At 39.7% G+C, this 102624-nt stretch overlaps 1 protein-coding gene across 1 annotated transcript; it reads right to left on the minus strand.

Moving 5' to 3' along the window:
* Nucleotides 1–20802: 20802 nt before the first annotated feature.
* DPY19L3 (dpy-19 like C-mannosyltransferase 3) lies at nt 20803–95389 on the minus strand. Its single transcript, XM_070388015.1, has 19 exons — nt 95253–95389; nt 93329–93470; nt 89793–89926; nt 71377–71467; nt 63835–63956; nt 63116–63261; nt 61051–61174; nt 60378–60512; nt 49265–49396; nt 47816–47917; nt 45623–45696; nt 45300–45458; nt 41794–41916; nt 41299–41410; nt 40452–40508; nt 36226–36308; nt 29269–29401; nt 26652–26810; nt 20803–24947 (listed from the first exon to the last, which is right to left on the minus strand). Exons 2-19 carry the CDS (start codon nt 93429–93431, stop codon nt 24786–24788), a joined length of 2151 nt encoding a protein of 716 aa, XP_070244116.1. The 5' UTR covers nt 93432–93470; nt 95253–95389; the 3' UTR covers nt 20803–24785.
* Nucleotides 95390–102624: the final 7235 nt, after the last annotated feature.

Consider the following 102624-nt stretch of genomic DNA (forward strand, 5'->3'; position numbering starts at 1 on the left):
ATAAAATGACTTCTGGATGCGTCTGATACTGGAGACAAGGGAAAAGATAGTATGAGGATAGTCAGGTTTCTTAAACGTTAGGCTTGAACACCAGGATGGATGAAGGTACCATTCAATGAAGTAGATGCAGTGGGTTGACTGGTGCTCTCCCCAGATGTCTACATGTTAGAACCTGTGGTTATGACCTTATTTGGATAAAGGGTCCTTGCAGAGGTATTTATGAGTTAGGATCTTGAGATGAAATCATCTTGGATTTTTCCAGATCTTCTAAGAGAAAGGCAGAGGGAGATTTGAGACATAAAAGGAGAAGAAGTGAAGATCATGTGAAGATGGAGGAAGAGACTAAAATGATGCAGCCACAAGCCAAGAACACTGGGAGCCACCAGAAGCTGGAAGAGCCAAGGGAGGACTGCCCCCTAGATCTCACCTTTTGAGAGAGGCTTGATTTCAGACTTCTGGTCTCCAGAACTGTGAGGGCATAACTTTGTTGTCTGAAGTCACCAAGGTTGTGGTAGTTTGTTATAACAGCTCCAGAAATGAATGCACTAGTGAACACTGGAAAAGGAACAGGCTTGGAAGAAGAAACTATGAATTTGTTTGGACATGTTGAACTTGAACTGCCTTTGAGACAGCAAGGAAGAGAAGTTGAATGGGCCCATATGTACTTGTCTAGGCCAGAAAAATCAGTTTGTGGGTCATGTACATTTAGGTGGTCTTGGAAGACAGGACACAGTAAGATCAGAGGAGAGAAAATACAAGGAAGAGGTATTTACAAGAAGACTAAGTCCTGAAGTACCTCAACCTCTAAAGAGATAAGTAGTAGAAGATACACCTGTAGAAGAGCTAGGGAACGGGAGGGCAGGGAAATAGAATGAATCAGGAGAGCACTGTCTTAGAAAATAAGGGAAGAGGGTCATTTTGGAAAGGATGGAGTGGTATATTTTTATTTTTTATTAAAATATACTTGATGTACAATACTGTGTTAGTTTCAGGTGTATAGAGAAGTGATTCAATTTTATATATATATTCACACATATGTGTATATATCAATTTGGATAAGTATGAAAATATATATATTCTTTTTTCAGATTTTTCCCTGATAGATTATTACCAGATATTGAATACAGTGCCCTGTGAATTGAATACAGTCCCCTGTGTATACAGTAAATCCTTACTGGTTATCTATACAGAGCAGTGTATATATGTTAATCCCGAACTCCTGATTTGTCCTTCCCCCACCACCTTTCCCTTTTGGTAACTATAGGTTTATTTCCTATGTCTGTGAGTCTATTTCTGTTTGTATATAAATTCATTTGCATATTTTTTTTTTAATTCTACATATAACTGATACTATATGATCTCTGTATTTATCTGACTTACTTAGTATGATAATCTCTAGGTCATCCATGTTGCTGAAAATGGCATTATTTCATTAATCTCTATGGCTGAGGACTATACCACATCTTTATCTAGTCATCTGTCAAAGGACATTTAGGTTGCTTCCATGTCTTGGCTATTATAAACCACCAATGTTTAACATTAAGACAGCACAAGGACTAAAAACTGTCTCCAAATCTCATGAAGTCATTGGTAACAAGAGCTTTGCTAGTCAAGTAGTCCTGCTAAAGCCACACTGGGGCGGGTTGAAAGTGACTACAGGCAGCTTTTTTGGGGAGAGGACAAGGGCGTTAGGCCTGTTCAACAAAGGAGAGAAATTTACGCGTTGGAACGAGAGGATGTGAGGGTTCAGTTGTTTTGGTTTGTGCTTCTGTTGGTCCGTTTCTGTGAGAAGAGTCACGAGTACACTGAAAAGCTGATGAGAAAGACCCAGCTGAATTCAGAGGTTGGCTGTGTAACAAAGGAGGGATTATACTTTCTGAAAGCATCCCAAGAAGAAGGGTCAAGAAGGGAACCAAACCACAGGTGAGAGGGCGCTTCTCTGCTGTGACAGGTGGTCAGGGTAATAAGATGATGCAGATGAATGAACAGATGAGAAAGCTCTCATGCCATGGCTTCTGTTTTCTGTGGAAAATTGGAAGTGGGGTGTGGGTGGTAGCCTTGAAGACGGCCCCCAGTGATGCCTCCTGGCGCTCATGCCCTTGTGTGACCCCTCCCTAGAGTGTGGGCTGGACCCAGTGACTTGCTGCCACCAGACCCAACATGGCACAGTCACGGGAAGCTGCTTCAGTTATGAGATACCCTGAAAGGCAGTGGCTTCTGTCTTGAACCTCTTGCCTGCAAGTGCACTTAAGGAAAGCAAGCTGAGCTGCCCTATGGAAAGTCTCAGAAGGTGAGGAACTGGGGAGGGGGGCTTCTAACCGATAGCCTGCAAGGAGCTGACCACCACCAACAAGCATGGGAGTGATCTTAGAAGAGGATCCTGCCCCACTTGGGTCTTCAGGGGAGGCACAGACCTTACCGACAACTTGGCTGAAACCAAATGAGACCTGGAGTCAGAGGCATCCAGCTGATCCACACCTGAATTCCTGAACAACAGAAATGATGGACAGCAAATGCTTTTCATGTTGTAAGCCATTAAGTTTTTTGAGTTAATTTATTACACAGCAATAGATCGCTAATACTTGGTTTTATCTACTGAGAATGAAGAATGGTCTCTCTGTGACATCTTCAGGGACATAGACTCATTCAGCACATTTGCTGAGGGTTTATTATGTGCCAAACACTCTTTATGCATTAACAAATATTTACTGGGTGTCTAATTGGGCTTCCCTGACAGCTCAGACAGTAAAGAATCTGCCTGCGATGCAGGAGACCTCGGTTTGATCCCTGGGTCAGGAAGATCCCCTGAAAAAGGGAATGGCAACCCATTCCAGTATTCTTGCCTAGAGAATTCCATGGACAGAGGAGCCTGGTGGGCTATAGTCCATGGGGTTGCAAAGAGTCGGACACAACTGAGTCAGTAGCACTTTCACTTTCAAATTGGTGCCAGGGCTTCCCTGGTGGCTCAGACAGTAAAGAATCTGCCTGCAATGCGGGAGACCTGGATTCGATCCCTGGGTTGGGAAGATCCCCTGGAGAAGAGAAAGGCTACCCACTCCAGTAGTCTGGCTTGGAGAATTCCATGGACTATATGGGGTCGCAGAGTCGGACACAACTGAGCAACTTTCACTTCAATGGGTGTCCGCTGTTCTAGACACTGTTCTTGTGGGTGATGTGGAAAATTAATAAGTAAACAAAAAGGGGGTGCAAACTCGAAAGGAAAGGAAAGAGGAAGGGATGGGATGAACAGGGCTCTTTTATGTAGGGGGCCAGGGCAGCTTAGTTGCAGGGGCTTCTGGAAATAGAGGATAGTGCAGTGAACAAGATAAAGTCTTTGCCTTCTTGAAAGTTACATTCCTGTGGAGGAAATAGAAAATAGAACAAGCACAATTGTGGGACTTCCCTGGGGGCGTCCAGTGGTTAAGGATCCACCTGCCGATGCAGGGGACACAGATTCAATCCCTGGTTCAAAAGGATACCGTATGCTTGGGGCAACTAAACCCGTGTGCAGCCACAACTGAACCGGTGCTCTGGAGCTCCACAACAAGAAGCCCAGGCACAACTTAGAGTAGCCCACGCTCACCCCGCTGGAGAAAGCCTATGCACAGCCGTGAAGACGCAACACAGCTACAAATAATAAATAATTTTTTAAAAAGTATAGCTGTAGGCACTGATAGATGGTAGGAAGCAGAATTAGAGTGAGCAGGGCATGCTTCTCATAAAGGGTAATATCTGAACAGAGTTGAATGGAGGGAGGGAGTCCTGTGGAAACAGAATCCCAAGCCAAGGGGATGATACCTAGAAAAGCTCTCGGATGGGGCCGTGGTTGAAATGTTCCAGCCTTGGCCAGTGCTCTGGGAAGTGAGAATTGCTTTTTGCTGATGGCACAGAGCATTTCAAAATTTTCATGGAGTTAAAAAAAAAAAAGAGCAGAAAGTGTCTATTAACAGATGATCTCGTCACACCAGGGGTAAACATTTTATTCCATGGGGTTAAGAAGAAGAATTACACAAGTCAAACTCCCCTTTAAGAAGTGTCAAAATTGTGTTAATAACAGCAGTAAATATTTATTAGGTGCTTATGCCATGCCTGACACTGCCGGAGAGCTTTAAATTATTAACTAATTTAATCCTTTCAAACCTTATGGGATGAGACTATTGATTTAATCTATTTACAGTTCAGGAAACTGAGACACAGTTTCCTGTGTTTATGTGTTTCTTGTCCAAGGTCACGCTGCTGTCAAGCGACGATGCTCTGGCAGAACCCTTCGCCCTTGTGCTGCCTTCATCCAAATCTCTTGGAAGGGTATTAGAAAATATTAGCAAATAATATGCATTATGATTTAAGTTTAATGGAGTGGATTATATATGTGAAGGGGAAATTAATTTCAAATATCTTAATGTAACATTAGATTACAGGAGTTGGATAGAAAGCAGCTTAGATTTTACAGATGGCTTACTAGTTGTTTGGGTTAGAATTCTTAAAATGTCACTCACTGAGTTTGTATCTTATCATAAAATATTAATGGGCTAAGGATGGCCAGGGAGGCCTGGCGTGCTGCGATTCATGGGGTCACAAAGAGTCGGACACGACTGAGCGACTGAACTGAACTGAACTGAATGATTTATGTTGAACTCCCAGCTGCTGATATGCCGAATCTTTTCAAATATTGTCCATCTGGAAAAACCCTAACTGATCATGGGGTAGTAGTCACTCTTTTGTGTTTTATAGTCTTCCCATTTACACAGCAGGCTCAAATACTCTGCATTTGGTTTTCCTTTGATAGTTTTGAGCTCAGTCTGTTAATGACTGATTTTCATATAATTAACTTAAAGACAGACTTTATTTTTTAGAGCAGTTTTAGGTTCATAGAGAAATTGAGCAGAAAGTATAGCGGTTTCCTATATACTCACGGCTCCCCGCTGACTCCTAGACAGCTTCCCCCACCATCATCTTCCACAAGAGGAGGCATTTGTTACAATTGAACCTACATCAGCACATCCTAGTCAGGGTTCACCCTTGGTGGTGTACATTCTATGGATTTTGGCAAAGGTATAATGACAAACATCCAACATATATTTAGGGAAGATGCATGTCCCTAAAAATCCTCTATGGTCTGCCTATTCAACATTTCCTCCCACCAGCCCCTGGAAACCACTGATGTTTTATGGTCTCCCTAGTTTTGACAGTTCCAGAATGCCATATAGTTGGGATCGTACAGCATGTAACCTCTTCACACTGGCTTCTTTCGCTTAGTAGTACGCCGACTCCTCTATGCTGCAGGCTTCTCATGACTTGATAGCTCATTTCTTTTTGTGCTGAATCATATTCCATTGTCTGGATGTACTACAGTTTATCCATTCACCAACCAAAGGACATCTTGTTAGTCGTTCTTCGGTCACCCAGTCGTGTCCAAATCTGACCGCATGGACTGCAGCACTTGAGGAACAGGGAGGCCTGGTGCGAAGGACATCTTGGTTGTTCCCAAGTACTGGCAGTTATGAATAAACTTGCTATAAAAGTAGATATACATTTTCAACACATTTGGGTAGTGTGATTTCTGTCTGGGTCATGTGGACTTGGTGGCAGAGGGACCCCTTCTGAGTGACACCCTTGCTTTCAGAGGAGGACGCTGGCTGAGGACAGCAGCTTTCCAGCTTCCCAAACTGCCCTTCCTGGCACTGCCCCTCAGCCCTATGAGTAGGGCCTGGTGCATGCAGTGTGCCATCCTTGAGGAGAGCCCCCGTCTGCGGGGCCTGGATGGAAGAATGGAGCCCCATACCCTTGGCCACAACGGCCTGGAATCTAGTCTCTGCAACACGTAGCTGGAGGTGAAGGGTAAGAAATGCTGTGCCTCCTGGAAAGACACTGCAGCCATCAGTTGGGAGGTTGGGGGAGGGAGCCGTGTCCTCATCTACAATGGCCTGGACCGGAGTTTCTGTCACGCTGAATGGGGAGAGGGGGAGGGAGAGGGGGGAGAGGGGCTGGCTGTGGTTCAGATACCACAGACTTGCACTGTGTTTATTTTTAATAGATTTTCTTGAATAAATGTTTTTTTATAAGATAATTTCCAGAGACTTTAAATGGTTGGGTTTAAAAAATTATTTTCCCAATTTATACTCATCAGTGAAATAAGTATAAATTTGGAAAATAATTTTTTCTGATGAGCAGAAAATAATTCACTAATAATTCACTAATAATTTCACTGATGAGCAGGTCCATAGAATTCCTCATGCTACCTGTGTGGAAGTGACACTCTTTGGAAAGGCTTTTGCTAAATTCAATTTTATTAAGACATTAATTCCTAAAGTATTATCTAAATAGCTACAAATACAGTGTGGTAAAGAGAGAGGGTGAGGGAGATTGCTTTAAGGTTTACAATAGGTAAATACAACAGATAAATACAATAGGTATTCTTCATTATAGAATACCTTCAAATAATACTGTATCACTTCAGGTAAAATATATGAATCTTATAACAGGTGGAGACAAGGGTGAGAAATAACAGTAAACAGAATATAGCCTGACAAAGTGTAAGTTATGACTAAAATTTGGAGAAGGGAGAAAAGCCAAGGTAGATGTGATAATTGATTGTTGCACAGATAACAGGTGAGACACCAGAGAGTAAAAGCTAAATGAGTTTTTCTCACTTATTCCTAATGAAGAACATAAAAAGTACAAATATAAAAGTAACCAGTGAAACAAGATACAAGCTTTCCTAAATATAAACAATAATTTTAGAAAGAAGTTGATATATCACATAAAGAAACATGGCAAATATAACAGGCACAATAATTAAAACAATATGAAGGCATTAAGACCATACATATCAATCATATCAATAAATGTTAATGGGCTTAACAGCTATTAAAAATGAGTAAAATTTCTATGCAAATATGTGAGATGATTTCAAGGATATAGCATTAAGAAAAAATAGCAAAGTGCAAAAGAATATATTCATTTTGTGTAAGGAAAAATGAAAGATAAGAAAACATACACACACCTGCTTAGTTTCACAAAAAGATACAAAGAAAAAATAAACACCAGAAACTAGTAAAATGGATTGTGCACAAGAATGAAGTCAGGTGGGAAGGATAATGGAGAAAATGACACCTCTTTTTTATTTTTTTGACTTCTGTAATCATATTAATGTTCTAAATACTAACAAACAAAAAACAGAACAGCATGGATGGGGAGAGAGGAAAACTAAAACTAAACACAAACATAAACCGGTGAATCCAACTGTGTTTCATAAGAATAACAACCACAATTAAAGGGGGACGGGATTAATTTGAGCAATATTTGAACACAATACTTTGACTATATACCCACCCTCAGTCTAAAAAATAATAAATAAATACTGAACACTTTCAAGTAGGTTTTATTTTCATAGTGACTTATAGGCACAGCAGTTCTGAAACTATTTTACGTGATTTGGGATTGCTAACATTTGAAACCAGGGTTCTCACTGCAAAAGGAAGACATAAATATTAATTTTTTCTTTAAATATAGGGAAAGCAAGGAAGAACATTGTGGGGTAGTATTGGAATTGGCTGTATCAGCACAAAGTCACGTGTGTGTTTATACATACATGCATGTATATATTTATGCATACACATATGTATATAAATTTTCTCGTGCTTGAATATATGTGCATGCATATGTGTGTATGTGTTTCTGTGTATTTCATCTCACAGTCCACTGGAGAAGCCTAGAAGCCACAATGGTCAATAGCAATGAGTACATCTAGCATTCAGAGTTTGGTTTCTAAATACCATTTCCTATTAAAAGGACCAGAGCGCCTTAGAGAAATGCTTGGGTAGAGGGCTCAGGAAGGAATCACACAAAGTAAGTATGGAATGTCTTATTGTACCAAAAAGAGAGGAGCGGTTAAGATAAGTAACAGGGCGTGTGAAAAGGCGCAAGAGTCAGCCTGAAGGACTTCCACTGTTCAAAGCTATTAGAACGCGAACACTGAAGAAATAAGATCAGGCATGGTTTGTACATCTAGTGGAGGAGCCGAAATTGATGAAAAACAGTGTCTTTGTTCTCAAAATATCTTCCCACACATCACTTACCATTTATCTTTTCATAATTATTAATAATAACTATACAGTGGGTTGGAGAAGCTAATGGCAACCCACTCCATAATTTTTGCCTGAAAAATCCCATGGGCGGAGGAGCCTGGTGGGCTGCAGTCCATGGGGTCGCTAAGAGTCGGACACGACTGAGCGACTTCACTTTCACTTTTCACTTTCATGCATTGGAGAAGGAACACTCCAGTGTTCTTGCCTGGAGAATCCCAGGGACGGGGGAGCCTGGTGAGCTGCCGTCTATGGGGTTGCACAGAGTCGGACACGACTGAAGTGACTTAGCAGCAGCAGCATACAGTGGGTAATTGGACAACACCGTAAGTAAGTGACCAAAATTAGTATCATTGAGAAAAGAAAAATGGTATCATGTGTCTTCAGGTGTGGTGCCCTGAGAAGGACACAACATCCCTGGTTTAATATCACTGTATCTACATAATGTATTTATCCACGATTACCCTAAAATCTAAACAAACTTAACATTTCTTTTGAAAGGACAACATTTTCAGAAGGGAGGAAAAAACCCTACTGTATGTTTATAAGAGACATCATAAATGTAGGAATACAGAAAGTTTCCAAGAAGAAGGGTGGAAACATATATATATACCATGCAAAGAGAAATGGGGTAACTCTACTAACATCAGACAAAGTAAGCTAAGCCAATAAGCACCATTTAGAAATTAAGTGGGGGAATCTCATAATATTGAAGGGATTCATCTACCAGGAAGGCACAGCAATTCTTAATCTTTTAAAATTAATTTGTTTTGGGTTGTGCTGGCTCTTTGTTGCTGTGTGTGTGCTTTCTCTCGTGGTGAGCAGGGGCGACTCTGGTTGTGGTGTTCCGGCTTCTCGCTACAGCGGCCTCTCTTGTTGGGGAGCACAGGTTCTAGGTGCACGGGCTTCAGCAGTTGCTGCACGTGGACTCAGCAGTTGTGGCCCGTGGGCTTAGCTCCCCCCATAGCATGTAGAATCTTCCCAGGCCAGGGATCGAACCCATGTTTCCTGAATTGACAGGTGGATTCTTAACCACTGGACCACCAGGGGAGTCTGCAATTCTAAATCTTAATGCATCTAGTAGCATAGCTGTAAGACATGTAAACCGAATTAACAGGAGGAAACTGAGGAACAGGCGAGCCCGTAACCACAGTGGGTTATGGGTTCTACCACCTTTCTCAACAACTGACAAGAAGAAACAAAGAAATAAGCAATTCTATATATTGAATATCTAAATAACAAAATTAAATTTGGCCTAACAATAAATAGTAGAGCACTGTATTCAATCAATAATGACATAATAGATACCCTTTTAAAGTGTATATATATATGTGTGTGTGTGTGTGTGTGTATATTCACCATTTTTTTTTTTTTTTTACTGCTTAATGCTTGGATATTTTTGTGTGGAATTCTCATATTCATACACTCTTTTTGGAATGTAGGATAAGTTTCTTCAATAGGTAGTAGGAAGGGAAGGTTAGCTTGCCAGGAGCCATGCTCTCGTTCCCTTTCTCTCCCTAAGAGGAACTGACTGACTATAGCTCAGTGAGTATTTGGCCACTTTGATCTTAATTGCAGAATCCAATGCAATAAACCCCTACAACACACTCATTCTCGGTGTCCATTCAGAGTTTGAAGACGAAAAATAAATAGTCCCTCTCAGGAAGTTCGCAGCACAGTCAGAAGGGTAGAAACTTACATAACTAACCAGTCCCTGGTGCTGGGAAAGACTGAGGGCAGGAGGAGAACTTAGTGACTCAACACCAATAGGATGACAAGTACCATGTTAACTGTGTAGAAATGTCTTATGAAATTAAGAACATCAAGAAGAGATGTCTTAAGAAAGCCAGACTCCTGAGAGTTCTTTGCCTGTACTATCATTTCATCAGGGATCAGTTGGTTATAAGAAACAGACACAGTAGCTCAAGTCAAAGAAGTAATTTACTGGAAAGTGAGTTAACAGGTACTTCCTGGAACCCAAGAACAATGCATGAGGCCAGCCTCAGGGGGACTATGATTAGGCACTGATCAGCCACAACCTGCTATTTCTCCCCCTGTCTCACCAGGCAGCCACATGGCTTCCTAGGCCCGCTTTTTCTGTCTGCTTCACTCTTTCTTTGCAGGATGGCTTTGTCTAGTTTGGTGTGCACATAGCTGCTCCAGTCTTGTGGTTTTACAACTCAAAATGCCAGTGAAGACTGACTGGGGTCCTGAGGTCATAGTTCCAATTACACTTATGGTAAGATAACCCATTTAGTAAGTCAGCTGTGGGGAGGATTCAGGAATGTGCTCTTTTTTGTGTTAAACAGAGGCGGAGAGGGCAATGGCAACCCACTCCAGTACTCTTGCCTGGGAAATCCCATGGACGGAGGAGCTTGGTAGGTTACAGTCCATGAGGTCGAGAAGAGTCGGACACGACTGAGCAACTTCGCTTTTCACTTTCATGTACTGGAGAAGGAACTGGCAACCCGCTCCATATTCTTGCCTGGAGAATCCCAGGAATGGGAGCCTGGTGGGCTGCCATCTATGGGGTCACACAGAGTTGGACATGGCTGACGTGACTTAGCAGCAGTAGCAGCAGCAGAGGAGGGCAAACTCTCTGGGAAGCACATGTGGGCAGTGCGGGTAACACTCGCTATAGATGGGCAGACCCATCAGTTTCTCAGACTTCTCTCTACATGGTTAATTATCACAGTTGTGGCACTGGAAACAAATGTTAATTATTGTTTTCATAGTATCTATGGGGGAAATGTCAAGTTGAATCTGTGGGTAGATAAAAGTTACATACATGATATCTGCAACAATTTTAGAGGAGATTAATAGTGCTCATAATGGGTTCCATGAAGGATGGGATTACTGATAAAATGGTACATGCTGGGAATTCCCTGGTGCTCCAGTGGTTAGGACTTTGCGCTCTCACTGCTGAGGGCCTGGGTTCAGTCTCTGGTCACGGAACTAAAATCCCACAAGCCACATTCAGTGCAACCACAAAACACCAAAAAAATGATACAAGCAAAGTATCGAGCATTGTGCCAGACCTACAACAGGAACTTGAAAATGTGTTTTCCTCTTGTATTGAACATGCATTCCCAGCAGCTTCCCTCTCAAGAATGCTCTGGTTTTCCTAGTCATGTGAATTACATGTGATTGGTTTCACATTGAACTCCAGAGGGAGACACTGATTGGCCTAAGTTGTCAATATAACCCATTCCCATGGTCTCAGCAGCTGGTTCTAAGACAGACACATGAACAAGATCAGGTCATAAAAACTCCATTCTTGGACCTCTGAGCTTATCTGAATCTGGATTATGCCAGCATATAGATCTTGAGAGCAGCTGACAGCAAGTCTAGAAACAGGAAGAGTTCTCTGAGAATGCAGGTAATACATTAGCACTAAATTGCACTCATTTCACATGCTGGTAAGGTTATGCTCAAAATCCTTCAAGCTAGACTTCAGCAGTATGTGAGCTGAGCAATTCTAGATATACAAGTTGGGTTTAGAAAAGGCAGACGAACCAGAGATCAAATTGCCAACATTCATTGGATCATAGAGAAAGCAAGGGAATTCCAGAAAAACATCTGCTTTATTGACTACATGAAAGCCTTTGACTGTGTGAGTCACAACAAACTGTGAAACATTCTTAAAGAGGTGTGAATACCAGACCACCTTACCTGTCTCCTGAGAAACCTGTATACAGGTCAAGAAGCAACAGTTAGAATCTTACCTGGAACAATGGATTGGTTCCAGATTGAGAAAGGAGTATGACAAGGCTCAATACTGTCACTCTGTTTATTTAACTTCTATGCAGAGTATATCATGCAAAAGCCAGGCTAGATGAATCACAAGCTGAGATCAAGATTGCAAGAGAACTATCAACAACCTCAGATATGCAGATGACACGACTGAAAAGCAGAAAGTGAAGAGGAACTGAAGAACCTCTTGATGAAGGTCAAAGAAGAGACTGAAAAAGCTGGCTTAAAACTTAACATTGAAAAAACTAAGATCATGGCATCCAGTCCCATCACTTCACGCCAAATAGAAGAGGAAAAGTGGAAGCAGTGACAGATTTTATTTTCTTGGGTTTCAAAATCACTATGGACACATGACTGCAGCCATGAAATTAAAAGACACTGGCTCCTTGGAAGGAAAGCTATGTCAAACCTAGGCAGCGTATTAAAAACCAGAGACATCACTTTACCAACAAAGGGCCATGTGGTCAAAGCTACAGTTTTTGCAGCAGTCATATACAGATGTGAGAGTTGCACCATAAAGAAGACTAAGTGCCAAAGAATTGATGCTTTCAAACTGTGGTGCTGGAGAAGATTCTTGAGAGCCCTTTGAATAGCAAGAAGATCAAACCAGTCAGTCCTAAATCGGCCCTAAATATTCATTGGAAGGACTAATGCTGAAGCTGAAGCTCTAATCCTTTGGTCACCTGATGCAAAAAGCCAACTCATTGGAAAAGACCATGATACTGAAAAAGATTGAAGGTAAAAGGGGAACAGGGCAGCAGAGGATGAGATGGTTAGATAGTATCACCGACTCAATGAACATGAATTTGAGCAAACTGTGGGAGATAGTGAAGGACAGGGAAGCCTGGCATGCTGCAGTCCATGGGGTCACAAAGAGTCAGATACAACTTAGCAACTGAAAACAAAACTGAAGCAGAGCAGTAAAGTAGACAAGAGAGGCATGTTTTCTGACACACCATTGACTAAGCATCATGAACTTAACTGGTCAATTCATAACTCTTTATTCCTGCTTCTGCAAAAAGGCTATTGCTTCCCCACTATGTCAGGTCAGGATAGGTGAGATTGAGGTGCAGTAACAAACAACCCTAAATCAAGGTGACTTAAAACAATCAAGGTTTATTTCTTACCTTACATGTCGAATGTAACTTGGCAGGAAGGTCTGTTCCACACCATCCTTTTTCAGGACCTAGGCTGACGGAGCAGCGGCCACTGCCTGGGAGAGAGCTCCTGAGAATTTTGCGCTGGAGAGTAAATGCTCTGACCCAGCAGTGACACATCTCATTGGCCAGAATTGGTCACAAGGCTGCATCCAACCAAAAGGTGGGTAGGGAGAGGGGAGAACCAGATTACTGAACACCAATAAGGACTACAATGCCAGTCTTCTCCATTTCAAAAGCTACTACCATCATATACCCAGTTTTCCAAGTAAAAAAAAAAAAATTAGGTGTTTCCTTTGACTTTACCCTTATTCTCAGTGTATAATTCACCAGCAGCTCCTATTTAACCCTACTTCTCTTCCTTCTCCATCACTACCATTCTGTTCCCCAAGCCACACACTTTTACTTGGGAGTACTGAAATACCCCTCTAATCTTACCCTCTGCCCACTCAAGTCTGATTTCCACACAGCATCTGTGGTAAGCTGAGTAATGCCCTCCTCCCCCAATTTATACTTCCTAACCTCCAGAATCTGTGAATATGTCCTGTTACTTGGCAAAATGGTCCTTGCAGGCCATAAACCTTGAAGGTTATAAACCCTGAGATGGGGAGATTATCCTATAACTTCTGGTGGGTCCAATCTAAGGCCACAAGCCCTTAAAAGAACACTTGGACTTTCCTGGTGGTCCAGGGGTTAACAATTCGCTTGCCAATGCAAGGGACGAGGGTCCAGGAAGATTCCATGCGCTGTGGGGCAACTAAGCCCAAGCGCCACAACTACTGAGCCCATGCTCTAGAGCCTGTGCTCTGCAACAAGAGAAGCCACCTCAAGAATAAGCCTGTGCACCCCAATTAGAGAGCAGTCCCTTTTCGCCACAACTAGAGAAAGCCCATGTGCAGCAATGAAGACCCAGCGCATACTCAAACAGAAATACAATTGTAAAAAGTGGAAAACTTGTCCCAGCTGAAATCAGAAAGATGCAGTAGACAGAAGGTAGAAGTGACAAGTGATGCAGCAGAGAGGGGCTCCTACACCTTGTTGCTGGTCCTGAGATGTAGGGGACTTGAGAAAGGATCACAGAGAGATAGATCACCAGGAGCTAAGGGTGCTCCCCAGCTGAGAGCCAGCAGAGAAATGAGCACCTTAGTTCCACGTGTGCTTGGAACTGAATTCTGCCAACAACCAGAATGAGGCTGGAAATGGACTCATCCCCAGAACCCTCAGAATGGAGCCTCAATTTCTTGGGAGAGTTTGAGCGGGACAAACAGCTGAGCTATGCAGACTTCCAACTACAAAACTGAGGTAATGTTTTAAGCATAGAAGTTCTTGGTAATTTGATACAGCAGCAACAGAAAGTGAATACAGCATCCACGGATACCTTTCTTGAAACAGAAATTAATGTCACTACTCTGCTCAAAATCCTCCATTATTTTCCTATCATATTGGAGTAAAATTCATCCTCTTTCCTGTGGCATCCATGGTCTGATGGCTGCAAGCTTCCACCATCCACTTCCTTCCCTATGCTCTCATTTCTGACCCTTAGTGAACCCAGACTCCTCCCACCTACTTGCCTCCTTCCTGTGGGTCAAATCCTAGCCTACGTGCCATCTCCTCCGACAAGTCTTTCTGAGCACTTAATACCAAGTAACCCCCTAATTGGGCTTCTTAGGTGGCACAGTGGTAAAGTATCTGCCTGCCAGTGCAGGAGACGAGGGTTCGACCCCTGGGTCTGGAAGATCCCCTGGACAAGGAAAATGGCAACCCACTCCAGTATTTTTGCCTGAAAAATCCCATGGACCGAGGAGCCTGGTGGGCTACAGTCCATGGGGTCACAAAGAGTTGGACACGACTGAGCAACTGAGCACTGTAACCCCCTAATTACACTGTCACAACACCTTATTTTCTCTCTAAACATTTAGCATTTTCTTATTTTTTTTCTTATCATGTGTATCCTCCACTAAAATATAAGTTCAGTGAAACCATGGACCTTGTCTGTCTTGTACACTAATGTGTTCCGAGTGCCTACGGGTCTCAATAAATATTGAGTCCATTTAGTCACTGGGACATTGCTAATGCTAAGTCACTTCAGTCGTGTTCGACTCTGTGCGACACCATAGACGGCAGCCCACCAGGCTCCGCCGTCCCTGGGATTCTCCAGGCAAGAATACTGGAGTGGGTTGCCATTTCCTTCTCCAATGCATGAAAGAGAAAAGTGAAAGTGAAGTCGCTCAGACGTGTCCGACTCTTAGCAACCCCATGGACTGCAGCCTACCAGGCTCCTCTGTCCATGGATTTTCCAGGCAAGAGTACTGGAGTGGGGTGCCATTGTCTTCTCTGCACTGGGACATTAGACTAAGTCTTATCTAAAGGCCTAATGTGCTAATAAATTCCTTTTATGGTTTGAGCCCGTTTGAGTTAGGTTTTCTGTAACTCTCAACATGAAACTTCCTAACTGGCACATCCTTTGTTTTCCCTTAGAGGAGTTTTGTTTTTTTTTTTGATTAGAGGTTAATTGCTTTAAAATGTTGTGTTGGTTTCTGCTGTACGTGAATCAGCCAAAAGTATACATATGTCCCTTCCCTACTGAGCCTCCCTCCCCCTCACCTGTCTCACTCCTCTAGGTCATTACAGAGCACAGACTGAGTTCCCTGTGTTATACAGCAACTGCTTACTAGCTATCTATTTTACACATGGTATATATATATATATTTCAATATTTACTTTCTCAATTCGTCCCACCCTCTCCTTCTCCCACCATGTCCGCGAGTCCATTCTCTACATCTGTGTCTCTCTTCCTGCCCTACAAATAGGTTCATCAGTATCATTTTTCTAGATTCCATACATATGTGTTAATATATGATATGTTTTTCTCTTTCTGACTTACTTCACTATGTACAACATGCTCTAGGTTCATCCACCTCAGTTCAACTGACTCAAATTTGTTCCTTTTCATGGCTGAGTAATATTCCTTTGTATATACGTACAACTTCAGCTCTGTCTAAAGCATATCCTTATAACCATTTCACTCAGTATAACAGGGTATTTCTATTCATGTTCATATTATAGGACCTTCCCTATCCTTAGGCTTCACCTTGTCAGAGAGTAGGTCCTCAGTGAGTTCTCAGGAAGGAATCACTGAGCTGAATGATGGTACAGGGAAGGTTGTGTTCATAATGTTTATAACCCAACAGGCTCTTACAGACAATCAGATTTCCTATTAAACAAGCAAAAAATACCACCCAAAAAGCCAGAGCAAAATAGCTGTACAGCAGGCCCTCAAGTAATGGTTTTGTCAGTTTCTGTCATACTATTAATTATCAATAATCCCCACATACTTTGCTGGCCAGACAGAGAATCAAGCATGAGATCAGGCATTGCTTAAAAAAAAAAAAGCATTAAGAGTGAATTCTGAATGAGCACAAGTTATGTAAATAATCTTAATAGCAATGATAAAAAGATAATTGTTCACAGGTGTCATTTCCTGGGGGAGGGAGAAATCCACCATTTCTTGCAAGAGAAAATGCTAATAGTTACATTAAATTTATGAGCTTTAATTATCACTCTGCTGTTCTAATTACTATGGTAATTCCTGAAGTCATGTTCTTTTACTCTTTTCCCTCTCTTAGGTAGATTCAGACACAATCAAACACTTTTACTTTCTTTATGAATATGTGCATTTTGGCAGGGCTTTGACGTTTATCTTCAATAATGATGATGCTGCTTCCAAAAACATGCAAATAATTAGCTTCTCAATCTTTGTCTATGGCTCCTTTTCCTCTCATATATATATATATACTCAGCTAGCCACAGACACAAAAATACCTCTCTTTGTGATGTAAACACGTAACTCAGAAAATACTGAGAAGTTAGTTTCCCTACAAGCTGTATGTCCATAAAGGTTTTTGTTTTGTTTTTTAAAGATTTTTTTTTTAACAGCAATATAGCAAGAGTAGTTCACAAAATTATCAAGGGTTCTTCTGTCTGAGTCACATAACTTTGTTCTTCATACTCTTCTTGAATTCTAATTTTGATGACAATGACGATGGTGATAATATCCTGTAGCTTCCACCTGCTGTACTCACCTTGTACAAAGTATTAGACCTATTGCTTTAAATGTTATCATCTCATTTAATCCATCCAGTGACCCTATAGGTAGATTATTAAACCTCTATATACAAAAAAGGAAGCTGAAGCTAAGAGTATATGTAGCTTGTGCAAAGTCATATAGCCCCATTCTCTTCCTTCTCTCTGTGGGGCTTTAGTTATAGGAAAAGTAAAATGTTTTAGCATATACATCTCATGCTCTTTCCTTTTTCACTTTTTTTCTCCTTTATGTTTTAGTCTGAATATTTTCTTCTAACCTATCATCTAGTTGATTAAGTCTCTCTTTAGCTGTATCTAATTTTTTATTTAACCCTTCACTGAAGACTTATTATTTTTCAATTCTAGTATTTCCATTTTGTTCTTTTTTTTAGTTTTCACTTCACCTAAATTTTCCATCTTGTCATTTACTTTCTTGAATATAATAAGCAGTTATTTTTGAAAGTTTAAATGGGTTTCCCAGGTGGTGCTAATGGTAAAGAATCCACTTGCCAATGCAGGAGACATAATGAGCCGTGGGTTCAACCCCTGAACCCACTCTAGTATTCTTGCCTGGAGAATCCCATGGACAGAGGAGCATGGTGCGTTACAGTCCATGGGGCTGCAGAGTCAGACACGACTGACGCGACGTAGCATAGCATATGGTTTAGACGCTAACGTTGGGCTTTTGTGGTGGCTCAGTGGTTAGGAATTCACCTGCCAATGCAGGGGACAGGGGTTTGGTCTCAGGTCTGGGAAAATCCTACATGCCCCAGGACAACTAAGCCTGTGTGAGACAACTACTGAAGCCCCAGCACCTAGTACCTGTGCACAGCAACAAGAGAAGCCACCGCAATGAGAAGCCCACGCATTGCAATGACCATCCACTGCAACTAGAGAGAAAAGCCTGTGCACAGCAACGAAGGCCCAGTGCAGCCAAAATAAATGAATAAATGAATAAAAATACAAAGATGGTACTCTGGTCAGTTGCTGCCAGATACTCAGTATTGGCCAGACTCTAGTTTTCTTTTTAACTTGTAATTCTGCCTGTAGTAGGCAGAATTCTAAGATTGCCCCTAAGATTCCTACCCCATGGTGATCATGCTCTCTATAATCCCTCTCCCAAGTACCGGAGGGCCCTGTAATGATGATGATCTGATTACATCACAGTCTATGGTAGTGGTGAAGGAAATCTGTTGATGTAATTCAGGCCCCAAGTCAGTTGATTTTGAGTTAATAAAAAAATGGAGATTATTCCAAGGGGGTGGGAGTGGGAGTGGGTGGGTGATGGAGTCTCACTTACTCAAGTAAAAGGCCTTAAAAGAATCTTTCCTGAAGAGAGATGCATTCCTGCTGGTCTTGAAGAGGCAAAAAGCCATGTTATAAAATGCTTATGGAGAGGCATGGGCTCCAGGAGCTAATGGGCTCAGTCCTACAATCACAAGTAACTGAATTCTGCCACCACTTCTATGAGCTTTGAAGAGGATCCTGAACTCCAGATGAGCAAGCCACCTGGCTGACATCTTGACTGAAGTCTTGTGAGACCCAGCTAAGCTGTGCTTGGACTCCTGCCCCATGGAAACGTTGAGATAACAAATGTATGTTGTTTTAAGCTGCAAAGTTTGTGGTCACTTGTTATGTAGCATTAGAAAACAAATATACTATCTGTGTTGAATTCTAGTGAACTATTTGAACAAGTTTCCTAGAAGAAATGTGGGAGATTTCCTTATTTTTCTATGGCCCAAATTAAATTTGGAGTCATCCTTTCTTTAAAAGTTGGAATTTGGCTGTGTATCCTTCTTGCCCAGGTGTCCTTTACAACCTTTGGGCCTCTTTCCAGATTCTTCTATGGTTCTTGTCTATTCAAGTTTTCATCTTCTTCTTTGGGTTCATTTTGACAATTTCTGTTTTGTTAGGAAATCACCCAATTCTGGTAGGGTTTCCCAATTTATTTTTTGCTACAAAGTTGTATACATTATTTCATATATATTTTTGGTCACTTCTGATTCTGTGATTGTCTTCTTTTGCTCTTTTTCTTAATCAGGTTTACCAGGTGTTGTTTTCATTGGTCTTTTAAAAAAATATCCAGCATTTTGGGGGTGGGCAATTTGTTTATGCTATTGTTTTCCTATATAATTGGTTTCAGTTCTTACCTTTTTATCTTCCTAGCTTCCTGGTTAAATTTGTTAGTTTTTTAATAATATTACTTGGGTAAGTTAATGTTTTTTTAATTTAATTTTTATTTTTGGCTGCGCTGGGTCTTTGTTGCTTTCTCTAACTGTGGCAAGTGGGGGCTACTCTTCACTGCGGTGCTCAGGGTTCTCCTTGCGGTGCTGTCTCTTGTTGGGTAGCAATTTGGATATAAACCCTGTATATATAATCTCTCCTGTAAATATTTCAGTATATATTCTAGAAGATAAGGATCTAACAAAATAACAATGTCCATATCATACCTAAAATGTATAATTCTTTAATATCATCATCATTGTTCAAAAGGGTCTACTCTAGTAGAGTTGGGGGGACAAGCACAGAGCCAAGTTCAAGCTGCCATCTTCCCAGAGTCCTTCCTGCTGTAAGGGCATGGCTTTCAAATTGACTATGAATTCACAGAAACACGTTTGACATCGCATTCCAATGCACAGATATTGACATGTATAACTGCAACAAACATTTCACAAAACAATACTTATAGTTACCATATTGGCTGTCTGCTCTCTCCCTTCCCTTTTCCTCTCTCTCCTCGTCCTTCCTCCTTCCTCTCTCTCTTTCTCAACTACTAAATGTTGGCTGCAACCTACTAAGCTGATTTCACATTACACTATAGCTCTGTTATCTGCACTTCAAAGAACAATCCTATAAAGCAAATATCTAAGTATTAACTGAAAAGGGGTACCTCCTTGGCAGCCCAGTGGTTAAAACTCTGTGATTCTATGGCAGGTGGCATGGGATTGATCCCTGATCAGGGAACTAACATCCCACATGCTTCTTGGTATGGCCAAATACAAATAATGAAATAGTTTAAAGATTAACTGAAAAGGTTTGAGATGAGTTTCAGATACCTCTTCTGAAAGGAGGGGCAGAGAACTAGCATTTTATCTGCTCTGTGCCTGGTGTCACTCGTCAGACCGCTACATGTTCATTCACATCCTGAATCTCTCGCTTATCTGTACTGTTCGCAATTCTTAATTTGCTAGACGGTTCTAGCAACATGGACTTAATTGTAAGTATACTGAAACTGTCTATGTATAGAGTCAGTATGAAACATCTGAGATCCCACCGCCATTTTCCTCTGTTAGGAAGTATACCTGTCTCCCTGACCATTTTTGCTTGGAATTTCAATATCTGCTTTGAACGATAGTCAGGCACATTTCTTATCTATACACTTAGCAAAAATGTGAACCACTGGCATTTTCCTGAGGTACTAAAGACTGAGAATTTGATCAAGAAGTAGAAACAATTCCAAAGGTCAAAACAATAGCATTTATCTCTCTGAAGATAAATTCTGCTGATAGCAGCCTTCTCTTTAGAAACCTTAACTATAACCTTGAGGTTCAAGTGAAGCAAATAAGCAGCTAGCAAACCAAATTTTGTGAAAAAATGAACCCCTTCAACATTAGCAAGCACAATTAAGACCTTGCCACATCCATCTTATGTGATGATACTCTATTTAGCACATATTTAATACACTTCAGTAAGCCAGTTCCTTGTTTTTTGACCTTCAAAGAACTGAGAGACACTCATTTTGTGTAACTTAAAAGAGCTTTATTCAGTACATAATCTTCATACAGTTCAACAAATTATAAAAGCTCTTTGTAAGATTTTACCCATAGGATATTAAGTACAGAAAATGAATTGCCACAAGAAAGTAAGCCTCTCTCTCATTTTCAAAGCTTTTTCCCATGAACAAACAAGCACTCTCTTTTATGCCAAAAGGTTGTTGTATATAACGCACTTAGGAGCATACTGGCCAAGTTATATAATCTGAGAACATTTTGTCTTCCTATTAATTCCAAGGTTTAAACGAAAATTTAAAAATGGAATATTTCTGTGTTACTTTAGGTTAAGTTTTGGCCAAAGATGAGCTAAAATTGTTACAAGGTTCATGTGGAATAAGAATAAACATTTTTAGTTAGTTTTAAAGATGCAGGCCAGATGAAACATTGGTCTGCAGTATCTACATATGCCCTTGAAATCACCAGCCTCAACCAAACACATACAAAGACATGCACACTCACATAAACACATTTGTCTAGTTGATCTCGGTGAGGTCAAGAAAATCACCTTTAAGTGGACAACAAATGACGCAGATAACACCTAACTGTGGTCCTGGCTAATATATCTGAAATGAATTCCTACTTTTAAGTCTATAATAAAGTGACCGGAACCTTTCAACTGTAGTAGATCAGTCACTGTGATCAGCATCAGCAGCTAGTCATTTAATGAAGGTAAGTAGGTCAAAGCAGGGAATCGTAACTTCACATGTATAATTTGTATATTCATTTGCTCATCTTTTGATGTAAAGCTGAGACGTTTCCTTTGCATAAGGGCCCAATGACTGTGAGAATCCCAGGGACGGGGGAGCCTGGTGGGCGGATGTCTATGGGGTCACACAGAGTTGGACACGACTGAAGTGACTTAGCAGTAGCAGCCAATGACTGTGGTTTTATTCTTGAATAAATCATACCAATAACATGCTTTGGGTACATTTTAATATCTTCTGATCAGTCTAGATTTTTTTAAAGGTGAAATGAGGACTAAAATAAATAAATCTGTGAAGCAATCTAAGCTCATAAATTTTCTTGAATTTTAAGTACTCCCAATATTTTATAATTTTCCCAAACACAATTAATTTAAAAGCAGTTTTTACTAGTGGTAACGTTTATCAAATATGATCAAAGCATTCTAGCTAACTTTCACAGAAATAATCCTTTTGTTTTAGATCGAAATGTCCTGGATTTATGTTCAATCGTGTATTTACAACAGGAAGTAGAGCATGCACAGACAAGCAGAGAACTCCAAGGAGGGAGCTGAGGCCTGTGAGAACACAGCAGCGGGGAGCAGCCCCCCGTGGCGCTGGGTGGCAGTCAGCTTACATGACGATGGAAACCATGAAGGGATCTGGTGAGTTGTGTACGTAAAGGATAATAAGAGCACTTACTATACTTAGAGTTTCTTTTGAATGCTAACTCTGAAGCAAAATCAAGTGGTTATTTCTATGCATAAAATACAGCCGTAATTTGAGGTCATTATCAAATATTAGCACAGCCACGGAGATCCGTGTGGAAGGGACCCTGGGCTACAGGTCACTTGCTCTGGCTCGGCAGAGAGCCAGGAGTCTGCCGCATTCCTCTCTTTCCTCCTGTGTACTCCAAGGAGAGGGTCATAAAAGAGAAAACTGAGGAGCACTAAAATATTTAACATGATTCACTGAGAGATTTGGTCATCAGGAAATAAAAACGTCTACTATACATGGTCACAGTGTTTTGGAAAGAGTGTATGTATGGATTCTGTCTTGCAAGATTTCTTGGCACTTTATATTTTTCACTAAAGACTGAACACTAAGTGTTTTGGCAACAGATGGCACCTAAACCATGAAAAAAAGATTACTGTGTGCCATCAACGCAGTGATGATAAGCATAAAAATTTAAGTACACGTGTCTAGTATACTGAAACTCCAAATACCCAAATGTGTAGATTATAATAATACATATAGAAATATTTAAAATAAATCAAAATATTTCTGAGAAGGTAATAGGGGGTTTTAAAAACGTAACTAGATAGTCTAACATACTGTACCTTACATGTGCTTGGTTTCAACTAGAGTAAGGCACTCACTGAAGAACGGACTGACCCATGCTGTCAGCTACAATAGGCATGCATCATTACAGAATCAAAGTTTTAGTACTGATTAAAATGTTTCATTATTGTATTATCCTAAACTGCCGTGGTCTCCAACCCTATTAAGGGATATAAGACATAATTCAGGAGTTTCAGTTGCATAATTTAATAACCCAGCTACTGGCAATTTTTTATTTAAATAAGTTGTGATAAAAGCCAAGTGTCCTTGAGTCCAACATGACAGTGTAAAATTTCTTTCTGAATATTGCTTAATAAGTAGTAGGTGAATAAAAAATCATTTGGACATATGATCCATCCATCTTCATGCCTACAGCGATTTACTTTAATACGATTGTGAGGAGAAACATTTAAATCATTTCCAACTGGCATGAGAGATGAAAGTTAATCTCATTAGCCATCTTGATTTAGTTGAAAACACAATATGCTTTTATCAGCAACTTCTTTACATGTCCCTATCATTAGAAATTAATTATAAAAGCAATTATCAAAAACTTTGAGCAGGTACAAGGTACACATGATCCTCTTCATTGTTGTTTACAAGTAAGCATGACTTAGAGGCACTTGGTTACCTTTGAGTAAGAAAAAGAACAACCTATCAAGGGCTCTTGCAGTAAGATTGGAGACCACAAATCAAACCTAGTATGAAAATGCTTTCTGCCAAAAATATCAGAGTTGTAAGTTAGTTAAGATACAACATTTAAAAAATAGTAAGACTTTGCAAGGTTCTAGGCTGTAAAAAATACAAAGGCTAAAAACAAAGAGTTTACAAAATCTTGCAAACCCAGTAAATTTGAATGAGTAAGAAATAAAGAAAAATTTTCTTACTTACAGGATAGGTTAAATAGTATCAACAGGTTTTAAAATAATAACACTAAACAGTGACAAATTCGACTCAGCTACGTAACATTGCTGCTGCTTTAAGGACTTACAGTATGGAATTTGTAACCCTTTTCTGTGTCCAGCATTAAAAGACGCATGCACGTGCTCATGTACACACATGCACACAGACACACACTGCTGAAGTGCTACCCATTACATTGCAGACACAGCACAACGAAAATTTAGATATATACGAAGGCCTAACATGATCTTTCTTTAAATAGTAAAAGCATGACAAATGGAAAACATTATAAAATTTTTAGGTGAAACAGGACAATAAAGAGCTTTTTAAAAAGTCACCAGTTGGTCTTCACTGGTGAAATAATATTAAATAACTTAATTATGCATTTCCTCAATTCAATTCAACTATAGCTGTTTTAAGTCAATTAAAAATTAGAAGTATTTCAAATCCTGAACAGGCTTTGGATTTACAACAGGATATGCAACTGTTTCGGGCTCCCTAGGTGGCGCTAGTGGTAAAGAACCCACCTGCCAATGCAGGAGACATAAGAGATGCAGGTTTAATCACTGGGTCGGTAAGATCCCCTGGAGGAAGGCATGGCAACCCACTTCAGTATTCTTGCCTGGAGAATCCCATGGACAGAAGAGCCTGGTGGGCTACAGTCCATATGGTTGCAAAGAGTCAGACACAACTGAAGTGACTCAGCATGCACACACGCATGCAACTGTTCAGGCTTCCTATAGAACACTTAATTGTTCTACCCAACAACAAACTTCTAGATCACTTTTAGAAAGTGGAAACATTTAGGCTAAAGAACATTCATGAAACAGGACAAAGACTGAAGCTTGTATAAGATACTTTCAAAGATGGTAATGCTTGTGTAAACATTTGTAGACTTAATCATATCACAGCTTTAAGGTTCGGGCTACCTAATTACATATGAAACATCATCTGAGTTTCATTATGATGGAGTTTCACGTATCAAAAATAGAGATTGAATAGAAAGCTCTGTTACTTGTTTCTGGATAGCTTGTAAACGTGGAATGTTTTGTTCTGGAACACTCTAGTGAAGTATGCTGTGTAGCTGGGCAGGTTTTTTTTAATCTCTTCACAGAAGCGAGGGTGGCCTGCAAGTTTCAAATCAGGATCGTTCTCTCCTGGGCCGTCCATCATCTAAAGCCAAAACAAAACCAAATACAATTTGGAAAAAAAAATCGTATTTACAAGCCAAACATAAGTAGGAATAGGGACTGAGTTTCTTTAAGAATGATATGCTAGTGAACTTAAATTGAATGATGTCAATGTCACCTGCTGCTTGGAGATCATCCGGTTCATCCTTTTTCCCTTTGGAAGTGTGACCCGGGGCTGAAGAGGAGAGTTCTGTGTCCAACAGTGCTTGCCTTTAATGGTAAAGCTAGAACTAGAACTTGGATCTCCTTGTCCTGAGGAACACACTACACTGTTCCTCTCACAAAAATCAAATACAAGAGAAGAATTTCTATGACCAGAGAAAGCTTTTCAACTCATTAGATGGCCTTGTTAGAAAAAGTTACCCACGAAGCAAAATTTAAATGCAGGTGTTTGGTCTGTACCTTCTCGGAATTCAAGATAGTTACGGACAGTTATTTTCCTTGGGCAAAAATCAAATATTCCTTTTTCTTCCCTCGGCTTTATTGAAGCATAACTGACAAATTATATATATTTAAGGCATATAATTGATGCTTTGTTACACATAAACATGGGGAAATCAGGACCACAATCAGTGGGTCAGGACATCTGTGTTGGTCAGCCTTTATAAGATAAGTAAGTTCTGGTGACCTGAATGCACAGCATGGCGACGAGTGTTAATCCTGTGCTCTACACTTGAAATCTGCTAAAAGTAGATCGTTAAGTGTTCAGAATCTCAAATTCTGTAGTGAAGTTTTTTAAGAGTTAGACTAGATTTATCACCCCCCCCCATTCTAGAAATATCTATCAGCTTTTATTTTTTTTTATTTTTTATTTTTTTGGTGTCAGCAATCCAATTTATTGATTATGTCCTCAGTGAGGTGGAGGGAGGAAGGGCCACGTCCTCCTACTGCAGACCTTTGATCATCTTGACGGCTTCTGCTCTCTCCTGTCCCTTCAGCCCTGCCTTGGTTTCCCCACTGAGAAGGGAGGGGCTTCTGCTGTCCTATGTGCCTCTATCAGCTTTTAATACAGCCCCAATAATTACAGCAAATACCACTTCTAAAGGGTGAAAATCTTCTGTTTGCTCTATCTGGCACAGCTCCAAAAATATTTTCCCTCAGAAGGGAGAAAAGAGAAGTAGCTTGTTTTCCTGCTCTGGAGCGTAAGCTTGGCCGTAGAAAGCCATCTCTGTGGAAGTGTGTTAGAGGATGGAAAGGGACACCCAACGGGAGAGCAGGGAAGGAAATGAGATTCTGTCGTGGGTGGGGGCGGGGTGGGGGGAGGGCACAGGGGTGGCAGCGATGTGGGCATGGGGCACTGCAGTCATTTTGAACGAGCCAAAATGATGGTTTGGAGAAGCGGTTTTAAAAGGCTGAGGTTTCTTTTTTCACTTTTGAAGCAAGATCGTAAAAAAAAAAAAAAAAAAATTCTACGCAGAGCATGACACAAACCAGGTGAAGACAAAGTTGCTTTATTTGGTGTGAAGCTGGGGACTAGAGCCCCACTCCTATCTCTCCTGCTGTCCAGCTCCCGTGGCAAGTATCTAACATGCCAAGGTAGGAATTCTGCAGAACACAGCAGATGAATGCTTCATCTATCGTGCAATTCTGCAGACACTCAGTCTAAAGGCTGTTACGTTCCTCAGGACTCACCCTGGACCCTCTCCTCCCCGGGAGATGCCCTGTGTGTGCTGGCTGGCATGCTTACGTGTCCATTGGCGACGTCCAGCAGGTCCCGCAGCCGGCAGCCCCTGCGGTGCCTGCGCTCGTAGCAGATGCTGTCTTCCAGGATCACGTAGTCAGTGCCAAACGACCTCAGCAGGGCATGCACTTCCTCTGGGGCCCTCTTTGCATATATCTGATAAACCTTCAAAAGGAGATAAAAAGTGGAATAGGGCAAAATACCAGTTAACCGCTGGGGAAGCTAGTCAAGGACTATCTACGGATGTAACTTCCCCCAGGGGCGAGTCTAATTGCAGCCACCTAGCTCCCTCACCTCTTCCCATGCAGGTCATCTCATTCACCTACAGTCCTGGGGTGTGTGGAACATTTCAAAACAAGAAAATTGTTGGCAAGGGGGAGACTGAGTCATGCTGAATATATTTGGATTTATACACCAAAGAGATCTGGATTGAGAATGTATTACCTTGAGTTATGAATATATTCATTAGCAGATCTTGATTCTAAGACTGCTTCACCAAGGTAAAGAATGAGGCGAAGTGAAAGTCGCTCAGTCCTGTCTGACTCTTTGCGACCCCGTGGACTGCAGCCCGCCAGGCTCCTCTGTCCATGGAATTCTCCAGGCAAGGATACTGGAGTGGGTTGCCATTCCCTTCTCCAAGGTAAATAATGTGATTTAGTAAATAAGGCACGACCTCTCCCTTTGAAAAGGGACCTTCAGACTAAGGAGTGGAGGAGACTTTGGAGCTGCAGATGCGTGTAAGGAGACCCAGCCTCTGATGATGGCAGTTGGGGAACAGGACCCTCACAGGGTCCCTGGACCCGGGCAGGGGAGCACCCATCCTCTACTGCTGCTCTGCTGCACTCGGCTTGACCGGCAGACCCTCCACTTTCTCTCTCGTCTTTCCTGGAGGGAGAGCAACGTGCAGTGCTCAGGGGCACCAGTAGAAGGTGTCTTCCCAGCCACCGCCAGCTTCACTGAAGTCCTGTCTCCTAGGACTTGGCGGGGTGGGGGCGGGGGGAGGTGGATGGGGTGTGCATGGGGAGGGCGTGGTAATGAAGAGAGCTGCTGCTTCCTGTGCCGCCCACTGATTTCTCATATGTCTCTGACTTAGGAGACTGGGTTCTGACAACCTCGGTCAGCGTGTCTGGACGGACGCTGAAATGGTACAGGGTATCTGTACTGCTAACACTGTTAGGTTAATCCTACCTACAGTCCAGCACCAGCCTCAGAGTAAGGCATTTCAGGAATTTGAAGGTCATGACTGAGGAGGGCACTGGGACCTTCAGGACATCAATTTTTAGGGCATAAAACAGCACTGAGGTAGAGACTGGATCTTGGAGAGGATGAAACACAGCACTCCCATCTCTCGAGTCAAAGCGGTGGCCACCTCCTGGCTGAACTCTGCATTTTGGTGAGCCAGGCACCTTCCCCTCTTCCTCGAGCTAACCTGGGGCTATCTGGAACATTTGGGCCAGTGGGAAAATTCCCATTTTAGCTGAAATCAGACTGTTCTCTTTAAAATGGAGGAGTTAGTAAAAATCATTTGCTTTTAGGCTAGTTATTAATAAACCTCATCCCCCCCCAAAAGACTTTTCAACAGACCTTCAGCCACCACCAAGATTATGAAGTGACTGACAAGAAACACTGAAAAGTCTGGAACCCCTGTTGGTAAGGACTAAGATAGGCAGCCTTCTGTAGCACTGACCGGAATGTAAAGTTGGTGTAATTCATACAGACTTAGTAATTCTATCTCAATAAAAATGCCCATACCCTGTGACCCAGCAACTTCACTTCCAAGAATCTGATGCACACTTGTACCTGTGCAGAGTGAGTTCTATACAAGTATGTTATTTGAAACACTGTTCATGGAATTGCAGAAGACAGGCAAACAACCTAAATGGTTAAATAAAATTTGCTATTTCCAAGTAACAAAATATTAGGCAGCTTCAAAAATTGCAAGGAAGCTGTTGAAAAACCAATATGGAACAATCTCCAAAATATATTATGTGCCCAAAAAAGGAAGATGTAGTAGGTTAGTTCTTTTGTTTAAAAAAAAAAAAAGGAGGGAAAAGAATATGAATTTACATGTGTATATACATACACACACATTTGTACATACATAAAATTGCTGGTAATGTTATTTGCCTCCTGGGAGAGGAACTGCTAGTTGAAAAACAGTGTTGGGATGGAGACTTTTCTCTATGTTCTCTTTTGCATGTTCTTAACTTCTTAACTGTGTGCTGCCCCCCTACATACATACACACACACACACACACTCACACTCACTCACTCACTCACTAGAAATGGCCCATAAACACTGTGACCAGCGCGGCTTGCCCCCTTTCCCTCCTCGCTCCAGTTCCAGGCTCCGAGGGCTCCATCCTCAAACATTCTGCCCTAAACATCTCCAGGTGCACTTCTCCTTGGGTACTCTTCTGACCCGCGAGGAACATAAGGCCTAAACGGCACGCCTTTAATGGACGGGGCAGGTCAAGGTCTAGGCTCCGGACACGTGAGTCCTGCCAGGCACTTCAGTTGTGCCTTCCCCTCAGGACCCGCAAGACAAGCAGCCGGAGCCCCGGCTTTACCAAACACAAGCCAGCCCATGGCTGCCCCGCGAGGAGGAGGGTGAGGCCCTCACCGCTTTGGTCCGCTCTCTGAGGCTGTTGTCTTCGTAGTGTGGGTGGTTGGTTAAGGTCCGTCCCGTGCACAGCTTGACGCCGGCCAGCAGCTGCATGCTTCCAGCAAACACAGCCTTCCCTGGAGTGTTAGCGCTAAAAGATTTTAAGAGTCTGAATTAACCTCACTGCTAAGACTTCCATGAAGACAATGCCACACACTCAGGATGACCCGGCTGTGTTAAGAAAGGCTATGTATGAGTTGGGAAAAACAAGAGGCTGCTGTGATTCTGATCTGCACTCAAGCTGTTCTATGAAATTTTTCCTATCTGATTTTGACAATGACTGGGAAGTTTCTGATTTACTGTTTTGATGGGTTTACTCTTACAATGAATTGTCTTAGGATGTGGGTACCTCCTGAGTCTTCTAGGCTCAATCCCACAACCCTCTCCTGCTCCTGTTCCCAAGGGACAGCTTCTATCAAGAGGCCTTAGAAGACTGCCAGTGCCTTTTGTATTAAACTTAATTAAATGGGCTGCCTAGAGTAAAACAAATTATAATGCTAGAAACTGCAGCTGGCCATGAGTTGATTCCAAGGGTTTTTGGTTAAAACAAGAAAAAAAGGATCACAGATACTACTATAAATTACTTTTCAGAAAAAAATAATTGCTAAAAACAAAAGAACACGGAAAGAAGATTCTGAACCAGCAGATATCTTATTACTCGGTATGAAGCTATACAACATTTTTGGTGCGAGGCAGAAGTATTTTATGTATTCCTCTCCTTTAGCCCTGATTATGAAAGACTGCATGCATCTTAAGGAGTACAGGACATTCTGATACTAAATTACGGTCTCACTTTCCAGTTACCACCAAGCTGTGATTCTCCGCTTCCCCACAGGGTGTGAGGGACAGCTGACGGAGGATCAAGGGAAGACTCCCTGATTACTGTGATACTGTGAAAGCGTGTTTTCCTTTTCCCCTGGAAAAAAATAATCTTAGTCGTTGATCCAATTCCCTTCCATTTTTTAAAACCTGGGAGCTACCTTCAAATCAATGAGGTGTCATTTTATTGTGAAGAACATAACAGCTGTTCTATGGACTCTCCTTAATGCAGAATTTCCAGTAAAGGTCCACTTGAATAGTGTGAGATACACTCACCCTTCTTGTGTTAAAAACAAGGAGCTGTGGCTGCTAGGGTGAGTTAAAATGGACATAGTCTTTTCGAGAAGGAGTCTAACTGAAATCATTAAAACTATTGCAGAAAAAGCCAGAGCATACCATTCTCAATGTTTTGGACATCAGGGCAGGAAACTTGCTCTAATGTTCATTCTAAGAGGAGCCTCATCGTATTCATATATTCCATGAGGATGTTCTAACTTATTACATTTTTACGCTAAGACTACAGCATGAACACCACTCAACAAAGGCCTTAGGATGTCTACAAGCAAGGAATTCTACAGCTCAAGCCAAAACACTGACAAATAATATACTTTACAAAAGTGCAATATTTTCTAACAATGACATCTAGTTCACTTGAATTCCAATAACCTTTCTTAAAGTGATAGAATTACAGTGAGCACTCACAGGGAATGACATAGGCTGTACCCTCCCTCATTCCTGTCGGACGCCAGAATGGATTACAAGAGAAAAACTTTTACATGAACCTGGCTGTGCTTCACAGGATATCATCATTCTGACAACCAGATCCAGGAACACAGGCATAAGTACATGTCTGCTCTGTCCCCCGCCCCAAACCAGCAATTTATAAGAAATTCTTGACATGTGTCCCACATGATCAGGGAAATAGGAGGGTTTAAATGAAAAAGGGTAAAGCTGCACAGAGTTCCTTAGTGAAAGATTTTCTAACAATTCAGCTTAATTCAATGAATACTTACTAAATGCTCAGTCTGTGCCATATATACTATGCTGCTCTCATTTATAGAGTATCATAATTGCTAAAGAGAACAGATATGAACAAATGAGATGAAAGAAAATGTCAACATTTTTCCAAATCTGTCTTCTTTCCTTCTGAATACTCTTAACTGGAACAAAACATCCTACTGCAATACCTTATACAAAGAAGATGTCTTTGGGTCCTCTGAACCAAAGAGATTTAGAATGTGGGGAGAAGATGTGTCTGGTCTCCGTGTTTGGCAAAGCACGAGGTCAAGGTGAGAACTCACAGAGACAGAACCATCCTGGTCTGTATAGTCTTACTGAAACGCAGCAGCTGTGCTGACAGTATCCACTCAAATCTTTAGGCTGTCTGAGTATCATCATTTTGAATATGCAACAGGATTCAACATCAGGGAGATGCACAGAGCTGTTTGTAATGTTGGCCAAGATGGCTGACTGGCCTGTTATCTATTCATGGCTAACGAACAAGGCTTCTTTCCCCTTCCTGGGCTATCATCAAAATACTTCAATGATATACAGTTCACAAAGGTTTAAAACGTCAACAATCCTAAACTGCTTGGTGGGGACTTACAAGGTTCTACTTGCTTCAGCCAAAAGTTATTACTGAGAGCCTACTACGTGCTGGGCTGATATGATACCCTGTCTTCAAGCAGCTTACTGGTTGACAGACTCAGCTCCCACCACTGGCAAACACTTCAAAACAAACCCGTAACTAGTCCACCACATACTGACGCCTGCCTTTTGTGGGCCTGCAGCTGTGCTGGAAATGGAACACCTCAGACGCGGCAGGACAGTGGTAAACACGCCTCTCCCCTCTGACAGCACCTGCTGCCCCTGCCGCCCCGCTGGCTACGGTCCCCAAGGCAACTGCAGCCTCACCAGGAGAGCAGGTCATGCCACATGACCGCTTAGAGGAGGTGAGGCTCATTCAACTGTGACAAGATTTTCATGTTTGGCCTCATTAGTAAAAGAGTCAGAAAGTTTAAAAGAAATGTAATCCGTCTCAACTGCAGGTGCTACAATCCTCCGGATTCTTAAAGAGTCTTTCACTAAAGGTTCTTGGTTTCATTTTCAGCAAAATACAAGCACCCTAATGCCTATGAAATGGATTTAGATATAATAATTTCTTTGAAAACGACTGACTTCCAAGCATACTAAAGATGCTGTTTATTCACGGGGTTGTTTGACTTGGTTTTATGTGCTAGCCCTGTGGTAAATCTGGGACATTTAACTGCTCCCTTAAATATTTAATTTTACCCATAAAGCAAATGCAGAAGTAAAACAAGCAAAGTGAAACAAAATGAAAAAAAATCACACGTTTTCTAAACTTTAAAAACCTAGGTTTGCAGTATTTTATGTTTTCTGTGGTAAGCTCAGTGGGCGAAGGGAGCAGGGGTTCTTTGTCTTGACTTAAAATATGCAGCGTGACAGATGGAACGATGGGTATTCTTCCTTCACGGACACTTCTGCTGACACAGTCTGTGGTCTGTGTCTAAAATAGCTAATGTGCTTTTAACCATTGAATGACACTTCTCTATTATAGAAAAACAAAGCAATTTTTACCAATGTTTGAACAAATGATGTATAAAATGAAAGAATAATTTGTTTTTATAGCTCTCTGCCAAGCTCCATAGCAGGCTGCCCAACCTGCAAACAATTTATTCTGTAAGAAATGTCACTAAATAATGACAAGGACTCACAGGTCAAATGGATTTACATTATATAATTTAAATGTCATTCTAGGAAGACCTGATGGCATTTTTGAACAAATAATCTCATTTATTTTTGAAGCTCTAAGCTTCAACAAGTTAATTACTGTTGAACTAATGGGTAAACTGAGCATTATAATATAACGTGTGAACATTTGCTTTATCTACACTTCAAAAATTTATAGAATTATGCAAATGCCACAAAATGATTCATTAAATATAAAAGAGGCTTATTGGCATTTAAGGTCTGAACTTAACCTACATCATATTTAAAATATACTGTAATTCTTTCTGCTTTGATTGTGAAGGAAGTCTGGTCCATTTTTTCAGGCCCATTGAGAAAATATTGCACATGCAGTCTTCATCACTGGAAAGAAACTATTTCTAGAGAAAATCTCCTATAGCCAAGTAGGTAAAATGTCACACCTCAAAACAGTCTATCTGAATTGCACAGTGTCCAAGAAATGTCTCAGGAGCCAAAAATGAAACACTCTAAGGATACAAAGGAACAAGGAATGAACTACCAATTGCTGTGAGATTTGGCCTTGAAGTAAATGTGCTTTCTAGTCACACACAAAATTTATAAAAGTTCCACCTGGGTTCTGCTGAAAGAGATACTAGAAAGTAAAACAAAAAAGCCAGGTTTTTAATTTTCGTATTCAGGAAGAACATCATTAGCAAAAAGGGGTTAATGTGAACACATACACTTAAATCTACTGGAAAATAGGGCATGCTGCACCTCAGTATAACACGGAAGGTAGGCAACCAGCCCCATGAACACACAGTTGGGGCTGTGGAAGGCATGGAGAGATGACGTCCTAGTTCTCACAGGGAAGACGCTGGGGGCCAGACTGCAACAAAAGGTCCTCACTGATTAAAGAAGAATTTAATCTTCAAGCATCAAGCCCTAGCATCAAGTACATGAGGCAGACTGGGAGATGGTGGTAGCTTCTTCTGAACACTTTGCACAAGGGTTGCCCCTGCTGAAATAGAGTCATTTGTCTTTCTGAGTTTCTTCAGGTCACTGTTTCTTGTTCTGACTCATTCTAGAGGCTGAGCAGCCATCCTGCAAGGGAAGCTGTGCCCTGACCCCAAAAGATGCTGTCATGACCACCCTGACAAAGGACAGATGTGAGCATATCACTCTGGCTACCTGAGAACAGAAGCAGACAGAATGGAGAGGAGGCGTCTCTCAGTAACAGTGCTGGGTGGGACCAGAGGCCCAGCTGCTGCCTTCAGGCAATTCCAAACAGGCTTTCAGATACACTCCACGAATCCTTAGCCCACAGCCTTTCCTCCAGCACAGCTCAGACCCAGTAATGTCACGAACACTGTGTGATTAGTCAAGGTAGTAGAGTCAAAGTAGAAGGTCATATTTTACATTTAAAAGCAGAAGAAATCAGGACAGGTTAAATGAATAATAAAGTGTATTTGCTTGTGTTTGGAAATGAAATCTAGACTAGAGCTGATTTAAATGTTGATTTAAACAAATGCATTTTGTGTCTAAACAGACCCTATTTTGACATACATTCATCATCACTTAAGCTTATTTCACAAACATGCCTAGCAGCTATTTTTGCAAAAACAATAATTTAGATTTGAAGACTTTGAAGGGAAAACAGGCAAGATTAGATCACAATGGAACCATTTTTAGGGGAACAATACAAATCCTTCAGTTGCTGAGATCTATAAAAAGTGAAAAGAATAAGTCTACATACAGGGAGAAGAACTGTTAGTAGAAGGAGAATGTAAGAACAAAGCCCACTTTCCCAAATGCAGACTAAAAGATTATCTTCTTTACACATGGAATAAACTCTCATCCATAATTTTTCAGAACCAGAAATGTTATTTTAAATAACCTCTGTGAGCGAAAGCATGAAAATAAAGGCATTACAATAAGTATATCCAGTCTGACACAGCCAAAGATAACTCCGCTAGAATAAAACCTTAATGACATTACAATTAATTCCTAAAAGACCGGGAAGTGGAGGTGGGATGTTTCTAATGCCAATCCAAGTAGATCCAGAAGGTGTGCCACCTCCAGGACTGTACCAGAGTGGGCACCCTACACCACTCCTACCAGTGGTGCAATCTGAAAAACAGAAAACATCAGCCTCACCTTCAGATGCACATGTTAGAAATTTTCAGTTGACTATAGCTAATGCAAAAGTAATTAGCTTTTCTTTATAGGAATAAGCCTTTTTTTTCTTACACAATAAATACTGAAGGAATTATTGTCTGCCATGATGTAAAGTTAAATAAATAAATAAAGATAAAGCACTGCTTCATACTCTCAGCACTGGAAATATATGAAAAATTATACTCACTGCATCTAGTCAAATCCAGTCCAACATTGGGACCAAAGCCACATATATATTTTAGATACAAATCTCTATAAAATCCATGTATTGTACTCAAGAGGCCCAAGCTATCAAACATTTACCATCGCTTAACACACAAGCAGTGCTAAGCTGTACTGGTTAGTGAACATCAGCCACGAGCAAGTGCCAACATGGCTACTGAAATTCTAAGTGATGGAGACAGTACAGCCGATGCTTTCAGAATACGTCACATAAGATTTGCAACATCTATTTATGTGGAAATAATTACACTGCTGCGTTTTGGTTATAAAATAGGGAAATACAACATTACAGGGCACAGGAATGCTGCTTGGAGTAAAAGAGTTAATTTTTGCTGGTGGGAGGTGGGTTTCATTAACAAAACTTTGAAAAACATGAATCTCATTCTGCTGCTGAATGCTGAGGGGAAGCAACTGTGCAGGCAAAAATAAAAACCAATATAACATGGAAGCATTATGATGTTCGAGGAAGGAAAAGCTCTAGCTTTTGTATTTTAAATTTTCTCTAGGCCTAGTCTTGGGCAATATGATCAGTTAAAATGAAGTCTGCACTGAGCTAGTATGACTCTACTGAACTGTATTTTTTTTACCGTATAATTTTAAAATGATTAACAAGGAAAGAATACTTTATATGTCAGTATTAATAGAAAATTTGAATGCTATTAAAGTGAAAGAAATGCTAAAGATAATACTGGCAGAGAACATAAAACTTGATTTCCACTGCTGTCACTGCTCTGACACATCTTCCGATTCTTTTCCCCTCTCTATACTGGTACTTTCCCTTCTTCACGGGACTGTGGTTAGAGAGAACATTTCTTGAATGGAAAGAAATTATTTTCAAGTATAGAGTTTTAAAGAAAACACTTGAGAATGAATGTATCTTCATAATTAGATTCAGAAAAAAAAAAAAAGACCAAAAACCAAATGAGGCCTGCAGTGACTCTTAAAAAGGCACTTTAATTTTTAAAGGTTAAAAAAAAAAAATCCTCTTACTTAATCCAGTTCATCAGCTCCACTGTATCTGGATCATAGAATTCTCTCAACTCGGAGAGTTCATCCATCATTCCTGGCCAGAACTGAAATTAAAAACAAAACTAAACAAAAACAAAATCCACCCCCAGGCCCACAGCTATCACTAAAATTAAAGTGAAAAAGGAGAAACTGCATATAACTTCTGAACTAAGTAAACCCAGTAACTGGAATAGAACTCCTTCCCCTCCTTACACTTCTAAGTGTAAAGTGAGACAAAATCTGAGAAAAGTTCCCCAAATCATTTTGAGCTGCAGCTAATTAGAAGTACTGGTGTTGCCAACTGTAAAAACTGAGCTTTTATTTTACACTAACAAAAATGCTGTTGTATGTGTGTTAATATCTAGTAAAACATTAATTTGGATATGATAGGAGTGGCAACCATGAGAAAGTTCACAGGATATGAGAAAAATGTGACTAACTAACTCCATGTATTTATCTTTAAATGCAGAATGTACCCTTTGAATACAGAATCTCATTGTACCCTCACAACTCTTCAGGGAGAAAGATGACGCAGAAGGCATCATTACCATGAATATCTGTTCTTCATTTTTCTGGTTTAGAGACCTTGGCTCAGAGAGATAGATAACCTGACTTGCTCAGATCAGACTGGCAGAGTCACAACTGGAAACTTTTCATTCTGTGCTATGGTGAGTATATTGTTTGTACTAAAATCTGGACAAATGGTTTGATGAATATTAATATAATTACAGGTACAAAGGGAGAGAAGAATATTTGAAAGAAGGGTGGTCCAGGAAAACCTGGTACATATGAGTACTATCTTTATGCCATGGTGCCTCCTACTCAACTGGAGTTACTTAAGCTATGAAAATATAATGCAAAAATACATGCTGAATCCACTGCTTTTATATTATAACTTGTCTAATTCAACAATTAATTAAATGTTCATTGTTTTATCAAATGGCAGTTACCTAAGAAGACTTGATCATCTAAATACATGTTAGGATGAACTACAGAACTCAAGACCTATATTGAAACAGAAGCCCAATAATAATGTATCTATACTTCATTAATGTAAATAGAAATTTTCTGTTTAAGAACCATTAACTAGAACCAAAGTGGCACCTGACTGGTCTGTGGCTGTTTTTTAAATCCCCATCACTTTCTTATCTTCTTATCATCTCATCTCATCTTTGGCCATTTTTACTGCTCATTCATATCTGGTCTCCAGGGTGGGTAAATCAGGAAAATTGTTGGTGATGGAAAATCAGGTGTCTGCACTACTAATCCTAGGTTTCAGAAGAAATGTAATAAAAATTACTGATTAAATGATGACGTTTGTAAGATTTCAATTACCCATTGTCCCTATTAATTTTGATAATAATAGAATACCAACTTTTAAATGATATTTTAATTATTTTGGTATAAAACATTTTGAAACCTGTGAATCAATGATTATCAGATTTTTTTCCTAGTTTGAAAGTTGCTGTTGTTAATTCTGAAAATGTTATAATCTAATAACACAGTCTTACGGCAAACGTCTTAAACGCTGTGTGAAAAAATGCCTAATTAACTAAATGCTGTTGGCTAAATGATCAGCAGTAGTTTGTATGAGACTTCAGATATCCAAATAAGTGAATTAACATGAGGGCAATGATTTTATTAAACTCTTGATTTTTGAGTGGAGACTAGTACATACTTTTCCCTTTAAAAGAGGATTATCCTAAGCAGACATAGAGCAAAATAGGTATTATTAACAAGAAAATTTGAAATCCTCATTACAAGTGCTATGTAAATAAACTTAAATCAGACTTTGAAATATTAGTTCCTATTTCTTACAGATAAATCTGTTCAATAGTTGGAAAACATTCAGTTTCAGGCTAACTGCTAATATGCATAAAATCGTTATTGTCTTTGTGATTTTGTATTTTACACGTTCTGAGAAGCTGAACTATGTAAATGAAACTATACAGTGAAAGCTGGATGCATCAGATTTCTCCTGAAGTCCAATACTGAGAGAGACCTGGCCACCTGCCTTGGAAAGGATTCTTCAGAATTACTACTATCTGTCCTGTGTGTGTGTGTGTGTGTGTGTCTGTGTGCGTGCACACGCTCACACATACACACACACACACACACATTCAGTCGTGTCCGACTCTTTGCAACCCTCTGGACTGCAGCCCACCAGGCTCCTCTGTCCATGGGATTTTCTGGGCAAGAATACTGGAGTGGGTTGCCATTTCCTCCTCTCCAGGGGATCTTCCTGACCCAGGGATTGTACCCACGCCTCTTGCGCCTCCTGCATTAGCAGGATTCTTTACCACTGCGCCACCTGGGAAGCCCACTAACTGTCTTACTCAGGATACATCTACAAAGACTTCCTAAGGAAGTGATGGCCTTTTCAGTGCTATCATTGGTTCTTCTCTGGCAATGGTTCTCAAGAGGGGTGGTGTCGGGGGATTCTGCCACGCCGGTAAGGGGACGTTTTGCAGTGTCTACAAATGTTTTTATTTTTGACAGTCAGACCTGGAGGTTGGTGCTATTAGCATGTAGTGGGTAGAAGGTAGGGATGCTGCCAAGTGTCCTAGAACGCTCAGGACAGCCCTTAAGTCAAAGAATTATCCGGACAAAGTGCCCACGGTGCTGCCGCTGAGAAGCCATCCTACAGGGGTTTCTTAAGCGTGGGGGTGCAGTAGCACCACCGGGGAGGGCTGGTTAAACCTGGATCCCTGGACCCCACTCCCAGAGCTCCTGATGCGGTGGGTCTAGAGTAGGACCCAAACATCCGTGATTCTAACAAGTTCCCACGTGATGCTGATGCTGCCTGTTTATTTCTTCTATTATGTCCTTCCTCAATTTTGTCCAGAACAAGAGACTTTAGTCCTCAAGTAGCTTTTAAAAAAAATCAACAAATGTTCAAATAAATATTTGAGACATCAAGGAACTCAGCCACACACAGAACAGTGGGAGAAAAGACTGCTGGGGTGTGTGTCCTTAGTGGTGAGTCAAGGATGAAGGTGAGCTGAATCTTTTCTGTGCTCTATGTCTGAGAATCAATGTGTAAAGATAAAGTTACCTCCTTCATCAACACACTTATACTCTGCTTAATCCTTAGTTGTTGCTTTCCAGATGTTTTTAAGAAGTTTCATTTACTTACAGTAGAGCAATAAAATTCCCAGAGGCATGGCGACAGAAATGATCTAGTTCTATGTTTACCAGTATCTGGGAATTGGCACAGTGGTCTGCCTATAATAGCAAATGTTTTGGTAGACAGGAATATGATAGAACATAATTTTTTGAAATAGTTACAACAGAACTGTTCAATACAGTGATTATCAGACACTTATTCTTAGCCTAAAAACTTTGCTTCAAAAAAATCTTACATGAAAATACAAGCAAATAAACTCAGAAGCTGAGCTGGTAAAGCTGATCTTTTCTGTGGGAGAGTCTCCCCACATCCCACCACCTTCTTTAGCTACCCTCCTAAATCAGAAGCTATACACAGGAGAGTTTGAAATCTACTGTTCTAAAGTCTGAAGAAAAAAACCCTAAACTTAAAATATATATGTTTTTTTTTCCTTTTAAGAGAGGGTAAGAGCTCAATTGGATAAAACCATTCAAGTTCCCTGCCGAGGTAACAATTCAAGTCTCTAAATTTCAAAGATGTGAAAACACAGACTCATGGTTTTTATGGGGGAGTCTCAGAACTGAAACACAGTTAATGCTGTTTCAGAAATCAGTCAACTGAGAATATGAAGAATTTCTTTACTTCCTGCTGAAACTGAAGAACAGATCACAAAGCTAATCTTAGACTGTATTTATATGTGCTCGGTCTTCTTACACAGATGATTTTAAGCATCTAATAAAATGTGTAGGTTAAAGTAAGATGCATTTTAAGATCTTACTCTATCAAAAGCAGGTAATGGGGAAAACTAATTTTTCTCAAAATGGGTCTGAAAACATCTTTATTTTCAGAGTTTGTATCAGCTGAATAGTAAGTCAGAACCAAAATTAATTAGAATAATTAAACTGTAGTATTTTTTGCTGTAATGTTTTTATCTGTTAACCCCCTTTTTGGGAAGTAGATTGCTTTTCCTATCAATGTCAATTGCCATAAGAAACTAAGCAGATACCTGCAAACCACTCTACTTGCCAATGACACTAAAGTACACTGAGTCAAAGCAATTATTCTGCTAAATAAAGACAAGAATGAGGACAATTAGTCTTACCTTATAGCACAGATACAGCAGTATTAATATCGGTATTGAATATCGCATTATACATATCTATATAAGAAAGACATTATTTAGATTACAAGTATTTGGAATACTTTTACTTTATATTTTTGCTTTGTAAATACATTATTTTTTAAAAATATATATATATAATCTAACAGGGCATGAATCTCCAATAGGTGAAAAAACTGAGTCAATCATTTGTAAGGTATTTGTAGCTTCCACCATATTGCCACCTAGTGAGTTTATAGGGCAGAACAACCCAGAACTGCACTTATGGGCTATTAATCATTACCATATTCTTATTAGTAATTATATACATATTATATATTATAGTAATTAACAATAATAATAGTGATAACTCTAGATAATGGGATTACTGGTAATTTTTAATATTCCTTTTTGTGCTTTTCAGTATTTCCAAATTCTGTATTATGAACATATCGAACTATGAAAAAAATTAGAAAATAAAACTAAAATTAAGCAAAAAATCATTTTAAAATAATTCCTTATAATGCAGGGAACCCAAAGCTGGTCCTCTGTGATAACCTGGAGGGATGGGATGGAGGGGGGAGGTGGGAGGGGGTTCAGGAGGGAGGGGACACATGTATACCTGTGGCCAATTCATGTATAGCAGTGGCCATCACAATATTGTAAAGTGATTATCCTCCAACTAAAATAAATAAATTAAAAAAATTATAATATATCAATTATTTTAGTTTTAAAGTTTAGTATCCATTTTATCAAACTGATACTTGGACAACTCTTGGGAAAACAGAATTGATAATGAAAGAAATACTGAAAGTCATAAAAATGAAATGGAAAAAGAGATAGCACTGACCCTCTTTGGGTTATAAAGATGGATCAACTTCAGAAGTAACTCCCATATTTCAGGGCTGCATAAGCCAAATGACGCAAATACACACATATGGGACGTCCAGAGGTACTTCATTCTGTAAGAAACAGGCAGGCAAAGGTCAACAGCGCCAACTGTGCAGAAGCCGGAGACAGCTGTCAAGGCGGCTGTATCATTTGTGATCACTATATTATTTGTGATCATAGAACTTACTAAAACTATGCAGAAACCAACTGCCAAGGGGTTAGTTATTAATTCCATTGCCTTTTGAGAACCATCATATAAGTAAAAATAGAGGAATATTTGGTAATTAGAACTGGTTTTAAATGGTATTTTGTACTGGGAGAAGACAGTAAATAAGGATATTTTTATGGGAACCATAATCATTAAAGAAGATGATTGTCAGTTTCCAAATTACATTGCTAAACTATGTCAGGTAAAGAGTGGTCATAAAAAAATAAATAGATAAGACAAAAATACCTCATTGTACTCAATGCCAAGAATCCAAACAGAATTGTGTGTATTAAATTGTAGGCAGTGTCTGGTTTCAGGCCAATTGTGTACTTTCCCATTTTACACATGGACTGCTGATTGGCAGAATCACTGGATAAAACAGCACATATACAAAATTAGTACTTAATTTTAATTCAGCTAAATCTTTGTTAAAGAAGAAGATACAAGAAAGCTATGCCTTCATATATTTAGAAACGTTTTATTTCCCTAAAATAAACTGAATCAGCTCTGATCAATTTTGAATTTGTTTATGAGGCCAAAACTGTCATACTATAAATATATTATTAGAGTACTTAAAACTGCATAAATTTCATTTTAATTTAAGCAAAACCTTAAAGTCCTTCAATCCCTTCAATTATAAGAGACAGCAAAAAATTTTGGAATCATTGAAACTATAAGAGATCTTCAGAGGTGTTGTAGTACTCATATTTTTCTAGTTTTTACAAATAAGAAGTAAAACTGTATCCATAAACTTGGAATTCAGTAGTTTTATGAATCAATGATCACATTCTTAACCTATCACCGTATCTCATTACATATATCTAACATGATTTTTAAAATCAAATATGGCTACATTAAAATGATTGTTGTACCCATAAAATTAACAATAATCCTTTAACATCACCTAACATCCAGTTCATGTTCTAGTGTCTTTGTTACAACAGCTTTTTTCAGGTAGTTTCTTTGAATCAGGATCCAAAGCTTTCATATTGCATTTCAGTAATGTCTCTTAAATTATCTTTCAATCAACAGAATTACTCCCCCCTCCCAACTTTTTAAGGGCACTGACTTGTTGAAGAAAATGTATCATTTGTCCTATAACTATCCCCACCTTCAGGATTTGGTTGACTGTCTCCTTGTGGTGCCATTTAATATAATTCTCTATTCTCATACTTTTGATAAACTTTGAACTAGATCTGCTGCTGCTGCTAAGTCGCTTCAGTCGTGTCCGACTCTGTGAGACCCCATAGACGGCAGCCCACCAGGCTCCCCTGTCCCTGGGATTCTCCAGGCAAGAACACTGGAGTGGGTTGCCATTTCCTTCTCCAATGCATGAAAGTGAAAAGTGAAAGTGAAGTCACTCAGTCGTGTCTGACTCTTAGCGATCCCATGGACTGCAGCCTACCAGGCTCCTCTGTCAATGGGATTTTCCAGGCAAGAGTACTGGAGTGGGGTGCCACTGCCTTCTCCTAACTAGATCTAGAGGTTAATCATCAGGGTCAAGTTCATTTATTTTGGTAAGCACACTTCATGAGGGTACAACGTATTCCATACTGCATCAAGTTGGAAAGCATGTACTGTCTGGTTATTCCTACTCGAGTGATACTGAGATGGACGAGTGCGTTCAGATTTGCACAATTTGTTGTCAAGGGGGAAAGGAAACAACAAGTAATGGCTGCCTGTTTAGGATAAAAATACTTCTTCCAGTAAGGCTCCACTTATCCTTCATACAAATCCAGTAGACTGGGATATGTACAATGCTTCTGTATAACTGCTGACCTATTATTTCCTGGAATTCTCTTTTCACAACTCTAGATACATAAGAAAATGAAAATGATACTCAATGATAATTTTCACCACTGGTGATATTCTTTACCTAAGCGTTTTGTATCACAACCCAAACTCTGGCTTCCATTGACACTAAAAGATGACTCCAGACAAGAACATACACTTTCATCCTCCCTTAATACTTGCGAGAATTCTGCAACACCTCTCCCAGTCCCTGCAACTGAGCCAGAACGCTCAATTAATTCTGTGAATATAGAACAGGGTGCCCCTTTCAGTTATATACTGCACACTAATGTAGATGTGCTGTATAAACGTAATAGTATCATCCTTCCTAGCACCAGAAGGCAGGAATACTTTAAATACTTGGCATTGATAGTATATCCTTCAAATTACTTAGACATTAATTCACATTAAGACGCTGTAATTCTTAAGAGACTTTAATTAATGTAGTGCTTTCCTCTAATCAAGTCCTAATATCCCTACCTGGTAGATGAAGATGCTCTAAAATCTTTATCTATAATCATATACCAAATCAGCTTCCAGGGACGGCTCATAGATTCACACTGAGCATGGCAGACATTTTCACACAACACTGCAGGCCCACTGAACTTCCTGCTTTGCATGCAGTCTAGAGTCCTGTCGACACTTGATGTGTCTGGAATAATATTAAATTACACTGTCTAGAATAATTTCCATCTATTTTCACAGGGCTAAATTTTTATCTTGGGCTCAGTATAAAAAGAACACTTCTGAAAGATACTAAAATAGTTTATAGTCAATGAAATATCTTCATGGTTCAATGTTGCTTCACTCTTAATAATCATAAAACACCTCAGCTGAGCTGGGCTCACTGTAATGACTTTCTCCCAGCCAGTTCTTGGTGGCTGTGAATCAGCTCACCAGCACCTTAATTGGCAAGGTAACTACACAGAAAAAGGGCTTCCTTCTGGGCTTCATTACATTTTCACAAATGACAGTAGCTTCAACTTCTTACACTTAATTTTCTTTCAATTTAACATGGATAGTAAATGCAAAAATCTCCATCAGCTTGATAGGTAGGTATTCCATAAGGTTTTAAAAAGTCTTCATACTCCCTGACTTTTTCTTTTAAGTAGGTTAGCAGATTGCTAAGTTTTAAAAACTGTCAATTAATACCTTAAAGACTTTCAGTAGACGCTAATAATTATGGTCCATTCCAACTTCATAAGCCCTTAAACAAGATGCAACAAAACAAACAATGGTTTGTAAATCAATAATAATACCTGCTGCTGCTAAGTCGCTTCAGTCGTGTCCGACTCTGTGCGACCCCATAGATGGCAGCCCACCAGGCTTTCCCATCCCTGGAGTTCTCCAGGCAACAACATTGGAGTAGGTTGCCATTTCCTTCTCCAATGCATGAAAGTGAAAAGTGAAAGTGAAGTCGCTCAGTTGTGTCCGACTCTTCACGACCCCCTGGACTGCAGCCTACCAGGCTCCTCTGTCCATGAGATTTTCCAGGAAAGAGTACTGGAGTGGGCTGCCATTGCCTTCTCTGAATAATACCTGCTAATGACAGCTAAAACCAACAAAATACTCTATGCACAAGGCACTAAGGACTTTCTGTAGTTTTAACTTATTTCTCACAAAGACTTAATGGGTAAATACTCTTAGTGCTCTCATTCTATAGAAAGGGGAATAGAAATATGGAAAGGTTATGTAACTGGCTCAAAGATCGCATCATTCCCAAGTGTGCGGGCCAGGACCTCAACCCAGACCTGGGTGCATGGCAACCACTGCTATTTACCGTCTCTTCACTGTTCGATAACAACTGAGAGGAGAGTCCATGCTAACCTGGGCATGTTCTCCCTTTCAGATGACTGTACTCTGTTCTGTATCTAATGCTTTGATTTTCAATTTAGCAATTTTTCTGCAACACAGAACAAGGTCATTAAAGCACCAAATTAGATTTCTGAAATATGCCATACCTGAGATTACGGAAGGCCACAGCTAATGCTGCAATCACTGTGATGGACAGAACAAATATATAAGCATAAAAAAGCAGAGTGTCTGAAAGTCTTTCAAATGTATTAAAAGGTAGAAGGCCAAATGCTTCTTCACACAGGTATAGGTTTGCATCAAAATCTCTAGGAAATAAAAGGAAAGCAAAGTATTTAATTCAATACAAGATAAGTAAACCTCACATTTTCCCTCAAAACAAGCCTAAAATTAAAATAACTGATAACTTACATTTTAAAGACTCTGCTGATTTAATATAAAAAATAAACACAGACTTTAAATTTAATCATACCTTGTTGCTCCAAATCCAAATTTTGCCTTCAGAAATTTAAATATGTGTTCGTCTGACTTAAGGTTAAGAATTTTCTGTCAGGGAGGGAGAAAACGAAAATCGCTAATTAGTTCCTTATACATGGTTTTCTGATAATTCCCCATTGAATACACTTATTCAATGTCCCATTTCATAGGACTGTATGTGTGTATGTGTAAAATTAGTAAATGCTGAAAACAATTCTTAGAATCAAGAAATTCGAAAGCTGAGATTTTCTTTTTTAAAAAAAAGTTTTTTAATGAAGTATAGTTGATTTACAATGTTGTGTTAGTTTCTGGTATACAGCAAAGTGACTCTGTTATACATACATGTATTTGTTTCCATTATCATTTGCTACAGGATATTGAATACAGCTCCCTGTACGATACAGTAGGAGCTTGTTATTTATCTGTTTTATATATAGCAGTGTGCATCTCAGAGTCGGACACGACTGAAGCGACTTAGCAGCAGCAGCAGCAGCAGTGTGTATCTACTAATTCCAAGCTCCTAATTTATCCTTCCCTGAACTCCTTTCTCCTTGGGTAACCATAAGCTTGTTTTCTATGTCTGTGAGTCTGTTTCTGTTTAGTAAATAAATTCATTTGTATCGTATTTTAGGTTCCACATGTAAGTGATGTGTAATACTTGTCTGTCTCTGTCCGATTTACTTCACTTAGTATGATAATCTCTAGATCCATCCATGTTGCTGCAGATGGCATTATTTTATTCAAAAGCTGAGCTTTTCAAACTCCCTTTCTTCCTGTTTTTTTTTTTTTTCCTTAGCAGAATCACTTTTGCAAACAAAATCTAGGCTTAAGTTCAATATGAAAAATAGATAAAAGATGAGGTTCTTTGGTTTCAGGGAAAGCGAGATGGCTGAAGCCCCAGTGAGTACAATTTTTTAAATCAGAAAACTGATAATATCATGATCTGAAACCTCAAACAGGAACATAGTCCACAAATCCTATTTTGCTGATATAAGACTCATTCACTCAAAGATAATTCAAGACACAGCAGTAACCCTCAAGGGGTGAAGAGACAAATGCCAGTGTTTATCATTAATGAGTATAATTTTAATTCACAGTATTTTAAATTTATGGCTTACAAAAATTCATACAACTTAAATGGGTGAAGAAATTATATCAGAAGAAAAATGAAGATAGAAAAAAAATATGATTAATACAGAGCTGAGGTTGGTACATAAAATATATTCACTAGAGATGGGCCACAAATCTCGACTCAAGCATTCTAGCAGAAAATGCAAAGAAGGAAATAAAAACATCTATGCTACTCACAGGGTCGTAAGATTAAAACAAACCAGTTGCTTCTGAAGAGATCCTTATGGTCTTAAAATTGAGACTCAAGAGAAATTTCGCCCATGGGTATATTAAAAACAGTGAGCAGTCTCAACGAGTATCTCGTCCTAATTCTTCTCATTAGGTGGCTAGCAGAATGTCAAGTGCAATTCAATAGATGTTATTTTTTGGGGGAGTAAAAAACAGTGGTCCAGATATGCAGCTCTCTCCTGGTTTAATCCACACACAGATAACTGAACATCTAGACTGGCGAAGTGAACAGACTGCATAACTTTCAGCCAGTCTTTCAGAAATGCTGACTGTTCTGCTCAAATATGTTTTTGGTGAGTACTGACCGATAATGGAGTTTAAGGACATAGTGACAAGGACCTGGAGTAAAGGTGTTTAATGTAGCTGGCTGAGTGAAGGGTCTTTTTTTCTTTCTTTGACAGTCAACAGACAGGGGGAGGGACTGCTATTCTCCTAGAGGAAGGGTCTGTCCTGGGTCCAGCCTTCCCAGACGGGTGAATCATCTCCATCAATCAATGTGGCTCTGATAATAAAGCTAGTTTATTTATGAAATCAACCCAATAAAAATCATGTCATTTTTTTTTAGTACCGTAGTACAGAAAACAATCTCTAAAAAGTAGATTTTTTAAATTTAGAGATAAATGCTTGTTAAATGCTTTTAAAGCTGAGTTTTTAATAAACTCAAAGGTGGGTTCAAAGTAGAACATGTTAAAGAGTGAACAGAAATCAAGGACTAAAATAAAGAAAACAATCCTGTTACTGAAACAAAGTTTTACACTGAAATCTGTTTAAAGTAAAACTAGTAACTCTTCAGTAATGCTAAATTAAATATATCATTTTATTAACATACCTTAATAATGTTGTTGAGAAAAAGTGTCAAACATAAAACGACAAATAAATGTAATAATAGTTTCCCAAGTCTATTAAGGAAGTTTCCAGTTTTCAGATTTTTCTAGAAATTAAGAGAGTTAAGTTTTAATTTTTTAACATTCATTTAACTTCACAAACATTTAAAATGAGATTACTTAAAAAATTCAAAACATTGAGTCATGCAACATACAGAGAAAATATAACCTAATTTTCATGCGGTAATATTGCTTAAAATTTGTTATTTTCTAATAGTAAATGAATCACTTAATAATAAGCTCCATATGATAAAGAATGTATCTGAGTCCTTTCTGTTTTAAAGACCTCTTCAACCAGAGTATGGAGTCGGCTCCTTAGAAGGTACTCAGCTCATAGTGACTGAAGAAATCTTTTGATGATTTATCCACTGATTTGTATGTCACAGACTATAACCCATTAAATAAAAACACCAGCACAAAAAATAAATTGTGCTCTTTGATATATAATAGTTTTATTATAACACTCAAATAACTTTACAGATTATCAAATATAATAATATCTAAACAGTTCAAAGATGAGTGATAATTCACTTCTAATTAAGGTTAAAAGGATAAACGAGATGTACAGTGTCTAACAGTCAGCTAGAAGCCATTTATTACAATCTTTATGAGGATTTGTCATAGCAATTCTCACTCAAAAGATGAGTAAGAAAATGGATTTATTCTTCCCCAAATGGAAAACAAAACAGCTTCTTGATTTAAAAGTGATTATGAGAAATGTTCCTCATATGCTTATGAGACAGAGAACAGGCTTTGCAACATTGTTAAGGAAAAGACAACTCAAATTTTCTGTAAATTTAAGAAATTTTAATTGTATAATAAAGTCAAAGATCAGGTGAATGTCAAACATGTTATTCTAATAAGTGCCCCAAGGTATTTATTTATTTGGAACCTCAAATTCTCAAAACTGCTAATTTTAACTGACTTTAAAATCAATAATAATAATATAATATGTAAGAATGAGGGAGAAGGGTGTTACTACTTCAAATAACAAGGTGTCCACCAACTTTAAAGACTGTGACAAACTTCCCACAAGCAATAGGTTCTTCTCATTCTTGAGTTCACACTTGAAAAATTCACATTTTTTTCTCTTTTATTTCAACTTTAAACCAACAGCATTCAAATAAGTATCTCTGGCTAATCCTGAATTTAATTAAGATTCCAATTTTTTAGGAAATAATAATGTCAAAACAAAGGAATGATGACATATCAGAGAGCTTGAAAACCAGTGCTATAGCATGCACTTCAAAAAAAAAAAAAATAAAATAATGCCCCTACTGTGATTTAGTGGGAGTTTGGTCATAAATTTTCCTTTGTATCCTATATGAAGACATGGTCCAAACAAACACATGTTTTTTAAAAAGTTTAAGGATCAAAAAAAAAAAAAGTCCTACCTGAAGTTTTCTTGCAATTAATACCGAAAGGTTAAAACTGATAAGCAATGATCCAAGAATCATGGAATTAAAAAACTGAAGCATGCAGACCAGGAGTAAACCTGTGAGCTGTATACCATACAGCCATGTCACCTGCAGCAACCAAAGGTCAGACGATTAAACAGATTTTATCTGGGGACTCCCACATGCTGACGGGTTGGTCCCAGGCTGAATACATCTCAAGTTTTAAATAATGCAGAAGACACGCCTAGCTTCAAGTAATACAGTCTAAGAAAGGAAAATAAAACATTACACCTTTTAGGTATAGAACATTTTAAGCTTTATAATATTAAGAAGAAAGGAGATATATGAAGTAGAGGAAGCAAACAATGGTATAAATCAATTCTAGAAATAGGCAAATGCTGTTAATAGCTTTCAATTTTCTTCTAAATTCCTTTACAGTTATGGTTTATAATATTTTATCATATTCCAACAATCAATAATTTAATGTATACATTATTTCTCAATCTTTTATTTCCCAATCTTCCCTAATGATGTTGAACATCTTCATGTGTTATTGAACCTTTCTATATCTTTTCTGGAGAAATATCTATCTAAGCTTTTGCCTATATTTAACTATTGAAAGTACTATAAGAATTCTTCATATATCCTAGAAATCCCTTTTCAAACATGGGATTTGCAAATTTTGTCTCCCATTTTCTAAGCTGTCTTTTTACTTTCTTGGTGATACTCTTTGAAGTACAAAAGTTTTTAATTTTGATGAAGTCCAATTCATCAGTTTTTTCTTCTTTTACATACTTGTGATTTTGTTGCTGTTGTTTAGTTGCTGAGTCTGACTCTTTGTGACCCCCCGGGCTGCAGCACATGACTCCTCTGTCCTCCACTATCTCATGGAGTTTCCTAAAATTCATATCCATTAAGTCAGTGATGCTATCTAATATGTTGTCCTTTGCCAACCTTTTCTCTTTTTGCCTTCAATCTTTCCCAGCACCAGGGTCTATTTTGGTGAGTGGGTCTTTGCATTAGATTGTCAAAGTATTGGCGCTTCAATTTTAGTCCTTCCAATGAATATTTAGGGTTGATTTCCTTTAGGATTGACTGGTTGATCTCCTTGCAGTCCAAGGGACTCTTAAGAGTCTTCTCTAGCATTACAATTTGAAAGCATAAATTCTTCAGTGCTCAGCCTTCTTTATAGACCAACTCTCACATCCATGTGACTACTGGAAAAACCATAGCTTTGACTATACAGACCTTTGTTAGCAAAAGGATGTTTCTGCTTTTTAATACGCTGTCTAGGTTTGTCATAGTTTTTCTTACAAGGAAAAAGTGTCTCTCAATTTCATGGCTGCAGTCTGTCCACAGTGATTTTGTGGACAAATCACCTAGAAAATAAAATCTGTCACTGCTTCCACTCCCTCCCCCACCTTCTATTTGCCATGAAGTGATGGGCCCTGATGCCATGATCTTAGTTTTTTTGAATGTGGAATTTCAAGCCAGTGTTTTCATTTTCCTCTTTGATCCTTATGAGTTCGGTTCAGTTGTTCAGTCGTGTCCAACTCTTTGCGACTCCATGGACTGAAGAACGCCAGGCCTCCCTGTCCATCACCAACTCCCGGAGTTTACCCAAACTCATGATCCTTATCAGGATGCTCTTTATTTCGTCTACACTTTCTACCATTACAGTGGTATCATCTGCATATCTGAGGTTGCTGATATTTCTCCCAGAAAGCTTGATTCTAGCTTGGGATTCATCCAGCCTAGCATTTCACACGATGTCCTCTACATATAAGTTAAATAAACAGGGTGATAATATACAGGCTTGATGTATTCTATTTCCAATATGAACCAGTTCATTGTTCCATGCCCAGTTTAACTGCTGCTTCTTCACCTGCATACTGGTTTCTCAGGAGAAAGGTAAGGTGGTCTGGTATACAGTCAAAGGCAAGCCATTCAATATCACAGTAATCCAAGTCTATGCCCCAACCAGTAACACTGAAGAAGCTGAAGTTGAATGGTTCTATGAAGACCTACAAGACATTCTGGATCTAATACCCCAAAAAGATGTCCTTTTCATCACAGGGGACTGGAATGCAAAAGCAGGAAGTCAAGAGATACCTGGAGTAACAAGGAAGTTTGGCCTTAGAGTACAAAATGAAGCAGGGCAAAGCCTAACAGAGTTTTGCCAAGAGAACACACTGGTCATAGCAAACACCCTCTTCCAACAATACAAGAGATGACTCTACACATAAACATCACCAGATAGTCAATACTGAAATCAGATTGATAATATTCTTTGCAATTGAAAATGGACAAACTCTATACAGTCAGCAAAAACAAGACTAGGAGCTGACTGTGGCTCAGATCATGAACCCCTTATTGCAAAATTCAAACTTAAATTGAAGAAAGCAGGGAAAACCACTAGACCATTCAGGTATGGCCTAAATCAAATCCCTTACAATTATACAGTACAGTGGAAGTGACAAATAGATAATAGATTCAAGGGATTAGATCTGAAAGAACGCCTGAAGAACTATGCATGGAGGTTCATAACATTGTACAGGAGGCAGTGATCAAAACCATCCCCAAGAAAAAGAAATGGGTGAAAAAGGAAAAATGGTTGTTTAAGGAACCCTTACATATAAATGAGAAGAGAAGAGAAGTGAAGGCAAAGAAGAAAAGATATATCCATCTAAATGCAAAGTTCCAGAGAACAGCAAGGAGAGATAAGAAAGCCTTCCTAAGTGAACAATGCAATGATATAGAGGAAAACAATAGAATGGGAAAGACTCGAGATCTCTTCATGAAAATCAGAGATCCCAAGGGAACATTTCATGCAAAGATGGGCACAATAAAGGACAGAAATGGTATGGACTTAACAGAAACAGAAAATATTAAGAAGAGGTGGCAAGAATATACAGAACTATACAAAAAAGATTTTAATGACCCGGATAACCATGACGGTATGATCACTCTCTTAGAGCCAGACATCCAGGAGTCTGTGGGTCTAAGGAACCACCACTACGAACAAAGCTAGTGGAGGTGATGGAATTCCAGTTGAGCTACTTCAAATCCTAAAAGATGATGCTGGTAAAGTGCTGCACTCAATATGCCAGCAAATTTGGAAAACTCAGCAGTGGCCAGAGGACTGGAAAAGGTCAGTTATCATTCCAATCCCAAAGAGAGGCAATGCCAAAGAATGTCAAATTACTGCACAACTGCACTCATTTCACAGGTGAGCAAAGTCAAGCTCAAAATCCTCCAAGCTTGGTTTCAGCAGTACGTGAACTGAGAACTTCCAGATGTACAAGCTGGATTTAGAAAAGGCAGAGGAACCAGAGATAAAATTGCCAGCATACACCAGATCATAGAAAAAGCAAGGGAATTCGAAAAAACATCTACTTCTGGTTCACTGACTACACTAAAGTCTTTGTGTGAACTGCAACAAAGTGTGTAAAATTCTTAAAAGGTGGGAATACCTGACCACCTTTCCTGCCTCCTGAGAAATGTGTATGCAGGTCAAGAAGCAACAGTTAGAACTGAACATGGAACAAGAGACTGGTTCAAACTTGGGAAAGGAGTGCATCAAGGCTGTATAATACTGTTGCCCTTTTTATTTAACTTATATGCAGAGTACATCAAGCGAAATGCCGGGCTGGATGAAGCACAAACTGGAATCAAGATTGCAGGGAGAAATATCAATAACCTCAGATATGCAGATGACACCACCCTTACGGCAGAAAGCGAAGAGGAACTAAAGAGCCTCTTGATGAAGGTCACAGAGGTGAGTGAAAAAACTGGCTTAAAACTCAACTTTCAGAAAACTAAGATTACGGTATCTGGTCCCATCACTTCATGGCATATAGATGGGGAAACAATGGAAACAGTGACACTTTCTTTTCTGGGCTCCAAAATCACTGCAGATGGTGACTGCAGCCATGAAATTAAAAGATACTCGCTCCTTGGAAGAAAAGCTATGACCAACCTAGACAGCATATTAAAAAGCAGAGACACTACTTTGCTGACAAAGGTCCGTCTAGTCAAAGCTGTGGTTTTTCCAGTAGTCATGTATGGACACGAGAGTTGGACCATAAAGGCTGAGCACCAAAGAATTGATGCTTTTGAACTGTAGTGTTAGAGAAGACTTTTGAGAGCCTCTTGTACTGCAAGGAGATCAAGTCAGTCAATCCTAAAGAAATCAACTCTGGATATTCATTGGAAGGACTGATGCTGAAGCCGAAGCTCCAATCCTTTGGCCACCTGAGGCAAAGAGCTGACTTACCGGAAAAGACCTTGATGCTGGGAAAGACTGAAGGCAGTAAGAGAAGGGGATGACAGAAGACAAGATGGTTGGATGGCATCACTGACACAAGGTCTGGGAGATGGTGAAGGACAGGGAAGCCTGGCATACTGCAGTCCATGGGGTTGGAAAGAGTCATACATGACTGAGTGACTGAACAAGACAGCAGATTAAAGACAGAGACATCATTTTGCCGACAAAGGTCTGTATAGTCAAAACTATGGTTTTTCCAGTAGCCATGTACGGATTGTGAGAGTTAGACCATAAAGAAAGCTGAGGGCCAAGGAATTAATGTGTTTGAATTGTGGTGCTAGAGAAGACTCTTGAGAGTCCCTTGGATGGCAAAAGATCAAAGCAGTCAATCCTAAAGGAAATCAACCCTGAATATTCCTTGGAAGGACTAAAGCTGAAGCTCCAATACTTTGGCCACCTGATGTGACGAGTCAACTCACGGGAAAAGACCCTGATGTTGGGAAAGATTGAGGGCCAGGGTTCAGTTCCCTGTTCAGGTGCCAAATGTTGGGACCAGACCAACAACGAACCAACCTGAGGGAAGAGTGCCACAGAAGAATAAAGAAAAAGAAGACTCAGAAATACAGAAAAAAAAAAGACTCAGGGGGGTCTGATGCCATTTACAGGCAAAAGCCCAGATCCTAATCCTTGCATGCCTTTTATTGTTAACTTCTACTTCCTTGTTTGTGCTCTAGAGATATCTGTTCTTTACAATCTCAGACTGGGGATAAAGATGCACAAGGCACAGTCCTCAATGTCAAGCCTTCAGGCCTTTCAGGACTTTGTTTAGCTCTTCGGTTAGTGACAACCTTTCTCAGCAATGCCCTCAAGGCTCTGGTTACGGGAACAGTCACTAAAAGTTTTCCATCAGTCACATCAATACTTCCACATCTTGTTTTCAAGATGTCTTTCTGTGATATACTTTTTACTGCTCCCAGCCCTTCGTCTGGGGGTGATAAGAAAGTCCTTCTTTTTCAAAGAAGCCCTGTTAATTATAGTACAGGCCTGTGCATAGCATATTCCCTACACAGGAAAAGGGGATGAACAGAGGAGGAGACGGTTGGAAGGCATCACCAACTCAATGGGCATGAGTTTGAGCAAACTCTGGGAGACGGTGAAGGACATGGAAGCCTGACATGCTGCAGTCCATGGTGCTGCAGAGAGTTAGACACAACTTGGTGCCTGAACAACAAGTTGACAGCTTGGTTATAACTGCGTTTTTCCTCTTTGTAAGTACCGTAAGTATGTAAGTATGCAGTGCTACACACTTCTCTGCTAGTGCTGCTTCAGTTGCACCCCAAAAGGTTTGATGTGCTGCGTTTTTGTTGTCACTGAATTCACTGTTTTCTCAAGGCTGCCTTTTTGACCCATAGATTATTTAGAAGTGCACTATTTAGTTTCCAAGTTTGGAAAGTGTCCTACCTTTTTGTGTGATTTCTAGTTTGAACCCATTGATTCAATCCATTGGGTATTCTGCTGTTGTTGGGTGGAGTGTTCTATAAATGTTAGTTAGAGCCTGTTAGTTGATGGTGTTGCTCAGTGCTACATCCTTAATGATTTCTGTCTGGTTCTCAATTGTTGAGAGAGGGTTGCGGATGTCCTCAGCCCTGTCTGTAGGTTTGTCCATTTCTCCTTTATAGTTCTGTCAGTTTCTGTTTCATATATATTGTGGCCCTGTTGTTTAGTACATATGCATTTAGAGTTCTCATGTCTTCTTGGTAGATGAATACTTTTTTCAATATACAGTATTCTGGTAATTTCCTTTGTTCTCATGCCTATTTCATCTGGTATTAATATAGCCACTCCTACTTTTTTTGGTTAGTATTTGCAATGGTGTTATCTTTTCCAACTCATTTAGTTTCAATCTTCCTATATTGTTTGTTTTGTGTGGAGTGAATTTCTTATATAAAACATTTTGGTTGTGTATTTTTAATCTGCTTTGACCCATCTCTTCAAATTATTGTATTTCATTGCTATGTGTGTGTTAGTAGCTACGTGTGTGTTAATAGCTCAATCGTCTCTGACTCTTTGTGACCCCATGGACTGTAGCTCACCAGACTCTTCTCTCCATGGAATTCTCCAGGCAAGAATAGTGGAGTGGTGTGCCATTCCCTTCTCCAGGGCATCTTCTCAACCTGGGGACTGAACCCAGGTTTCCTGCATGCACTGCAGGCAGACTCTTTACCGTCTGAGCCACCAGGGAAGCCCTAAATAATCATTGCTATGCTAGATCTTAAAATCTATTATTTTATCATTTGCTATTTGTTCATTCTGTTTTCTATTTGTTTTCTCTTTTCTGCCTTCCTGTGGGTTCTGATTACATGAATTCAAGTTCTTGCTATGGTCCCACAGGTCTCTGAGGCTCTGTTCACTTTTTCCAGTCTATTTTCATGTTCAAATTAGTTAACTTCTAAATTGTCCTATCTTCAAGTTCACTGACTCTTTCCTCTGACCATTCCAGTCCACTGCTGAATTGATCTTCTGAGATTTTTACTTTCATTATTGGAATTTTTCAGTTGTAAAATTTTCACTTGCTTCTCCTTTTTATCTTTCAAATCTCAGTTGAGAGTTTCTATTTTTTCGTTGGTTTCAAGTGCGTCTGTAATTGCTCAGTGACAGTTTCATGATGGCTGCTTTAAATTCCTTGTCAGATAATTCAACTTTTGTGTGTCTTGGTGTTGCCACCTGTTGATCCCTGCTCATTCAAGAGATTTTCCTGGTTCTTAGTTTAATAAATGATCTTCAATTGTACCATATGATATTATGGATCTTGGAACCTTCTGTAAACCTTCATTGTCAGCAGACCTCCTGATACCATCCCAGCCTCATGCCACTGAGGGAAGAGGGATGCTGTCTCATTATTTCCAGATGAACTGGCTGTCCAGGGTGCCCATTTGACCTCTGCTGACTTTTAAGGGGGTATCTCATTACTGCAAGGTGAAGATGAAAGTTTAGGCTCCCCATAAGCCATCTGCTGACACCATCCTGGCAAAGAGGGGAAGGGATGTCTTATTACCAATAGTTAGAAGTTGGAGGTTCTCCATGTGGCATTCATGCTTCACCCTTTTCTTGAGGCTTTTTCCCCCCTCTGAATCCATTAGTACTTCCTGGTTGTTAACTTCTCTAGTACTTAGTCTGAGATAAATACAGCAAAGAGAAAATCGAGGGAACTCACTGTCATGTTTTTCCTTTGGTCTTGAGGTCTCTAGGCACAGTCTACTTTCTTTTCTCCACCTCTCAAAATCTTATGTTTGTTTTTTATATAACATCTAGGGCTGCTTTTAATTGTACTTAGGAGGAGGAATAAGGAGAAGTGCGTTTACTTCATTTTATCTGGAAATAATTTATTGAGTATTTTAAAATTGCCTCCCAGGTATTAATCACTAATGTGTCTTGTTTTCACAACAGGTAATCTCTATATTCTTAGTAAAGGAACAGAATTAATTACATGCTTAATAATAACATTTACTGTTCTATTTTATACTTTTAAATTCTGTACACATTTCTCACTGAAAACTTCACTTTTGATGGTAAGAGACTTTCCATCATCCATGAAAAGATGACACATACTGAAAAAGATAATTTTTTATCACCACATCAGGCTCTGAATTTGTATTATCTTTTTCTGTATCAATTATTCTGACTCTTTCCCATGTGACATGATTAGAGATCATGATTCCAGTTTATGAAGAAACTAAGGCTCCAAGAACTTATATCAGTTGACAAAGCTTAAAGAGCTAGTTATTTTCAGAACTGATAGTAGCAACTTGGTATTATAAGCCAGGATCCTTTCATTATGATACTGTTCCTTCTTAAATTCTGATACTACTTCTAACACCAACAGAGTTTCAAATATGAAAAGTTCGGTGAAGTTTAGAACTGAATATAAAATAAGTCAGCTGTATTATTCTTTAGTTTTGTGTGTGTGCCAAAATAGTATCTTTTATTGTTTTCTAATTAAAAAGTAATAATAAATGTTCATTATGGAAAATTCAAGAGATCTATAGAACAAAAAGAAAATAAGAGTACTAAGCACATTTTGTTGTTGTTTAGTTGCTAAGTCATATCTGACTCTTTTGTGACCCCATGGACTATAGCCCACAAAACTCCTCTGTCCACGGGATTTTCCAGGCAAGAATACTAGAGTGGACTGTCATTTCCTTCCTCAGGGGATGTTCCCCACCCACGGATCAGATGACTGCTAATACTTTAATGTATATATTTCTGGAAACTTTCCTTTCTATATACATGTTTTATTTTTGAAAAAAAGGGAGAAGGATTATATATATGGTTATATATAATATGGTTATATATAATACTAATGGTTGTATATAATACTCTGTTGCATAGTTAAGACATGTTCATTTAACAATACTCTATTGCTATTGACTTAGGTCATTTCCAGACTTTTCTTATTACAATACAACTAAAATGAACATCTTTGATTATTTCCTTATGCTAAATTTCAAGACGTGAAAGTCTGGTGAAAAGACAAACACATTTTCTTGGGCTTTTGATACTTACTGTAAAAATACACTAGAGAAAATTATATACTACAAAAAAACTTCATAGTTATATTTTCAAAATTGCTCATGATTTATTTTTAAATTTCTTCTTCTATTAATTAACTAATAAATCAATTTACTTATGTTAAAGTGTACAGTGTTCTTTTGAATGTGCTTGTTGGGGGTGGGGGGAGTGATATGAAGAAGCCGACTGGCCTAGGAGTGCATGACAAGGAGAAATACAGAGGCATCTGGGCACTCCTTCCCCTCAACTTGCAAGTCTCCATGAGCAATGTATAAAGAGTTAACAAAACAGGAAAGCAAATATAAACCAACAGGAATGGACTCAGCTTCATTTGTACATATAGCTTTTACAGGCACGTGGGTTCCATTATTATTATCCAATATCACACATATACATATACACACATATACATTTTAGCTTTCGCTTATCCACCTGCTTTCTTTTCTAAATTTTTAGATTTTTATTTTATGTTGCAGTTTACTTGATTAACAATGATGTGTTGGTTATTCGGTGTACAGCAAAGTGATTCAGTTATACCCATATCAGTATCCATTCTTTTTTGATTCTTTTCCCTTTTATCCACCTGCTTTCTTTACTGTATTTTACCTTCATTATTTTGCTTTCTCACATTCCATCCAAATTATACTCTCTTCATTTTTTGTCCAGCTCAAGCATCTCATTTCTGTGAAACCTTTTTAGCCTAAAAATAACTTTCCTCTTCTAGACTTCTAGTGCTTCAATTCAGTCAGTCAGTTCAGTCGCTCAGTTGTGTCCGACTCTTTGCGACCCGATGAACCGCAGCACACTAGGCCTCCCTGTCCATCACCAACTCCCGGAGTTCACTCAGACTCATGTCCATCGAGTCAGTGATGCCATCCAGCCATCTCATCCTCTGTCGTCCCCTTCTCCTCCTGCCCCCAATCCCTCCCAGCATCAGGGTCTTTTCCAATGAGTCAACTCTTCACATGAGGTGGCCAAAGTACTAGAGTTTCAGCTTTAGCATCATTCCTTCCAAAGAAATCCCAGGGCTGATCTCCTTTAGGATGGACTGGTTGGATCTCCTTGCAGTTCAAGGGACTCGCAAGAGTCTTCTCCAACACCACAGTTCAAAAGCATCAATTCTTCGGCACTCAGCTTTCTTCACAGTCCAACTCTCACATCCATACATGACCACAGAAAAAACCCTAACCTTGACTAGATGGACCTTTGTTGGCAAAGTAATGTCTCTGCTTTTCAATATGCTATCTAGGTTGGTCATAACTTTTCTTCCCAGGAGTAAGCGTCTTTTTTAATTTCATGGCTGCAGTCACCATCTGCAGTGATTTTGGATCACTAATGCTAGTGCTTAGTATTACTACAAATTGACGTCTATCTATCTATATATATAGAGAGAGATAGATATATAGATGTATATATTAGACATCTAATTGTGTAGACATCTTCATTTTCCAAGTTAGATGGCAAACTTCCAATGGATGAGACATCTTATATGGGTTCCCACCTGTGTTTTCTGTGCTGACTGATTTTAATGTTTCCTAATTCAGATGCAGTCAGTTTTCAAAGATTGCTACACCTCTTCTGACATGGAATATGTGAGCTCAACTCTTCTCTATGAGATTATATTGCTGCCCTAGGTCTGGAGATAATATTTCATTGTACTTGGGAAATACTTAAGTTACTGTTACTTTAGAATAGTAACTATGAGCAACTTAAAATTATACACAATACATCATAACATAGTTCTGCACATGACAAAAACCATGCAGTTAAATGACAGCAGCACACACTGGGAGACAAACAATGGTTACCTTCATAATTTTCTTATTTCATAGGTGGCCTCTGGCCAATCAACAGGGATTCAGATCCCACACTGGTAAACGTTACTATGAACATTTTATAAAGTACCACAGAAAAGTTGTTACACATCCACTGATTTCCTTGGCGGGGAGAAAGGATGGGGTAATACACAGTAACACATTTTAAAACAGCTATCCCATATTTTAACATTTAAGTAAACTCTATAAAGGACAATTGACTCAGACACTTGTGCTCCAAATAAATATGTCTTTTAATGTAAAATAAGCAAGATAAAAGTTAAAATCATCAAACTAGGCTGTATAAATCACTCAACATCAACTGACCACAACATATTTACATTACAGTTAAGAAGCAGCTTCAACTTTATCATTAAGCACGTGCATATTTTGAGCTCATTCTATGATATAAAACATTAAACAATGACCATCTCAACTGAGAAAAGAAAGCAAAGCTTACCTTCATTGCTGGCAACATGTCTAGGGAGTCCAGTATGAACAGCACTAATGCTTGCATCAGCATCATAAACTGATTAAATTGCCATGTTAGACTAAAGAGAAAAGTTGATATGAAAATGGCAAGAAGTGTCAGCCTCTGTAAAAAGAAAATCTTATATAATTTACATGTCTCTACTAATAAAAAGCCTCTCAGACAAGTGTTCTCAAGAGCAGCCAATATCTCTATAAACAAAACAGAAAAAAACTATAAAATGTTGCTCTGAAAACTCTTGCATTTGTTACTTATGCTCTAAATATCCTAAAGTGACACTTTGCATATAAATATTCACATACAGTATGTGTACTCCATATTATTATGGAGGCGATAATGCACCAAGTCACATCTCAAGAGCAATCGCTTAAAAATTCTGACAGCTCTGCAGGAATTTTGTGTGGGTTTGCTGCAACTATTTAAGGGCAGATGATACAAAGAACATTTTTAACATCGAAAATGAAAACATTTTCTTTGTAAAGTAGGGAAAGGCTTGGGAAAAAATTTTAACTCAAGTTAAAAAACTAGTCGTGGAATAAGAACTATCAACAGACACAGGGACACTATGAACATCACATTTTCTGAAGCTTCTAAGATAAAACTGGAGAACTAAAAATAGACACAAAGGATTGTAAAAACTTACTTGAGAAAGAGGCTGTAAGTTTGGTCTCAGGAAGTATGTAATTGCTGCTATCTGGATTGCAAAGAATGGCAGCGCCCAATTCTCTCTCAGGGGGATGGTAAACTCCACCCTTGTGGTATCTATTCTGTACACGGAAAACACGAAGGGCCAAAGGGGTAATTTTTACTATCGCTACCTCAAAGACTTCCTGAAGTCAAAGACGTGTTACATTAAGTATATTTAGATTTTGGTTCCTGGTTCTCAATAATTTGTCCCTATCATCATCCCTGTAACATAAAACTGTCATTGGGAAAATTTAAATAACCTGTCCACAGGTAGACAGGGGTAGAACTGGTAGTGTTTTATACTCGAGTCTTAGTTTTGTCATTGATTAATAACTGGTAAAAATGGTACTGAAGAATTTATTTACAGAGCAGCAATGGAGAAACAGACAGAGAATAGACTTATGGACATGTGGAGAGGGGAGGAGAGGGTGAGATGTGTGGAAAGAGTAACATGGAAAATTACATTATCATATGTAAAATAGATAGCCAACAGGAATTTGCTGTATGGCCTAGGAACTCAAACAGGGGCTCTGTATCAACCTAGACGGGTGGGGTGGGGTGGGGAGATGGGAGGTTTAAAAGGGAGGGGATATATGTATACCTATGGCTGATTCATGTTGAGGTTTGACAGAAAACAACAAAATTCTGTAAAGCACTTATCCTTCAATAAAAAATAAATAAATTTAAAAAATGCTGGTAAAAACTGCTTGACCCACACCCCCCCTAGAATGTGAACCCCCAGAGGGCAAGAATAGCTTTCAAGTTTGTACATCCAGTACAAGAACCATTCCTACACACACTAGGTTTCCAACAAATGTCTTTTATTTACTTTTAATAGAAGCAAATTTGACTTTTAGCAGGAATTATATGTTAGATTAAAATGTTAAGAAGCAGCATAACACAGCAGTCTCACACTTTGCATCTGAATTCTGATTAAAACTCAGCATGTGTGTGCATGTGTGTGTGTGTATAGCTTTCTATATAAATATATATGCCTAATAAATAGTCTCATATACATGTCTATGCATATAATTTAACCTTTTACATATATTTATATATATAATATATACTATAAAACTCAACCTTTTAAGCTTCAATTACTTCATCTCTGAAATAGTAATAATAATAGTACCTACACTATAAGGTTGCTAAAATAATAATATAAAGCACTAATGTAAAGTGCTTGGCATATAGTAACCACTCAATAATGTTATAATAAAAAGTAATTTGTTGAGGTTTAACTAGCATTTGAACTCATGTTCAAATTTTAAGACTGATACTGAATATTGATGTTGCTTTTACGGGTCAGGCAATAATTCGATATATCTTGAATATGTTTTTTAAAAATGCTATTTCAGAATGCTCTGGTATTTGGAAATGTATATATATTAATTAAATAATGTAAGAACTTCCTTACGTTTGTACAGTGCTTTATGCTTTGCTAATTAGGAGCTCCACACAATTTTATTGAGGTTGATAATAAAGATATTATCAAATGTTTTAAGAAATGAGATTTATGACTAGAGAAATATTAATCATACAGCAAGTTAGTAACAGAATTGGGACTATTATAAATGATTCTCTTGACTTACAATTCAATGTTTTGTTCCTCAGTTGTAGATATATTAATACAGAAGTAGGACTTCCTATGTTACTAAATAAAAACTTCACGAGGTAACCCAAAGAGAAAATGGTGGTTGTTTAGTCACCAAGTCATATGTGATTCTTTTTCAACTCCATGGACTGTATCATGCCAGGCTCCTCTGTTCATGGAATTTTCCAGGCAAGAATACTGGAGGCGGTTGCCACTTACTTCTCCAAGGGATCTTCCCAACCCAGGGATCAGACCCATGTCTCCGGCACTGCAGGTGGATTCTTTACCACTGAGCCACCAGGGCTTCCCCAAAGAGAAAATACTCTCACACATGGAAGAACTACCTTCTTTAAACTGGAAATGAAGTAACTTCATTTTCTAAACTTACACTTTAGAAAGGGAGAATGGAATACTGATTCCTACTCACCTATTTGTGACGTACCAGAAGGCTGCTAACAGTCCTGAAAGCCACGTACCACTCAGGAGCCAGCTGGTTATGTAAAGAGCTGTGACATAAATTGCTTGGAGTCCAAATAAGGTGTAAATATAAAAATAAACTGGTTCTATATATTTCTGTAAAAGGGAATGATAAAAAAATGTTTGTTACAGAACTCCTACTCCTACTCATTGCCACTTAAAAAACATGCAAGTGGAAATTTAGTATTTAGAAGTTTGGTATCAATTCCAAGAAATAAGCACACATCACTCCTTCCCATGTAAAAGTGTGCAAGCAGCCTTCTTTCTCAGTATCAAGAGCAGAAGAGGGAAGTTCCTGAGCACTTTGGCTTCAGAAAAGTTTTACACCTAGTTTTGTCTAGCATTCCCTTATTTAGGTGAGGAGGGTCACTGTGATCTGCTAATCTTCCAGGTTTTTCTTTTCTTTTTTTTAATTCAAAGGTAAATGAAGAGTGATTACACATTTCCAATTGAAAATACTTACCAGCTTTCAAACTGCACACTTATAAGCCTCGAAGTATCTATATGTAAAAATATCTTATGAAATACAAATAAAAAGTAAAATTCACAATATGTAAAGAGAAAATTAGCATACTGTTGTTTTTATATCAAGACAGCTGAAGATCAGAAAAACATTTCAACACTGACTTTCATCGGATATTAAATTCAATGTCACAGATCACAACGTACCTGTATGGGCAGAACTCTATATAAAATACTGAGAAAAACCTCTTGGTAAATATTCATTCGTTGAAGGAGGTTAATTGTCCTCATAGATTCCGTTTTGTTATCATATATTAAGCCACGAAAACCTAAGATTAATATTCGAAAATTCAGGAAAAGATAATTATAATTATTCATTTAAAACTATTCATAGATTCTTTAATATATGTCAGAGAATGTGCTAGATATTGGGGACATAATATAGTCCTATCCAAAAAAGCTTGGGCTTCCCAGGTGGCTCAGCGGTAAAGAATCCACCTGAAATGCAATGCAGGAGATGCGGGTTTGATCCCTGGGTTGGGTAGATCCCTTGGAAGAGGGCAGAGCAACCACTCCAGTATTCTTGCCTGGAGAACTCCATGCACAGAGAAGCCTGGCAGGCTACGGTAAATGGGGTTGCAAAAGAGTCGGACACAACTTAGCGACTAAACACCACCACCACCCACACAGAGCTTACCCCCCAATATATCACATGGACACTTGTTTAAATGTTTACACAAACATAAGTAAATTATAACTTTCGTGATGTGAGAGAATCTTCTACAGAAATTTGCACAAAGGATTTTATATTTTCCTGCCCTGCCTTCCTGTCATGGGGCCTATTAGGACCTCCTTGGGGAGAATACATGAAGCCTCCCTTACTCCCCTGGGAGGGGTTTGGCCATATGACTTGCTCTGAGCAATGGCATGTGAGTGGATGTGACAGAGGTCATATCAGCAGAATTTACTATGTTTCCACTGTGTTTCCAGAATCCAACATGTTTCCACTAGCAACCTTGCTTTCCCCTCTGCTGTGATAACAGTATGTTCTACATAGGGGTTGGATAATAAGAGCGAGAAATAAATCTGTTGTTAAAGAATTCCACTGCTGTAATTTGGTCACCTGTTACTGCAACCAAGTCGACTATTCAACAGAAGGTATGAATAGACAGTTTACAGAAGAACATGCACACAGTTCTTACACATTTGAAAAGATGCTCAACCTTACCCCTACTAGAAATGCAAATTAAAACTTCACTGAGATAACACTTCTCAACTACCAGCTTGGAAACAATCAAGAAGCTTGACAATATATTCTATTAGTGAGCCTATAAGGGAAAGGAGTGTGTCAAGGCTGTATATTATCACCCTGCTTACATGCAGAGTACATCATGCGAAATGCCTAGTGGAGAAAGCACAAACCGGATTCAAAATTGCTGGGAGAAATATCAATAACCTCAGATATGCAGATGACACCACCCTTATGGCAGAAAGCGAAGAGGAACTAAAGAGCCTCTTGATGAAAGTGCAAGAGGAGAGTGAAAAAGCTGGCTTAAAACTCAACATTCAAAGAACGAATAGCATGGCATCCAGTCCCATCACTTCATGGCATATAGGTGGGGAAACCATGGAAACAGTGACAGACTTTCTTTTCTCGGGCTCCAAAATCACTGCAGATGGTGACTGCAGCCATGAAATTAAAAGATACTCGCTCCTTGGAAGAAAAGCTATGACAAACCTAGACAGCATATTAAAAAGCAGAGACATCACTTTGCTGACAAAGGTCCATCTAGTCAAAGCTATGGTTTTTCCAGTAGTCAAGTATGGATGTGACAGTTGGACCATAAAGAATGCTGAGTGCCGAAGAATTGATGCTTTTGAATTGTGTTATTGGAGAAGATGCTTGGGAGTCCCTTGTACTACAAGGATATCAAACCAGTCATTCCTAAAGGAAATCAACCCTGAATATTCATTGGAAAGACTGATGCTGAAGCTGAAGCTCCAGTACTTTGGTCACCTTATGCAAAGGACTGCCTCATAGGAAAAGACCCTGATGCTGGGAAAGATTGAAGGCAGGAGGAGAAGGGGACAACAGAGGATAAGACGGTTGGATGGCATCACCGACTTGATGGACATAAGTTTGAGCAAGCTCCAGGAGCTGGTGATGGACAGGGAAGCCTGGTGTGCTGCAGTCCATGGGGTCACAGAGTCGGACATGACTGAGTGACTGAACTGAACTGAAGGTACTTTCATACAGTGTAGCTGGGAAGGCAAAATGATATAATCCTTATGTAAGAGAATTTGGCCTAGAGAAGGCAATGGCAAGCCACTCCAGTACTCTTGACTAGAAAATCCCATGGATGGAGGAGCCTGGTGGGCTACAGTCCATGGGGTCGCTACGAGTCGGATGCGACTGAGCGACTTCACTTTCACTTTTCACTTTCACGCAATGGAGAAGGAAATGGCAACCCACTCCAGTGATCTTGCCTGGAGAATCCCAGGGACGGCAGAGCCTGATGCGCTGCTGTCTATGGGGTCGCACAGAGTCGGACATGACTGAAGCGACTTAGCAGCAGCAGCAGCAAGAGAATTTGGCAACACCTAGGAAAATTACATATGCATTTACTCTTTGATCCAGGAAGCCCATGTCTAGGAATTATTTTCAAAGACAGACTGGCAAAAAGACAATGACATAGGTACAAAGTTATGCATGCAACTCCAAAGTCCATCAATGGGAGGTGTTATGGACTGAACCATGTCTCCCTAGATTTCTATGTTGAAGCCTTAATCCTGTATACAGCCTGTATAAAACTGTATAAAACTGTATAAAACAATGTGTCTATATTTGGATAGGGTCTATAAGGAGGTAAAAAGTTTAATATGTGAGGTCATAGGGTGGGACCTTAATCTGACAGGACTGCTGTCCTTATAAGGAGAGGAACCGACAAAAGGGGACTCTCTCCGTCTCTCTAAGAATACACACGGCGGAAAGGCCATCTAAGACCACGGCAAGAATGGGGCCATCTACAAGCCAGAAAGAGGCTTCACTAGAGACCAACCCTGACAGTACCTGATTGTAGACCTCTGGCCTTCACAACTGAAAAAAAAAAAAAATTATACTGTTTAAGCCGCCCAGTCTGTGTTATTTCGTTACAGCAGTCCCACTAGACCAATGTAGGAGTGTTATGGAGTCTGTAAGTGCCTCCCGTCCATGTCAAAGTCCTAAGGACCCCCAGTGCAATGGTATTTGAAGATGAGCCTTTGGGATGTAATTAGGTAGAGATGAAGGTTAGAAGAGGGGGACCCTCATGATGGGATTAGTGCCCTTATCAGAAGAGACACTAGAGAGCTTGCTCTCTGTCTCTCCTCCACGTGAGGGTGCAGAGGTGGCCATGAACAAACCCAGAGAGTCCTCGCCAGAGCCCAACTGTGCTGGCACTCTCATCTCAGACTGCCAGCTTGCAGAACTGTGAGAAAATAAATCTCTGTTTTTTAAGCCGCCCAGTCTATGTTAGTTTGCTACGGCATTCCGTGCAGACAAGAAGGCTACTCGAATAAAATATGGTGACCCACACAAAGGACTGCTGTGCCACTGCAAGAATGTAAGTAAGTAAATAAATGAGGAATATCATGATATTCTACTACAGAGTGATGAAGATTTCAGTCAAGTAAAAAAAAAAAAAGGCAAAATAAAGAACAGTGTGTTCAGTAAGCAGGGATTTTTCTAAGTAAAAGGGAAAATAAGAATATATAAAATATTTGCTTACACTGAAAATATTAACTGTAGAATAATAAACCAAAAACTAATAAAAATAGTTACCTTAAGGGTAAGAAAAGAAACAGGGTGGAGATGAGAGGAGGACTTTCCTGAATGCCCCCTGTTTTATAGTTTTGACTTAGGAACCATGTAAACATTTAAAAATAAATATAGAAATATATATAAAAATGTTTTACAAAGCAATCCCTGAAAATGAAAAGCAAGATAAAACAAAGATACCTACTGAGTTGGTATTAAAAAAAAAAACAACAACAAAACCTCTTTCCAGTGTTCTTGAGAATAGAGAAATGTGACTATAAATTTCTAGGAGGCTACATCCTAAGGACAAAAATCCCTGGTGGCCCAGTGGTTAGGAATCCATGCTCTCACTGCCATGGGTCCAGGTTCAATCCCTGGCCAGGGAACTAAGGTCCCATAAGTCACACGATGTGGCCAAAGGCAAAAACCAAACAAACAAAAAATACAAAAATTAAAAAGAATTACAAAGACAGCTTTGTTTTTCAGGCAGTCACACTGTTGGTAGCAATATTATCATTTCTACACTGTAAGTATTATACACAGCAGCAAAAAATAGATAAGTGATGTTAATGTCATAAGAAGTCAAAATTTTTGACTTAAATAAAAAAGATACAAATATAAAGTTGAAAAAGTAAAACCTTGCTCTAAATTTGAACTAAAAATAGCTATATTCATATTTTCTCTCAGGGGGAAAAAAAAAATCACATTTCCTAGCTCTGCTCACTAAAATGGTCTGGAAACAAAGACCAACTTAGCAGCAGTAAAGGCCTTGACTACCCAGAATGTGGTCTCTAGATAGCCATGAAAGAGGACTGGGGCTCCTCTGGAGAAACAGCTGATTCTAAGCCAGGGGTAGAAAACACACAAAATGGGTTTGAAAGGATGTGTCATGCCAAAAACAAGGGAGTCTGCAAAGACTACAGGAGTCATATCAGAGAGACAGAAGCTGATCCCACTGCCCAAGGATCGGACAGTTTGTTGTAAGAAGAATAATGCAAAAGATTGAAACACGTCAAATATGTTAGAAATCCATGCATTTATGGTGATATTTAAGAAAGCAAACCTTTAGGGGATGCAAGAGATGTAACTCATTCTACAACAAAAGGAAAGGATCAGTACTTCTCCCATCTTTCCTTTAGGAATTAAAATTCTGGGTTGCCAAATAGTTGAGAAAATGTTTTTCTTTAGAGAGGAATTCCATCTGATAACGAGGGCAGGAATTATAGACTTGGATTATCATGACATGTGTCATGATACAATGAACAGATTTTGGTAGTGATCATCAGTGGTGCCAAACCAATAGGTGAAAGGCTGAGAATTCAGTAATGGATGGCTTACGCCTAACTCCAAAAGAAAGAACTGTGCATTCCCTGATGTGGAACTGTACAACACCACCTATAAAGTATTCTTGCCAAAAAGCAGAACCTAAATCTGGGCAACACTCTGGATCTAACTGCCAATCAAGAGGAAATTCAGACAACAGAGAAACACCGGATGCAGCCACTGGGGCTCCGCAAAGCCCAGCAGGTGGAAAACTCACAGACAAAGCAATCCGTGTTTGTTTTCAACAAGGAATTACAAGAAAAAACGATGGCAAGAAATCTATAGCTTAAAAGAAAGAGACACAGCAAAAGATTGCAGTGGATGAGCTTTACTTGGATCTCAAAAAACCACATCAAAAATCTATAAGACAATCAGGAAAATGAGAATACTGAGTGGATATTTGATACTAAGTCATTTCTTATTTGTGACAATGACAACTTGGTTATATTTACAAAAAGGAGTTGCCATTCTTTAGAGAAATATACTGACATATTTACAGATGAAGCAATATGAGGTCTTGGAATTACTCCAAAATAATCCAGGTTGAGGGTGGGGGGTAGTGAGGAGACAAGATTGGTTATAAATTGGTAACCACTGTAGCTGAGTGATACTTGACTGCAAACCCATTAGCGAGTTCTACATTTTTATATATATGAACACTTCCAAAAGAATAATCTTAACAAATGACTTAAATGAACTGAAATATCAACTACTGCGCTCACAGTGATACTTAGAAAATACTCATTATTCACCTTTAGAGCAGAGTTTCTCAACTTCAGCACTACCTGTATTTTGATATTTTAGTCCTCATAATTCTTTGTTCTGGGGACCGTCCTGAGCATTGCACGATGTTTAGAAACATCTCTGCCCTCTGCTCACTAAATTCCAGTAGCACACTCACTCCCTCCCCTCTAAACTGCAACTATCAAAAGATCTGTGGACATTCCAGTTGTCCCCCAGGGACAACAACTGCCCTTCAATAAGAACCACTGCTTTAGAGAATGCTAGAGAAGCAACTCATAATTTTGAGAACTAGTAAGGACAGTTGATTCTCATACTCACTGTAGTTATGTTATATAAAATTGCAAAGAAAACTGAGCAATACTGAATGAGTAGGAAAAAAAACAGGGTTAGGTTCTTCCAACTTCTGGTCATGTGTCTTCATCAAATGGTCAACACATGACCTTGATTTATATGAGTTTTTGTCTAAAGACACCATTTGTTGATTCATTAACATTTAACTCAACAGCACTCTAACTCACAACTGAACAAAGCTTATCTAACACATGTATTTTCTCCGTATGCCTTCAGCACAGCCTTCTCGCATTTAAGAAGACTATATAGCACTCCAGTGCTATGCTTGGGGATCACTTTAAACATCAAAGTCATCAACAAAAAGCCCAAAAATGCAAAAAACATGGCACTAAACAGACTGTGACAAGGACTCTGTAGTCTGAGAGCTGGAGCATGAAAGCAGTGTGTCACCTTGTCCACTTCCGCTGGGACACGCACACCAGGCAACTGAAACTTGTCCCTGCTGTGCACACGCTTGTGGATGACCATGAAGGCACCAAAACTATTGACTCCGCGGTTACAAGTGAGTTTCAGTGAGTACGTGAATGTGCAAATATTGAATCCGTGAATAATGAGGATCAACTATATGGGATGAGAAATCAACACTTACCCTGACATTTTTTTTTTTTTTATAAACTACTTCAGGGTAACCAAACAGCTGATGAGAAAAAGGTTTTCTATATAACAGAGTTTCGGGTAATAAATGCAGGAGGAATGACAGTCACTTTTGTAACTATTGAAATAATGTACATAGGCAACAGTCATCAATGGCTGCTAAAACCATTAAGTGCAAGGCTGGTGGGTAATTCACCTTATTATGTCTGAATGTGATTATCTACACAGGAGTCAACTGATTAACTTTTATGGCACTAAAATGAAAGGCGGCCAAAATTTCAAGTCTCCTATTGTGATGAAATTAGAAGTACAAAACATTACCTGTGACAAATACTTGCCAAAAATATACCTGATTCCAAACAAAGCCTAGAGAAAGGCAATTCTCTGTCACTGCACCCATATTAAGGATATAAAGCATATATTAAGTAGGAGAGAGCCTTTTGTGGGGGTTCCATTAAATGGAGTAAAGGTAGAGAGTACACACTAAACCACTTATAAACACAGAAAATGGAGGAAAAAGGTAATTGCAAAATAAAGGAATGAATGGGGGCACTGGAGACAAAAAAGACAACTGTAATTCTCATTTGTATTGCCAAAATGTCTCCTGTTTTCAGACAACACTGCTTTTAAATACAGAGACCTTTTCCAAAATGATCATGAAACAACAACAACAGTAAAACCAAGAAAATGCAAACAGATAATTTGGGATGGAGTACAGCTGAGACGCAAAGGGAGGAGAATTACATACAATATTATACATAACTTCTTCCCAAGCAAAACATCTTCATGGATTGATTATGTTAAGGAAAAACATACAAGTACAAAGAAAAACTACACAAGCCCTATAAAACATTTAAAATGTATTAGTGCAGAAGTATATTTTGGCTGGAATATTAAAAAGAATGCAGTAGATCCTAAATAAGACTGCTGGTCGTGATTACCTTGCATGAGGGTAGGAGCCTGCAGCATCTGCTTGTAGTAGGAGTAATACAGTCCGCATTCTGTTCTGAATGAGATTTCTCGCTCCACTTCCTGAAATAAAGTGAGGTTTATTGGGTTTACTTGACCTAGTTTTTGTTTAAACATCTACTGTCACTGTAGAAACAGGACACAGAACTACAACTTAAAAAAAAACAACAAAAAACTTCTGACAAAATAGTCTTAAGAAATGTTGGCAAATAAAAACAATGGAAGGCTTGATACATAATATGTATATGTATGGCTGAGTCCCTTTACTGTTCACCTGAAACTCACAACACTGTCTGTTAACCAGCTATACCCTAAAATAAAACAAAAAGTTAAAAAAATATAATCTATAAGGACATACTGTATAAGACAGGGAATATAGCCTACATTTTGTAATAACTATAAATGGAATACAACCTTTAAAAATTGTGAATGACTATATTGTATACCTGTAACTTATGTAATACTATATATCAACTATTAATATGCTTCAATAAATAAATAAGCAATAGAAGCCTAATAATTATTGAAGCTGGGTATATATTATAGGGGTTGATTTTACTATTCTATTTTTGTGGATGTTTAAAATTTTCGTTCTAACAAGTAATTTTTAACAATGGAGAAAACTAGTTCCATTTAAGTTAATGTTCTGGAGTTACTGTTTTTTTACTTCATACAAATTAAAACCTTAAAAAAACACCATTCTTACGTACTGTTACTTAGAAACAAAATAGGGACATAGAAAAAAGTCCCTCAAATAAAAAGAACTACAATTGCATTAGATACTTGCCTAAAAGCTAATAATATTATATAAGATTGATAATCATTTTATTCTAAGAATATAAGGTATTCTTAGTAAAATGGGGCAGATCTCTTACATATGAATTGTACTCTGATAAGTGTAGCCTTGGTGGAAAGATTTTCTTGTAGGAAAATGGATATAAGAAATATTAAACTGCTTTTATATAAATATTCAATTTTAGAAGAACTGAAAATCTAAAGTAGTAGCTATTAGTCAATTTGGTTGCAAGATGCTTTTATGAAGTTTAAGATTTAAATCAGTAATACAAAATATGGAGGCAATTGGTAACAAGCATGGGGAACTTTCTAGAATCATCCTATTAATATTCTTAGACCTTAATTTCATATATATATAAAACAATATAAATGAACAAAAATTTTTATAACCTATGTTATTATAGATTCTTAACACCAGTATTTAAAAAGACCAGGTTCTGTAGCACAGTTGAAAACATAATACCATCTATGTTTTTTTCCTATACAGCAGATCCATATTCCACAAATTCAGCTTTATTGGGGAAGAAAAGCACAGAAAATCTTACTTTCTAGTCGATAACTTCTTTTAGCACATCTTTGCTTTCCCCGTCTCCAATTATTTTTCAAATAATAATAAACATTTCATTAAAAGAACCATTCATGCTATTTACCTTCAGATCTGGAAATTATGCAATGTATTTCCTTTTGCCCTTATGATACTTAAAGAAATATTTCTCCTACCCTTTAAAAAAGTATTATAAATCAATTCATGAATAGAGCACTGAAGAAATATTCAACTTTCAAAAGAGTGTGTAAACATCCGCTTAGTGATACTGAAACAAACTGTTAACATTTTATCATTATTAACTCTTTTTTAAAAAGCCAGGAGATACAGGGTAGCAAAACTTCTTATATACTGAGTTGCCTTTCACAGAAAACAAATTTATCCTTGGGAAATCAAACACAAAAGCAAATATTTCAGGCCCATGAGGTTCTGAAAAGGTAACTTCATGAGCACAGTTGCTTTATAAAAAGGACAGAAAATGATACAGCTCTTTTAGCCTTTACATTTGCTACTGATCTGTGCTGTATCTTTTATAGCTACAAAGTTTTATCTTCTTAGCAGTCACATTAATCCATTCACCTTCAATCTTTCAGCAAAACCTGCTCCATTGCTTTTGATAACATAAAACTAAATTGTATCACTTGTTCCGAGAATGTTCAACCTCCTCCTTGATCAAGTAACCACAGAAGCTAGGAATTGACATTAAGCAAATATTAGCTTTTGTCCATACAAATAATAAAAAAAAAACCCCAAACCATTAAGTATATTACATTCCTTTCCTTCTCTCCTGCTGCCTTAAAGTGTTCAAACTATGGCTGCTTTCAGTGGAATATTCTAACATCAAACTCACATGCCCAACCAAACTGGAGAACCAAACCAGCCATTCACATGTAGGGGGCTTCCAATCTGACACACTTTTAGAAATAAAAGGAGACTGACTTCATAAAGATGAGGAAAAAGAAAAAAAAAAAAAAAACACTGCTCAAAGTACTAAAAGTAGAAAGCCACTTCTGTGCCCCATCTCTCTCTCTAACATACCCAGAACGTGTAAAGAACAGAGGGGATCCTGATTAGTAAAAATGCATTTCGACATGATTAATTGGTAATCTTAGCACCAGCTGCATAGAACCAAATGCTGTACTTTATTAGACAGACACTTGCAAGTTTTACATCTGCTTCATGCTAGGAGAACATCTGCTTTACTCATTCAAACGCTTTTCCAGTTTTTATACAGCAATTTATGCTTTGCCTGGTGGATAGTGCCAATGAAAATGCACACCAATAGAAGTTACCCTCTAAAGATTGTAAAATGAACAAATACAATACTTCATATTTTAACCTGCCCAAGTTCCACAGGGGAAGAAGCACTGTTGAAAGGATAAAAAAAAACATGGTCTCTGAAGATAATGACAGAAAAAAGGAGAAAGACAAAAGACTGCATTTTTAAGAAATTGTACAGCTAAAACCATGTAAGTAGTAGTTTATATGGTAATTTAACAGAAGTATTAAAAAGAAATAAGCATCAAGAAAAAAAAATGACAGCTCACAATTAATGATACGCATACCCTGGCAACATACAAAAGGTAACAAGCCCTTTCAGCCAAATGACACCAAATTTGCAAAGAAACCATATCATTAGCTTTTAAAAATCTCATGTAAGTAACTTTTGTTTATAAAAACTGCCCCCCAATTAACTAGGCAACTGGTAGTGGGGAAGCCACTGAAAAACTAACATTAAAGATCACATTAACGTTAAAGATTACATTAAAGATAAATGTAACCTTTCAGAATTCAGTTAACAAATCATCTCACCAAGAAACAGTAGCTCATGATAAGACAGCTGTTCTTAAAGTTCTGTACAAGGAATCATGCCCTCAGCAAACATATTTATGGCACATACATGGTTTATTGTCTGGTTAAATTCATGTCCATCTGTTAGAATGGGATGATTCTTGCCCTAGCGTTGATGAAAGCAGTGACAAGTGACAGTTGCCAAGCAGTGTTTGTGAGCAGGTTAGACTAGCTGAGTGACAGTACTTCCTCTGGGCTCAGCTGAAGCAATTATTATCCCCGCTCTACCAGTTACCACCGTGCCAATTAACCCGACTTGGTCTAAAGGCTCCTTGCTTTGCAGGAGTATTCAATGCGGAGATGTGCAAATTCTACAGTATCAAATAAATAAGAAAAAATGTTAGCATAAGGTAAAAAGACTTTCAAAAAGTGAGTGACTTTAGTACTTTTAGCCAAATAAGAATTACCTATCCTTATCACTGAACATTCATTTGCTGAGGAAATAAAAGGTGTTAAGAATTCAGTCCTTGACCCCAAGCAGTTTGAGTTTCAGTGAGAAAGAACAATGCATTTTTTAAAAAGGGAAATAACTATTCAAGCAAAGACTGGTATCAAGAGAAAGGAATGACTTTTCTTTGCCTATTCAATTAGCCTCCCAGACATCGCAGGTGGTCTAGTGGCCAAGACTCTGAGTTCCCAGGTTGCAGGGGCCTGGGTTGGATCCGGGTCAGGAATTAGATCACACATGACCCGACTAAGAGTGTGCATGCTGCAACTAAAATAAAAAAAAAAAAGATCCTGCACGCCACAACAAAGACTGAAGATCCTGCGTGCTGTAACTGAGACCCTGTGCAGTTAAATAAATAAATAAAAATAAATATTTTTAAAAAACCCAAAACCTAGCCTCCCCACTGGGTTCGGTGCTTCTGATTGGTTATCTTTTTAATCCAATTGATCCTCCTCATTCACTCTTTCATTCATCCATCCATCCATTCATTTATTCATTCAACAAATACCTACTAACCACCAACAATTTATAAGCAATCTTCTGCTGGGAGATTTAGCAGGGAACAAAAGAGGCACAAGTCTCTGCCTTAATGGAAGTTATAATCCAGAGCAGGAAGAGAAGAGAATAAACCAGTAGAACATAAAAGGGAGAGCAGAGAAGAGGGATAGGAAGGGAAGGGGGTGGTACTGTGACCCTGGAGCTGGGCAGTGAAGGTCTCATTGATGAAATGACACTGACCAGAGACTGGAAGAGGTGAGGCAGTGGGCCCTGTGGAGGTCTGAGGGGAGAGTTCAACAGTCAGAACCGCCCACACGCACCCTGGAGATGACTGAGAAGACAGGGTGGTTTGAGCAGAAGGAGCAAAGGAGGGGTAGTCGTATCAGAGAGGCTGAGGGGCAGAGACAGAATCTGAGATGTAAGCAGGGGTTGGAGGCTGACCACTGAGTCTGGGAGGCACACGGACTCTGGGCTCGTGCCCTGAGCTAGAAGGTGGGTGTGTAGGGAGATGTGAGGTAGGAGTTTGGTGTTAGGCATGCTGTGTTTGAGTGTGAAGGGTTTTGAGCAGAGACATACACTGCCAAACATCCGGGAGAATCTCACTGGCTGTTATGCTCAGGACAGTCTCCACAGGGCATGGGCAAAGCGTGGAAAGCAGGAAGGGAGCTGCTGAAGTAATCCTCGCAGACACAAAGGCGGAGGTTGTGAGTGGTGATCTGATTCTAGATACTATCAAAAGAAAACAGAGACTTCCCTGGTGGTCCAGTGGTTAAGACTCCATGGTTCTCAACCTAGATGTCCATCGGCAGACAAATGGATAAGGACGCTGTGGTACACATACACAATGCAATATTACTCAGCTATAAAAAAGAATGCATTTAAGTCAGTTCTAATAAGACGGATGAAACTGGAGCCTATTATACAGAGTGAAGTCAGTCAGAAAGAGAAACATCAATACAGTAATATTAACACATATATATGGAATTTAGAGAGATGGTAACAACGACCCTATATGTAAGGCAGCAAAAGAGACACAGATGTAAACAACAGACTTTTTGGAATATGTGGGAGAAGGCGAGAGTAGGATGATTTGAGAACAGCATTGAAACACGTATACCATATGTAAAATAGATGACCAGTGCAAGTTCGATGCATGAGCAGGGCACTCAAAGCCAGTGCTCTGGGACGACCCAGAGGGATGGGGTGGGGAGCGAGGTTGATGGTGGGGTTTCAAGACGGGGGGATACATGTGCACCCGTGGCTGATTCAAGTTGATGTATGGCAAAACCCACCACAATATCGTAAAGAAATTATCTTCCAATCAAAAAAAAAAAAAAAAGACTCCATGCTTCCAATGTGGGTTGGAGGTGGGGGGGGGGGGTTCAATCCCTGGTGAGGAAACTAAGATCCTGCATGCTGCACAGTGCAGCCAGAAAGAAAACTGACAGGATTTCCTAAAGGATTTAATGGCGTTTGAAAGAACTAGAATTCTCTAAGGACAGAAATCCTGAGCCACTGAAGGACAAAGTTGCTATTTACAGATTTGGTTTTTAAGGAGAAACACCTGCAGCCAGGGAAGGTCAGGTGTTTAAGACAGTTAAATCAGAAACGCCTATTGGACAAATGCAGGTGATCAAGTAGGTGCCTGAATACACAAGTCTGAAGTTCAGGGGGATGTCTGAGCAGGGATAGACATCTGGGAGCTGTAAGCATAGAGATGGTGTGTGCGTGCTCAGTCGCTTCAGTCATGCCCAACTCTTGGCAACACCCTGGGCTACGGCCCGCCAGGCTCCTCTATCCATGGAATTTTCCAGACAAGAATACTGGAGTGGGTTACCATTTCCTACTCCAGGGCATCTTTCCAACACAGGGATCCAACCTGCGTCTCCTGCACTGGCAGATTCTTGACCATTGAGCCACCTTGGAAGCCCACAGAGACGCTATTTAAAGCTACAGACAGACTGTTCTTAGCAGTTGAGGGTGGACAGGAAAATACAGGAGCTAATTCTTAGGGTTCTCTGCCAATAAGAGGTCACTAGGGAGGCTGAGGAGTAGCCTGTAAAGGAGTCAAAGGAGCCGCTGGAGAGGCAGGAGGAAACCCAGGAGACTGTGTACTGGAGCCAAGAAAAAAATGCTAATAGGTCAAGTAAGATGAGGACTGAGAAATGACCACTACAGTTAGTAAAGTAAGTGAGAAAGTCACTCAGTCGTGTCCGATTCTTTGTGACTCCATGGACTATACAGTCCATGGAATTCTCCTGGCCAGAATACTAGAGTGGGTAGCCTTTCCCTTCTCCAAGGGATCTTTCCAACACAGGGGTCAAACCCAGGTCTCTCACATTGCAGTCAGATTATTTACCAGCAGAGCCACAAGGGAAGCCCACAGTTAAGTAACTTGGGGGATATCTGTGACTTTAGCCAGACATTTTTAAGCGCAACATCATGGGTGAAGCCTGATTGGAATGGGTTTGAGAGAGAGAAGGGGAAGAGAGGAACACAAATGACCAGTCATCAAACTTTGGGGGGGAATTTTGGTGTTAAGATGAGCGGAAAAATGGGACAGTAAGTGCAAGGGAAGGGGAGAGGGGTAGAGTAGACTATTCCGTCCAGGATGGGAGAAAGTGTGAGAGAGAAGTAACTGCTAGAGCGATGTGGATCAGTGGAAGACAGGGGCGCGGGTCTGGCACATGCGGGGCAGGACATCGGCGAGCAGGTGGGCAGCTACGGAGTGGAGGCAGGCGGGCGATCTCTGCAGTTTGCTTCTACTTTCTCAGCTGACAGAGTTCAGAACACGTTACCTCAAAATATGGCACCTTGGCATACTGAACACTCTAAGCTGAAGAAACTGGAGGGACGGCAGGTGCAGAATGGACTCTGACCTTTCGTTTCTCCCCAGAAGCCGTCATTAAGACTCTTGTGAGAGGTGGCTTCTGAGAGGAAAAGAACCTCTCATCGCTGAAGATGGAGGTGCTGAGAGGACTCTGAATGAATAGGCCCTGCTCAGTGTTCCCCCAGTGTACTGCCCTGGGCTCACACACCATCACATTCTCCCGTTACTTTCGATTCTTCATCAAATCCAGTACAAAAATGCAAAAGTTTAAGGATTTCTTTGGGTCGTTTCATTATGAAGGTGTTTGTGCCTCGTAAAACTTGTATTAAAGAAATTTGTCTGCTTTTCTCTTGTTAATCTTTTGCCAGTTCAATTTATGGGCTCCAGCCAGAGAACCTAGGTGGGTAGTAGGAAAAATAATTTCTTCCTTCCCTACATGGTGAAACAGGAAGCAGCCACTAGCTGAAGTGAAGACTGGAGAAGGTCTGGTAAAGAAGAGGGAAGACAAGGCTAAAACAGTCACATAGGAGAGCTGGGGACTGAATGGATGTGTTCTAGGACTGCCAGGCAACACTTTTTAAAAGGGCATATGTGAAGTCTTCCTTCCCTATTAATTTCAGTTTTTGACAAATGTAAAAATAAAATTATCGTGGCGTCTGTATATTTAATTTTAGCTTCAGTATAATTAATCCCTGGTACATTCTGAATTTTCTTATTGCTTGTAACCATTCTTTAGATTCTCTTGGGGTGAACAGGTATATAGTTGCATCATCTGCCAATAACTCTATCTCCTCTTTCAGTAAGGGGCAGAGCAGCACAGTGCAAGATGCCCCAGCTCCGGGGCCAGTGGACAAACTTTGAATCCCAGCTCCTTCAAATATTAGTGGACGGCCTCAGGCGACTCATGTAACACTTCTGAACCTCATTTTTTTTCTTTTGTGAAAAAAAGGAAAATAGAATCTACCAGGAGGAGATTTTAGGATTTAAGACTGTAACCTCTGTGTGATATGAGTGTGCTATATACATGTACATATTTCCCTAAAAGCAATGGTTCGGTATTCTCTAACTCACGGTTCTCAATGACTTTATAGATCATAACTGGTGGAAAGAAGAACTGACTGTAGCTACATTCTGATCCTCAGGTTCAGTGTGTAATTCTTGATTTATAACAATATCTTGGAGATTTTCTTCCTCTTTAGTGTTCTAGAATAGCTCAAATAGCAGTGGAATTTTTTAAGAGTTTGGCACAATTCCTTCATAAAATCAACAGCATCTGGTATTTTGGGGGTGGGGGTTAGGAAGTTGTTTTCCAAGTTTTCTCTATCACATGTACAGAAACAATTTGTGTTTACTGGGACCATTTTGGTAATTTATATTCTAGAAAATCATCCATGTTACCCACTCATCTAATTTGCATAAAATCAAACAAAGTAGTATCATGTGGCTCTTTCTTATTTCATGGCCTTTATGGTTATTTCTTGGTCTTTATGGTTATTTCTCTGTGACCATATTTCATGAGCTTTGTAATTTTTGGATATTTTCACTTCCTACCACATCTTTATCTTTTAGTTTTCATTCCCCAAACCACCATTCATTTATGAACTGTCTTCCTACTGTTGAGGTGACAATTTCTTTTATTAAAGTTCTTCCTTCTGTTGTGAGACTTCAGAAGTGGAATAATTCATTTATTTCATAATGAAAGTATTAACAGCTATAAATTTTCCTCTGAATACTTTCATTTTATTAATTCTGAAACATAGTTTTCAATATTTTCTAGATTTCATTTGTAATTTCTACAGTTTTAATTACCTGTGTCAAAGATTCTTTTTAAAATTCAAGGTACTGATTTTTCTTTTTAATTAGTTATCTCCAATCTTTATTTAAATAAAGGGGATATTGTGACCTTTATGCCCAAAGTCAGGAACAAGCCAAGACTATGTGCTATCACACTGTGATTAGAGAATATTATCATATAATTTCCGTATTTTTGGACCAAGATTTTCATTATGGCTTAATTTATCAATGTTTTAGTGAATGTTCTGTGGAAACTGGAGATGAGTGTATGTTCTCTCTTTAGATCATATTCAATATTACTAGGCCTTTATATCCTTATTTTAAAAAAATATTTATTTTGCTGACTGGGCCTTAATTGCAGCATGTGGGATCTAGTTCCCTGACCAAGGATGAAACCCAGGCCCTCTAGCATGGACTCCTAGCTACTGGACCACCAGGGAGGTCCCCCCCCCCTTACTTATGTTTGTCCTCATGCTTTTCTATGAGTGGGAAAGAACTAAAACTCAATACTAGTGTATTTCTATATTCTTCCTGCATCTCCTGTGGTTTTTGCTTTGTAAATATTTGGATTATTTGATACACAGATAGTCCTATTTGTAGTCTGTATGTTTATCACTGGAACACTGTCCTTCTTTGCCTCAGTTCAGTTCAGTTGCTCAGTCGTGTCCGATTCTTTGTAACTCCATGGACTGCAGCACGCCAGGCTCCCCTGTCCATCACCAACTCCTGGAGCTTATTCAAACTCATATCCATCGAGTCAGTGATGCCATCCAACCGTCTCGTCCTCTGTCATCCCCTTCTCCTGCCTTCAATCTTCCCCAGCATCAGGATCTTTTCCAATGGGTCAGTTCTTCCCATAAGGTGGCCAAAGTACTGGAGCTTCAGCTTCAGCATCAGTCCTTCCAATGAATATTCAGGACTGATTTCCTTTAGCATGGACTGGTTGGATCTCCTTGGTGTCCAAGGGACTCTCAAGAGTCTTCTCCAACACCACAGTTCAAAAGCATCAATTTTTTGGCACTCCAGCCTTCTTTATGGTCCAACTCTCACATCCACATTTCACTACTAGTAAAACCACAGCTTTGACTAGACAGACCTTTGTCAGCAAAATAATCTCTCTACTTTTTAATATGTTGTCTAGGTTGGTCATAGCTTTTCTTCCAAGGAGCAAGTGTCTTTTAATTTTATAGCTGCAGTCACCATCTGCAGTGATTTTGGAGCCCAGAAAAATAAAGTCAGCCACTGTTTCCCCATCTATTTGCCATGATGGGACCAGATGCCCTGATCTTCGTTTTTTGAATGCCGAGTTTTAAGCCAGCTTTTTCACTTTCATCAAGAGGCTCTTCAGTTCCTCTTCAGTTTCTGCCACAAAGGTGGTGTCATCTGCATATGAGGTTATTGCTATTTCTCCCAGCAATCTTGATTCCAGTTTGTGCTTCATCTAGCCTAGCATTTCTCATGATGTACTCTGCATATAAGTTAAATAAGCAGGGTGACAATATACAGCCTTGATGTAGTCCTTTCCCAATTTGGAACCAGCCCGTTTTTCCATGTCCGGTTCTAACTGTTGCTTCTTGACCTGCATGCAGATTTCTCAGGAGGCAGGGAAGGTGGTCTGGTATTCCCATCTGTTGAAGAATTTTCCAGTTTGTTGTGATCTACACAGTCAAAGGCTTTGGTGTAGTCAATAAAGCATATGTTTTTCTGGAACTCTCTTGGTTTTTCAATGATCCAACAGATGTTGGCAATTTGATCTCTGGTTCCTCTGCATTTTCTAAATCCAGTTTGTACATCTGGAAGTTCTTGGTTCACGTACTGTTGAGGCCTTGGTTGGAGAATTCTGAGCATTATTTTGCTAGTGTGTGAGATGAGTGCAACTATGTGGTAGTTTGAACATTCTTTGGCATTGCCTTTCTTTGGGATTGGAATGATAACTGACCCTTTTCAGTCCTCTGGCCACTGCTGAGTTTCCCAAATTTGCTGGCATATTGAGTGCAGCACTTTCACAGCATCATCTTTTAGGACTTGAAATAGCTCAGCTGGAATTCCATCATCTCCACTAGCTTTGTTTGTAGTGATGCTTCCTAAGGCCCACTTGACTTCACACTCCAGGATGTCTGGCTCAAGGTGAGTGATCACACCATTGGGATTATCTGGGTCATTAAGATCTTTTTTGTATAGTTCTTTTGTGTATTCTTGCCACCTTTTCTTAATATCTTTTGCTTCTGTTAGGTCCATATCATTTCTGTCTTTTATTGTGTCCATCTTTGCATGAAATGTTCCCTTGGTATCTCTAATTTTCTTGAAGAGATCTCTAGTCTTCCCCATTCTATTGTTTCCCTCTATTTCTTTGCATTGATCACTGAAGAAGACTTTCTTATCATACCTTGCTGTTCTTTGGAAATCTGCATTCAGATGGGCATATCTTTTCTTCTCCTTTGCCTTCAGCTTCTCTTCTTTTCTCAGTTATTTGTAAGCCCTCCTCAGACAACCATTTTGCCTTTTTGCATTTCTTTTTCTTGGGGACGATCTTGATCACTGCCTCCTGTACAATATTCATTGTTCTTCAAGCACTCTGTCTATCAGATCTAACCCCTTGAATCTATTTGTCACTTCCACTGTATAATCATTAGGGATTTGATTTAGGTCATATCACATTGACCTTCTTTGCGTCACTTAATAAAATTTTTTGTTTGAGACTTTCTTTCCCCCTTTTGCATTTATTAAGTCTTTATCCACACCTTTGGTCTAATCCCTCTAAGTAACTTTGTTCTGGGAGGATCTTATGCATATATGATGTGATTTGCTTTATGATCCAGAGTTTTTATTAGATGAGTAAAATCCATTGACACTTACTTAAACAAAAAGATCTGGATATAGTTGTGTTAATACATTTTGTGTGATGCTTTTTGCTGCTTTTCAGAACACATCCTTTGCTACATGATTTGTCTGCTTGTTTCTATGTGTGCGTGTGTGGTTGCATGTGTGTACATGTGTCTTTAACTTGGACGGTTTATGTTTTTGTTACCTTTCTTTATAACCTCAGAGGATAACTTCTTTACCTCTATGGACAGTATCTACTTACTTCCTATAAGGAGTAATAACAATCTTATTATGAGATTCATATTTCTCCTCTGCCAATTTTACCTGATATTTTTCTTGGAATGTTCTTTTATATATACTGTGTGTCTGTTTCTGGACATGATTTTTAGTTGAAACTTTTTGAATTCCAGCTATAAAAGATAAATCAGGATACCTCCACCATCTTTTACCTTCTCTTTGCAATTCCTCTTCTAACTTGTGCTATTATGTTATTATTACACTGTGGTGTGTTACTATTATAGAATAACATTATTACATGTTACTACATTGTTCATGGGCTTCCCCGGTGGCTCAGCTGGTAAAGAATCCACCTGCAATGCGGGAGACCTGGGTTCAATCCCTTGGTTTGGAAGATCCCCTGGAGAAGGAAAGGGCCACTCCAGTATTCTGGTCTGGAGAATTCCATGGATTGTATACTTCATAGCGTCATAAAGAGTCAGACATGACTGAGTGACTTTCAATTCGTTCACATTGTTCACATATGTTTTGTTCTGTAACTATTTAGTCTTAGTCCTAGAGTTAAATAAATTTGAACTTCACTGACAATTTTTCTATCAATGTTTTGCCTTTTATCTCTTGACAGGATAAAGTTTTTCCTCTACCAACTTCTCCAAGTGTTGTTAAAAATACATGTTTCTCAGAGTCAAAAAAATGTGTATGGTGCTTCATATATGGTGGAGTAATTGGGTTAAAATATGCAAACCCCTTTCTTAGACATCATTCGTGGTCTTGGAGCACTAGGTGTGACTATGGAAAACTTGGAAGCCAGGTTGACCTTTGTCTCCTATTATACGCAACTTGATGTTTTTGTCTGGATGACCAAAAGTTCTTTACTACTCAAGTACAGCAACTTCATAACTACAACTTGCTAACGACTTTTCTAGGCCTAATCTTCCTGGGACCCACTGTGCCTGTTCAATTTGTAGATTCAAGTCTTTTATTTTTGGAAAGTTTTCTTGAATTACACATTTAAACTTTTTTTCTTTTCCTGTTTCATGGTTTTGGTTCCTTTGGGATGCAAATTATGCAGTCTGGGTGCTGTTTTTCCTCAGCTGTCACTTCTCTTTAATATTTTAACTTTACTAATTTTATTTTGTGTAATCAGTCCTGTCCAACATTTCTCTGTGCTTTCTGCAGGTTCTGGCCTCCTGTAGTCATGATTTCTATTATATCTTTAAATATTCTATTTATTGACTAAGTTCTGTCAGCTCAAGTTTCATTTCCTTTTGTCATCTTCCTACTTCTCTTTAAAGATGGTACATACCTTGCTATATTCCTAATCTGGATTCACCTTCTACAGTGGCAAACACTGCATTATGTTTGCTTTTCAGTGTGACAGGATTGGCTAGAACCTTCTTGTCTCTGCTGTAAAAGTTTTCTGGTGACTATTCTTCATGTGTCATTTGCTCTTGATTTTCTCTTCCCTTTTTTCTTGCAGTATCATTGTACAGATTCTGTACTAGCTCCTTTTTGAGTATTAAGTAATTTCTGAATGTGGCAAGTTCTTACCCAATCAGCTACACGTCAGAAGTTCATACCGGGGAGAGGCCTGGGCCATAACTTAGGCCTGCAAGAATTTTTCTGGTGCTTCAGAATGGATTACAGAGTGCGGTTTTAGTCTTCTCCTCAGTTTACTGAACAGAGATTGGCAGCTGTGGGGCTGTTGAAAATGCAAGTTTTCTCTCTTTATCCTGGTCTTCCTAAACTTCTAAACTTTTATAAAAATGGCGTGTTTCTGTGATGCGTTTCAGCCTGTCTATCTTGTTTCTCTTTCACATCAGAGTGTCTCCAGGAAAGCTTCCGTCATTGCTCCTTACATCCAGTCCCATTAGCCACCACGCCCCCCAACCTAGGATATGCCAGTGAGTTTGGAGGACTAAACTTTGGCAGGTTTTTCTAAAATCTGCAGCTTTGAGATTCCTCTCTCAGCATCTTTCTACACTCCTAGGAGTTTCACTGAATTTGGCAGCCCTTCCTCATATACTGCGATTCCAGATTACAGGACTCTTTAGTTTCATCAAAGAAGGAATTTGACTATTTTTCATTTTCTCAATTGCTCTGAAGTAATTCTAAAAAAAAGGAAGAGAAATGACATCTTTATCCTGTCACTTTAAAATGAGAAGTAAGCAATTTTAGGGCTCTACCCACACAGTCAGAAACAATCTACCCCAAACTGGGGAGCAAGGAAACAGTGAAATGACCAAGGGTATAAAAATGCCAAAAAGATTAAATTATATAGCTATCATTATTTACATAATAATTGTTCATGAAAATATACAATTGTATATTGAAAAGCATATGATCATTATAAAAACTACCTATATTGAAGTCATAAATAAGTAAAATACATATACACATACAGAATGAAGAAGAATGGAAGGGAAAGTGAAAACTGTCTTCTGTTACAGGTAATGAATACCAAGTAATGTTTTTCATTGAAAAAGTTTTTGTTGCTATCACAGTATAGTTTGTGCAATTAAAAAAAATACATGTTCAAAAATCAAAAACAAACAAGACCATACAGATATTTACTTTAGTACCTACTGAACACAAATTGTTATAAACACAATTAACAGCTCCCCACTTGCCATTGCTAACCATGCACCAACCTTGAAGGCAAGCTCCGAAGGCTGCACCCTTCGGCTCTGGTTTCAACCAGATTCTTTGCGGCAGCATGGTCCCCAGGCTACACCACTCCCTCACCCTTAGAGGCTAACCCTGCTCCACAAGAGCACTGTCTACTCAGCACTGATGATGTGCGGGTCACTGTGAGGGCAGCACAGCAAGTAAGAGTATGGGCTTTAAATTCTCTTAGTTTGTTTTTTTTATAATATAGAGCAAAAAAAAAAAAAAAAAACCAACCATGGTTGCATTTAAAGGACAAGTTAGAGTTAAAATGCTTGGGCTTTGGAAACAGCCAGATTAAATAAAATATGTGTAAAATGCACCTAAAACAAGGTCAAGCACATAGCAGACATTCAATTAAGGTTATTTGAAAAAGGCTCTTATACTCTGAAAATGACTTTTTAATTAAAAAAATATGCTACGAAAGGATACTACATACACATGTTCTAGGACCATTTAAACCAACATTTTCTCCTTTTCAGCTCTCCAGTTTCTCTGTTCCAGAGTTTCCCACATATTAAATACTAACATTGTTATGATCACTTAAAAAAATTACTTTGAATGCATAAACTGAATGTGTGATTAGTCTATTTTATTAGCAATATCTGTACTCTCTGAATAATTACAACTAATTCAAGGTGTTCAAGAGATCAAAGTATTTTCATAAAAAAGTAGCCTAGTAATTTTGGTAAGTTATAACTCACAAATAAAAAAGAGGAAAACAGATTTACACGTCTCAAATACTTCCATAATCCTCCAAGATGAAGGTGATGAAATGGAGTAAATCTAGGTATAAACTCTGAAAATGAGCTTCTCTTTTGGCTAAGTAAATCACTGATCAATAATGGCTACAATTGTCATTGGTTTATTAACAGAGAATGTATACATACTTGAAAATTAAAGTTCAACTTAGGTAAAATTTGAAGCTTAGTCCCTGTGCTGCACTAGCCGCATTTCCAGTGTTCCGCCGCTACCCCTGGCTGGCGGCTGCTGTACTGGACAGGGCAAGCTTAGATCACTGCCTTCCGTGCAGAGTTCTGGAGATTGCTGGGTTTAGATGGGTCAAAGAGGAAAAATAAACCAATGCCTGCAATCTGGTTTGAGAAATGATTACAACATCTCAGGACTCCTCTTGTGACACAGGGGAGAAAGAGAGAGAGAGATTGAATAGAGACCAAAAAAAAAAAAGCATCAAGACTCTGGCCCAGTTTTAAGCTTGAGGGGCTGGGGGTGGTGGTTGACGGTGAGAAGGAGAAACCTGTCAGAGGATGGGCCTCTTTCACGGCTTCTCCCAGATGCCATGTGAGGCACAGCCAGAATCCAGCGTAGGGTCTCTTTTCTCACTCTACATACTCCTCAAACAATCTTGCCCACACAACCACAAGCTGGTAACATGAAAGTGTCTGTTTCCAACACAGATGGAATTCCTGCCTTCAGGTCCATAAATCCAGCTTCCTTTACTCTAGGTCTTTACTTGGATTGTTTTGAAAGTGACTCACAATGTATCCAAACCCAGACTCGTCATTTCTTGCCTCACTGACTCCTGTATAATAAAGAACTGGTTGCCCTTTGTCCCCTGTTCCCGCGGGCAGCCAATGAGCCCTGGAACTTCCCTGTGACAAGAGTATCTTTGTTACTCACGGTGGGCTCCTTGGCCCACATCTGATAGCTTGTGTTAACACGTGACTCAGGGTGGACCCCTAGACAGTTTTCGCTAAGGAGATGATTCAGGATGGGAGTTGGTCAAGCCAGAAAGTCCAGCCATATCATCAGAGGCTTGGGGCATTGAGCCAGCAGATATCAGACCAACATCTGGGGAGTGGAGAGGGGCTGGAGATTGAGTTCGACCTTGTGGTCAATGATTTAATTAATAATGCATACATAATGAAACCTCAGTAAAAACTCTCAACACCAGAGCTCAGGCAAGTTTTTCTGGCTGGCAATACTCTATATATTGCCATACAAGAACATAACAGTCATGTCCTGACTCTGGGAGATGGGACAATGGAGACTTTGAGTCTGGGGTTCTCCCAGGCTAGCCGGATGTGCCTCTCCCTTTGGCTGGCTCTGATTTGTATCCTAGTTCTATAATAAAATTGTAATGATAAGTACAGAGCTTCCCTGAGTTCTGTGTTACCTGAGTGAATGTATGGCCAGTTGGTCAGAAGTGAGAGTAGCTGGGGGACCCCCAAAGTTGTGATTGGTGTCTGACGTGAGAGGCTGTTTTGGGGAGGACTGTGCCATCAACCTGTGAAGAGTGGCTTAACTCCAGGTCGTTAGTCAGGTGTTACTGTCTCCTCCAGACCTTCTCTTCTCATGGGGTTCATGATTACAGTGAATGAAGATCCACCCATCTATCCTTCTAATAGGAGAAAGGTCATCACTGATGATTCTTCCTCCTCAATCGTCCTCCACACAAACGATCAATCATTACATCCTTCTGACTCTTGTCTCTGTCCATTTCTCTCCAATTCCTGCCCACTCCACAAAGCCCTACATGACCTGGCCTTTTCCTCAGGCTTCTTGATGAGGGGGTATATTAGTAAGGCCACTTATCAGCTTTAAATTAAAGAACTAAACTTACATTTTAAAATTATGTGATCTCTTTCACCTGTTACCTTGCTATACAGTTCCTAGCATTTAATTTTGGCTTTACGCCCACAAAGGGGAAATTCCCTGCTTTATTCAAAATACTTGTGTTAAATAAGTTTTAAATTTCTTATCTCCAGGGAATCTATTTACAGGCACTCCATTTTAAAAAGACATAGGTGAGTAAAATTTTTCTTGACAAGAAAAACTACCAAGTGTCATTGAAGGATAAGAATTATTATTCTTTGGTACCATGATCATTTGTAAAAAGATACATACATAGATACTTGCTATACCTATAAAGTAATATGACAGGTTTAAAAAAATAAACATATTGGACATTATTCGTAAAAATAAAACTTGTCATTCAAAGTAGTCTCCTTTGGAGACTCATTCCAATAACGGAACCGAAGCTCCAAACATTCAGGAAAACACTGGACACTGTCTTTCTATTCTGCACAGATGCTTCTGAATACTCTCACAGACGATAAACTTTGCTCGTGAAAGTCAATTTACCTTCATCACCAACTAGTCATTAGAAGTCATGGTGGGAAATAAGGTCAAACATCATGACATTTTTGGATGAAAAGCAAGCTATATTTGGACGAAAAACACTGGCAACATGTAAGTCTCCTTTTAAGTGATATACTGGCTCGGAACCAAAGCCAAATTCAAGGATGTATAGAAATGTTGAGAGAGAGAGAAAGACAATAAGAAAACCGGTGTTTAAAGACTCACAGACCCTCCTGAAAATCTAATGACATTTATCTTTTGTATATACTTTTAGAAAGGTATACCACATCAAGGTCATCTATGGAGCCAGATTAAAACTCCTTGGTTTAGAACAGTTGCTTTGGCTTTCTTTCTTTCTCCCCCTGCCCCCCCCCCGCCCCACTTTTTTTCTATACCCAACAGAAAAAAATTATACTGTGACCCATTTTGTATATACATACATATAGTTAAAAGTTTCACAAATAATTATCAGTCTTATTATGTGACCATATTCTCTTATATCTGATTTCATTAAGAAAAATGTTACTCATGACCTACTACACCACTTTCACAATATACAGTTTGAAAAATACTGGTTTAGAGTAACTGATACATAATTGGAATAAATTAATGAAAATGGAAAAACTCATTTGACTATAAAACTTCTGATGTTATTTTAAATTAACAAAAGTCATTTTACTCTGCATCCAAGCATAAGAGCCTGAATTCTTTACGGCAAAATGAAACTGTCTTGGTCATACATCGAAATGGCTAACTAACTACTGGAGACCTTGATGGGTAAATCATACAATGTTCATACCTTAATATTAGAAAACCACAAGTCATTCTCATGTAAAGTGGCCAGGTAGACAGACGTAAGAAGCCCAACGCACAGGGCAACAGTTCCGCCAACTGTAAATGACAGAATCTTCCATAATCGTCTATTGGTACAACCTTTTAGAAAAAATAAAACAGATGAAAAACCAAATCAGTAAAGGATTTAGCAGTTAATAGTTCTATTTCAGACTGTCAAGCATGCTAAGTTCCAGCTGCCTGTCGTTGGAGAAGTTCTCCTTGTCCCCCGCAGACAGTTAGGGGCTCCTTTCTGTGATTCCACAGATCTTTCTATACTTTTATTATAGCTTTTCCCACCACTGTATCTAACTGTTCATTTCTCCATTTTGCCAACTAGAATGTGAACTTTGTGAAGACAAGCACACTGTCTCATTCACCTTAAAACCTAGGACCCATGTTTGACCTACTTTAGCTAATAAGTTTCTTAAATGGAAGAATAAATGTGTTATAGTTAAAATATAAAGTCTTTTATATGATCTACTTAAAATGTGTGGTTTATTCATTAAAAGCTACCCCAAAATTTGATTAAAATTTTAAAATCCATAGGAAAAAATCCATCACACTAAAGTTAAAGGGCGTATAAACTAGGAAACATAGTACATATAAGAAAGGTTAAGTATTCTTAATATAGTATACTTTCAAGATAATACAGCAATGAATATTCCAGTAGGAAATTGATTAATGATGAGAATAGGCAATGCACAAAAGAAAAAATGGCCAATAACATTAATAGAAAAAAAAAGGTTAGTATTAAAGAAATGGAAATCAAAACAAAGAGCTATAACTTTACAATACTAGCTAATTTGATAGCTTAAAAATGCTTAGTATTCTGTTTTGGTGTGTACACACACACCAAAAAAGACATTTTAAAAACAATGCTGGTGTTAGAATAAATTGATACCTTTCTGCACTGCAACATGGCAACAGGAAGTAAAGGCCACTGACACAAGCATCCTATTTGAACAATAATTCTAAATCTAGGCATATGCCCTAAACAGTTTTAAACAAAACATTTGGCCACGAGGATATTTATCACAATTCAGTTTGTAGAGGTAAAAGGTTAAAAATCATCTAAATATTAAATAAGAAATTAAAGAAATTATGCTATAGTTACACAGTGACTAAACACGGACAAAATTTTTAAAATACACTGACTGATGTATGTTCATATATATCATAATAAGAAAAAGATAGCAAGTTACACAACAGCATGTAGGATCTCAATTTTGCAAAACCACATCTGAATGCTTGTAGGTATATATGTACAGAGAACAACATGCAGATTGTGAGATAATCAAAGGGCCATAAGTGGTAATCTCAGGATTAGTGGGTTTCTGGGAATATCTGTTCCTTCCTTTTTGCTTTTGTTTTTTTCTGACAAATAATGCTTTGGTAGAATTAACAATTCTCAAAGCTATGTTTTAATTTAATGTTAGCAAAACTAAAATGGAGGAAATCTTGTTCAGGCTTCAGAAGCAGGACAGCAGGTCTCTGACCTGCTTCTGACCTTCCTGAACACTGCCTGGTGTTCAGTGCCTGATTCTGTGCCTGCCTGCAAGTACAGCAAGTCAGGTGGCACTTTAGACAAGAAAGGGAGTGCGTCCTGAAATTTTTGGGGCCCCGGAGGTCTGGCCAGTCCCCCAGGGTCTAAGAAGTCTTGTGACTCACAAGGTAAAACAAACAGCATTATAAAAGTTAAAGAAAAACCAGAGCTGCATTTTTGTGTGCAAACTAATGATGATATCAGTTTGTGGCCTGGGATTATAAATGAAAGTGAAAAGTGGAAGTGAAAGTCGCTCAGTTGTGTCCGACTCTTTGCGACCCCATGGACTGTATAATCCATGGAATTCTCCAGGCCAGAATACTGGAGTGGGTAGCCTTTCCCTTCTCCAGGGGATCTTCCCAACCCAGGGATCCAACCCAGGTCTCCGGCATTGCAGGCGGATTCTTTACCAGCTAAGCCACCAGAGAAGCCCAAGAATACTAGAGTGGGGAGCCTATCCCTTCTCCAGGGGATCTTCCCAACTCAGGAATCGAACCGGGGTCTCCTGCATTGCAGGTGGATTCTCTGCCAACTGAGCTATGAGGGAAGCCCCAGGATTATAAGTGGGAGTCCTCCTAACTGCAATCTCAAATCTTGCCTGTTGGGTGAATACACCACCCAGGATCCTTCCCCAACTGAGAGACCAGATTTGCTGTTAAGGAGGGACTGCCCAGCACTGTTTAAGTCTGGATGTTGGTCAGCCCAATTTGGTGATGTATGTGCTGTTACTTTTCTCTATTGTTTCCATTTATCTTCTTTTAATGACTGTATATTGAAATTAAGTCAATCCTCTATCAAATGCTGAAATTGTTTACTGTGTGTGACAAGTGTTTTCTTTTGTTAACGAATCCTTCCAACCTAAAATGAAAGTAAAACTTTTGGCAAAAATTTAAAAGGACAAACTTGAACTTGTATTTGTATCAGATTTTCACAGAGTACTCTGCATTATCTCAATTTGCTAACAGCCGAGTGGCATGACTGCTCAACTTTATAAAACTGCTACCCCCAAATTACTTTACTAGCTCTACCTGCGGAGAAGGCAATGGCACCCCACTCCAGTACTCTTGCCTGGAAAATCCCGTGGACGGAGGAGCCTGGTGGGCTGCAGTCCATGGGGTCGCTAGAGTCGGACACGACTGAGCGACTTCACTTTCACTTTTCACTTTCATGCACTGGAGAAGGAAATGGCAGCCCACTCCAGTGTTCTTGCCTGGAGAATCCCAGGGACGGGTAAGCCTGGTGGGCTGCCGTCTATGGGGTCGCACAGAGTCGGACACGACTGAAGCGACTTAGCAGCTCTAGCTGCAGTCGACATAAACTCAGTCATATCCAAAATGGCTGACGGACATGGACTTCTTCATGCCTACTTTTAAAAATCCTGACATGCTCAGTCTTAGAAAGCAACTCAGAAAGCAAAAGGTTGGCAATTAATGTCATTTGATGCATGGTTTAGCAAAAGTCTTCAACACTGTATAAACAATTTACCAAATTCTGACCACTGCCCTCCCCACCCCCCAAAAAGGCAAAGAAAAAATATTCAGGAATTTGACTGAAAATAAAAAATTAAAAAATGTTTTGATTCATCTTTCAATACTTTAATGAATTGAGAAACTCATCCAAGGTAAGGCTGTCTACTGTGAGCAGCATACACACACCAGAAAAATAAGAACGAGACTAAAATCTGGACAGTGGGAAAAAGTATTACCCTGAAAGTCAAAAGATCAGGTTGGCATAATCATACTGAACAGACACCTGTGAATCAAAGGATTCTAAGCATAACTGTAAAATGAATATTATCAGATTGCAATCAAATCATCTGTAGAACCCTCAGGTAGTAGAACAAGTTTCTTCAACGATTAGGTCTCTCCAAATTTTGTTCCTGTTGGAGAGTGATTATTTCAATATGCAGACAAAAAAAAAAAACAATCCAAAATGCTGCTTTAATTTAAATCACATACTAGATGGCAATTTATCTTCCAACTTCACATTTTCTTCTTGTGCCGTGTAATCCTCAGAAACTTCTGTGGTTTGTATTCCTTTTCTTTGCCTGATGGATATCATGGTGTCAAAGACTCACATGCATTGTTCTTCCAACCACTCCTACAAACAACACAGAAGTAAACCACCAGCCATGTGTGAGTACCCTCTCTAGTAAATACACCCTAGCGCTCATCTGTGTTTACAGACTTTACCTGAGCCATTTTCCCATGCTTACCATGCCCTCCCATTTTCCCATCCAAACCTTAACTAGCATTCAAAGCTACTCTCAAGACACAACACAAATATTTCTTTAACACAACCACATTTATAAAGCGCCTGTTCTATGGCAGGCACTGCCAAGAGTTAGGAACACAGGTGAGCATCACAGACACACCCCTGCCCTTCTTCTAGGAAGTCTTCTTTTCCTGGGATGCACCAACCCCTACTGATCCTTCCCCTTTCTGAGTTATAGCAGTCATCGTGCAATTTGTCACATAATTAGGTAGCTTCCTATCATTTTCTATAGTGCCATACCATGGAAATGGTATTAAGTATAAACTGTTCATTGTTGATAGCCTGATTTTGAAGAACTGAAATACTGTTTTGTCTCAGATATCTGGATTCTGATACCTGTGTTCCTTCAAACAATACACTCTGGAAGCTTTAGGAATATGACTGGGCGGTGATGGCAGCGGGGGTGTGCCAATCAGGGCAGCTGCTCCGCCAGGGAGCAACAGTGGGAGTGCCAGCAGGGAGCAGGAGCCTGGTTTGGAAGCAGCAAGTGGGAGGCGGGGGAGTGCTGGCAGTGAGTAAGCTGGCTACCGTCCCCCAGAACATCTTGCGTCTCTCCTCCGACGAATGAACAGCCTTAACTAATTATTTATCAACTATGACCGGCCGCCGGACATGATAGTTGGGGCAGTTTATTAATTCCTAAAAGTAAACGAGTTGCTCTATTGAAAAGAACACATCATCCAACATTATGCAATTCATTCATTCATTCAAACAAGCAAAAAAACCTGAGGCAAAACAGACTTCGGTGCAAACACGGAAAATGGAGAATCTGGAGCAACGAGACAGAAAAGGAGTGTCGGCAAAGTCGTACCTCCATAGATGAGCTTATCCCCAAGTTACCTCATCCTACAGTCATGCTCAGAAAGAGGCTCCGAGCGGAGTTGTAAAAAAATCCCACAACGGATACACTGTAACATGTTAGGACAGACGGCAACAAATATTTAAGTGTCAACTATGTGTGATAATTGCATGAATCCATGGAACAAAAGTTTCCCCACTAAATTACGAGCTACGCTATCTTAATGTTTGAAAAGGGAAACGACAGCGGTGCTTTTTTCCTCCATTGCTTAGAAGGACCAGCGCGTACTGGACATCCGGGGCGCTGCAGGGCACGTTGTTCAGCTCACCTCCGCAGCCCAACCCTACAGTACCAGCCGTCCCCGCCGGCAGCCGAGGGGCCGGAGAAGTTCAGTAACTCGCCCGGACTCACCCAGGAAGTGGCGTGGCCGCCGAGGCCGGAGACCACCCAGGCCCTCCCTCCGCCCGCGTGGCCAAAGCAAGAAGTCGCCCAAGAAGGCGCCCCGCCCTCGGCAAACTTGCTCTCTCCAGAGTTGCTGCCCCCGGCCCCGCACGTCGGGTGGACAGGGGGCGACCCGTCCCAAATCGGGTGCCCCAAGACACCACGAGGGGCGGGGCCGCGCCCCCAGACTGCGCGACTGAGCGTGGCGGCCAGTGGGCTTTCGGTCTTTGCGGCTGATCCGGCCGAACACCACCAGGCAAAGGCGCAGCGCCAGCCACCCGCCCGCCCGCCGGACAGTCCCAGACCGCCGAAGCCTGGCGCCCAAGCGTCCCTTCGCGCCGCCCGCGGCCCGACACGCAACCACAAACCTGGAGCCTCAGCCGTCCTCGAGCGTGGCTCGGGACCGGGAAGGAAGGCGGCGGGCCGGCCGGGGGCGCAGAGGGTCGCGGGTGGGCGGCCTCACCACGGCCTGCAACGCGCCGTGGGTACCGCCTGTACCCCGCAGCCGCGGAGCCTTGTGCAGCACCCTGGAAATGGGGGGCTGGGGGGCGTCTGCCGCCCCGGGGAGGGGGCGCGCCGGGGAGGCCGGGCCGCTGTGGCCGCGCCCATAGGTCCCGGGAGCCGTCCGTCAGCGCGGGCCCCCGCCCCCTCTCGGGACGCCCCGCCCCGTCTCGTGCGGCGCCGACCGGAAGGAAGCAGCCCACTTCCGGTCTCCAGAACGTCCTAGCGTGTGGGATACAGCTATCTCCACGGCACCCGGGACCCCGGGAAGAGCACTGGACTCGTGCTGCAGACCGCAGGGCCGGAGGCCAGCTTCCTCCACGCAGACGTCCACCACCCCGGGACCAGAGCGAGCGGTGGGGCTCGGGGGAAGAGGGCCGAGCTGCGAGGAAGGGTGGCTCGGGTCGGACCGCGGAGCCGTGGCACCTCTTCGTGCCCCAGGGGGAAGGTGGGCGGGGAGCAGAAAACTGTTCTTTCCGCCGGCGCCCGCCTGTCACCTGTGCTGGTCGATCCGGAGGGGCGGGTAAAGGGCCCGACGGACGGAAGCAGCTTCTCCGACCACTCGGACTTCTCTCAGCTTCCTGGGTGGCAGGGCCTGCGCACCCCTTCCCCGGTCTTGGCAAACTCCCCAGGCCTCAGCTGTCGCTGATCTGTGCTTGGAAGTCTTTCACCGACTGCCAGCGAGAGTACCTACAGAGATAATTTCGTATCTCTATAGATGCCCTTTTTTGGGGGCGGCGAGCAGTATCTTCTTCCCAATTTTCTCTTCTAGAAAACAGTATGTTCCTCTTTTTACTCTCCTGTGTTACTCGAGTGTCTCCAAACTGGTGTCAGCTTTTTGGGGGGCTTTTACTCTTCTGTCTACGTAAATATCTTTCTTAATCACACTGCGATGAACAGTAGGTAAAGCCTTTGTCAGCAGATTCTCAGAGCACATGTTAATTCATTTTTGTTAAACGGTCTTCTAGGTCCTCCACCTGTGAAAAGGCTGCCCATCTGTTTAATTCCAGGAATTACTTCAGCCAGGTGCCTTTCCTAGTTACCCCTGTTTAATATTTTTCTCCTCCTTTGTGTGTCTGTTGCTGTTAATAACACACATTCTGTGAGTATGGATTGAGGTAACTGCTGGGTTGTTTTAATAAAACTAAATGTCAGCTGTTTTTTCAGATGGTGTTTGTCATGTTTCAACATGATTGTTGGTGTCTTTACTTCATGGTGTGGACCTGCGAACAGGGACTGTGTATTTATAATCCGCCTATTTCACCTTAAGATGCAGTAGTAAAATACATTTGTGTGCTTAATAAATACATATGTGAGTTGATTCCTCATTAAATAGGGATTCCCCCCTTCTTATATAGGATTTTTTTCTTATTAATAAATTTTCGTGAGTCTGTTGTGAAACATGTATCTTTTGAGTAAAGGAAATACTGTTTGTTAGCAGCTGCTTGTTGTTTTAATATGAAATGGTTTTACTAAACAAGATACAGCTTTGAGAGAAACAGACACCCACTGCAGAGAGTAAGTCTTGGTAATAAATAAGTTAATTAAGAATGAATTCTTCATTCTGATACAGCAGTTGTGGCTGTGGGGGTGATGGGTAATGAGTGGTAGACCTTAGCCCCCGCTGAGCTCTGATCATGGACTGTGACCGCAGAGGTGAGCACTTCTTGTTTGCATTATGTTTTGAAACAACAGTGGACTCTGGCTTTTCCTTTGTTGGGGTCAGCAACAGTTAAGTTGTGCTGAAACAGGTCAACTCAAAAAGTATGGTCTGGAAACCTGCGTCATCATGGGCAGCTTGTTGGAAATTATCAGAGTCTCTCCACGCCTATTGAATCATAATCTGTAGGGGTCAGGGACTGAGAATCTGTAGAAGTTCTCCATGTGAGTCTGTGTTCAGCAAAGTTTGAGACCCATATCAGGACCTTGCTATTCAAAATGTGATCTGTGGACCAGCGGTGTTGGCATTACCTAGGACCTTAGAAATGCTGGATCTCCAGCTCTCCCCAAAACCTGCTGAATCAGAAACCTGCATTTTAGTATAATCCTCAACTTGCATGTACGTCACACTGAGAAGCACTGCACCAGAAGTCATTAATGCTGTTCACATCTTTCCCATAAAAGCATCTTGCCTGGACCAATGGAGAGAGCGCTCTACTCCACCGGCTTTCTTCTCATGCACGATGTCTGTTCAGTTTTTAAGTTGTTTGGCTTAGTAGTGTGAACACTCTGGACCACTCCTGTTTTCTGCGGCAATAGACTCTCCTGGTATTCCTTCTTTGTCTTGTTCAGTCTGTTAAGTCATGTCCGACTCTTTGCAACCCCATGGACTGCAGCAACCCAGGGTTCCCTGTCCTTCAGGGTCTCCTGGAGTTCACTCAAACTCATGTCCGTAGCGTCGGTGGTACCGTCCAACCGTCTCATGTCCTCCTCCTGTCCTCAATCTTTTCCACCATCAGGGACTTTTCCAATGAGTTGGATCTTCGAATCAGGTGGCCAAAGTATTGGAGCTTCAGCTTCAGCATCAGTCCTTCCAGTGAATACTCAGGTTTGATTTCTGGCATTCCTTTTCAGTCTTTTGTAAGCTCCTTTTCCTCTCTGGCTCATGTCTCCAGTTTCCAGTGATATTGTGGTGACTCATAAGTTTTTATGTCAAGGCATAGCTCCTCACCTTCAGGTCCCATATGTTCAGTGCCTGTTGGAAATTTCCATGTGTACAAAGCACCTCAAACTCACCTTGTTTAAAATTAAACTTTCTCTAATCCCCCAAACTACTTTTCCTCCCACATACCCCCATGTACCTAATTGCCAGTAACCTAGGAAACAAACTTTATTTCTCCCTGTTGTGTAGCACAAATACCTAGTCAAATACTGAGTCCCATCGGGTTTATTCCTAAATATCTCAGACCTTGCCCAACTTTTCTCCCTCTCTTGAGCCAGTACTGTAATCCAAGTTACTATCTTTCTGTCTGGATCATTTCAGTAACCTGCTGACAGATCGCCTTGCCTCTGGTTCCTGGTCCCTGGCTTTGTCCACTCAATCCACCCTCCAACCCTCCATATAATAACCAAACTGATCTTACTAAGACATAAATCTTTTGGTGGCTTACTGGCTTTCTATAAAAATCAAGCTCCTTAACAAGTTTCTAAGTACTGCCATGAATCAGGCTCCATTTACCTCTCCAGCCTCATCTCTACTTCCTGTTCATAAATTTCCAAGTATTTATAAGTGGTCTTGCCTGACTTATTTACTATTCAGCCTTTAAATTTCAGCTTAAATGATCCTTGCTGCTTGGTATTTATATACTCCCCTCTCACTGAATACAGCTGTTCTATGTGATGCATAGGATATGGTGGAAGTGACACTGTGGGATTTCTGAGTCCAGGTCATAAAAGACATCCCAGTGTTAGCTTAGCCTCTCCGGGACTGTTCAACTATAGGGCCACCAGCCCCTGTGTTGAGAGGACATTCACACAGCCTGTAGTGAAGGCCCCATGGGCAGCACCTGGCCTCTGACCAACAACCAGCCTGCTGTGTGAGTGAGCCACCTCAGAGCAAGACCTGCCAGGTCCAGGCCCTCTGTGCCACTCCCAAATATCTGATGGTGAGAATAGTAAATGTTTATTTTTGATATAGCTGAAGGGATTTGGGGGTAGTTTTGTTACACCATGATGGCTAATCAATACAGTAGTCATCCTCCATATGGATATATTATCCATTATATCATATGGATATGATATATTTATCATCATTTAATATTTCCCTGTAATTTGACATTTACATGATTTCTAGCTCTATCCTATTACAAGTAATGCTATAGAGAATATCCTTATATAATTTTTTAGGATATATTTCTAGAATTATAATTGGTAGAACTCATATTTTCAATTAGGATAAACATTGGCAAACTACATTCCAAAAAGGTTAAAACCTCTGTGACTTTACACTTGCACCAGTGTGCGTTATGGTGCTTATTTCTCCCATGTCCTTGGCAACAATGGCTGTTTTTCATCTTTGCCAATCTTAGGTGACAAATGATATATCACTTTAGATGTATTGCTGAGGTGGAGATAGTTATATCGGGAGATTATTGACTTTGTATTGCTTTTTTCCATGATTTATCTTTTCATGTTCTTCAACCAGTCGTCGATTTACTCTTTATGTCCCAGGATTATTTGTAGATTGTGGATATTAATTTTTGTCATTAACATGCAGATCTCCTCCCAGTGTTGTGTGCTTCATACTGTGTGTTAACTGTGCACTGATTTTCCATTTTATGTCGTCAAACCTATCCTCTTCCCTTTATAGCTTCTGGGTTTTTTGCTATGCTTAGGAAAACTTTCACCATCCCAAGATTGTAAAATTTTTAAAATACTTTTTACTAGTTTTAAAATTAATAGGAGTGATAGAGATCTGATAGTTTTTTAAATCGGAGAATCACTTGTTTCACCTTCATTCTTACTGATTTGAATTATCTGTATCACATACTAATTCTTGTATGTATATGGCCTGTTTGTAAACACCTGTTTAAATGATTATAAAAAAGAGCTAGTGTGCAACAGTTCTGCATAGTGTATTATTATTATTTTACAATAGGTCCTTGCAAGGAGATCAAACCAGTCAATCCTAAAGGAAGTCAGTCCTGAATATTCATTGAAGGACTGATGCTAAAGCTGAAACTCCAATCCTTTGGCCACATGATGCAAAGAACTGACTCACTGGAAAAGACCTTGATGCTGGGGAAGACTGAAGGCAGGAGGAGGAGGGGATGACAGAGGATAAGATGGTTGGATGGCATCACCGACTTGATGGACCTGAGTTTGAGCAAGCCCGGGGAATTGGTGATGGACAGGGAAGCCTGGAGTGCTGCAGTCCATAGGGTTGCAAAGAGTCAGACATGACTGAGCGACTGAATTGAACTCACTGATTATCTGTTTTAAATATAGTAGTGTGTACATGTCAATCCCAAACTACTTATCTATCCTCCCCTCCACATTTCACCCCTGGTAACCATAAATTCATTTTCTAAGTCTGTGAGTCTGTTTCTGTTTTGTAAATAAGATCGTTTGTAACATTAAAAAAAACATACTGTATATAAGTGATATGATATTTGTGTGTCTCTGTCTGATTTACTTCACTTAATATGATAATCTCCAGGTCCATCCATGTTGTAAAAAATGGCATTGTTTCATTCTTTTTACTGGCCGAGTAATATTCCATTGCACGTACGTACCACATCTTTATTCATTCATCTGTCAGTGGACATTTGGGTTGCCTCCGTGTCTTGGCTATTGTAAATAGTGCTGCAGTGAACACTGGCGTGCATGTATCCTTTTGAATCATGTTTTCCTCCAGATATATGCCCAGGAGTGGGATTGCTGCATCATATGGTAGCTCTATTGGCAGGTTCAGTCAAACAGTTCAGTCACTCAGTCGTGTCTGACTCTTGGCGACACCATGGACTGCAGCACACCAGGCTTCCCTGTCCATCACCAACTCCCAGAGCCTACTCAAAACACAAGTCCATCACATCGGTGATGCCATCCAACCATCTCATCCTGTGTCACCCCCTGCTCCTCCTGCCTTCAATCTTTCCCAGCATCAGGGTCTTTTCCAATGAGCCAGTTCTGTGCATCAGGTAGCCAAAGTATTGGAGCTTCAGCTTCAGTCTTTCCAATGAATATTCAGGACTAATTTCCTTTAGGATGGACTGGTTGGATCTCCTTGCAGTCCAGAGGACTCTCAAGAGTCTTCTCCAACACCACAGTTCAAAAGCATCAACTCTTCGGTGCTCAGCTTTCTTTATAGGCCAACTCTCACATCCATACATGACTACTGGAAAAACCATAGTTTTGACTAGACAGACCTTTGTTGGTAAAGTAATGTCTCTGCTTTTTAATATGCTGTCTATGCTGACATAGGATTAATTTCCAAAATATACAAGCAGCTCATACAACTCAATGCCAGAAAAACAAACAACCCAATAAAAAAGTGGGAAAAAGACTTAGACATTTCTCCAAAGAAGACATACAGATGGCTAACAGACACATGAAAAGATGCTCAACATCACTCATTATTAGAGAAATGCAAGTTCAAACTACAATGAGATATCACCTCACTCCAATCAGAATGGCCATCATCAAAAAGTCTGCAGACAATACATGCTGGAGAGGGTGTGGAGAAAAGGGAGCGTCTTGCACTGTTGGTGTGAATGTGAATTGATACAGCCACTATGGAGGACAGTATGGAGATTCCTTAAAAAGGTTTGATGCACGATGCTGGATGCTTGGGGCTGGTGCACTGGGACGACCCAGAGGGATGGTATGGGGAGGGAGGAGGGAGGAGGGTTCGGGATGGGGAACATATGTATACCTGTGGCGGATTCATTTTGATATTTGGCAAAACTAATACAATTATGTAAAGTTTAAAAATAAAATTAGAAAAAAAAAAAAGCTATGAATAAAACCACCATATGACCCAGCAACCTCTCTCCTAGGCATATACTCTGTGGAAACCAAAATTGAAAAAGACACATGTATCCCATTGTTCATTGCAGCACTATTTAGAATAGCTAGAACATAGAAGCAACCTAGATGTCCATTGACAGATGAATGGATAAAGAAGTTGTATATATATACAACAGAATATTACTCAGCCGTAAAAAGGAACACATTTGAGTCAGTTCTGATGAGGTGGATGAACCTAGAACCTATTACACAGAGTGAAGTGAGTCAGAAAGATAAATATCATATTCTAATGCATATATACAGAATCTAGAATAATGGTACTGAATAATTTATTTACAGGGCAGCAGTGGAGAAACAGACATAGAGAACAGACTTATGGACATGGGGAGAGGGGAGCAGAGGGTGAGATGTATGGAGAGAGTAACACGGAATGTTACATTTCCCATTGCCAATGGGAATTTTCTGTATGGCTCAGGAAACTCAAAACAGGGGCTCTGTATCAACCTAGACGGGTTGGATGGGGTGGGAGATGGGAGGGAGGTTCAAAAGGGGGGGATATGTGTATACCTATGGTTGATTCATGTTGAGGTTTGACAGAAAACAAAATTCTGTAAAGCAATTATCCTTCAATAAAAAAATATAAACACCCCCACACACACAAAGTAATAGCAGTGGTCTCCAAACTTTGATCTCACAACTTAAATAACAAATTTTGTCCTGTCTCTGTGTGTATACACACATATTGTTTATATATAAATGTATAGCTATAAT

Source organism: Bos mutus, chromosome 18 (genome assembly GCF_027580195.1).
Source record: "Bos mutus isolate GX-2022 chromosome 18, NWIPB_WYAK_1.1, whole genome shotgun sequence".
NCBI lineage: Eukaryota > Metazoa > Chordata > Mammalia > Artiodactyla > Bovidae > Bos > Bos mutus.

What these genes read in the sequence shown, in the direction of transcription:
- DPY19L3 (XM_070388015.1), bottom strand. Translation starts at nt 93,431, where the DNA reads ATGATATCCATCAGGCAAAGAAAAGGAATACAAACCACAGAAGTTTCT. An exon ending in TAATTGCAAGAAAACTTCAG is followed by an intron (nt 47,918 to 49,264) that starts GTAGGACTTTTT and finishes CTTAATTTCTAG; the next exon opens with AAAAATCTGAAAACTGGAAA. An exon ending in ATCTTTATAACCCAAAGAGG is followed by an intron (nt 40,509 to 41,298) that starts GTCAGTGCTATC and finishes TTTCTTATATAG; the next exon opens with ATATGTATAATGCGATATTC.